Here is a 144,179-nt window from a genome sequence, read left to right on the forward strand (position 1 = left end):
AGACACTGCCCCCCAAAGAGATGCATCGAGGCAATGCATCTTTATGAGGAGCTACTGATTGGTACAGTGTGACAAAGGTGATGCATTTCCATTAGTTCCCTAGTGCTTCCCTTTAGGGAAGCGTTGGCTTATCTCTAATGATAATCTCAGCATGGTAGCAGTGATGGCCATGGTGAGAGAGGCACACTAGGGGGCTAAATGTAAGTAAATCTCTTTATTTTATAATTTCTGGGGGAGGGGACATACATCTAAGAATAGGATAAAATACTGTGACTTTAGGAATACGTTGGATTTCCTAATAGGAGTGTTCCTTTAATTACATGCCTAAAAATAGAAAATCAAAAAAGAAAGTATATACTTATATAAAGTAAAAAAACAAAACAACCCTCCCCCTCTGACATAGGTTCCATTTAACCCCTTAAGGACCAAACTTCTGGAATAAAAGGGAATCATGACATGTCACGTGTCCTTAAGGGGTTAAGATAATCATTGCCAATTAACCAAATTTAAAACTGAATATAAATAATGAACTACGAATGAATCTCTAAAACCACATGCATGATCCCATCAACACATTAGTTAATGGAAGGCAGGCTCATTGCCACTATATGTTAAATTCCCTCACTCAGTCAATCATATGACTATTAGTAAACCACTGATTTGTCACAGCAGCTAGCTAATATAGCTTTGAATGCTCGCCATAAAACCACAGTACATGTTCGCAAATTACATTTTAACCTATAATTTATCTTTAAAAAAAAATACATTCACTGAAATTGATCTTATTTGAGCAATGATACACATTGCAATAGAAATACTCCAAAAAATTCACATTGAATCCATGCAGCCTCCGCGCCATCTTTTTTTTTTTTTTTTTCCTTACACGGTTGTCATGGAGATAAGTCGCTGTCCGAATCCAAGCAGCCAGTTGCTCTGGTCACATGCTTCTAATAGAAAGTGGCAGCTGGGAAGGCGAAGCTGCTCAGTGCGCATGCGCAGGGCTCTGCTACAGACACAGCAATAGCCTATAGCTGCCGCACTGACACTGATCAAGGGTTTGGCTGCATTTTCTTATCAGCGGCTTCCACCGCATCATTTTTACACTCAGCTGCCTCCCCCTTCCCTCCTATCTAACATATCTCATGCCCCAGCATTTAGCCCTCCTTTTGCCCCCTATTCATCCCACCTAGAACGCTCATATTGCAAACATTCTATTATAGCAAGGTATATTTCCCTGCAACCCTAACCCACTCTAACATTGTATTCTGGTCCTGCATTGCACAGCTGCATATAAAGACATCCCATGTCCTTGAGCTGTGCAGCCATTATCTGATCAGGTGCTTTCCTTACAGCCAGAACCACTACAAGGGCATCTATAGTGTTAGGTGGATTTGCCCCTACAGTCAAAAGGGGTTCACAAAGCTAAAAGGATGGAGGGAGGTGCTTATGGAGCTGGTAAGGCTGGGGGAGCCTTTGACCCTCAGACATTCATTAGACAACCTCATACAATCCTTCGGATGATATCCTGGGTAAGTCAGTATTTTAATTAACTACTGCCATCTCCAACTGCTGGGAGAATTGCTGCAAGATATAATGGCATCTCCCTTTAATTTGTATTTGTTTTATTAGGTGTTGAGACCTTCCGATCCCTCTGCATGTGGTCACACTGTATTTTGTAGCATAATGTTGCATGGTGTGGTAGTTTAGTGTAATAAGAGACCTGTGCAAGTGTATGGATGCTGTCAGGGTTCCTATTAGTAGGAGCCATTGTGTTTCCCCACTCACTGTGTAAACTGCATCTGAATAATATAAGCTAACATGTCATTTATAGAAGGGAGAACAGCATGTAATGGGAAACCCCCACATCCCAGACACTTGAAGTGTTTGTATTTCCCAACATAACAGCTGTTAAAGCTTGCTTGCTTACTTACTAATGAATATACTGTTCTTTTTGGTGTAGTGTTTGTGTGCTCATTATTTTATTTATATATATATATATGTACGTTTAAAACATGGCTTTTTTTGAAAAATGCTAACAAAAACACAATAATGATGCCTGTTTGGGAGGTGTCCATTTAATTGAAGAATCTAGAATTTGTGGCTTTTTGAATTTTCACTGGCATCACATGTGATTTCGTCTTGTATACAATTACAACCACACATTATACTACATTTTCATACCCTTGATTTTGAATTCATCTCTAACTCCAAGTGATTCACACATTCGTGAACCACTCTAATAAAATACATTTTCAGGAATAGGTGGAGGCTATTACTAAAAAAAACAACCAAAAAAAAAACACTACAGATGGCTGTAGTAAATATGGGACTAGAAAGAGCCATCCCGTGTTCTGCATCAAATTTTTCAAGACGTTTGACATGGTCTCTCACATGTCCAATTACTAATGTTGAAGAAGTTCCAGTTCTTCTTAGCAGTGTCTGTCCTCCCAATGTAAGTGAGTTTTTTTCATTCTACAAACATGGCAGTCAATCTGGGTGTGTAGATGCATCAATTGGGGTTTAATAGACAGTAACAACTCCCATAAACCACAAGAATTGTGGAAAACGTTTTATGGGAGTTATAGGACAAAATCAGCTGAATGTCTTTTACTCCTGATATAGAGTAATTAGCTATCTATTAACAGCATATCACCCCTATCGTATCAGTTATCTTTAAGAAATATATCTCTTACAGAAATGTATCTGTTTCTTATATTTAGCCAACGTGGTGCTGTACAGGAGGATATACTATCTATATATGTCTCATACAGCAACCACCAAACCATAACTCAATTTTTAGCTGGTCTACAGGGCCCATATATTACCTATATTTTAAATGAACACTCTAAATACCCAAAGCTTGCTGGAGTGCTTTATGTGTAAAGAGTGTGTTGTGGTTTTTTTTTTTTTTTTGTGGTCTGGGTGCCTGGTCCCTCTAGGATTAACCTTTTTTTTTTTATAAACATAGCAGTTTCAGAGAAACTGCTATGTTTTTATAATGGGGTTAATCCAGCCTCCAAATCCTCTAGTCGCTGTCTCACTGACAGCCGCTAGAGGCGCTTGCGTGATTCTCACTGTGAAAATCACAGTGAGAGTGCGTAAATGCTTTCCTATGAGACCGGCTGAATGCGCGCGCAGCTCTTGCCACGCATTCAGCCAAAAGGGAGGATCGGAGGAGGAGAGCTCCCCGCCCGGCGCTGGAATAAAAGGAAGTTTTAACCCTTTACTCTCCCCAGAGCCCGGCGGGAGGGGGTCCCTGAGGATGGGGGCACCCTCAGGGCACTATAGTGCCAGGAAAACGAGTATGTTTTCCTGGCACTATAGTGGTCCTTTAAGCTTTATAATTGGCTTACCGGTCTTGCAGTAGCTCTGTTTTGGCACATTGGGAAGCTTGGAACAACCCATTGAATTATGTATTCTGATTGGCTGTCCTCTTTAAATCTAAAGAGTCATTTACTAAAGTGTGAATTGTTGCGAATACATGTGTTTAAAATTTCAGGCCACAATAGCAGAAATAGGGGGAAACAGTTATGTTCTGATTTTGACTTTTTTGTCCTAAAATCTGAAATTTACTTTGAATTCATGTCGAATTACCAACAATTCAGTTAGTTGAATAACCCTGAATTTTAAACAGGGACTTTTATCTGTCACTGTTGGTGACAATTTGTTTTCCAATTCCAAGATGACCAACAATAACATATAAACTTTTTTTACTTTTTTATTTAAAATGTAAGGTCAAAATAGGAGGTTGGTTTTCAAGACTTGGAATTAAATGTATTTGATTAGACCAACGTTTTCTTCCGTGAAAAGACAGTGTTTACAACAACAAGCCTGCAGGTTACTGACATTAAGCTGTAGCTGTTTTGGTGACTATAGTGTCCCTTTAATTACATTGTTTACATTGCAGCTCTAAGCCTGCCCAATGTGGCTGTCTACAAGACAGCCACTAGAGGGCTTCCGGAATCCAAACTGACTTTTGGTCCGTTATCTGACGCTGGACGTCTTCGTGGACCTCCAGCGTCAGATTTTCCCCACAGGAAAGCATTGAATAATGCTTTCCTATGGGAAGGTCAAATGCGCGTGCGGCCAATGACGTCGGCGGGGGAGGAGCGTGGGCAGAAGGTTTTAACCGCTTCAGCCCTGCAGGAGTGGGGGCGCGAGGGGGAAGGGGACCTATTAACCCTATAGTGCCAGAAAAACTTCTTTGTTTTCCTGGCACTATAGGATTTCTTTAACCCCAGAAGATCATGTTTCCCAACTCATACAGATTCTGGGAGAAGGCATGCACAGCAATTTATAAAAAAAAAAAAAAAGTCTTCCTTGAATAAAGTACAAAGTTACAGAGGTTTAAAAAAAAACAAAAAAAAAAAACAACTAGCTGTTGGTATAGAAGCTGGAAACACGGTATTCCAAAAAACAATATTATTCAATATAATTCAATGCCAAGAATGTACAGAGTGAAATTATGTCTTGCGGTCAGATGTACAGTTCTGGCATTTCAGTCCTGTGACCAGTGTAATGGAAATATAAATATATAAACAAATATTCAATAAAATTGGTTTGGTGTGACAGGTAGACTTGAAGTTTAATAGCAGAAAACCATCCAATCTTTCATTATATTTGCTGCTTCACTTGTATCTTCATATGTTGTTCCAAGCACGCACATGTGTGTCTTCAGAAAGTGCTATGCATGCATGTTCATTAATTGTGTGCATGGAATTATTTTAAACCCAATCCAAGCACTCTTAGGATGTCACTGCTTCACAAATGGGACAGTTAAAGGAACACTCCAGGCACCATAATAAGGAATCAAGTTGTTATGGTGCCCGGAGGTCAGTAGCTCCCCATTTTCAAAATAGTTTGAACAATGTATTTACAATGCTCTCAGCCAATCATCAGTTCCCCTGTCTGAGCGTTCCTGTTTCAATAATCTGAGCAGTGGAAGGACAAGGGGCAGAGCGATTGGATACTGTATTTTGCCATTATACTGATTGTACCCTAATTGTAAGCAGCACCAGGAGCCTCCTGGCACCTTAATAACTTCATTTTAATTACGTTGTTATGATGCATGGGTGTTCCCTAAATGTTTGAAAATGATTTATGACAAATTCAGGTTGACTGTGATTACCATTACAATAAGCTGTAGTGGTATTCGCCTTTTTCTCCTCCCCTCCCCCCATAATTTATTTATTTGCATTATGACATTAACAACATTAAAGTCACATAAACAACTACAGCTTAATGTAGTTGTTCTGGTGAGTATAGTCTGCAGGCATGTTGATGTAAACAGTCTTTTCACGCTCTGCATGGAAACACTGAACTTTCCTCATAGCGATGCATTGATTTAATGCATCTCTATGAGGAGATGCTAAATGGCCAAGCCGGTGTTTGGCCCCGCACTGCCTCTTTTGCGATTTCAGCCAATCAAAAGCTCTAACTATGGAAAGAATTGGATTGGCTAAGATAATCAATTCTGACTTGTCAGCCAAGGAGGTGGATATGGGGCAGGGCCAGCGCCAGCACATGAAAATAAGGTAAGTTTAATTGCCTTTTAAGAGGGGGAGGGCAAGCCACCTAAATGGTGGTTTTGACACTATACAGTCTGGGATACACATTTGTCTTCCTAACCCTATAGTATTTCTTTAACTTTTTAAGTCTTACACTACTGACCAGGACTTAAGCTACTTGCCATAGTAAGCCTGGAGGTTTATTGATCCATTTCCCAGGACTGAGCTTTTTCATTCCCCAATAGCTACTGCCAAGTAGAAATTTAGAGTCCTGATATAAAGAAAATTTTAAACAAAGCATCAATTATCTAATTAATACTGTGTAAAGAAACTATGTAAAAGAGAGGTAAGGAATAATAAGGCATGGGGATCACAAGGAATATAGTTAAAGTAGATTTTTAATCTTTTTATATTCATTATTCTGATTGGTTACTATGTGCACGTTCACATTTTTGTATGGAAAGCGTAGCTGTTCCTCTGCGTTATCCTGTACACTAAGCTAATGTTGGAAAATGTTTGTTGGAGTAGCCTTTTGTAATATAATTCTTTCCATGCATTACCTGTATTGTCATATAAACAAATTATGTAATCCATGCAAGGTTGTTAAAAGATCTATAAAATGCTATTTTAAGTTTACCATTTTGTCCTATGTACATTTTAGCGACTAGTTGGATAATGCTCAGTACCTACACAAAAACAAAAATATGGTAAAATGGGATAATCTTAAAAATGTAATAATAATAAAAAAAAAATCTATGCTAGTTTTTTTTTTCTGGTCTGATGAGACTTGCAGGAGAAGAGCTGTAGTTGATGGGTGTATAAAACGTTATAATATTTTTAGAGCTGCAATAACTAATCAATATAATTATGGAAATGATTGTCAGTGAATCTTATCAATTAGTTGGTCTGCTCATTGCATGGCGCATGTTTAATGTTTGTGTTCTGTTGAGAAACAATATTTTATAATTGCACTTTGAAAAAGCTATACACAAGGGGAGAAACGCGTTGTGCTGATGTGTATAAGATAAGCAGTTGTTTTACATGGATAAAGCTGCTAGGATGTTTAATACAGTTTCTACTGTGACAAGGTGTGTGCTTAAGACATACTTTTGAGTTCTGATGATTAAAGAAGACGAGTGCTGACCCGTTTCACTTTTTAAGCATATGTTCCTTTTTCTAATAACTACTACTACTACTCCCGGCTTATGTGGATTACTTCACCTGTGCAACTCAGATATAGGAGTTATCATTTGGATTGTTTATATAAAATCAGGTGATATGAGTTTGCATGATACAATCCTGAGTTTATTTATAATTAGATTTAGTTGTTTAAATTGATTTGCACAATTATTGTCTGCTTGCCATTGCATTTGCTGATTTTATTTGTACCATATAGATAACTTTGTGTAATGCTTTGTCCTCTTATTGATGTAGAGTAGTCAGCACTTTGGACCCTTTTTCTTTTTTAAATAAATTGTGGTATGTGCCAGCAGATTCAACATCTAAAAGTATGTACCTATTATTTTACGAGAGGGCTTCATATTATTCCCTAATCGTACAGGCTAGTTATTTGTGTGTGTGTGTATAAATATAACAAATTAGCTGCTCAAGATTCTTGTGAAGGGTACCTTACTTTCTCACTAAACGACAGTTACTGTGTGTGTGTGTGTGTGTGTGTGTGTGTGCGCGTGCATGAAAACTTACGACAAAAAGTGGAGCGCTATGCAGACAGGAATTACTTACCCTCTTATACACTACAAATGGGAGATCAAAGTAGCAACACACAAGAAAATAAAAACAAAAAACGTATAGTGCAGATGGTAGCAATCCTAAAAAGTAGAAATATTAGATATACTCAGATGGAGCAGAGCAAAAAAGTATAGGCTCACTTATTTTGGAGTTGCGCCTTTTCAGGTAGCACCCTGGAGAGCCTATACTTTTTGGCTCATCTCCATGTGAGTATATTTAATACTTCTAAATTATTGTTTGTTTGGGATAGCTACCATCTACACTAAATGTTGTTGTCTTTGTTTTTATTTTTTCACTTGTTGCTGCTTTGACCTCCCATTTGTAGTGTATATTGCATTAGGGTAAGAAATTCCTTCCTGCATAGCGTCCCATTTTTTTTTGTTATGTAATATATAGTGATATTTATATAAAATTCAGGTATTTGCAGATTAGCTATATTGTAATATTATTATTTTTTATTCTGATTGTCAAAATAATCTGATGTTTAGTCAATTCTGATCACTGGTATTACTAGTGAGACCTCTGGGTCAATATTTTGGGTCAGTGCCCCACTCTTTTATTTATTTTGTTTCCCTCCTTTTGCAGAAGTCCTTATTGTAATTGCTTTTGGTATGTCAAGGTCACATACAACATGGAAGGCATTAGAGTGACTGGGTTTCCACAGAGACACATCATCTATACTTGCATCATTAGTGGTATAGACCCTTAACTGTATGTTAATTCTCTCTAATCTTTCTTCAGCTCATTCTTAATCACTTCAAATTACCAACATTTTTCACCTTTGCCTCTATGCGACGTTCTTATTTCCCACATGCATCACACAGCCACATGACTTTCAGTCTTTTTCATTAAATCATACTAACCACAATTTACTAAAAGATTGCTAATTAAAAACAGAAAATTGTATAATACGTCTAAGTACAGATGTATGTCCGCATCAAATGGGTTTTATAAGCAATGCATAAGGGGGATGGGCTTCTTTTAAGTTTTTTTTTATTTTATTTTATCTCTAGAATTGCAATTTCTGCCATGTGCTGTCAAACTAGGAAGTACCGGAAACCTCTAAATCAGCGTTTCCCAAATGGTGTTCTGCGGAACCCTAGGATTCCATAAGAACAAAATTGGGGTTCTGCTGCGATTTGCCCATCTGGTGGACCATTAACTTAGGGCCAACCAATGGGTATCGCTGAACAGATACCTGGTAAGGCGCAGTGGCCGTGTCATATGGGATGCCTGTCACTTCCTCCCAGACATAGAGTGGGACGGAGAGAAGGCAAGAGGGGGGGGGGGAGAGATCTGCTGCTGACCTCACACACCAGCAGCCAGCAACTCTCCAAGCAAGCCACGCTCCTTCAGAAAAAAAGGTAAGCTAACAGGAAAGTGGCTGCAACTATATAAACATTATGACCTGTGTCAGTGTGTATCCGCCAGTTTGTAATGTGTATGTATATCTGTGTAAGTTTGTATGTGCAGACATCAAAGCAATCAAACACCAACACAACATGCAAACACAAACATGACATACAAAAACATACCTGAACTCCAATTTCAAATTGATATACAAACACACCCTTCACTTAAACACCAAAACTACATGCAAATGTACATCCACATTTAAAATCCAACACTACACCCAAACATGGCACTGCACGCAAATGCAAACGTTACATACAAACACACCCCTATATTAAAATGCTAAAATTGTGTACAAACAAGAAGCTACAGAAGCACACCTGCTATTAAGTACTATAATCTGTTTACTATCTGTAGAAATGAGTGTGTGTATACATACCAAAAAACAAAATTAGCTTTGCTAATTAAAAAGTTTGTAATATGGCGCCAAAAATTTTCAGGGGGGGTTCCACGATGTTGGTATACTATGTCAAAGAGTTGCACTGGAAACATTAATTGGGAACCCCTGCTCTAAACCAATCCTTGCTGCTAGGTGCCAGAAAGTCCATGGGGTGCAGCCCAAGTGTAAATTCTTTGGCTCCACCCACAAATATTGACTTACAGCCCTCCTAAAACCATCCCTATACTATGCCCCAAGTCCAGACCTAAACCTTTGTTACCTCTAAGATGTACGTGTGTGTGTGCATGCACACCTGTTTTGCCTGCAGTGCTCATAACAAACTGTATATGCACACATGCTATGCCTGGGCCATGGGTGGTAATGTCCTGACCTCAGTAGCAGGGCCTGTGATCACTTATGTGCGCCATGCAGCTCCCTGTATCTTGACCACTTTACCGTAAGAGACCAATATATCTCACAGGAGCACGACCAAACATCACAGAACCATGGGGAGTGCAATAAGGGAGCAGACAATTCACAACTCCTCCTAATGCAGGCAAAGTAAATGGATGGCATGGATGTGGCTGTGGGCATAATACAATGGGGCAATATAGCACAGATATGGGCATATTAACATTGAGGCAGATTGAAATATATGTAGGTGTAATAAAATGGAGGCAAGCTGAAGTATGTGTGAGCAATGTGGCATGTGGGCATCAAATAGCTTTAAATCCTATTTGAATTATCTTACAACCTAGTAATACAGTTTTATTAACCGAGAGAGAGGCCAAGGCCAAAGGTATTTTGATACTATTTCAGGTTTACGCTTGCCCTAGCATTCAGTGCACACAAACTTTATTAACAGAAACCAAGTTTGCAAAACAAAATATTTCTGCACACACAAACTACTAAAAATTAGAAGGAATAATGGACTCAGGGTAACAATGAACTGGCACCAAAATTAGAGGTGAGGCATTTTACGGACCCACTCAGGTCTCTAATCCCTGTCACCTCATCCCCCCCATCTTTTTCAGTGACAAAAAATGGTTTATAAGGGGGGCAATCCCCTTTTTGCTCATAGTTGTGATTGTGCAATAAAACTGACAATACAAATACTTTTTTTTATTATATAACTAGGCAGGAAATGGAGCTTGGCGGGGTCTACTGTATTTAGTTAATTTGCCACAAATCATTTGGTAACTGGAAAAACTATGAATTGGTTTTTGGAGAGTAGCTTTATGTACGCAATTTGTGTTGGTACTCAAGTCTGCGGATGTTGTTCAGCTACTGTATATGCTTCTCTTATAGAACGCTATTAGAGCGCTTGTACACGTTCTTTGGAATGAATGAATAAATGAATGGAGACTAGATGAGGTAGCTGTTTGCAAAATAACCTACGCAAGGGCCTTAAATGGTTACGGTGGTGAAGGTCCTGCTTAAAGCTACTAAACACGTCATCTAATTCTCTGTGTACCCTGATAGTAAAAAAAAAAAAAAAAACTTGGCGTTTGTCATGAATCATAGCCCAGATGTATTCATTATGTATTGCAATACTCCCACATTCCCATTGATGTGCTGCGATTCACATATCAACAAGCACACTAGAACACGTAGATTGACACTTTCCACATTAGTTGTCGTATCTCACTATGCACATACACAGTCTGAATTGAGAATAATGTACCGTGTATGCATGTACATTTACATGATCTTGCGTGATCTCGTTTTTGGGAAAAGGTCAGGAGAGTGACCAGAAAGGGTATGCAAGAAATGTGAAATGAAGAACAGAATGGGGATTAAAACAAAAGGGTAATGAGAAGGAGGGATTAACACAGCAGTAAAGAGCAGTGACCATCTGGCTTTACAGCAGACATCAACTGAAGCTGCGATGAGGCTCTACAGTGTTTCCCATCACTCATACACTCCATTCGGTGACGATCTGATCCCATCTGATTGGACCATAACTAACTCTTCAAATTCTGTTTAAATTATTTATTTGTTTCACCCACAACTGGCTTGATGAAATGTTACAGTAAACTGAATAATGACATGTGATTTGTAAGTATGTAAATTTAGATGCTGCAAGTTTCAAGCATTCTACTTACTTTGGATGCTGCTCATTAAAGGACCACTATAGGCACCCAGACCACTTCAGCTTAATGAAGTGGTCTGGGTGCCAGGTCCAGCTAGGTTTAACCCTTTTTGCTGTAAACATAGCAGTTTCAGAGAAACTGCTATCTTTACATTATGGTTAATCCAGCCTCTAGTCGCTGTCTCACTGACAGCCGCTAGAGGCGCTTCCGCGCTTCTCACTGTGATTTTCACAGTGAGAAGACGCCAGCATGCGCATTCAGCCGATGACGGAAAAAGAGGGAGGAGATTCCCCAGCGCTGAGAGAGCCCGGCGGGGGAAAAAAGGTAAGGGATTAACCCCTTCCTCCCCCTTCAGCGCCACGGGAGTGGGACCCTGAGGGTGGGGGCCACCCTCAGGGCACTATAGTGCCAGGAAAACAAGTGTTTTCCTGGCACTATAGTGGTACTTTAATTAGTGCTCAACAGGCACTGTTATTATGTTAAGGGGTACTATAGTGCCAGGAATACAAAACTATAGTCCTGCCACTATAGGTCCCTCGGCGATGGATTGCGGCTCCCCCTCCTCCGACGTTTCTCGACAAGCAGGCGCAAATGTGCATGCGCGGCAAGTGCAACTCGCGCATTAGGCCTCCCCATAGGATAGCATTGAATCAATGCTTTTTTTATGGGGAAATAGCGGACGCTGGATGTCTTTCTGCAAAGCGCAAGGACGTCCAGTGTCCGTTAGACAACCACTGGAGGCAGACTTAGTGCTGCAATGTAAAAAATAGGTAAACTGTACCCAGACCGTTTTTAAAATTAATTATGAATTTACTTTGAATTCTTGACTTATGGTGTGTTGTTGCGCTATTTAAAAAAACAAACCAACAAAAAAAAAAATCTTTGTTTGGCTAATAAGCCAAGGGGGTATTTTGGTTTGTATAGAGGCATATCAGCATGGTGCACATGATTGCTGCACTGGCACGCACTTTGGTAAACTAGCATGTAAATGTGTTGATTTCTGTTCCCTTTAAGGAGATTTGGAAGCTTACCTCTGTGGTCTTTGAGAAGCACAACCGCAAAGAAATATCCCAGTATGACACACTATTCACACATAAAGCACTTCAGCAAGCTAAAGTGCTTTACGGGTCTGGAGTGTCCCTTTAACTCCCCAAGGTAAACAATACAATGTCTGCAAAACTGCAATGTTTTACCTTTAATGTTTAAAATGACCGAAGAACTGCACCCAGGCTACTTCATTGAGGTGAAGTAGCCTTGGTGACTATAGTGGCCCTTTAAGTCCACCTCTAGTGGCAGCCTTCCTAAATAAAGAACCCAGTCTGCAAATTAAATGCTGCTGAAAGGAGCAGGGCATTTCGCCACGCATGCGCACATCCAAACCATTGCTTCTCTATGAAGATTGGTGCAAGATTGTAAACGCGCCAGTCGGCATGCTGACGTCTTAAAAGGTGAAGTCAAAGGCCTGGAACTTTATTTTTGTTTTTTTGTTTTTTGTTTTTTTTCCTAATGCAAAGTGGACGGACAGAAAGGGACCTATAGTCCAAAAAGAACAATTATATATAGACAATAGGTTCCCTTTTTAATTGTCAATATTGTTTGTTTATATTCCTCATGTACTATTTCTCTATCCTACCATAATATTGTATCTGTTTACTGAATTGAAAAAGAAGAAACAATGTTTAAACATTTATTGAAAATAAAAAGGAGTCACTGGCTAAACATGTTTTGCATAAACATCAAATGTAGCCTTCAGTATCATAATTTCCTGTCGGTCACATGCCATCTTAATGCAGTTTTCTGCAATTTGATTAGAGTAGATAATGTGACAGATGCCTTGTGATTCTCAGGAGATCCTTAGCTCTGCTGAGGCTTTGTTCCCATTTAACCCATTCCAACTAAAGTTCAGAAACGAGGAAAAAAAATTCTTGGTTATTTTATGTAGTCTGCCCTTTCTTTTGAAAAAAAGTAATTTTTTTTTTTACTTGTGTAAGAGAGACCCTGCTGGATGTCCCCTTCTGTAGCTACAACACACAGGGATTTTTATTTAATCTTTTTACATTTGTGTTTAATTTATTTTCTTTGTGTGTGAATGTTTATAACTTTTTTTTTTATATATCTTTTTTTTCAAGTAAATGTCTGCTGCCTGCAGGGGAGGGCTGGCAGCCTTAGGCCTGGGGGGCAAAACCAGTCAAGTGGCCCATTGCGCCACCAAATCAGTTCACCATCCATGCCCACCTTTTCCTGGTTTTACAACGGATATTGATGTTATTCTAATCAGTAGCTCTTTGCCATACCCGCTCCTTCACGGCTCTGACTTTCAATGTTGTCAGAGCACAGGCTGAGAATCTCTGAGCCTGTGCTCTGACTCACTAACTGAGCGCCGGAACCACGAGGGAGAGGATATGATCTGACTGCACCTACTGCTGGTGCGCACCAGTGGACCACCAGCGAATTGTTTAAATTAAATATGCTGGTGTACCAAACTTGTGAGCTGTGTTGGCCGCCCGGTGCCTCTGTTGTCATGGCACCCTGCGTGACCGCACAGCTTGCCCACCCCAATGGCTGGCCCTGCTGACACACACTGACATTACTACTTAGACATCCCTCAATATTAATACAGACATCAGAGTAAACACCAATAAACTGTGGAAACAGAGCTGATCCCCCCAAATTTATAAAGGTTTGCTTAGAGGATTTATTGTAAGATTAAATCATGCCTCCTCCTCTCTCTCCCCCATGCGCTGCTCTGTAGGCTGGGAGAAAGTGAAGAGTACTCACAGTCTCCCAGCACAACGCCACCTGTGGCTGCATGGGGAACAGCTGTTTAATGTAATGCTTGCAGGACGGCCAGCTGCCGCAGAACCTCTTTGTTTCCGTCTCTGCAAAGGGCTCCAGGCACTGCTTGTTGTGAGTGTGAGCCACTGTAAATTAGGGGCAGGGGGCAGAGGGCATTTGCACTGCGGTCAAGACGGGTCTGGGCAGGAGGAGAGTGCAGTGCAATCAGTGCACTCCCCTCCTGTGGGTCACCAGTAGACTGGTGCACCTTCCCAGGATCAGAGCCGGTGCAAGGATTTTTGCCGCCCTAGACAAAATATAAATTTGCCGCCCCCCCATGTGACATCACAATGCCCCACCCATATGATCTGCCATATGAACTAACGCCAGTGCTGCACACAGTGTGTGTTTACATTAAAAAGCCTGCAGGGACCAGCTATAGACACCAGAACCACTTCATTAAGCTATAGTGTCCCTTTAATGTGAGGTAAATTATAGATTAGTGTCACTAATAATATACTAGATTGCCTACTTACAATTAGATGAGGGTGATGATGGGCTGCAGTTTGGCTCCACTGGTCTGGTGTAGAACAGGATCTCTGGAGGCTGTTTGCAACTGTGATCACAAAATTCAATGTTCTGGGAGAATTGGAAGCAGCTCCATTTTTTGGGGGCCTCTTACACAGCTCAAGGTCTGGGTCCCAGGGCCTGACGGTGGGTATGCCCATAAGGCCCACTCATAAGTCCACTTATATGTTCCACCCACCCATGAGTTCGCTCACCGGGAGTGGAGTGTGTAGGGGATGTGTTATGTGTTATTGTAGAGGATCTAATATGTGTGCTTCTGGTATGTAGTGTATAGGGATACCAGTTTGTGCAGGTGATGCAGTGTGTTTGTGTGTAGTGGAAGCAGTGTGTATTTGTGTATAAGGGATGTATTATGTGTTTCTGGTTGTGTGTAAGGTTGTGTGTAAGACTCTAGCGGTCTCTTCTCACACTCACTCACCCACCCTCCCTGTGCTCTTCTCATCCCCCCTTCACCCTCCCTGTGTTCTTCTCACTCCTTCCTCTGTGTGTTCTCCTCACCCCCCCCTGTGTTCTTATTACCCCCCTCCTCCCTGTGTTCTTCTTACTCCCCCCCCTTGTTCTTCTTACCCCCCCCCCCTTGTTCTTCTTACCCCCTTCTTCTTATTACTCCCCCCTTCTTCTTACCCCCCTTCTTCTTCTTCTTACTTCTTCTAACCTCCAAAGTGCCGTTTGCAAGTTGCATGTGACTGTACAGTAATCGAGAAAGCGCAGAGTATACATGGGCACGTACACAATTTCTCTGTAGGTGCCACAGTGTGCCCAAGCATCATAGGATAACTTTAGGAGTGTGGCATGAGTTGGCAATGTGCGCTATTGGAACCAAGCACACATTTAGTGCACATCTCCAGTGAATACCTCCGTGCTTCCAATCCCACATGGTGCAGGCATGACTCCCTTTTTATTTTTTTATTTTTTTACCAGTGTGTAGTTTGTGTGTGTTATTTAATTAACATATATATATATATATATATATATATATATATATATATATATATATATATATATATATATATATATATATAACCAAGGCCTTTTGATTTCAGATCACCCAGAGTCTTTCTAATGTTTTGTAGCATCTGCAGCACTCCATGAAAGCAGAGGACCAGTCACTTTGTGATCTGACAGCAGAAAAGTGCAGTGTCACCAAGTCAATGTTCCTGCTGGTAGCACTGGTTTCCATGGTGACTGCTACACTTAGGCCACTTTTTATATCTCCTTATGTACCTGCTGTGTTTAGATATTTTTTGTCTGTCATAATGTATGTTATTTCTCCTTGTTAATAATTTTATCAAATTTTTTTTTTAATGTACGCAACAGCTTGAAAATGCATAGACTGGCAGATGTTCTCTATAAAATAAATTACTTATCCCTGTTTGCGTTCAGTGTCTGACAAAGGAAAGCAACTAGCTCAAATTATTTCTTTATTTGCGATTATGTGGACGCAAAGAGACTCTGGTCCAGCTCCATTTGGTGGTCACAAAAATGTCCAGTAGAGGTCTCAGAGCAAGCAGTAGTTTGACCTATACCCAGGTCTTTGTGATGCCAAAGCAGGGTGGTCGAAGGGTTAACTGCTGTGAAACCTCCAAAACAATTTAAATGACTGTTCATCTACTATGGTGTGCTAGACCTTTCCTCTGAATTTGTGTTGGTTCCAGAGATCCAAAATAGGAGCAAAGAAATTCGAATCCACCATTCACATCTTCTGTAATGTGAGTGCTTTGTTGTTGTGGCAAGGTAAAACCCAAGCACGTATAGAATTCCTGCATGTCCAATTTGTGACCAGACAGCAGAACTTGTTATGGATTAATACATAAATCTAAAACCAGCTACTCTATTTTTTTTTTTTTAATTCTGACAATGTGCTAGCAATGAAAAATTAGACTACTTTTTATACACGAGAACGGTTCTTTAAATATCTATGCATTCAATGAATATGTCAGCATAAGTAAAGGAATATGACTTGAGTGGTTATGGGGCACATTAAGAGCAGTGAGCTAAGAAAAGAGCTGTGCCTTGTTTATACATTGTGAAGAATTGGGGGTGGTAAAGATGTAACGAGAAAGAGGTGGATGGGAGTGGAGTAACCCAAATCAGAAGACTCGCTAGAGGGGGGGAAACGATAATTAAAATGTATGTATAAGTAAAGAGTCATGCGTTATGGCAAGGGTGATATAACTCTGCTGGTAACCATTTGCTTGACAACAAAAGTGTTGGGGAGAGAGACGACATGCACTACCATTATCACAAGGACAAATAGCACACTTCCAGGGCAGGCATATATACTTGTAGCAAAAAAAAGTTGGAATGTGTGGAACTGTGGCATAAGGATAAATTATAGATCACATATATTCCTTATGAACAGTGATGTATGGAATTTAGACAAATAAACCCATACACCAGAATAAGATGAAGGGTCATCCTGGTATGGGAAGAGTCTGGTTTATGTATTTATGGTAGCATCCATTGTTTTGTATGACCTCCAAGACTTCTTATGGCAGCCTCCACAGTTCTGACCTATTACTGCAGGATAAAACAAAGTGAGACAGAATAGTGTATCTGGAATTGGTTTGTGTGTTGTGTTTTTTTTTTTTTATTTTGTTTTAATTCATATTCATAAAAATGTTAAAGGTTTTGTGAATACTCAACCATCATAATGGTGAGGTCTATTAGTCAAGCTAGCTAAGACTAAGACATCCTTTACATGGATACAATTATAAAATCTGTCTTAAACAGGTTATGAGCTGTTTTAAATTGTAAATTAGCCATTTGGCCCTTTATTAAAGGGACACTATAATCACTAGAACAACTTAAGGTTAATGAGGCAGTTTTGGAGTATAGATCATGCCCCTGCTGTCTCACTGCTCAATTATCTGTCATTTAGGAGTTCAATTATTGTTTATACAGCTCTAGGCACACCTCCCTGCATGTGACTAGACAGGATGTGTTTAGGAAGGCTGTGTAAGAGTCATCTAATGTTTGCATGTCCTTTAATACAAATACTGTTTGTTTTAGAATTACCAGATTTTACTAATTACATGACGTAAAGTCATGATTTTATAAAGGACACGGAGGCGAATATTATGCTTATCTCTTTCTTTATTATACCTCAGCAGCAAAGAGAAGGTATAAGATATTCATAGAAAAAAACTTCAATAAGAACAGGATCTCAAAGGGTTAACATAACATTCCACCCTTAACCAATAGGAACAGTCCTCTTGTCCATAACCACCCATGTGACCTTTCCTCTCCCTCTTTCTTTGGTCATGCCGAAGCTGGATCATCATAACTTGAGAAGAACAATTTGGAAACTTTATCCCTTGTAACGAACACTTCTATGCAACTGGACTGTAGAAGTTATCCGTTTGAACTGTGCTGACAACTGGTCATCTGAAGGTTTCGATATTAGATCTTCAAGCTGAAATGGGATAGAGAAAAGAGGTGGTAAAATATGGTCTCGCAACTGTTTGCCACATTGGTATTGTTTAACTCTATGTATTCGTTATCTGTACAGATTAACTTGCCCGTAGTATGTGCTATGGTATGTAATAAACTTATGGTACATAATCGACTCGTATTTAGACAAACTCAACCTTACCTGCAATGTCAGGATATATCGGGTGGGCATACAATTCTGTCTTACAATTGTTGAAATTACATACTTACCGGGTGGGCGAATATTCGCCTCCGTGTCCTTTATAAAATCATGACTTTACGTCATGTAATTAGTAAAATCTGGTAATTTTATTAAAGGACACGGAGGCTCATATTATGCTAGTTCAAAGCTGTGCAATGACTGTCGATGATATGTGGTCTGTAGGGTGAAAATAGTAATCCTTAAAGGTGGACTCACGGGACCAATCCGCTGTCCGCAATAGGTCTTCCAACCTGCCTCCCAAAGTGAACGCTTTGGACGCCATAGCTCCCCTGGTGGAGTGTGCGCCATATATGGACGTGTCTATATTAGCGGTGGTCATTATCCACTTCACCCATCGGGCTATTGTTACTGAGGATACTGGTTGGTGTGGCGTGTTGATGGCCAAAAACAGTTCGTGGTGTCTCGGATTTCTAAATGCCTGTGTCCGTTTTTCGTATTCCTTCAGGCAGGCTATTGGACATAGGTTTACGTTATGAGGGAATGCAGGGTATGATATTGATGAAATCGTTGTTTTGGTACGTCTGGATATGTTGAATGTTACTCCCGTTGGGGTGAACGAGCGTGCATCAACGTCTAGTGCCCGAACATCCGAAACTCGTTTGCATGAGATCAGGCAGAAGAGCATGGCCAGTTTTGCTGATAGTTGTTTCAGTGTGAGAGAAGAGTTCTGTGGCCATCTTTCTAATAAGTTTAAGACTAGGTTCACGTCCCACACTGATGTGTATCGGGGTTGTGGGGGTCTGGAAAATCGAACCCCACGTAGGAGTCTGCACACCAGTAGGTGTTTGCCCGCTGGGGATCCTTCCCAGCCTTTGTGTCCAGCGGAGATCGCTGATCTGTAAACGTTGATCGTCCGATACGCCAGGCCTTGGTCGTATAGGAGTGTGAGGAAACGTAACATATAATTCACAGAGGCACATACGGGATCCACTTGTTGTTCCATGCACCAACCACTCCAGGCGTTCCAGGCCGTACTGTAGGATCTCCGTGTTCCTGGAGCCCAGGCTCCCGCCAGTAGTTCGAGAGTCGTCTGTGGAACATCTGGTATGACCCAGGGTCCCCTGAGAGGAGCCACGCTAGCAATTTGAGTTGACCCTGCATCACCAGTGGATGTGGATTCCCTTCGGGATCTGAAAGGAGGTGTAGATGCTCTGGTAGCAATCTGGGAACATCTATGGACATCTCCATGAGTGAAGGGAACCAAGGCTGTGTTGTCCAGAATGGTGTTATGAGGACCATGGACGACCGCGAGCGGTCGAGGTGTACCAATGTTCGTGCCAGTAGAGCGAATGGGGGGAAAGCGTATAGTCTTCTGACCGGCCATGGATGTAGGAATGCATCCGTAGCTACTGCTTCTGGGTCCGGTCTCCAACTGAAGAATTTCGGAAGTTGAGTATTCAATCTCGACGCGAACAGGTCCATGTACATCGGGCCCCATAATGTCTGAAGTTTTAAGAACGTTGCGCGGTTCAGGTGCCAATCGCTGGCATCCCGTAGGTATCTGGAGTTCCAGTCTGCTACGGTGTTCGAAAGTCCCGGAATGTATTCGGCTTGAACCGATATGTTGCGTTCCAAACAAAATTGCCAGAAGTCTGTGGCTAAGTCTGCCAGGATTTTGGATCTGGTGCCGCCGAGGCGGTTGATGTATTGGACTGCTGATATGTTGTCCATCCGCAGAATGATGGAGCAGTGCGTTTTGGGGCCCAGGAGGCTCTTCAGCGCGAAAGAGCCTGCCATAAGTTCCAGGCTGTTGATGTGTAGTGCCTTTTCCGGTTGGGACCATCTTCCTCCTGTGGAGATAGGACCACAACGCGCTCCCCAGCCCCGCGTGCTGGCATCGGATTCTATTATGCAATCTGGGGTGGTGCCGAAGATTGCTCTGCCATTCCATGCTTCCATGTGCTGGAGCCACCACCTGAGCTCCTCTTTGGCTGTGCGATCGAGTGGCACGGAGTCTGAATAGGAGTGACCCGATTGTAGTTGTGCTGTTTTCAGTCTCTGCAGGGCTCTGTAATGTAGGGGGCCCGGGAAGATTGCCTGTATGGAGGCTGAAAGGAGTCCGATTATTCTGGCTAGTTGTCTCACGGTGAGCGTTGGACGAGCCAGTGTTCTGCGAATCTCCTTCTTGATAGTCTTGATCTTTGAAGGTGGTAGGCTTAGGGTCCCTTGGACTGCCTCTATAGTGAATCCTAGGAATTCCATGGACTGGGAGGGGATTAAAACTGATTTCTCCCAGTTGATTAGGAATCCCAGGTTGTGAAGGAGGGATAGTGCCCAGGATAGATGTTGTTGAAGTATAAGGGCATCCTGCGCCATGATCAGCATATCGTCCAGATATATGATCATGCGCACCCCTCTGCTGCGCAGCAGTGCCACTACCGGTTTTAGCAGTTTTGTAAAGCACCATGGTGCTGACGAGAGGCCAAATGGTAGGCAGCGGAACCTCCATGTCTGGTGGTTCCATATAAACTGGAGGAGGTGGTGACACTCCTCTGCGATGGGGATGGTGAGGTAGGCATCTTGGAGGTCCAGTTTGACCATCCAATCCCCCAGCCGGAGAAGGTCTCGTAGGCAATGGATCCCTTCCATTTTGAAGTGGTGGTATCGTACGAATGTATTGAGAGGGCGTAGGTTGATCACCGGCCTCACGCCGCCGCCCTTTTTGGGAACCAAGAACAGGTTGCTCAGGAAGCCTGGGGAGTGAGGCGCGACCTGGTAGATCGCGCCCTTCTCCGTCAGTGTTTCGATTTCCTTCGACACTAGTTCCCTGTCTTGGGGGGCAAACACCATCCGCCTTGGTATAGTGTATTGTATCGGGTTTTGCACAAACTCTATGTGGTACCCTAGCACTGTGTTGAGGATCCAGGGATCGGACGTGAGTCTTTGCCATGCCCCGAAAAATTGGGATAATCTGCCTCCCACATGTGTTATACCAGAATAAGGTAGGGGAAGGGTACTTACCATAAGGCCGTCGGCCGTATGTGGCACCTCTGTGTCCTCTGGACTGCCATGATCTGCCCCTGACAGGAAAGAAGGGTGTAGGATTCCTGACTTCTGTCTGTGGGAACCTGGATGCAGTGGAGCCTCGGTAGCCCCGGTAGGAGCCCCGTGAAGAGCGGCTGGACAGACGGCCCCGATGTCTGCCAGCCCCCCCAAAAACCTTTGGGGAGAACACTCGTTTGAGATTTGTTTGCGCCTTGTCCAGGGCTGTAAATGTGCTCACATAGGTACCCAACTCTTTCACAAAATTGTCTCCAAAAAGGAGGCCTTTTGCCTGTGTGCCAGGCTCAGTTATGGCCATGTTGACCAGTTTCGGGTCGATCTTCATGAGGATCGCCTTTCGTCTCTCTGTGCTTAGTGCAGCGTTGGAATTGCCGATGAGGCAAATAGAGCGCTGTGCCCATTCTCGAATAGCCAGGAGGTCTACAGGTGTGTCACCTGAAAGTGCCACTTCGACCATGTCGAAGATTTTTGCGCTGGGGCCCAAGGAGTCAAGCACCTTGTCCTGGCAGTGGCGCAGCGAATAATCCAAACCCTTTTTGGCCTTCCAGCCAGTTTTGCCCAGGAATTGGGCGATTTTTGGGTCCACTTCTGGTGTGGCACAGGCCATATCAGGGACCGTCGGGCGTGGGCATTCTGCCCTTAGTTTGTTCCTGGTATGTTTATCCAGGGGTTTCCTAATCCTGGCCGCAATATACTGGGCCACATGGTCAGCCGGAAACCATTCGGTAGACCTAGGGTGTTGTAGGTCGTCCGGGTTAAAGAGGGGCTCGCCCTGAGGGTCCAGGATGATGGAGTCATCCTTAGCCGCCTTGCCCGTGTTAGTAGGGTTTGCTGCCAGGCTGCGCTCCGGAGAGGAGTTCTCCGATTCAAAAGAGTCTATTTCTTCAGACTCGTTCAGTACCTCCTCCAGTTCCGAATCAGAGTCGGATGTCTCAGTTTGGGCCTTAGCCCGTTTCCATTTCCTCACCGTTTTTGCCCGGTGGGAGGCTCGTTTACGTGGGGGCCCCACGTCCTCATTAGTGACAGGGCGCAACCTGTCCGTCATATGTGTTTTGGAGGTTTGTCTGCCCACGTGGTGGGTCTTTTCAGTGGCCTTGCGACCGGTGAGGGAAGCAGGCTTGTCATCTTGGGCCTTGGGGTGGAGGCCGCTAGGGTTGGTATTAGACGCCATGATGGCGTTACTAATGGATTGTGTCAGGTTGTCTGACATTGCCCCTATAGCCGTGTATATGGCCTGTGTGACCGACTTGGTCATGGTCGCGTCCAGGAGCGTATGGAACTCCTCCGAGTTCAGCTGCTCCATGGAGGCCGCGTCCTCTCTCTGTGGAGAGAGTGGGCGCGTGGCAGGGGACACCTGGAGCTTGGTGTTCTTGCTGGCAGTAGTAGGAGTGCCAGTCTCCTGGACTCTGGGGTTCAGCATGCTAGATAAATAGGCTGAAGGGAGTGAGAGAAAATTGTGTAATATTCAGTTTGCACAAGCAACTGAATAACTACAGAGTGTATGTGTAACTATTGTGAATGTACACTGATAAAGTGGTTGGCTGGGAGTGATAGGACAAGGCACAAGCAAAAGACTGTTAGCTTACCGAGTGTTCCCTCCGGAATGGCCGCAAGGGAGCACTGGTAAGCTGCAAGTCCCAGCCAGCAGCCAATCCGCGTATTCCCGCCCGCCCCTAGATCACAGGGGGGTGTCGGGGAAAAAGGCGGGAAAATCCTGTCAGCCGTTAGTGGAAATGGCTGTCACTCTGTGCGGCTGCCAGTGCGCGTGCGCAAGCGTTTACCGGCCGCGAAACGCTCGCGCCGGAGAAAACGGTCGCGGGGAGCGCTCAGGGGGGGAAGGATGGGATATGGAACGGGTAATAAACTACCCGGAGCAGGGAGGGAGGGGGTGGGTTTACCGCCGGAGGCGGTAAACCGCTGAGTGAAGGAAAACCCCAAAGCGTGTGGACACGCTGGTTTAAAGGGGGTATACCTAATGAGGGAAACTGTGGAAAAAATACATAAACAGTACATAAATTCAAGCAAATAATCAATAAAATTCCTCTGACTAGAGAGAAGAAAATTAGGTGTTACTTAGCTGAGGCAGCAAAGAAAGAGGGAGAGGAAAGGTCACATGGGTGGTTATGGACAAGAGGACTGTTCCTATTGGTTAAGGGTGGAATGTTATGTTAACCCTTTGAGATCCTGTTCTTATTGAAGTTTTTTTCTATGAATATCTTATACCTTCTCTTTGCTGCTGAGGTATAATAAAGAAAGAGATAAGCATAATATGAGCCTCCGTGTCCTTTAATAAAATTCTTATTTCCTGCTCTGTTAATAGCTTGCTAGACCCTGCAGTAGTCTCCTGTGTGTAATTAAAGTTCAATTTACAGAGCAGGAGATAAAAACTTTTAAAATAAATTACTTCTAATTGACAATGAAACCATATTGTTTTAATGCAGGTGGTGTCAGTCACAGCCAGGGGAGGTGTTGCTAGGGCTGCATAAACAGAAACAAAACCAACTCAGCTCCTAAATGGCAGAGAACTGAGCAGTGAAACTTCAGGTGCATGATCTATACAGAAAAAAAATGCTTTATTAATATAGTTTGTTTTGGTGACTTTAGTGTCCCTAGTGTAAGCTGTGTGGGCACACCCTTATGCACTCCTATGCCTGTGTAGTTTTGTGAACTGCACTGTCTGTGCTATCTGTCATCTCTCACCTTTTAAGCAACAAATAAATGATTGATTTAAATGTAGCTTAAATATTGTTTTATTGTGGTGTGTATTTGTTTTAGTTAAAGGAAACTATAGTCACCTGAACAACTTTAGCTTAATGAAGCAGTTTTGGTGTATAGAACGTGCCCCTGCAGCCTCACTGCTCACTCCTCTGCCATTTAGGAGTTGAATCCCTTTGTTTATGAACCCTAGTCACACCTCCCTGCATGTGACTTGCACAGCCTTCCATAAACACTTCCTGTAAAGAAAGCTCTATTTAGGCTTTCTTTATTGCAAGTTCTGTTTAATTAAGATTTTCTTATGCTCTGCTATGTTATTAGCTTGCTAGACCCTGCAAGAGCCTCCTGTATGTGATTAAAGTTCAATTTAGAGATTGAGATACAATTATTCAAGGTAAATTACATCTGTTTGAAAGTGAAACCTGTTTTTTTTCCTATGCAGGCTCTGTCAATCATAGCCAGGGGAGGTGTGGCTAGGGCTGCATAAACAGAAGCAAAGTGATTTAACTCCTAAATGACAGTGAATTGAGTAGTGAAATTGCAGGGGAATGATCTATTCACTAAAACTGCTTTATTTAGCTGACTATAGTCTTACTTTAACTATTCACTTAAGTCAAAACTGAAATTCATATTCCAAATGAGAGAAACATTGTTTCAGTTTTAAGGTGGGGACAGAAAATGTTCTGGCACAAACAATAGGCTTCAGGGTAAAATCTTTAGTTGATTGTGTGTATATTACTATTGATGTGCAGTAATCCTGGGTAAGCAGAGCAGGTCTCCCCCTCCCCCACCCCACCAATGTTCAGTGAAGTTAGAAGCATTTGATGCCCCTCCAGTTGTTAATGAGAGCACAGATCAGACGCAGATCATTGCCAAAGCTATCTTTGGCAGTTTAGGTTTAATGGAGAATGTTTCCCATTATCATCAGCCTGGTCATGGAAGATGTTTCAAGCTTCAAATTCTTCAAGGAACACTTCAATCACCATAACCTCTACAGCGCATTGTAGTGGTTATGGTGACAGGCTCCCGCTTTCCTCCAGTGTAAGAAGTGGACCTGTTTCATAAAGGTTTGACTTCTTACCTGGGACCTAATGGCCTGCTCCACACCCTCTCTCTTCCGGAAATGTGAAACTGCACCTGGAGAACCCAGTTAAGTCATGTGAGATAGATATATGTGTATATGTATGTATATATATCTATGTAGGTGCTTTGTAGAAGCATGATCAACAAGTAAGACATCAGCAAGTTGATTCATACAAGACTGTGTTTTATGTCATGCAGTCGGCACCATTTTTTGAAAATGTAAAGCAATTAAAAGAACAATATAACGGAGTACTCAAGTCAAGATTACACAGCAGGTCGTTATTGAAAAGAGGTAGAGTAAGACTTGGTCTAATTATCCTGTAGGGAGTATGTGAAGTGCAGGTTTAAACCAGGAGAGTGCCGTTGAATCGAGGAGGGGATTTGGATCATGACTTATAGTGTCCTTAAGGGCAGGAGAGAGGCAATAGCCAATCATGGTGTGAAGAGTGTAGTCCTTATCGCTAATGGTGGAGGAAATCTCCTCCAAGAGGGTGGCGGGGATGGAAAGTTAGTTGCCAGGAGGCCCAGTGGTTGTTTAACCGCAGGTATGTACGGTCTAGTGGACACCCAGGGTGTCCATGATGATCTGTACCTACAGTTTAACAATAGTGTAACATGAGAAGGTATTGGGTTTAGCCAAGTCGTCAAGGGTGTTATAAAAATGGAAATGTAACCAGTATGGGACAAAAACATAATGTAAGGAGCAACTTTAAGATAAGTTGCTGTAGCATCTTGCATAGTCAAGTTGGCGGAGGTGCGTCTTCTCCAGCTCTCGGTACAAATGGCACAATGTTAGCTGGGTCCCATACTCTAGGGGTAGGCATCTGGGATGAAGTGGCGGTAGTCACAGGGAGTCCCAGTGCCGTCAGGAATATTGGGCCTTCAGTGGCAGTTCAGTGGCAGTGACACCAGTAGGGATCTTGGTTTTCCCCCATCTGTACGCAATCCCAGCTGAGCGCAGCTGGAGTGTGATGTGTTGTAGGGATCTACGCCATTTGTAGGGTGGCTCTTGTGAGGTTCTCAAAAGCTTATGGGGTTTTGCCCCTGTAAAGCTGTCAGCAAGTGTCCCTTCTCCTGAGAAGACACACAGCGAAGTATAATATCCCGGGAGGCAGTAATTGGTGTCTTGGTGGTATCAGGTAGTATGTATGCTCCATGATCTACCGTGAATTTTCTAGCCACTGGAGGTGGTAGCACTGAGGCCACCAGGCGCAACAGATAATGGGGCAGTTCCTCAGGTTCTCCGCGGATCTTTACATTATTACGCCTGTGGCGATCTTCTAGCGCTAAGAGCTGCAAGGTAAATACCTGGTGGGCTGATTGGAGTTTGTGGAGGGGTCCTTCATATTGGACATCTGTGCGGACGTCTTGCATATCCTCCTCCATGGCCCTGATGTGGTTTTTGATATGCCGAACATCTGTTTTGACCACAGCTATATCTGCTGTCAGTAACTTTTGGATCTCGAGCAAGAGGGTTTGCAGATCCTGCTTGGTTGCTAAGTTACTGGTCAGGGAGTCAAGGTGTGTGGTGACTGCAAGACCCAGCTCTCGAGTAGGCTTTGTCCCATTACTTTCCAGCGGGTCCGAGGGGGCCGACATGGCCGCGTTCTCTCCAGCCGCCATTTTGGATGATGCCTGTTTCTGCAGCATGGTGCTTATGTCCCGAGTGTCTGGGACGTCTCAGTGTGAGAGCTTCTGTTGTTTACGCCTCATGTCCAATGGTGAGGCTGTGGGTCTCTGCGGGGGCTGTGTTGTTGTTTCAGCGGCACTGGTAAGTAGCGATCCGCTGAGAAATGGGTCCCAGCCAGGAAAGGACGGTGCTTTACAGGCCCCAGATCTGCGATTCAGTTAAGCCGTCTTCGGTGACTGGAAAAAAAGCATTGATGGATTCAGGATCTCTCCCCGAGCAGAAGCTGGTACTAGCAGGGTTGTATGGCCCCTGATTCGCCGTATTTGCCGTGGATTAATGTGCGACTGGCCGGAGCCTAGAGAGATGGTATTTGCTCGGCCTTGCTGGCATACTCCGCCCCCTGTTATATGTATATATTTACAATGATATGAATTGGCCATATATAACTAAATTTATAGCCAAATGGTCTACTCCAATTATTCATTTTTATTTTTTTCTTAAAATCTATGTAAACATAAACCTATTTAATATGGTTAGCATCAGTAATTACCAGCAGACCTGATCTTAACTGAATCTCATTTAGTTCTCTCTCCTTTACTGGTTTCACTGCACTTTCATTGCAGGACAGACCATAGAATTTTTTTATAAGGATAAACTATTATTAAAAAGGTATGATTATAGATCTGAAAAAAGTTTTTTCAGCATATTTTACAACAATATTTTAATACTTAACTTAAACCAATTTAAAACTTTGTGTGCCCCTAAAAGAAGTAAAGTACCTGTATAGAAAATAATCTGATCTCTACCTCCATGCTTCTCTACCCTTTTTACTGCCAGACCAGGGCCTGTCTATGAAACAGAATGTGATCTCCTCCAAATAAGATGATCTCTGAAATATGCCAACAATGAATCTGGGCAATTTAGCCTTGAAAGTATCAGAGAACATTTTTGATCTCCGGCCCCTCACCCTAATACGTGGATCTCCTGACTTTTTTTCTGCTTGATGAATTTATTAATTTGCAGTGCTTTGAAATCAGTGTTTGGAAATAGGAAAGGTTTTGAATAGTTAACAGAAGCAGGGTAGCAGATTACATTTTATGGTTGCAGCCTATCTCCGTCACTAGATTCTTGGGTCATTCCGCAGTATGAGAGGAATAATTTTGGACAGAGTAGCTGTAAAAAGAGAACATCTGACTATTTATTTTTCCCAGGTTAAGTGTGTAGCCTCATAGAAGGGCTGATAGAGCTGGTATGGACTTGTTAATGTCCCTAGAGAGGAGAACATTGTTCAGTTAGCTACCACTGTGAAGATTCCTACTTTAGCTTCAAGCCTGTGAGATCATAGCTAAGCTAAATCAGTACCAGCATCACAGAGATCACGTCATAATTTGACCGACCGCACGCACGGTCCCCTCGCCGAAAATAGTTCCATAGAATCGAGGTTAAGTGCCGCTGGGGACCGACCAGGAACCACAAAGTCTTCATGCCAAAAATTGTTCCAGGGCTTTTGTAACTAAGTCCCCCTGAAGTCTATTCGCGGTTTTGGTCCATGCGAACGAATGTACGAATGGAACGTGTCGAACCAGGGGGAATAATATATTTACCAGGGTCTTTACAGTCGCTGACCTGGCCCATAGTCGGTGAGCAGGAGGCTGGTAAGTAGGCTCCTCCAGGAGCTTGTGGCAAACTCACGAGGACAGGAGGGTTTGTCACAATAGCTTTTGCGGGGATGGATGTCTCCATGATCTGCTGCCTTGTGTCAACTCCATTCAGCTATTTCTGTGATGGTCTGCTTGAGATGACTGCGATCGTGGCAATTTTAGTTCTTTTTCGCCATAATGTGTCTAATACACCAGTATTCACCAATGCGTATTTTACTGATGGTGTGAGACACATCATCCGTCACCAAGGGGTTAAATATTTTATATCAAAATAGAATGTTACTTATTTAAATGAACAGTTAAATAAAAAAAAAAAAAATTATAATTAACAATTTAGTAGATGTACGCACAATGGAAAAAAATGCATAATTAAATGTCTGCATGTTTTCATTGGTGGTATATCTAAAACCGCTCGCAAAAGCTGCAGATCTGCTCTCTGCAGCCTTTGCAAGCCTACGCCTTTTAACCCACAGCCCAGACTTTCTGTGGCTGTCCAAGCATAGACTTCCCAATGTAGGTCAATGAGAAGTCTCTGTAAGACAGGTGCCCTGAGCCATTGTCTGCATTTTGAGTTTGTGGTCTTCTTGACAGCCAGGAAGTTGTAAGAACATTCATTTATTAAAAAAAAAAAAAAGTGTATGTATTTATGTAAAACAAGCTTAAACTGTTTTAGGTGTTTGGAGTGTTCCTTTAACAATTGCAGGGCTGTATAGTTTTCTTGAAATGTGTGACTGTGTTTTTCTTATTTTTAATTATATATTTCTTAATTTTTTTTCTAGATTTTCTCTATAGTAGTCTTCGGGTGCATAATTAATGAAGGATACATTAATCGACCAAATGAGAGTGAAGAGTTTTGCATTTTCAACCGAAACAAAAGTGCCTGCACCTATGGAGTGACTGTAGGTGTGCTGGCATTCCTTACCAGCGTGCTGTATCTCGCATTGGATGTCCACTTCCCACAGATCAGCAGTGTGAAGGACCGCAAGAAAACCGTGTTGTCCGACATCGCTGTTTCTGGTGAGTGCAGACCATCCTCCGTTTGCTTTAATCTGCTCTCCTCATTGGCTGGCCCATGTTTTTTTTTTTTTTTTTTTTTTGATCTTACATTTTAATGTTGCTGTCCTGTACTCCTGTTTTGTCCAGCCTAAACTGCCAACACTTCATTCATGTCAAGGAGGGTTTTAACTCTGATTGTCTTCCTTTTTTCCCCCCACTCAACATACAGATTAAGAAACCATGCACACACAAAAATAGTTTTCAATTTTACAAGGCTACATAAAAGGGGGGGGGGAGGGGAGAGAATATGTCAGACTGCTCTGAAAAGGTTGAGGGGGTGACCCTTATAAATTTACAGAAACTTAAAAAAGAAATACATTTAAAAAGAGAGAGAGAGAACACAAGGGAAACGAAAAGACCCTTCAGATATAGGCAGCCCCTAGTATGAAAACTTCCAATTTGTTAGAACAGGAGAACATCACATTATCAAAAATGCATTTGTACAAAGAAATAAAGAGAAGAAATAGAGGGGAAAAAACATCCTCAAAATAAGTATAAAAGGTCTCTCTAAATAGTGATAACTATCTATATAGGTGCAAGACAGATCACATAGAATTATACCAGTTTACAGCTAAATATTGGCTACTTAATCTAGCTTCTATAGCTTCTGTGTATTTTGTTTTTGTTTTTTTTTAATCATACCTTTTATTTTTCTGTTCTAGCGTTGTGGGCCTTCTTTTGGTTTGTTGGCTTTTGTTTCTTGGCCAACCAGTGGCAGGCCTCTAAACCAGAAGACAACCTACTAGGAGAAGGTGCAGATGCTGCTCGCGCAGCCATCGCTTTCTCCTTCTTCTCCATCTTCACATGGGTAAGTCTATTTCTTTCAAAGGGTCTTGGAGATTATATCTGCAGAAGTGGGATTCTGCAGGTCTATATCAAAGGAAAACTTTTAAATTTATTTTAAAGTATTGGATCACTATATCTAGTGACGGTGATTTTGTACCGGTTGTGGTATCCTTCACATTTTTAATGTCGGTGTTTAAGTAAACCTGTCTTCCTGATAGCTTATTACTCCTTCTTCTACCACTTGGGCACTTGTGTGTTTTGGGATCCTTCAGGCTTACAAGTTAAGTCTTGGTGTTTGATATGAGAGATATATCTCATTATCTTATAACTTTATCCATCCAACAGGGCTTGCTAGCTGTGCTGAGGCATCAACACCTGAAGGAACTTTCTTTCCAGGAGGAGTACAGCAGACTTTTCCCCCCTAACCCCCAGTCCTTCCCTTAATTTATTATTAACATGAGTCTTAAGATCCTTAAAATGCTTCACCCGCTCTGTGCCCGTATTATTTCATGTGCCAATCTCTTAATGCATTCAGATCAAAATGTCTGAATCTGAAATACCTTACACAAGCCAGCACCAGCCTGTTTATTGATGCCAAAGCCAAAAAGATTATAATACACACTCCCTGTGTACCAGTATCTGGCAATGTATCTGTTCCAAGTACTTGGTATTGTATTTTAAATACCATATTAAGCTCACACATTTCTACTGCACATATTCATGTTTCACTGAGATTTTTTTATTTAATTTTTTTTGCTTAAGCTGCAGAACCTATGTTCTAGATCCACGCGATTCTTGTAATAAAAGTCACATGGCTTCAGATTTTTTTACCAATCTTTCTTTGTTCTAAAGGGTTAGAAATTAATTCTTAAAAACAATCTGTAATGAAAAATGAGTCACATTTACATCACCAATTTGTCAGTAGTACAATCATTCTAGTTTTGTATTTCAATTGAATTGACCCCTTCAAGCCCCACTACTGCTGCAGTATCATTTATAATGAACGAGGCAACCATGTCGTCATTACAGTCTGTTCTTTGTGCAATACATTCAGGGAATGATTGCTTAAATTACAAAGTGGGCGCTTGTGCTGTAACGGTTAGTAGAACGAACAGCTATAGACAAAAACTAATTTAGATGTCACATACTTTTGCATGATACTATAAATGAATGTGATTATACAACAAACATTAAGTAAAATTTAAATATAAAAGCATCATCCTTCCCAATAGGCACCCAAAGGCACTTATAGTCCTTAAAGGAACACTATAGTCACCTAAATTACTTTAGCTAAATAAAGCAGTTTTAGTGTATAGATCATTCCCCTGCAATTTCACTGCTCAATTCACTGTCATTTAGGAGTTAAATCACTTTTCTATTTATGCAGCCCTAGCCACACCTCCTCTGGCTTTGATTTACAGAGCCTGCATGAAAAAAAAACTGGTTTCACTTTCAAACAGATGTAATTTACCTTAAATAATTGTATCTCAATCTCTAAATTGAACTTTAATCACACACAGAAGGCTCTTGCAGGGTCTAGCAAGCTATTAACATAGCAGGGGATAAGAAAATCTTAATTAAACAGAACTTGCAATAAAGAAAGCCTTAATAGGGCTCTCTTTACAGGAAGTGTTTATGGAAGGCTGTGCAAGTCACATGCAGGGAGGTGTGACTAGGGTTCATAAACAAAGTGAGGCTGCACAGGCATGTTCTATACACCAAAACTGCTTCATTAAGCTAAAGTTGTCCAGGTGACTATAGTGTCCCTTTAATACCCTTACCCCATGTCATTAATACCCCTTTCCCTACAGTATTAATACCCCTACAGTGTTAATACCCGTACCCCAGCCTACCCCAGCACACTATGTGTATTAACAGTGTGTGTGTAGGGTAGGGGTATTAACGACTATGTGTGATGGGGTAGGGGTATTAAGGACTAGGGGTTGGGGTATTAAGGGGTAGGGGTATTAAGGACTATAAGTGCCCCAAGTCCTTCACTTGCCTTTTGTGAGATGGACTTTCCAAGGGTTCTTCAATAGCTTCAGTAGAGCGGCGACCGGTCCAAGATGGCGCCCGCATTCCTCGCCGCTAAGCACGCAATGCGGCGTCTATGTATTCTATGTCTATGGGGAGGACAATATGCAAAAGGGTTGGCCCTGACCAGGACAGAAGCAGCACAACAAAACTTCCTGTGCCTAGAGAAATGGCCTTTGACTCCGAAACCAGTTGGAGTCTTTACCAGAGAGTTTATAGAAGTAGCAATCCTGTTATCAGGGTGCATCTAGAAATCACAATCCCCCAGAATGCAGCTGTGAATTCAAATATCACAGCAGTCAAGTCTGCTATTTCATTACCTGCTAATTACACATTTCAAATAACTGACCTTTTTATATTAGAGTAAAATAGTCACCTACAGTCTGGATGTCTGTGAATGTATATAAAAAGACCGAAAAAGTCAGATTCCTTTAGAAAAAATATGAATAAATCTGTAGACTTCTTAATTTAAAAAATAAATAAAAATTCTTGATCTGTGCTGCTTTTTTGTATTATATTTTGTGTGTGCATTTTTATGTTTGTTTTTGTTTTGTTTTTCATGCATTTGGGCATTCTTTGGAATTGGTTCTTTTGCATGCATGGGAATCTACTATCTTACATAAGATATAATTTGTTACCGAGATATACGTAAAATAATCTCCCTTGCCCAAAATGTCTGAAACATTCTAATTCCACAATTCATATAATGGCTGTGGGAATTTTAGTTGAGGGGTCACCCTAAAATGCAGCAAATCAATTCCAGGGAATACCAATGTGTTGAGTTTTATGGGGAATTTGAGAATTGCTACTTTTAACAGCTACTAACAATGGTGATGGATGTCTGTCTCTTTGTCTCCTCCATTCTTCCCCTTCTCTCCATACTGTGTCGGCCTCCCTTATCCCATGCCCACTTTAAACCTTGACCCTTGCTCTCCTTCCACCGATCATACTACCAAGGCGGGACAAGCTGTTCTGGCCTATCAACGCTATCGTCTGGGGTCTGACTCTGCGCTGTTCTCTCAGGACTACATGGACCCTAGCCAAGACCAAGGGCCTCCATATCCCCCATATGCCAGCAATGAAGATTTGGATCCTTCAGCCGGTTATCAACAGCCTTCTACGGATGCCTATGAGGCTGGCCAACAGGGCTACCAGAGTCAGGATTACTGAAGGAATCTTTTAATGTCTGAGAGACTAGCAACTACTTTGTTACAGGTTGCCACTCCCTCTGACTGAAAGAGTTAAGAAGCCAGTCTTTATTTTTGGTAATGTAGGGTCCAGGGAATATTATTATATATATATTTTTTTTCCGTTTTTGTCTTCTCTCATGTCATTTCTGTTTATGTTGAAGTTATTTGAAGAATTGTTAAGGTGACTCAATGCAAGTTCTATAGCCTTTTAAATTCTGTGTTTAAAACCATTTACATTACAGTTTACTGTTTGTAATGTTTAAATTCAAATTGTCCTTTGCATTTTAGGTGGCAAACTGGCCTCTCTTTTGGTAAGAGGTTGAAAGCTTTTAGCCATTGCAACACAATCCATTGACTTAAACTGTACAGTTTATAAAACTAAAGTTGGTCCCCAATATCAGTGGACTGTACATTTTATTTTTTATTGTTTTAGTAGCAGATACAAATCCTCATGAGGTTTATTCAATAAACATATTTTGCCTGAGATGTAGTTGCCGTCACCTTGGTTACATATAATACTAATTCCCAACTTGCCATCGGAAGTCTAAGACTCTTAGCACCTTCAACACTGCCAAGGTCAACACAAAATGCATTTACAAATCCTCTGCATTACAAAGTATAGGGAATCTTCGGCCAATTCGTGTGGAAAATTACACCTCAATTTAGGCATAGGAACATTTGTAGACCAAAAAAAAACAAAGAAATGCACCTTATACACACACTTATATTCAAGGATACTTATCAGTGGTAGGTAAATGCAGCCTCCCTCAGATCGCTCCCAGCTAGCAATCAACTTACTTGAACACAAGAATATACAAAACACAACGAGGGAACCAGCTGATTGTCTAAATGAAGATAAATAACAAGAGATATAGTGTAATACAGTTTTACAATAGTAACACTGCACAATATGAAATGCACTCACAGAATCTTGGACAGTTCAGGCATATATGGTGCCACCCCTGATGATATGGGGGGCTGGGGGAATCCCCTGGACACTTCCACTCAAAATGCAGGACTCCGGGTGTAGGTATGAAAAAAGCGGCTTTAATTGTATAAAAATATGTAAAATAATTAAAATAAATACAAATAGAGGTCCTACGCATTTCGTCCCTTCTATAGAGTATGGGACTTCCTCAGGGACCACAATATTAAAATAACAATCAATGCAATACAATCAAAAAAGCAGCCTAACACCCCTCCACCCCCAAGTCCTTTAAGTAGGGCTAATCCCTAAATGTAATTGATCACATGTGCCTCTCTGTCCTTCCTCATTGATCCTGTGTAGATGAATTTCATCTGTTGGAGATCACATTCCCAAGTGTTCACAGTTAAACTCCATTATTTCTGTGATTCTCCGGTTATTTTCGGCACTTCCGTGCGTTCCGGAAACCGGAAGTGCTATGCGTTCCAACTGTACTCGCAAACCCGGAAGTTGTGTATATCCGGAAATGGCATGCATTCCACCTTCGTTTTTCTGCGTTCCACCTGTAATCTGCAATATCTAGCCATAAGAATACATATAAATGGTCCTACAACTTAACCACAAATCCATTTGTAGTGTATTACCCCTATAATATATACATATATTTACTTTACACCATCTACACAATACTTCGCAACTCACTGAATTCCTTCCAAATTATATATACTCATAATCCAGTGATATGGATCATATATTAACTAATCTTTCATCTCCTAATTTTGTGATAATTGTTTAAATATCTAATGTTAACTCTAATTTATAATAAGCATGTTAATTTCATTGTATGTGTTATCCTTCTTATAATCAAATCAAAAGTGTCTTTTTTTTTATTTATTTATATATATATATATATATTATTATTAATTAACCTAATTCATCCTGTGAAATTCATTGCTTAATTGTTAATAACATTCTAAGAAATTAGGTTAATTAATAATAATATAATAATATATAAAAAAAGACACTTTTGATTTGATTATAAGAAGGATAACACATACAATGAAATTAACATGCTTATTATAAATTAGAGTTAACATTAGATATTGAAACAATTATCACAAAATTAGGAGATGAAAGAATAGTTAATATATGATCCATATCACTGGATTATGAGTATATATAATTTGGAAGGAATTCAGTGAGTTGCTAAGTATTGTGTAGATGGTGTAAAGTAAATATATGTATATATTATAGGGGTAATACACTACAAATGGATTTGTGGTTAAGTTGTAGGACCATTTATATGTATTCTTATGGCTAGATATTGCAGAATACAGGTGGAACGCAGAAAAACGAAGGTGGAACGCATGCCATTTCCGGATATACACAACTTCCGGGTTTGCGAGTACAGTTGGAACGCATAGCACTTCCGGTTTCCGGAACGCACAGAAGTGCCAAAAATAACCGGAGAATCACAGAAATAATGGAGATCAACTGTGAACACTTGGGAATGTGATCTCCAACAGATGAAATTCATCTACACAGGACCAATGAGGAAGGACAGAGAGGCACATGTGATCAATTACATTTAGGGATTAGCCCTATTTAAAGGACTTGGGGGTGGAGGGGTGTTAGGCTGCTTTTTTGATTGTATTGCATTGATTGTTATTTTAATATTGTGGTCCATGAGGAACTCCCATACTCTATAGAAGGGACGAAACGCGTAGGACCTCTATTTGTATTTATTTTAATTAATTTATATATTTTTATACAATTAAAGCCGCTTTTTTCATACCTTCACCCGGAGTCCTGCATTTTGAGTGGAAGTGTCCAGGGGATTCCCCCAGCCCCCCATATCATCAGGGGTGGCACCATATATGCCTGAACTGTCCAAGATTCTGTGAGTGCATTTCATATTGTGCAGTGTTACTATTGTAAAACTGTATTACACTATATCTCTTTTTATTTATCTTCATTTAGACAATCAGCCGGTTCCCTCGTTGTGTTTTGTATATAGGAACATTTGTGAAAGATTTGTGCATATGGCAAGAACATATACCACAGTTGTCTTCAATCCCGCTGGACAGCTGCTGGCTTCTAGCTGGATAAACCCCTCATGTACATCATTAACATTTGCAAATACCAATGACTTTGCTTGCTGTTCTGTCTACATATAATTTTTCTATTAAAGAAAGATTTCTGTTGACCTACTTTAAATATGGATTCTCTGAGTGGTGACTCTCGACATTTTGCTGTTGGAAAATTATTTAAACCCTATAAAAAAGTATAATATCCATGTGTAGGTGTGATGACCTGTTCTTATATCCTGCGTTCAGAAACAAAGCATCACTATATAGTTGAAAAATTGATAGTGCACCAATCAGTTCTGCATCTAGAGAAGCAAAACTTTTGATTTAAGTGCTTTGTTTATATAAATATATACTTCTGTATAAGAGTGTGTGTAGTTGAGGCACAATACAGACTGTTGTCCGTCTCTTACTGAAATGACGACCCAGTAAAACCTGTAAGTGCCTTTCCTACATACCTCTTATTTCATAGCAGAGGAGTGATGTGTGGTAATTTTTTTTTTTTTTTTTTTAATTTATTATAAATGGAGAGTGTGGAATCATTTTTGTGTGTGTGTGTGTGTGTGTATATGTGTGTGTATATATATATATATATATATATATATATATATATATATATATATATATATATATATATATATACACACACACACACACTCACTCACAGACCAGAGAACTAGTGTAAAATGTCAGTTTCTGGACACGTCCTTCCCGTTCGCTAATTGCAGTACACCTCATTGAAAAATTCATTAATTTTACAAAATGAAATAGTGGAGGCATTGACTGAACAGTAAAGAATTTAGAGTTATAAAGCAGAACAAGTTACAGACTGTAGAACAATATATAAGCGCTGTGAGAATTATGATTAAAATTGAGCAGTTTTCTGCCCAGTTTCCCACAATTTGATGTTCAGTGATTTGCCTTCAGAGTTCAAACACCCTGTGTATGTATGTTAAACCTCAGCTTGTCTACGCTCATATTACAACAATCGATTAAATAAACAGATTTTAGGATTTGTGGGCCTGATTTTATCATTGCAATAGTTTGTACCGTCTTGGCCTAACTTCATTTGTGTGCCCTAAACAAAGCCCAGTTTGGTATCCTTCGCAACCTATTCCTCTCATTACTTAACCATTTTGTAAGGGTGTCCTAATGCTTCGTAACAAACAAACAAAAAGTTGTAAGACGCTAAATCTGCACTTTTTGATAATAAAAATTAAGTTTCCCCTCATTAAGTTCAATTTTTTTTTCTTCTTTTAAGCCTGCTTGAGTAATAGTAGCATGCATCATAACTCCATTATCAAGAAATTCTATAAACAAAACGCATCTACTACACAATATGTTACAGAGCATGGTCAGGTGCACACTAGACCTGGCACAGGAGACATAGCTCTAATGGGCTGTATTTTTATGTTAGAACCACAAGAGGCAAGAATAAAAGGTGATTCTTATTATAATTTAAGAGTGCCTATTTTACATTGTTGTAGGTTAGCCGTCCCAGCAGAGAATGATTCCAGTGATTAGTCATATGGCCTTTTGTTTCTGTACTTTCACAGTCCTTTCACATGTATACACCTTTAAATTCTGTAGCTTTCTTGAGAGAGAGAGAGAGTGTGTGTGTGTGTGGTTTTTTTTGTGTTTTTTTTTTTAAATGCGTGCAGCAGAGGGAAGAAGGTCTCCAAAATATGTTTTTCTGGAAGATACACCAAAGGGCAATCCCATCTGATGCTCACTATATGAACTAGAGTGAATTTGCAACTATGTAATTTGCCAAAACTGAACCAAGTCAGCATCTTTTACATCTCGCGGACCAAAGCCATATCATAACGGTCACAAACACAAAGCATTTTCCTAGCCTGTTTGTGAAGTGGTTAAGTAAAACCTTCTCAGGTATAGGAATGCTAAATAGGAAAGTTTCATTAACTGATATTAAAAAACAACTGGATTTTGGTATATAACTTTTTTTTTTTTTAGGGCACTACACACTTTTGTTTTATTTTGTTTGATAATCTAAAAGATTGTCTATGTACAAGTCATATCTGATATCCATGCACTTGGTTATATTGTGGTAGTTATATATAATATGAGAGGCACACCATGTGACTGTTCACCAGCAGCATGTGTCTGCAATAACTGCTTAAAGGAGAACTGTCAGGTTATGGTGCAAGGGTATGCTTGTCAAAAGCACAGTTACATATAACCAAATGAATTTGCAAAAAAATAAATCACTGCAGCTGCAAGACTGTCCCTTCATTGACTACCATGAGAGAAGGGATATGGTGTGTTCACTCTTCAAAACATATCTCCCCTGTCACGCTCGTCCAAGGCTTACTGTGAAAAGTAAAAAAAAAAACAGTCTTGCATGGTTTGGTGAGAGCTCACAGCAGAAGCTGCATTGACTCAGCCAGTTGTGATTCTTACTTAAAAGTAAAGTAAACAATGCGTTGTGGGTAATTGGCAAGGTTGGATAAATATGCTTTACATGTTCCTACCGCCTGGGACCCATTTGTAGGTGCCAACCCAGGGGGTAAGAACCACTGCTTATATTTGGTGCCAGGTGGGAAATCCACTTGAAGCTTTTTGGGACAGGCTATTTTTTTATACTAATAGAATTGAGAACGCTACTTGGTACTTGATCCAATCAGTATTTTAGGCAGTTTGTGCATATTTAAAGGGTTACTCCAAGAATTACAACTGCATTGGCTATGGTACTAGGAGTACCCTGGCACCAATCTCAAGTAACGGGAACAACCGTTTTGCATCAGTTTGCCATCTTAGCTGGATCCCTTCAGGCGCCAAGCTTTTTAACATGTCAGGTGACATACACCTGGCTTCTGCAGAAGCCTGATGCCAGTCCAGCCTGTCATTTATTGGCTGTGAGTGTCAGCTGAGCGTTTTCAGCCAATGAATGACTCTGTACAAGGACTATGTACAGAATTGCTATTAGCCAAGTAACTCTCCTTCCAGGCAGGCTAATGATATTGCCGGAGGTGGAATTCCATCTTGCGCAGCTAGCTTAAGTATCATGGTACGTGCAACGTTTTTGGTACTGAAAAGCTGCACATAGACTCCAACCACCTTGACCACCTCAAATCACAGAAGTGGTCATGGTGCTTGAAACAATTCTTTAACCTGCACCCTCTAAGGTGCAGATTTTGAAGTATATTTACTGAAATTTGCACATATATTGAAAACAGAGCAAGACATTAACGTGTAAGCAACAGACAACGTCACACTATTACATGCAACATACATTGGGTCCAGTTTGGAGATACAGAGCCATATCTCTTCACTGATGTGTCCAATGTGGTAATGAGACTTATTCTATACCTTTCATGCGTGTTTGGGAACATCTTCCAATTCTAATTTGTAGTTTAACTATTGTGCTTGTCAAATTAATAAGTTGTGGTCCTTATTGGAAATAACGTTCCATGTACACAGGAAAACTGATCATTGCAATTATAAAGTAAATTGCAATAGCCCTATGGCCGTAGATATATGCCCTTTAATTATGTGCTATATTGGCTAATCAAGTAAACTTTGTCTGTGATTGACAGTGCTTAACATAATCACAGACATCCTTCTCCTAACTCATTGTGTGACTGTAAAATAACTGTATCAATATATCTTTATTTGGACAGATCAGGATGATGCATGTATGGGGCCATCTAAAAGCCATGAGCCTTTCAAAGCCTAGGTTTTGACTTTAGTGGATTTTATTTTGAAAATGTTTATGGTATTTTAGATTGATTTATTTCTATCTATGCGCTGACTCTTATAAAGACAATGTACCAAGCAAATGTATAGTTTAACACAAAGGAAACCTTTTACTAAAACAAGACTTGCTAATCGGAGTTAGATCCATACCAAGTATATGGTCAACAAGCCAGCCCATCAGCTCTTTCTAAACAATAGCAATGGGTTGATATGTTTAGTATTGTCAACAACAAACCAGTAAAAGGACAATTCTATACCATAGTGTTGATGTCAACACTACACAGACCTGACAGGACAAAATACAAAACAGATACTGTTCCAGCAGGACTTAGAATAATGTACATCATTCCTGAGTAAATTAATCTTAATTTACACTGAACCATACTTACATTTGATAGCTGGTATATGACTTGTCCTTTCATAACAGACTCCATATAACATTTCGTGTTTGTCTTTCCATCTCAACCTTTTTAACCTGTATATATGCATTTTGTCTACAAGCCATCTCCATAATGTACTGAAATGTAACTCTATAGGGACTATTTAGAATATTGTGTTTGGTACCCCTGGATCATCATTATATCTAGCAGGAATGGAAGTCCCCACAATACAATCAGTGGAAAAACAGACAGACTGCTTTATAGTAAAATCACCTTGATAGACAGCCTGGTATGGTCATTTGTGGTCTTACAAGAGGAAACATTGAGTTTCCTACAATTCAATAGAGCTTAATCTGCAAATAATGTTAAAATTAAATGTTGTTTGTAAAATCTTAACACAAATTTCAATCCATCCCCAAGTAATAATGTAAATATACAATTTCGGGTGGCTGTGGGAGAGAATGGAAGCAATGTTTGTTTGTTTTTGTGTTGTGTTTAGTTTTTTTTTACAGCATAGATATTGGTTTGTACAGCAAATGCGATTGATTGTTGAAATGTATTTAAAGGGACACTATAGTCACCAGAACAACTACAGCTTATTGAAAATTTTCTGGTGTCTGTAGCCTGTTCCTGCTGACTTTTTGTCTAGGGACATCTCCAGTGGTCAATTCTCAGATGGCCACTAGAGGTGCTTTCTGACGTTCAGCGTCTCCTCACTCTGCATGGAGACGCTGAACTTTGCCCATAGAGATGCATTGATTCAATGCATCTCTATAAGGAGATGTTGATTGACCAAGGTGGCGTTTAGCCCCTTTGCTAAGATCATTAGACTATGGGAAAGCATTGTGATTGGCTGAGATCATCAATTCTGTTGATGTCAACCAAGGAGGCGGATTGGGAGCAGAGCTAGACGCGAGGATCTTCACATCGTACTGGAAATAAGGTGAGCTTTTACTACTGGGGGGAGGGGTGGGAGGGGGGCTAAATAGTGGTTTTAACACTATAGGGTCAGAAATACACGTTCCTGATCCTATAGTGTTCCTTTAATGCAACTTAGGTTTCCTGATGACAGCTTTCAATATATGTTCCTTCAAATTGGGCTTATGTACTCCCCTTTCCCCCTGTAATATGCTATTTATACAGCATGTGCAGCTAGGGTGTCATCCTGCCATAAAACATTCAAGATTTCTGGAGAGAACTATAACTTCAGATTTCCCCATAAATATTAATCCATTCTCAGGGCTTGCAGGAGCTGCAAGTTTGTAGATAACAAATGAAACCGGGGGAATATCATTGTTTAATCTCTAAAGAAATAGTCCAACCACCATGGCTTCTTCTGCTTTTAGAAGTGGTCATACTGATAGGAGTCTGTATGTGCAGTATTTCTGCTTGAAATACTGAACATATCGAGGTATTTGCACTTTTGTGCTGGGAGCTAGTTTCACCCCCAGCACATGTGAATTAAGCATCTTGGAACTCTATACCTGGCTGCCTAATGTCAATTCTGTGCACAAAATGCATCCATCCATCAGCGCACTGCATGTTGGTGACGGTGCCTGTAAGGGGAAACTTCAATGTGCCCACCCTCCCTTCTTTATTTTGGTCCTCCCTGCAATGGTTAATATATATATATATATATATATATATATATATATATAAATATTCTCTTCCTCCACGGTCCATCCCTTCAATCAAATGCTTTTCTATGAGAAGCATTTAATTGGCCCTTGCAAGGGAGACTGATGACAACATGGGTGTGGAAACCAGCCCGGGAGCTTAGCCCGGCACTCGATTCCAGGTACTCGTGTATATATAGCTTCTTATACTCTATAAACGAGATTAATTGGTTGTCTGCATTGACCCTCTATGTACCTAGTTGCTTGTAATTTGTTCAACTTTAAATTGACCGTTTATAGAGAGGAGCACACTGAAACTGAATAATACATCTTCAAAGTGTTTTGTTTTGTTTCTGTCAGCTTATAAAAGGACACTATAGGCACCAAAACAACTTTAGCTTAATGAAACAGTTTTGGTGTATAGTCCATGCCCCTCCAGTCTTACTGCTCAATTCTCTGCAATTTCAGCGTAAAATCACTCTATTTGTACAATCCTAGCTTCACCTCTCCTGATTGTGACTGACACCGCCTACATGAAAACAAAATGGTTTTTATTTGCATCCAGATGTTAACCTTTTTAAAAAAAAATATTTAACATCTAAATGAAAATGTAACTTTTTTGTTTTCATGCAGGCTGTGTCAGTCACAGCCAGGGTAGGTGTAGCTGGGGTTGCATAGCCAGGGTAGGTGTAACTGGGGTTGCATAGACAGAAGCAAAAATGAGTTAACTCCTATATGGCAGTCAATTAATCAGTGAAACATCCGAGACACGATCTATACACCAAAACTGCTTCAGTAAGCTAAAGTTGTTTGGTGAATATGATGTCCCTTTAAATGCAGGGAAATACAACTTATGTAACAGAAAGGCATACTCATGTGCACTTGTTTTGAAACAAACACATAGTGTGTGGTAGTACCCTCAAATGTATACAATTTTTCACTGGACACGGAAGAACCTTTGCATAGCAATTGCTTGTTCCTAGCAGTTACTGGGTTGCAGGGCACTCTGCTGATTGGCTGACTGAAATATCTAGATATTCACACCACGAGGTGACCATTTTAGGCAGGGCTGTGAAATGGTTATTAGATTTAATGTAGTCTGGGTTGTTCATAGCTTGCTCTTTCCATCTATTCTACAAGAGTGTTATAAATCGATATTGAAAGATCATGTTCCTTAGACTTTAGAGCTATCATTGCCTGAATTGAGTATTAGTTAGATTTTTTTTATTTTTACATATATATTTTGAAAGCCTCTTGCTGTTCCTTGATAGGCCAGCAGAAGTTTATATATCAATATATAAGCCTCTGTGGTGGTAGACAAAAACGGAAGTAACTAATGACAAATCTACTTTATGCAGTAATACAGGTTGGATTTTTTTTTTTTTTTTTAATTCTTTATTTTTGTAGTGCATTTCAAAGAAGGAAAAGTATAACATAAACCTGAGGTACCTCGACGGCAATCCTCAGGCCATTTTGCAACAAGTATAACATTGGGGTATATCCGACATGCATGCACAATTTTAGATTTTTAAATTGTTAAACTCTTATAACAAATTATGGTAATGCCAGATGATTCATCGATGTGAGTAACTTTCATAAGTTTTACCATTGAGGGGAGACAGGTATAAAGCATGAAACGTAACGACTAAAACGGTCATTGGTATATGTGAGCGGTTCAGGTTGGATTTTTATCTGAACATTATTGATGTTCCCATTTAACTTGTTCTTCAAAAACTGCTATGTCCGTGTCTACCATGTGTCTTAGTCCTTTTTTTTTTTCCTATACGCTCTGCTCTAGACTGAGTGTGCTTCATGCCAATCTTATTTCCAGTTGAAGACCCAATACATTGATTTCACTTTCTTTAGTTCCCCATTGATTATTTTATTGCGTTTATTTACTTTCCTTACGAGTGTGACCCCAGAAGGGAATTTTCTATGTTGGTCATCAGAATGGTTATCGGGCTGTGAATGACCTTTTTAAGATTTGGACATTTCCAGTCGCTGTGTTTATATACTGAGACCATCAAAATTTAATTTATTTCATTTAAAATGATAGGAACTAATTCTATTCTTCCACGATGACTTGCAATTAGAAATTAACACTGATCATAAATAATGTATATAACTGAAAAGCCAGACTTTCCCGATGTCACTGCCTATAAATTAGATTTCTATACATATATAAATATATACAATGTATAATATTGTTTATGAACACATATAAATATATACTGCGTTTACATACATGTACCATGTGAGATTGGTTACTTTCGTGTGTAATCTCAATAAAGAATTACAATTGAAACTTATCTTGTCTACTGAATTCTTTGTTTTTTTTATCTTATTGAACATACAATATTACGGTATTGAAAATAAATACACCATCTGATTCAGAAAATACTGCAATAGTTGGAAAATAATTTTGTAACTTGGGCTTTCATATTTGCAACAAAGTATTTTTGTTCTGGATTTTTACTTGGTATTTACATCATCCTATTGCCTATATCCATATCAATGGGCATATGTCTGAACTATTAACATTAAATATGGCACTAGGTAAGGATGTCCACTATGCCACCTGGTCCTTCTATCTACACTTGAATAATTGATCAGTCCCTTCTAATACAATCCAGATACTGCAGGGCTCTAGACCAAGGGGCAACCTTCTGCACGCCAGATGTTTGCAAAGCATCTGGAGTGCTGAAGGTTAGCTACCCCTGCTCTGGTCTATTAGAGTACATGCAGATTATGTTTTATAGCACCATATCACACTATGCTTCAATTCAAAAGCATCACTTATTCTGTCTTAAAATGAAAATGACTATCATAACAAACAAGACTAGTTTCCACTTTGAAGTACTCCTAAATGTGCTTTCCAAACAGCAAGCAATATAAAAATATAGTTATTCAGATCCTCCATATGGAATACCCTCTAGTTCATAGTTTTTTTTTTTGTTTTTTTTATATACTTCAAGGAAATAAACACCTTCATGCAGACAATATTATATGTATTTTTTTATTTTAGTTTTTACCTTCTTTGCCAGTTTATACATTTCACATTTACTTGAACATTTTGCACTTTTAGGCAACTTGACTTACAGGTTTTAATTATTTGCTAGATGGAAATTCTAGTTTTGATGTTTACACTTACTACTTACTTTAAAAAAAATCAAGGACTTCCTTATATAGCCCTGAAGTCGTGTTTTTGCTCCCTTTAAGGGACACTGTTAGAAATACATTGATTACATTATGCCTGGGCATGGTCATCTACACTTACATGGGCAAATCACTGTACCGTATTAATCATGCACACGCTGTTCCAAGGACATGACGTGGAAGATGAAAGATCCAGTGACAGAAAAAAGGAAAGTAGGACTGGATTAATAATGTTTTAATTTTCTTTACCCATGTCCAATAAGCTACACATGTTGGGGAAGTCCTTTAACGTGTAATCTGTGGTTATTTTGTTTAGAAGGCAGCTCCCACTAGAAAAATAAAAAGCCAAGCAAGCAAAACTGCAATGTTTGCTAGATCAGTACACAGCTGTGGATATGTGAAATAAAGATACATTGGTAGGTACATTAAAGGATCACTAAAGGGTCAGGAACACAAACATGTACAGGTGATGCTCGAAAAATTAGAATATTGTGCAAAAGTTCATTTATTTCAGTAATGCCATGTAAAAGGGGAAACTAATATATGCGATAGACGCATTACATGCAAAGCAAGATAGTTCAAGCCGTGATTTGTCATAAGTGCGATGATTATGGCTTATAGCTCATGAAAACCCCAAATCCACAATCTCAGTAAATTAGAATATTACATGCAATCAATAAAACAAGGAGTGTACATAAAACAATATCAGACCTCTTAAAGGTATAAGCATGCATATGGACTCGGTACTTGGTTTGGGCCCCTTTTGCAGCAATTACTGCCTCAATGCGGCGTGGCATGGAAGCTATCAGCCTGTGGCATTGCTGAGGTGTTATGGAAGACCAGGATGCTTCAATAGTGGCCTTCAGCTCTTCTGCATTGTCCGGTCTCATGTCTCTCATCTTTCTCTTGGCAATGCCAAATTGGCTGTATGTATGCTAAATATATAGGGTATATATACTAAATAGTGATATTTGCTTATTTTGTATTTCTTGCCACTGGAGTGTTCCTTTAAAGAACAGTTGCTTTTTAATATTTTATATGGATAAGCAAAAGGATATTCACAACTATTTACCAAAACATAAAAATTATTGCAAATAAAATAGTGACTTTTGGTTTGTGACAGTGAACTTACTTGAATTATATTCTTTAGTAGTGTCTGGTTACATTCAGTGAGATGTCACTTTCAGTAGATTAGAAGAATTATGTGAGCTGTGCATTCTTTCTTCTGCTCTGCCTTATCAGATCCTCTGGAGCAGGGCCAGCCAGTCCATTGGTCCTGGTGGGGCCATGGCTCCATGCTGCACTTTGACAGCCCTGTTCACTTTTTCCAAGAGAAGGGGACATGCTGCTGGAAGGGATGATTAGACTTCTGGGCCCCCTTTTTACAGGTCAAGCTTGCTGTGCCACCGGACCACAGGAAATCTAATGTCCTCCCTCCCTGACAACAAGTAAGAGGCAGGGAAGGGGGAATAAAGCTAACTATATATATTTTTATTTTTTTAAACTTGCAACCCCATTCCAACCCCACAACACACACTGCACGCACTACACAGAGACACTGCATCTACTACACAGACACACACTCTGCATACACTATGCACACACGCACACTCGGGTCTGTCATCAGAAATTTCTAGGCCCTTTGCACAGCTTAAGGTTTGGGACCCCCCGGGGCCTGCTTCCAAGTCCACACACAAGGATGCAGTGTGTGTTGAGTGGCTCTCACTTCTTCCCAGCACTGGCTATGACTGCCTTTTTTTTTTTTATTCTTTATTTTTGTTGTGCAAGGTTTAACAGCAAGCCCGTGGTGCCATAACAGCAGTCCCAGGCATAACATCATCGTACATTATCATACATGGCAAATGAGAGAACTGCACATTTTTTATATTTTGAAGCGGAAAGGTCGGGTCATCTAACGATTTTGTTAAAATAAAGGACATGAAAGCGTGGTCCAGATATGCTTGTATACGGTACTAACATAATAACATTAAACATTAAGAAACATGTGTTGGTCGCGAAACCGGACATAAGTTACGCTCAATAGAAGCGATAAAAAGTTATGGTGTAATATCACCCAGCTATCTAGCGTAGTTTTTAAGTGTACATTTACGCTGTAATCAGGCTTAGTCAGTGCGAAGGTTAAATCGTTGGCATCGCGAGTAATACAATTATACATTGCCAGCTAAATAGTCAGGCTGGTACGGTTAAGTTTGTTAACTGTAGCCTATAGTTGAGGCACTGTAGCCTAATAGTGGTAAACTCTGCAGGTATGTGACCCCAACAGAAAAATGTCAAACCGAAATAAAAAAGGCTAGCTGGTTAGACAATAAGTCATGCATGTATTAATAACAGTGTTGAGTTCCATTGTTGCCCCCTGGCTGATGGCGAGTCGCTTAGCTGCGTTATATAAAGCAGTGTGGGGGATGTATCGGTTGCTCGTAGAGGGTGAATATCATGGCCTTGTGTGAAATGCCCTGTTATGTGACAAGGATAATATATGTATGTCTGTGTTCGCTACTGTCGGCTCCGCTACGTCATCTCTATAGTAAGGCTAGCTGTAAATACGTATGCGTGGTGTAAAGCCATCAATAAGCAGGATTAGTGAAACACGTTTGAGTGGTAGTGAGCAGCATAAAATAAGGGATTAAACCAAAATAGCATATCGTTAATAGTAACATGCTAGAATCATGTACATATGACGGAAAATATCTATTAGCTATGCCCGTATATATATATATATATATATAAACTCATACACAATAGCATTGCTAGAATAGTGCAATAACCCTGCCATGGGCAACCCGATTAGTGTAATTGTGTATCATTAGTCGTTTTACAGGGCTATGTTAGCTATGCTCATATACTTATAAAATCTATATACATAACATTTCCAAGGTATTCTGTCACTTCAGGACCACAGCAGTATGTTGGCCTGCACTACCAGTAACTCAGGGAGTAGGCCGATTCTGATGGGAAAGGTAAATGCTAAGAAATAAACAGTAATCATTGTAGCTTGTTATCTGAGATGAAATTAGGAGTAGCTAGGGTACATGCCTAACACTAAGCATGATAGCAATGCCTTGCCTCCGTCTGCTGTAAATATCAGTCTTTGCTTCATAGGCAGGGTTGTCGGCCGTAGGCCGTGTGGTGCTTGAGAGTCTACTGTGTCACCCGATGCCCGTTTTAGCAGCCTTGCTTGTGCCGTTGGGTAAGAGTCCCTTCTGGATTTCCACCCCGGTATGTCGTGAGCAGGTTTGCTGCCTGTTGCGTCTCCTGGGGTCCAGCTTCGTTGCTGTCCGGTCGTCGGCACGCCATGCTTTATGGGCTGCTGTGTGCAGGCTTATGCTCTGCTGCCCGTTGTTGTTGTCTGTGGTTGCTGAGCGAGAGGTATGTCGGATCTGCTTCTGCTGTGTGGGGTCGTGAGAATTGGCGTCCAGAAGGCCTTGCGTCGTTTCCCGCCAGTTTGAGCCTGGGCTCCAGCCCCGCGTGGAGGCCGCTCTGGAGCCGCAGGGGGCCCCCATTGTAAGGTACGCCGGATGGTCGGGCGAATCCACGCAGCCACCGCTCTCATCACCCTCTGGTAGGGTTGGATCCGCGCTTTCAGCCTTGCCCAGTGGTGAGATCTTACCAAGTCCACAAAGTCCTTTGTGTGCTCGGGCGGTGTGATGCACGGTTGCTTGACCCGGGGCCGCGCCGCCATCTTGGCTGGGCCCTGCGGGTTTCTTTTGCTGGGCGAGTACACTGCTTGTTCAGGTATGCTTGTGGGGGTAATCGTCCCCAGCGAGGACCGGGATGTCCCCCACCGGTCCAAAGGGGGGGGCAGCAGGGCTGTTGCTTAGGAGCTCGTACTGTGCAGGGAGGTCGGCTGTCCTCCCCGGGCCTCATGCTCTGCATTAGGTTAGGCCGCATGGCCTGTTGCAGCTTTTCCGCGGCAGATCGGTGCCGGGTTTGTATCCTCGTGTGCTGGGTGCTGTTCTGCTTCTGCTCCCAGTCACCGTTTGTCGCTTATGCTGTCCTGCCTGTCGGTATTGTCGCTTGTGGGTCCGTTATTGCAGGAGCTCCCGAAAAGTGCGTCCGGCCATGTCTGCTGTCAGGCCCCGCCCCTATGACTGCCTTTTTAAAGGGTCCCTGTTGCGCTATTAAAGGGCCGCAATGCTGACTGGGCCCCTGAAGACAAATCGCCATGTGGGCCCCGTTGCAGCGGCACCAGCAGCAGTTCCGCCACAACAGATTAGGAGGCATATATCCCCCAGCACCACCAGGTCGGTGACAACCATCATGGTTGTTACCCCCTGATGGCAGCCCTGCACACACTGCAACCACTACACATGGCATCATCTATACACACACATACACTCTGCATCCACTTCACATTATACACTACATCCACTACACGCACACACTCTGTAGTGGACCCAGGCAGCACAATGTATTGGGCTGGTCCTGCTCTGGAGTGTGGTGCACTTAGAGTGGAAAACGGATTTGACGTCCTTATTTCCAACCACCTCCTCCAAAGTCAGATCTCCTCTGCAGTCACTCAGCACAGAGCAGTGTTCAGGTCACTGGAAACCTGGAGCAGACAGCTTAATGTAGTTGTTCTGTTGTCTATAGCCAGTCCCTGCAGGCTTTTTAATGTAAACACTGCCTTTTCAGATAAAATTAAGTGTTTACATAACAGCTTAGGAACACTTCTAGTGGCAGTCACTCAGAGACTTTGCATGGAGACGCTCAAGGCATCTATATGAGGATGTGCTGATTGGCACAGCACAGTGTTTTGCCACGCATGTACAATAGTCTCTCAATGCTTTTGGTATTGGCTGAGATCATCAAGGGTGGTAAGCTCAGCCAAGAAGGCAGAGCCAGCTGCGATTGGACCTGTGCAGTGCTGGAAAAAAGGTACATTTTAATTGGGGCAAGGGGGGCCAGCAACCTAAATGGCGGTTTCCAAACTATAGTGTCCATCTAAGTAGCTGCAATCCGTGTATCTATGATCATGCAGATGTCAGTTAAAGGTCAGGCAGGGGACCATCACTGCACACACACCTCAGCTTGGTCGGCTGTTTTTATAAACTGCATCCTCCGTTCTGTTGCTGGGGGGGGGGGGGGGGGGGGGGGGGGGGGAAATACAGACAATTGTATTGGCAGTATTTTTAATAAACCGGTACCAGCTGGGCAGCCTCAAATACCGTCTGTGCTGGTAAAATCCGGGCTCTTCTCAACAATTACTTTTAAATCCTCCAGGTTAAAAAACCTGCTTTTATGTTACACCAAACTATAAACAGGCATCTACACACACAGGCAGGCAAACAAACAAACAGAAAATGTGCATGTAATGCAAGCCTGCCTTTGTCAAATAACGCTGGTAGGTTTACTTTCTGACCACAAGATGTCGCTGCAGCTGTTCAATCCCAGCACTGAGTCATGTGATCCCACGAAGCCCGACGGTCACTTCTGGTCCAAGATGGCGGCGCAGAGGAGGAATCTGCTTCAAAGTGTAAGAGCCACAAAACATTGGGGCCATAGGAAATGAAGGGCTGAGAGGAGCAGAGTGAAAGAAAGAGAGAGAGAGGGGAGGGGAAGTGATAGTCTTGAGTAACGCCACAGTGAGAAATTGGGTGAATGATAGACAATGTGTGTGTGTAAGTGGCAGGGATGGTAAATAGTGAGTGTGAGATATAAAGATACAGTATATATAATCATTGACAGGAGAGGATACACAATGCAAACAGCCTCCTATAACCCACTGCCAGGTCTATACACACACTGTAGGTGATTAGAGGCTTTATGCATGTTGTATACAGCATTTTGAGCAGCCGCCTGCATAGCACATTATTGCCCTGTAATACAAAATTAAACTGTTATATACGATTTATTTTTTGCCAGCCCATTGTCCTTCTTTCAGGTAGACATTTGTTAGCTCTTTGCAAATTGCCTATTTTTTTGTTGTCTTGTTATTTATTTATTTTTTTTTTTATACGTGCACATGCCCAAAATCATACATTTACTCCAGTATGCTTTCTTTACACCAAATTCTCTGTACGTGTCCTTTTTTATTTCAGAGATTTGTTACAAGGATCTTCGGTAAAAAAAAATCCCTAGATAATGTATAAGTATACAGAATCTAGAGTAAAGAACCATAAATGTGTACATTTTGGGCATATGTGTGTGTAAAAAAAAGAAAATATCTGATACAATTTGAATGTCAAGCAGCCTAAGTGGTTGTTTGTCCTTTGTTTTTATTTATACAATTCGCTGTATTTATCTATACGAATTTACTTTACGTAAGCTTTTTTACAGTTAGTATGAGCAGAAATTGAGCCTTTCAACAGTAGTTTTGACAGTACGCATGAACCCAAATATATAGTTTAGTTAGCTAGTCAAGGTGCACACCAGGCTGTATTCTATGTCTGTGCATGTGATTGCTCTAGATGTAAATACGGTGAATACAATCCCCCAGAATTGACATGAAACTAATAGAACAATCACTGTGAATACTGAATTGATCATAACTTGATACTGTAACTTCACAAAATCCTGCTAATGCGGCTGAACAGAGTTTATTTGCCTACAGCAGCATAAGCCAAGCCTCAGAAGTTTTGATCTAAAGTCAATATGAAATATGCAAAAATAATAACGAAAAGTCCTGTCAAGATTGGCTCAAAATACCCTAGGTTGTTTACATTAGAAACTTGTATGTGATGTGGAATTAATTTGAATAAGTTCTTTTTTTAAAAAGCAAATAAATTGAAAGGAGTATATTCCTAATTTGGATTTTAGATATGGAAAAGATTAATCTATAGGAACATTCTAAGTTTAAAGGAACACTATAGTCACCTAAATTACTTTAGCTAAATAAAGCAGTTTTAGTGTATAGATCATTCCCCTGCAGTCTCGCTGCTCAATTCACTGTCATTTAGGAGTTAAATCACTTTGTTTCTGTTTATACAGCCCTAGCCACACCTCCCCTGGCTATGATTGACAGAGCCTGCATGAAAAAAAAAACTGTTTTCACTTTCAAATAGATGTAATTTACCTTAAATAATTGTATCTCAATCTCTGAATTGAACTTTAATCACATACAGGAGCCTATTGCAGGGTCTAACAAGCTATTAACATAGCAGGGGATAAGAGAATCTTAATTAAACAGAACTTGCAATAAAGAAAGCCTAAATAGGGCTCTCTTTACAGGAAGTGTTTATGGAAGGCTGTGCAAGTCACATGCAGGGAGGTGTGACTAGGGTTCATAAACAAAGGGATTTAATTCCTAAATGGCAGAGGATTGAGCAGTGAGGCTGCAGGGGCATGTTCTATACACCAAAACTGCTTCCTTAAGCTAAAGTTGTTCAGGTGACTATAGTGTCCCTTTAACAACAAATATTATATTCAAAGTCTTAGGTATTTAGATTAATTATATATATATATATATATATATATATATATATATATATACACACACTCTCTCTCTCTCTCTCTCTCTCTCTCTCTCTCTCTCTCTCTCTCTCTCGTTATCTGGTTGACAGACACTATTTTTGTCAAAATGTAGACACTGCTGTTTTTGCAGATGCAGAAATGTTTTATATTGTCCGACAGAAAAGGCATTATTTGTGTGCCACTATATTAAGATGGTGCTTCACTTGTCCTTTTATCGCTAGCAGAAATTGTTTATACCGTGGCAACATTAGTAGGTTGAAATCCTTCAAAATGAGGCAGACCTAGCAAATCTGTTGAAATTCCCATTTTGAAAAATCAAATTGATGCATTGCTAATGTGGGCCAAAAATGTTAAACTTTCTGGCACAGACTACCAAATTTTAAAACTTTTTATATACTTTTATAAACTTTTGATACTTCTCTGTACATGTGACTGCTAACTGGTAAAATACCGTAAACGGAAAAACTAATCATATTAGGTACCACCAAATTAAGATCAAATAATTTATTTTGGGGTGTATTTCTTCAGCTGCTGTAGAATCTGTGGATAAAACATTTGGCTGTATTTTGTCATTCCCCCAATTTATTAACTTCTATATTTACACTTAATTATTCATTGTGCTTATTTATCTATATATATATATATATATTTGTGTACGGCACATTACGAGGACGTTAGGCTATGATAATAAAAGAAGCAGTATTAGTAATAGCAAGTCAGTTGAGGTGTGCCGAAACTGACGTGAGGTTAGGCCTGTAAAAGAGGGCCCACCTAGGAGAAATGATAAATTGAGGGTGCGGTGGGAGGGGCACTTCCGGGTTCGTCGCTGAGAGGTAGCTGGATTGAAGTACGTTATATAGGGCAAGTTGTGCCTCCCACAATTACAGGCCAAGCCTTCTATTTGTGTACGGCACATTACGAGGACGTTAGGCTATGATAATAAAAGAAGCAGTATTAGTAATAGCAAGTCAGTTGAGGTGTGCCGAAACTGACGTGAGGTTAGGCCTGTAAAAGAGGGCAAAAATGATTAGAAGCGATTTCTGATAACACACATAAGCCTATTTACATACAAACGTTATTTAGACATATATGGAAAGTCATACTTACATCAATTCCAGGTTTAGGAATTTACCTATAGTATGCAGGTGATGTCCAATCTTCCCGTGTTTTTAATGATGTGTGTCGGTATGTGGGTACCTGAGGCAGCTGAAGCTGCACCAATGTGAAAGGAGTGACCAGTGAATGTGTGTGGGTTAAGTCCGAACCTGAGAAATAGAATACGAATGAAACACACAAATTGTTTGGTTGTTAGGGCTCCCTTGAATGGCCAACAGTGAACTGGCAGGTTGGAAGTGAATTTGGACATCATCAGACTATCTAAAGTGGTACGGGACCCCATTTGGTAAAGGTAGGAATATTATTTAAATCCTACCGGAGGACCCGTTTGGCTTGTTTGGGTATAGGGAAATGGATAAGACATAGTGGCGTTGTAGGAGTTACTATTGGAGGCAAAGCTTAGAATGGTTGCTATTCCAGAAAAACTTTAGGACTCATTTGTGGTGTATTCAAAAGGGGGTTGTGTCGAGAATATCGTAGATACTTTTAAACAGTTACTGTCTATTGGAAGTCTTTTGATGGGATTGAGTGCTGATAATCTGTGAACCCTCTTAATATGCTTTTAACTTTGTAAGACGTTGAAAATGGAATTTAGTTGGGATGCTGGTTAACATGTAGTGTTGTATGCCTGTTGAGTAGAGTTTGATAGTGTTGTATGCTAATTTAAGAGAAATAAGGCCAAAGAAGTGAATGTAACAACAGTTTCAACGGAAAACATTTATTATGTGCTAATCGCGAACAAAATCTTTAACCATTTGTAAGCTCTAGAGTAGACTTACCTCGTGTTAGTCGACAGGCCTGCCTGAGCGAGAAAACTACTATGCTGTAAGAGAGAGGTTATAACATAATTAGTTCTGGGACGCTTGGAGACGCCCTGGGTTGCGGGTTTGCTGTTGGGTGATACTTGAAAATTCCTGCAAATATAAGCGTGAAAGAGTATCAGGAGCGTTATTTTGGGTTTTATGGACCCCAGAAAAGCGCTAGAAACAGTTCTGTGTGTAACTGAGCCTAAACGGTGTTTGTATTGTATTTTTTTTTTTTTTTTTTTTTTACCCAGCTTACTAACGTAGTGCCTACAGGCGAAATTGTATTAGCTAGCTTATGTTGGTGACAGGTGACGCCCTAACTACTTGCCAAGTGGCTTTGAGAGGCTCTACCTATGATTTGGCTCGTGGGGCCTTTGTGCCACTGAGGTGGGTGGCGGGGTGTTGGCCTCTCGGTGACCGTAACAGAATGAAAATCGATTGGCCGTGACGGGTGAGGCCCTAACTATGACTTGATGCAAGGCTATAACTATGCGTTGGGCCGATTGGGCACGAACCTCCGAACGGAAGGGCTGACTGTATGCCTTGCGGGACCACTTTGACTAATAGGCGGAGAGGCCTACGGGACCATACCTAATATTTGGCGAGAGTTTAAACTTACTTCTGATCCCACCTGGATTTTTTAGTTACCGCACCTGCTGATTGTCCTGAGCAACGTATACTGTAGTTGTAAACGAACCTACACGACCCGTATATGTAGACTAAAGTTTAGAAGAATTGACTTGTCCTGACCACTAGAACTCTTACCTGCTGCATCTGCATTTAACCAAGAAGGAAGGAATATCTTATAACAGGAGAAAATAAAACATAATTAATTGTTATCTTAAATATATATGGCGTAGCTTAGTTAGCGACAAATAATGCCCCAGACAGAAGCTGAGCATGACATAACCACAGTTTAACACGTTTATATACACAAACACACAAATTACCCTGTCCTAGTACAGGTTAAATATGTGTATGTCCAAGGACAAAAAGAACAGGAAAAGAACATGATGAAGGAATATATCAGCGCTGTTTAGGCGGAACTAACTACTACTGCTATGACAGAGCGGAAACCAGCGTGGTACTACTTGATATGATACCACAAGAACATAACGATGAATGTTCACTTTAAAAATAAACGACAGTTTGTATAAAATAAACGAGAAAACTGTATGAGAGTGTCTCCATTACCGACTGCTGTAAGCATACAAATGGTTAACTATATGACTTTAAGTGGACGGACACTAGACGTTGAAAGAATGTAACTGCCGGTACTCCCTGTAACTAGTAATGTGCGCTGGGGTAACCCCATTAGGGTTTAGTCAGAAATGTTCATGAAAATGTATAACACGCTATAAAGGCCAACGATAGACTGGCTGCCCGGCAAATGTTAAAATGGGAATACGGCAAGCTTAATTGGCACCCTAATCATTACGGCGTTTAAAAAGAAGCGGACTATAACTGAGCGCTTAATGTAGTACAATAAAGAAACTGAGACCTCTAATAAAGTTCAACCAGAGGGAAGAAAAATTAACTTAAATTGACATCTAATTTGAATACAGCCTAGTGTAATCAGGAACAAGAGATGCAGGAGACAGAAGTGGGCGTAAAATAAACTTATTTAACAACCTTACACAAACCAAAACACCTTAGCAATGATTTAAGAAAATACACCGTGAATGTATGACCCCAATCGCCCTAAAACATCCTGATTAGGATATTGCTGGTCGTTATAATTTAGACATAAATACAATGGAAGGCTGATTTTAAAGAAAGACACATATGTATCGGAATAGTAAGCATAGAAATTTAGGCAAACTGACAACTAAACATTCACAAATGGTACTGCTGCTTGAGGTCAGTTAACCGAAAGCCAGACCACATGAATCTGCAGTGGTACATGACGACCGATTAACATGAGTGTGATAGTATTGAAGGAAAGTTTTAGACGAAGATGTAAATGACGATAAGTACAGGGAAACGTGCGAAAAGACAGAGTATAAGTAATGGTGTAGCCGAACGATTGCTGGCTGTTTAGTCAAACTCCCCAGGCAGATTAGTATATATTAAAGGGCGTATACAAAATAACTGTACTAAGAAAAACACAGAAGATGACAATAGTACAAAACCTTGACGGCTAAATGAAGAATCTTCGACAATTATATACTATAAGATAATATCAAAAGCATACAGCTGCTGCTGTATAAATGTACACAAGAGTACGGAGAGCGTGTGTGCATGCTTTTATTAGCATAACTAAATAAAACAGGGGGATACATTTGCAAATAATTGCCATACCAAAAAAAAAAAAAAAACTAAATATACCCAGAACCATATGAATAGCATGAAACTTAACTTTTAATGTATACCGAGCGTGAATGGCCACGGAATGGCCCGTACGTAAGTAGAGGGGTTAAACTAAAGAAACGTATGATCGGCTAAACGAGGCCGGTAGGTGGCAATTATGAAAGGTAAGCTAGTTTGCATTTGACCTATGAGCCAATGAATGTCTACACCCCATGAAAATGATGGTTGGTAATGAAGTTTTTAAAACGGTTAAAGGAAATTAAAATATATATTATTATTATTATTAGTATAATTAGTATTAAACCTAAGAATTAATAACCGAGTAACATGTTAGATATGACTTAACTGATTACCGGCAGAGCGGGGAAAGAAAGTTAGGGTAAACCAGATTTGAACATAACATATTACCTATAACCATTAAAAGGTTTAACTTACAGGATTTAAAAATACGTTATTACTGGCGTGCGAGTGACCCGAGTAGCAGGTTAAAATAATATAGTTTATAACCCTACTGGCAATCAAAACAGTTCTTGACCATGAATAACAAGGAACTGCATATCCAGTAACACAAGTCTACAGAAAAAAGAAAATTAATCCATATCCCACACGGCCACAAGGTGGCGATATTCAGCCAAATATCCAGCCAAAGTTACTGACTGAAATACACGCTGACAGAAACCAGCCTGCAAGCGGGGAAAAGCAGAGCTATAGAACACTTTGCCGACACAGCCCTGTACCTCTGACCAGGATTGTTCGAAAGAGTGATGGTAGGTCTAATGCCCCTGAATTAAAGCATGCCGAGCTTATCATTTAAAAGCTGAACCGGGAAGTAACTAAACAACCTAAGGACTTAACCGGCCGTTAGTATTTAACTTAGAATGGGGAAATACCGTTGTAACAATGCGTGCTGACAGTTGAGTCAGAATAAATGGAGCTGCCCGACTCCCCGCAATGCCTAAGTTCGTCCGTATCGTATATGTTTGCAAAGTAAGCTGTAAGCCTGGTACAGACCGGCGGGAAACCGTAGCAGCTGATAAAAGTAAATAATTTTAAGCCGATAGCGTGTAAGAGTAAGCCACCCATGTAGGTAACGTGCACGGCCGGACAGACCGATATTGAGCTGAGAACAGCTCAAAACTCACTGTTTAGACGTTCTATTGAATGCACAGATGTTTAGCTGTTTGACGAAAACTCCGAGCAGAGAAACTTTCAGGAGGACTGCCGGGCGGGAAACAGTATCGTGCTGTGAACCGGAAGAACCTAAGCACTTCCGGGTTCGTCGCTGAGAGGTAGCTGGATTGAAGTACGTTATATAGGGCAAGTTGTGCCTCCCACAATTACAGGCCAAGCCTTCTATATATATATATATATATATATATATATATATATTTTAGATTGAGGAAGCCTTTAATGTACCCAAAATGCTTGACAAAAAAAGAAAAAACACAGAATATGTGATTAGAAATGGTGCTTTTTTCCAATTGTTTTGAAGTTATATTGTTGAAATTTCTGCATATTCGAGTTTTCCATGGTGTAATGCATATGTACTGCTTTCAGTTACAAACTGCCAATACTTGATAGTTTCTCTCCTCTTTTCATATCTCATTTCTATTTATCTTCTACTACAGGAGCAGCAGAGCTGGACAGATGACCTCCCTCTCTGTCAGCTTTCAGGGGTTGGATCAGCTACTAATCGAACCTATAGTAATGAAGGGAAGGAGGAACATCCCTGTGAAGACAACTGGCTAAAATTTAGGTGAATTTTTTTGTTTAATCTTGTTCCTACTGCCACTAAATCACATACTGACAACACTAATGTACAGGACTCAACATAGCCAACTGTGCTGAATTCAACAGTATATTGGGATTTCGCAAAATTAAACTGTAAAGTAACAGTTCCTCTATACAGCACCCTAAAAAACGATTACATAAATGTCCATTTCAGTAAGCAGTATAGCAATACATCTACCTCGAAATGCTTCTATAACGTAACGGCCATGTTCTTTTCTCACACAGTTTTATGAATAGGAATCTAGTGATAGACTGAGAATGTTGCCTTCCTCATTGAAGCCTCAGACATCGCTGGAAGCCAGGGGCGGGGCAGAACCTCCTGGCAGCATAGAAAGTTAATGAAGCTGTTATGGTGCCCAGAGTGTTCAATTAAAATAGTCTAAATTTAATAGTTTAAATTAAATACACCTGAAACAATCACATTAATGGTAAAAATAAAATAAAACACTACACGATTTACAATGGTTACATTAAAGGTACACTCCAGGCACCAGAACACTTCAGCTAATTGAAATGGTCTGGGTGCTGTGCCCTTTTTGCACATAGTGCTGCAATGTAAAACATTGCAGTTCCAGAGAACTGCAATGTTTACATTGCAGCTCTAAGTCTGCCCTCTGTGACTGTCTATCAGACTGCCACTGGGGGCACTTCCGGATTCTTAACAGACTTTTGGTCGGTTATCTGACGCTGGACGTCTTCACGGACATCCAGCGTCAGATTTTCCCCATGGGGAGGTCTAAAGCGTGCGCTCGCGGCCACTGCCGCGCATGCGCATTAGGTCTCCCCCGCCGGCTGACATTGGCAGGGGGAGGAGCGTGGGCAGAACCTGACCCAGCGCCGATGTCCCTCTTTTAACCCCTTCAGCGACATTGGATGGGGGCGGGAGGGAGGGGGGCACTGCAGGATCCTGCAGAGCCAGGAAAACGGGTTTGTTTTCCTGGCACTGGAGAGTCCCTTTAATATATTTAAAGGAACACTAAAATATGTATTCCTACAGCTAAATTGTTCCGACACCTAATTTGTCCTCCTACAGAACAGCAATGTATTCAGTTGTAGGGTTTAACAGACAGACATGGCACACAGAAAACCTTATTAAGATGACGTGGTCTGGATGCCTATAGTGTCACTTTAATTTCATCATATCATTTAATTTTTAAAAATAAGTAGTGTAGTTAATAGTTCAATATCTTGGTTGGTACAAATAGCCAAACATTGCTAAGTTTTTACTTTCACTATTGGGGGTCTTTCATATTTTTCAAAACCCACCCCAATGTGGTATCACTGCTTGGGGTCAGGTGGCTGAAGGGGTGCAGTGAAAGGTAGGTTTGCTTACCTGCTGCCATCTATTTCCTGCTGGTTTAATTCAGCCCCTGGTGCCTAGTTTGCCAGGAGCCGTGTCAGTGCTGTACTCGCGCGAGAATAACACTGACGTCTATGTAGGATTCCGTGAGACCATGAAAGCTGCCATAGATGATGTGTTGTAATGAGCGAGACTAAAGCTGTCACTCACTTGTGGCAGTTGCTGGGATTGGACAAAAGTTGAAAACGGAGCTCCATCTATTGTCACTGCATGTCTAGCCCAGCTTTACCATAACCACAGTGATTCCTACTTTGGTACCTTTGGATTGTGTTGATAGTTCAATGTGATTCCTATGCAGTCAGCACCAGAATTTCACTCAGATGATATCTTTCTAAACTACTGATAAGTGACAGAGATGCTTTAACTGTGCTTCGACATAACACATAGTATCCATATGATGTCACTTTGCGATGTGTTTTTGTGATCTGTTGCGGGTTTGTTTGTGTTGGGCATTTGTGTTCAGAGTTGCTTTTCAGGGGAGTTTACGTTAAATGGACTCTGGAATTCAGAGTGTAGGGTAAATATTAATAAATGGTTACGTCACCATGCCCCTCAGCCTGAAAGAATATAAAAAATATGTACACAGTATAAGCCAAGTAAATGCTAAATTGCTTATGTGCCCAAACCCACTACTAAGCATACTCTATTGCTCCCGCTAAAATGAATTCCATTCAGGGCCTTTGATGATGCACTTCACACACTAAATCTCACCATGGACTGCTGTGCATGCTGTGTGCTTGCTATAATTGTTAGGTGGGTTATCATGTTTCAGTCTTCGATTACCAGTTCAGGGCTGTGCCCTACCTTGTGTGACAAGGTCAGGTCATACAACCGGTAGTTAACGTGCTTAGTACACTACATATTTACTCATAAGCCAGAGAAAAACCCGTGTGGATGAATTGTTAGTCACCTCATCTTTAAAATTGGCTACATCTCAAGGAAGTATTTGGTGTCCTCTCTCTTGTGTTAGCTGTTAATTAATATGAAGGTAAAACACCCTTATAACCTTAGTCACTTTAGATAGAAATGTAATACCACATTTTTTTATTTTGCTAACAAGGAGTGCGAACTAAATCTCTTGGGCATAACAGTAACTGGCAACTTAGCTACCTTTATCTACCACACCTATTTGCTTAGGTGCATTGTTCTCTTGCTTTTCCGGTTCTCATGAATAAAGCATTGTTTTTCCACTTTTTACTCTGGGTTGACTTGGTAACAGATAAAGTTTCTTCATGTCACAGGAATGCCCAACTACATCTGTGTTTGTAATCAAAGTTGTTTATTGTCAGTGTACATTTTATTGTTGTCTGTACTGTGATCAAAAGACGCAGGGAACAAATTTACTTCCTAACTGTGACCCACTTTTGACTGATACAATGCAGCATCCAAAAGAGGTTCTTAGAACAGCAGTACAAAAGGACTAACTGCAACTATGATTATAATCACAAATGTGTGATATAGACATCCACAGCAAACACCTAACTCAACAGTTCTGTATCCTTTATAAAAAAACATTATAAAATCTTAATAAAGATGGGGGGCGGGGCTTACCTGCCGAGCGAGCCAGACGTGCATGGCGAGAGCTCCCGCATCCGAAGCCCTGATTCTGGGCATAACGCCCGACCACCGGATCGTGCCGGCCGCAGACAACTATATACTTGTCCAGGAGGGGATGCTGCATCAGGGGATACCCGATATGGGGCCCCCCGCCACTGTACCTTCCGCATCGCGGCCTGCACGGGTGGGAGCCGCGGAGAGACGGCCGCTCTCCCGGTTCTCAGGCTGAAGAGGGGGCACTCACACATCCCCTCCCCTCTCCCCCCCCCCCCCCCCCACCGTGGACCGGTCGGGGATATCCCGGTCCCCGCCAGAATGGGAAGCCACAACCTTAACCATATCGGCAGCAGCCGGTGAAATCTCAAGCGGAGCAGAAGCGCCGATACCCAAGATGGCGGACATGCTTAACTCCACTACACGTGGCATGGAAACATCGCAACTCAAGGTGGATAGTCCTACAAGTAAAGCGACTGACACACTCAAGGTGATCTTCGACAGGTTCTGGGCAAAACTAGCAGACAGAGCATGGCACACAGGAAGGGCACAAGAACCACCTGTAGGCGACAGCAAACACAGCAAGACGAAATGTGGGGGTATTCCAATAAGGGGACAGATATCCCAAGCTTACACACACAGGCGGAGAGCGCATAGGGCCCTGACCCACAAGTTCCAACCAAACGCACGGAAGGCTGCGAACCGCACGAGACCGCCCAAACGACGCTTGGCGAGGAGACAGCACCCAGCACTGCAGATACCAGTGGCGCCGCCTGCACGCAAAGCTCCGGCTGGGAAACAACCCCTGAGAAGGAACCCTAGAAGAATCAAAAGGGCGCCAAGGGTGAAGCGTACCCGCGAAAAGCACAGTCCCCTGCAATCTCGAGGACTTTACCGCATTGAACGGGGACAGATATGGAGCCACAGGAGTTGGAGAGATGGGGCAATCAGCAGAACCCAGAGGGGTTTCTATCATCTCTTATTCTTGCCTGGACTTTGTGAGTGTGCCAGGGGTATTGGATGAATGAGCAACTAACAAGCAGCCCCTGCCCGTTCAGATATTCTAGTTCAGGGAGCATGCTGCACTGCCTTTGAAATCTCAAGCGGAGCAGAAGCGGCGATACCCAAGATGGCGGACATGCCTAACTCCACTACACGTGGCATGGAAACATCGCAACTCAAGGTGGATAGTCCTACAAGTAAAGCGACTGACACACTCAAGGCGATCTTCGACAGGTTCTAGGCAAAACTAGCAGACAGAGCGTGGCACACAGGAAGGGCACAAGAACCACCTGTAGGCGACAGCAAACACAGCAAGACGAAATGTGGGGGTATTCCAATAAGGGGACAGATATCCCAAGCTTACACACACACAGGCGGAGAGCGCAGAGGGCCCTGACCCACAAGTTCCAACCAAACGCACGGAAGGTTGCGACCGCACGAGACCGCCCAAACGACGCTTGGCGAGGAGACAGCACCCAGCACTGCAGATACCAGTGGCGCCGCCTGCACGCAAAGCTCCGGCTGGGAAACAACCCCTGAGAAGGAACCCTAGAAGAATCAAAAGGGCGCCAAGGGTGAAGCGTACCCGCGAAAAGCACAGTCCCCTGCAATCTCGAGGACTTTACCGCATTGAACGGGGACAGATATGGAGCCACAGGAGTTGGAGAGATGGGGCAATCAGCAGAACCCAGAGAGGTTTCTATCAGCTCTTATACTTGCCTGGACTTTGTGAGTGTGCTAGGGGTATTGGATGAATGAGCAACTAACAAGCAGACCCTGCCCGTTTTTTGCTCTTGTTATTGTTTTTTTTTGTTTTTTTCCTGCTCCCACGTTGTTCTCTACCTGTCTACCTTCTCCACACTCGGTTATTGGCATAAATCTGGCCCTGGAGCTGTAACCTAATCCTGCTACCACCAATAGTATAATCAACAAACAAGCTTTTAGAGGTTTTAACGTAAGGGGTAGCCCCTACCTAATCATCATGTACCCATGCATACTTACTATGTTTTTTCCCTTCTTTTCAACACTGTCCTTTACCATGTATGAAGACATGCCTGTCGCCTCACATCTAGTGCATATTATCCTCCAATGTTTTTAACTGTTTGTGTACCGCACATGCACTGTTCTTTTATACTTGACTCAAAAAAAAAAAAAAGAGGCTTTTTGCCATGGCTCATGTGAGCCCTACTGCTATATTCTGATATGTATTACTCAAATGCCTCAATAAAAATAAAGAATTTAAAAAAAAAATCTTAATAAAGATGAAATAAAAAAAAAAAAAACAATTCTGGGAAGGTCTCGTAATCCATTATATATGGCAGCATCCAGAAGACATATCTAGAGCAACGTTATTTAAATGACCTGTTTTTTTATCTTTTTTTTTTTTTTTTTTTTTAGTTGAATGATATTCAAGATTACAACATTTGTTTTGCAGTACGAAAATAATGTTTTAGCAATTGTTTGAGTACAATACAGCATTTGTTTTGTTAGTACGCAAAGAGCATTTCAACATTTCTGGGGGTGGGGTATTGTTAACAAAAAAGAAAAGAATAAAAAAGAGGAGTATTAATACTTCATGGTAACATTGGTGGGTACAGCAGTAGTGCAGAACATCGTCAGTGTTGTACGTTGCTACCTCATATATTCATTTCTTGGGGTCCGTTTAGTTTATCAAGGTATGCACTCACCCCCTGAAAAAAGGCATGAGTCCGGTCTCCTTGTTACCCCTCATGGAGATTTTGGTGTTTGTGTGTGTGTAGTGTTTGCCCCTGTGTAACTGTATATAGGTGTTTGAGATTTGGGGGGTCCTATTGTAAATCCGTAATTTTATCCCTTGTGGAGAAGGACCAAGAAGGACTACTGAGAGTTTAGGTTTGTTGTTTTATGTGGTCGGTCTTGACCCCTTGGGGTGGAAGGGTCACGTTGTAGTCTTGGTCTTATTTTTGTATGAATGTCAACCATGGTGTCCATGTGGCCACATACTTGTCATACTTGAGCGAGAAGGAGTGTGATAGTTCCTCCATTTCTCTGACAGCGTCTACTCTTTCTATCCAGACTCTGATCGATGGGGTTGTGGTTTGTTTCCATTTTGTTGGAATGGCGGCGTTCGCTGCCGTTAGAAGGTGATTGGTCAGTATGCGTGTGTGTTTGGGTAGGGGATGGGGGTACAGCAAAAATAACAGGACCTTAGGGTCTTGGGGTGGTCTGTGTCCCGTGATAGTGTGTATAATATCAGTTATCTGGGTCCAATATTTACGTATTATCGGGCATAGCCACCATATGTGGCTTGTGGTTCCTCTGCACTTTTGCACCTCCAAGTCATCGATGTGTTGGGGAAGAATCTGTTAATGCGGGTTGGTGTGTAGTGCCATCTAGCTATTCGTTTGTAATTGCTCTCATGTGTGCTGTTGCTTTTAGATGTGTGGAAGATGTTGGTGAATATTTTGTGCCACTCTTTGGCTTGGATTTGTATCTCTAGTTCTTTTTCCCAGTGGGTCGTGTAAGTTGGTAAGTTTTCTTCGGTGCGTCGGCATAATTGTTTGTAGAAGGAGGAAATGTGGCCCCTCCGAATGGTGTGTTGGGCGCATTGGGTCTCGTACAGAGTATGAATTCTATGTCCTTGTAAGAGTGGCTGGTCCGAACTCACAAAGTGTCTTAGTTGTGAATGTCTGAGTTGTCTTAGTCCCGTTTGTGATTCTGTGGGTAGCAGCTGTTCAAAAGGGATGACCCCTTGGTCGTTTAGAACATCCCCCAGAGTCAGTATATGTGCCTGTTTGGGAAAATTCTGAAAAGCTCTGGGGTCAGTACCTGGGGGGAAGGAGGGGTTTTCTGTTAGTGGGTAGAGTGGTGAAGGGTGTGGTGCAATATATTTGTCTTTCCTGGTAGTTGACCATAATTTCAATGTGTGGGTTATTGTGGGGTGTGGTGCCACCGGATGTGTCTCTAGTTCTGTCCCTCTGCCTAGCCAGGGTATGGTGTATATTGGCAGTGTGAAGAAGCTTGCCTCAATCCATACCCATTGGGCTGTATTTTGTAGGTGTGGCCATTCATAAATCCTCGTGAGGATGATGGCCTTGTGGTATGTTTCTAAATCAGGTAGGCCATATTGTAGTCTCGGGGGTTTTCCTGTCCATATAAAGTTAGTGAATAGTCGCCTAGAGAGGGAGAAGAAGGGTTTTGGTATTTTGATAGGTAAAGTTTGCATTATGTACAGAAACTTAGGAAGAATCATCATCTTTAAGATATGGATTCTGCATAGCCAGCCGAATTGTGGTTTGTTCCATGATTTAAGTTCTGTACTTACTTTATCTAGGAGGGTCGTGTAGTTGAGGGCGTACAGATGTGACCGTGTGGTTGTGAGTTGGACTCCCAGATATCTGATTGACCCTGTGGGCCAGTGGAATGGGTAAGTTGTGCGTAGCGCCATTTGTGCGTCGTTGGACACGTTTAGTGGCAGTATTTCGCTCTTACTCATGTTTACATTGTAGTTGGAGATTAGATTATATGCATCTATTTCTTGTATTAGGTGTTGTAGTGAAGACTCTGGGTTGGATATTGTGAACAGTAGGTAGTTTGCGAAAGCAGAGACCTTATATTTCTGCTCCGCTACTTTAATGACAGATATGTTTGGGTTATCTCTTATCCCTTGTAAGAATTGTTCCATGGTGAGGATGAATAGGAGCGGGGAGAGGGAACAGCCTTGTCTTGTACCGTTGGTTATTTGTATAGTGTCTGATAACTCACCGTTCACCCGTATTCTCGCCCCCGGATTTGAATATATGGCTGCGAGCCAGTCCATCCAATTTGGACCAAAGCCCAGAGTTCTCATTGGTGCCTTGAGGGAGGGACCAGTCCATTCTATCAAAAGCCTTCTCGGCATCTATGGTTAAAATGAGGCTCTGGGGTCTTTCTCCCTTAGCTACGTGTATTAAGCTTAGGAGTTTCGTTGTATTAGTCTTGGCCTCCCCACAGGCACAAACCCCGACTGATCTGGATGTATCAGTCCTCTTAGGAGTGGTTTGAGGCGGTTGGCCAGAATCTTAGTGAAGATTTTTAGATCACAGTTTATTAGAGAAATTGGGCGATAACTCCCACATTCCTCGGGGTCCTTTCCGGGTTTGGGAATTAGCATGATGTGAGCTTCTAGGGACTCAACTGGGAGTTTATGGCCTGAGATGAGTGAGTTAAAAGCAGTGACAAAGGGTTTTTGCGAAGCAGGTCTGTAAAGGTTTTGTAATATTTAGTAGTGTAGCCGTCGAGCCCCAGGCTCTTGCCTATTGGGAGGTTTTTAACCACCTCTCCAAATTCTTCGTTTGTCAGGGGTCCTTCTATTGACTGTCTTACGTTTGTGGGGATCGTTCAGCAGGGTGTAATTAAGTTTCCGTTGAAAACTGTTCGGTGTCAGGGTTGGAATTTGAATAACTAGAGACATGGGGGCGTGATCTGACCAGGTGACTGGACCATATTCACATGTTTGAATCAGATGTAGATGTCTGTGTGGGATGAATAGCATGTCCAGTCGAGAGTATGAATGTTTGACCGCTGAGTAGAAAGAGTAATCTCGTCTTTGTGGGTGTATAGTTCTCCAGCAGTCGAACAGATAAGTTTTGTCTAACAGTTTGGACATCGTAATTCGGGTGTTGGAGTTGTAAGTCGTGGAGCTGGATGTGGTATCCAATTCCGAGTCAAGGGACATGTTTAAATCACCTCCCAGTATGAGAATGCCTTCTACATGCTTATCGATTATGCTGAGATATTTGCGTAGGTGTGTGCTTTGTTTGGTATTTGGTAAGTAAACATTTGCGAATGTCACTATTGTGTTGCCAATTTTGCCTTTGATTATGTAGCCTACCGCTTGGGTCTGTGTAGTGGTTCGTGTGCATGTATGGGGTGTGTGCCCCTATGAGGATGGCTACTCTTCTGGGTTTGGCATCTGTATAGGAGCTGAAATATCCTGTGGGGTAGTGTCTATTGCGGATAGTGATAGTGGAGTCTGCCTTCAGGTGGGTCTCCTGAATAAACGCCACGTCTGCTTTCAGTTTGTGGAGTTCGTGGAGTGTTAGTGATCGTTTTGTCGGGGAGTTGAGTCCCCTGACATTGAGGGTGACTATAGTGAGGTTTGCCATTGTGGGTGTTAGAGTGTATGAACTGCGTGTTCTGTCACTTTAGCGCTGTGTACCGGAGAATAATAACCAATAATAAATAAACTATGTACAATATTGTATTTATGCAGGTGGAGCAAGAAACTGAGATGTTTGGAATTGAGGGAGAGAAAGACGGCTTTGTCAGTCGGTGGCTTTCCCCTAGAAGGCTCTTAGGCCTCTGGGGAGTTGTATGGGCACCGCTTGGGCCGTGTACGTCCGTCCACCTGCTATTGAATCTTCACTTTTGTAAAGTGGGGTGTTTTTACAGTGTGTCTCTCAAGAGACGGGCAATCCTGTGAGCGATTACCAATAGTAAATGGTGGATCAGGCTTGGTGATCATATTTGTGGGACTAATAAAATCGTGTGCTCGTGGTGTGAACCAGCACTATGTGTTAAATTCTGGGAGAGAGGGGGGCGTGGCCGACCAAGAAACCTACAAGACGCGTATCAAGGGAGCTCCGTAAAGGCCTCACCGAAATAGGCACGAAAGAGTGGAAAAAACACACTTACCAGCGGCTGCTCACGAACCCCCACCCAGAGACAACCATGGGAAGAAAAAACAAAAAAACCCAGAAGCCGGAGACATCTAGGCAGCCTGATATCAGGCTATCTTTCGAGAGGCCCGCGCCGCAGCCGCAACCCAAAATGGCGCCCGCGCCTCGATACAGCCCACAGACCTCGCACGACTGAGGCAGAGAGGGAATCCCCTGCCTTGCTAGACCCGGGCGGAGCCGCGTCAGCCACAGACTCGGAAGACGATTCCTCTCCCTCCACGAAAGGAGATATAAAACGACTACTTGCGTCCATGCAGCGGGTCTGGAAAGCTGACATACAGCAGACCCAGGCCGAAATTGGCAAAATCCATAGAAGAGTACAGGAGGTGGAGGAGAAGGAGGCTGCCAGAGACCTACAGCACAGCTACACCTCGACCCAGCTAGAAAGACTCACCACTGAGGTCCAGACGCTGAAGAAAACGGTGCTCAGCTTGGAATCCAGGCACCGCCGGCGCAACATCCGCCTTAGAGGGGTGCCAGAGGAGATAGGAGACGAAGTCCTACTCCCAACTGTGAGGACGCTGATAACCTCCATGGGCATTGTAGACAACCCAGCAACTCCCCACATAAAAGTAACCTTCCGGATACGAAAATCGGCGACAGCCCCAGGGATGTCATAGCAGTGACCAGCGACATCCAAATCCGCAGCGCGATCATGAAACGATCCAGAGAGATGGGCACAGTGTGGCTCGAGGGGCGATCAGTTGAGATTTACAGTGACCTACCCTTTCAAGTCCTTGCGGAAAAGAAAAAACTGGCGCAAGTAGCCAAGCGCCTCAGAAACAACGCTATCAAACGCTGGGACGCAGGGGGCTCCTTGGTGGTGCCCCGGGGGAAGGACACCCTCACCCTGTCCTCCACGGAGGACCCACAAGCACTGCTTCAAGCCCTCGGAATGTTGGCTGGGCACCAGGAAGCAAGTGAATCCATGGAAGTGCAGCCGAAAGCACAAGAGAGTATAACAGAGCACTCACGTTCTGCCAAGAAATGGACCGCGACAAAGATCAGTAGATTAACTACCAGACCGTCCGTCCACAAGATACCGTGACTCTGCGATCACCGCCCTCCTGAAACCCATGTGAACTCTGGCTAAGGGACCTAAAGCCCACTAGGGCATACTATGCTCCAAGTTCTAATTTTTTCCTTCCCAAAGTTCCTATGATATATATATACAATATACAGTGTTAAATGTGATATGGCATGATAAACTGTTTCAATTGCCTTACCAATACTATGACAAAGATGATTAATGTGAAAATATTTCAAAAAAATTCTGGGAGAGAGGGGAGGACGCCAGCCTCTACGTGATTGTTAGGATTTTAGGATAAGGCTCTGATTGTCCTCTTGAGCGGAAGCAGTACCTCGTGGGGGAGTTTGCATCTCAATTACTTGCTCGGTTTTACATCATGACTGTTGTATTAGACATCTTTCCCCTCTCATATACAATTTCCCGTATAATCAGTGTAAATTACATAATATACATTGTGTTTCTCTTTAATACATTTTGTGCATAATTTATGCTTTCAGTTGACCAGTGTTGTGTCACCTGAGTTTGTTGCAAGGGTGTAGAAAGGCTATTGGTGGGGGAGGGGGTGTAAGGGAATCGGGAGCGGTGGTTTACTTTGGGAGATATACATCACAACCTCAGCGTAATTATGAGATTAGATGGGGGTTAGGTTGTTGGGTGGGGGGAGGAGATGAGATGAGGGGGGCCGTATGACTGTCAACATTGCCCTTTCGTACACATTTGTCTATGATATAACATACATATTGCATACCCCTCTGAAGTATCGTTGCCCCGTGTTTCATCTTCCCTGATGGTGAAATCAGGTCTTTCGGTTCGGAGCAGGTATCATCGAGGGAGTTCGTTAGTGTAGTCCGTCACTACTCCAGAGAGTCGATGGTCGAGGGCATAATCAGAGTGTCGTGAAGAAAGTCTATATTTGTAGGTTTCCATGTGGTGTTTTGGCTTTGTGTCTCTAGGGTGGAAACTCGCGGTCCAGTCTCTGTGGTCTAGTCTCTGGATCTTTGGTTGGTGTGTTAGTTCTATAAAGCTTGGCTTTGCAGTTATCATTTGGGATAGTGTGTTCTCGGCTGGCGGTCAGTTTTTTATGCTTTAGGTCTCATCATTGGGAAGAGGGGCCTGCTCTCGGTCTGGATCCTCCTTGGTGAGTTATTTGGTAATTTCTTCTACGTTTAGATGGGGTCTGTCCTCTTTGCCTGTGGGTTGTTTGCATGCTTTCTGAGGGTTGTAGCGGCCCATACCAGTCTGGAAGGTATACGTCTGGTAAGTTTAAAGCCGAGGTGAATACTTGCACGTCCTCCGCGGAGGATAGAGTTGCAGTGGTTCCATTATGTGTGGCTGTGAGGGCCAGGGGGAACCCCCATCGGTATCTTATGTTTCTGGAACGTAGTAAGTCTGTGAGGGGTTTCATCGTTCGCCTTGCTTGTAGTGTCATCCAAGAAAGATCTGGGAAGATCTGCACTGGCGTCCCATGGAATAGAAGGGGTTGCGTGATTTGGTGGAGACTTCTGAGTATGTCCTCTTTAAGAGAGTAGTAGTAGTGTAGCCTGCACACTGCGTCTCTGGGTACGTCTGCCTTAGCGCCCTGTGGGCCCTGTCCAATATGATCGGCATCGTCACCTCTCTTTGAAGGATAAGATTAATTATTGGAGGGTTGCTGTTAGATCTTCCCCTTCCTTTACTGGGAGGCCTTTAATTCTTAAATTATTTCTGTGCCCACTATTATCTAAATCATCTAGTGTTCTGTACATTGTTGCCATCTGGGCGTTATGTGCTGACACTGTGCTTTGCAGATTTAGCATTTGTGAGGCTATGTATTCCTGGTCATTTTCTAGTGAGTTAACCCGTTCACTGACCTGTGTTACTTCTGAGGAGATGTAGTCCATCTCTTTTTGGAACGTCACCTCCAGTTTTTGAAGCATGGTAGCGAGGTCCTGTTTGGAGGGGAGATTTCTGAGGATCTCCCTCAGGTCCCTGTCTTTGTCCCTTTCCAGGTCTTGTGACAGGTTCTCAGATGCTGCTGGGCTGGCGGGAGGCGATTGGGAGATTCCGCCTGTTCGTCCGGCGCCATATTGGGGCCTGCTGCTTCTGTTTGTTGATCGGTGTGATCTTTAAAATATTTGGTCAGTGCTCCCGTTTTCAATCCATATTGTTTGCCTGCTTGTTGGGAGGTATTGGACATTCTTTTGGGGTGTCCCATGTTGCTTTGTGTGCCTGATGGTTATGGATTGACCGTCTTCGCGATCAGAGCTCCGTTAGCAAGCGGCCATTCGCGATCGTGGCTAGCTCCGCCCCCCCTTTATCTATTTTCTTATGTGTGGATAAAGTCGAAAATTCTGAGAGCACCTAAGTCCAAGGTTTAAAATGACACTGAGCACCATAATACCCTGTGCCCAATGTCTAGGTTGTGGTGCTAGGAGGTCCCTGTCACTTTGTCTTTGCAGACAGTTGCTTACAACTGCAGGATTTTGTAAACATAACTGCAACTGTGAGACTCCCTTTTTTTATTTTTTATTCTGATGTCAAAGGAAAACATTTTATTTCCTCCTTTGTGATCCAAACCTGTGTGAGTAAGTGGCACATCTTGCTTGCCTCTACCCCCTTAAGCTGCAGCTGTTCTCTTGGCTGCGTAGGAGAATGCTGTGCTCATGGCCATTCACAAAACCACACATGGGGCTGTCTGTAAACTGATAGCAGCAGTGTTATGGATGTTATCAGCTTATGGAGTTTATTTCTTCCCAGGAGTGAACCTTGAATAAAATATTTGTCACTAACTGTTTTCGTTTGGTAAATCAGTTTATTATTTTGAGCATATTAAAGGGCTAATCTAAGCAAGCTAACCATTAAAGCCCATTGTAGTGTTTAGGTTGTCTAGAGTGCACTGGCCCTGCCCTCAGTTTTATAACAAGCTAATTTGGAATAGTTTGATAGAAACAGGGGCTCACCAGTACAGAGGAACCACCCCATCTTGGCTGAAATAAGGTGGCTCCTTGGCACTGGTAAGAATTTCAGTTTCTATCAATTTAATCCTGAGCAAATCAATATAAAACAGGGAGACAGGGCAAGTGCAACCTTGCCACTACAATAAGCTGAGTATTCCTTTAATAATATTGTCGCTTTTCAAGAACATCAAATGTATCTATAATTGCCATTCAAATCATTAATCACAATTTTCAGACCCCTTAGAAAAGTGTTAAAAAAAGCTGTAGAAAACATGTTCCATCAGCAGCCAACAAGAATATATGAAGCTCCCTACTCCCCATGTACATTCTTTGAATTTTTCTTGTGTTCTGGAGTCTGCAGTTAGCTAGAAATCATAAATTCAGTTTTTATAAATGTAAATAAAAAATAATGCAGAAAATAATCAACAGACATAGTTAGCATTAAAGTTCATTTTAATGGTACATAGACCATTCTTGCACAACCTGATAACTAACAAAAAATTTGCAGTGGGATAGATAAGATTTTATTTTATTTTTTTGATAGTTAACATTGTATACCTGGGTGTCAAAACTTGTTGCCTGGAATTTAATCTTGATGACTATCAATATTTTTTCCTGGAAATGAATCTTGTATGTTCTTGTCCTGCTAATATGTTAATGTGGTTTCTTGCTTTCATTAGGGGAGAAAATAATATTTACTTGTATGGGGTATTCAATGGCTATGATGGCGCACGAGCTACCAACTTTGTGGGTCAGCGACTGGCAGCTGAGCTTCTGTTAGGGCAGTTGCACTCCGATGTCACTGATGCAGAGGTTCAGAGAGTGCTGTTACAGGTGCGTTTTGACACAAGACAGTATTTGTGTGTTTCTTGTCACCTCTATTTATTTAATTTGTTAAGAACTATAAGTAATGTAACATTTGAACACTTTACATTTTGCTGCATGATCTTTCATTTTACAACTAAAACAGTCCCACTACACTCTAGTGATCATGGTGCCAGAAATGCACTGTGCCCCCACCTATGTAAGGAGCCAACCATTTAGTAGCGGTTTGACTTTTTACCTGCCTCCCCCCGATTAATAGAGTCAAACTGTTTGACTTCTTACCTGGGATCCACTAGGCACTAATCTTGCCTTAAGTACGTTGACTCCTTACAGCCAGCAGTAGTGGTTATGGTATCAGGAAAAATGGTGCTTTTAATGTTACTTTAACAGTTTGAGCTCGTTTTTGTGACCCTGCTGTTTCATTTTGAACTAAATTTCTCTGTTACAGGCATTATGGGATCTGTACACAGATGTATTTTTTTAAAGCAGTTCTTTATGTTATGTGCTATATGAATCCCATCCCCTTACTGTGCTGCTTGCTATATATAAGACCTTTTCCCTTTGATCTTTATTATCCTGATAATCTGCTTGAGGGATTAGGACTAGGTCATTCTATAGTTTACATCAATGCAACACGAAAAGGCTTTCTAGGTTTACTCAGCTTTTAGACGTTGACCTAGAAGCTTTACCCTCATATATGAGATTTACCTAATAACTTGCTATGAAGGGGTTAAACTAAATAACTGTAACAATCAGTTTGGTACAAGAAAAATACTAATGTAAAAAAATAAATACCATTTTTTTGTAATTTATTTTAGACAACTCACCCAGTGCTGTATCCTGTGAAAATCATGCTCAGAGATGAGAATACAGCTACAATTTGAATATAAACTTGAGTTTGGTTTAAATAATAAATTAAAATTATTTAAACTAAAAAATAAATTAAAAGCAGCTTGATTTTAGAATAAAAAATACCCACAAAATGTCAAGCTCTTGCACAGTGTGTGGGTATGGAAGGATAAGCTTAAGGATAAGTCTCTCTTCCTGGTCAATGATGAGTTAAGATGGACGTTGCTTTTAGCATTGTTTGGTTTCTTTAAGGCCATGAAAGTCCATCTAGAACATTACAGAATATTGGCTTTTGGTATTGATACTAATTTATGTTAGATTTTTTTATTATTATTATTGGCATTTACATAGCGCCAGCTTATTCCGCAGCGCTTTACAGTATTATAAAAGGGGGAAATTTAACAAATAAGACAATTACAAAATGTTACAGGAACAATAGGTTGAAGACCCACTCTGCTCAAAAGCGCTTGCAATCTAGAGGTTTCTGCATGTAGTGATTTCTCTCCTGTTCATTTTTCTTCCTTAATCTGTTTAGGCTTTTGATGTTGTGGAGAGAAGTTTCTTGGAGTCTATTGATGATTCTTTGGCAGAAAAAACAAGTTTACTATCTCAACTCCCAGAGGTATGTATTTTTAACATTCTTTCCCACGTGTTTGTCATTCGGCATACAGAAATGAATATTTTACCAAAAAACTGTATCTGTTACAGGGGTGTTGAAATTGTAAAAAAAAATCACTGGTCCAGGGGTTAAATAGTTTGTCCAATCTACTTGTCCTGATACAATTTTTTATTTTATTTTTAAATTCAAGAACGTATTTAAATAAGGTCTTTGTTGATAGTAATTTAGGAGACAGGCCGAACAATACTTCAATGCAATTACAAATGCAAGTAGGTAGTGAACTTAAACAGAATCAATTCCAAATGAGAATTGTAGCTTATTTTATCTAAAAATAGAACTATAATTAACTGAGGCAACCTCATCGGGCCATTTATATCCACTGACATGCTTGGTTACAGAAAAGGCAGTGCTTACACTGCTGAGCCTACAGGGTCAATCTCTTTGCTACAGAACCACTACATTAAACTGTAGTGGCTCTGGTGCCTTGAGCGCCCCTTTTAAAAGAACTTTAATAAATAGCTATGTAGTGTGTAGGTTATGCAGTGTGTGTAAGGAACATAGAATGAGGTGGGATAAGGATGTAGTGTGTATTTGTGTAGGTTATGTAGTGTGTTTATGGAATTTAGTGAGGTGTGGGAAAGGGATGTAGTGTGTAGATTATGTAGTGTGTGTAGGGAACATGGTCTGGTGTGGGATAGGTATGTAGTGTGTAGGTTATGTAGTGTGGGATAGGGATGCAGTGTGTGCAGGAAACATGATGTCGTGCGGCATATGGATGTAGTGTGTGTAGGGAACACGGTGTGGTGTGGGATAGGGATGCAGTGTGTGTAGGGAACATGGTGCCATGCGGGATATGGATGTAGTGTGTAGGTTATGTAGTGTGTGTGTAGGGAACACGGTGTGGTGCAGGATAGGGATGTAGTGGGTAGGGAACATGGGGTGGTGTGGGATATGTATGTAGTGTATAAGGAACACGGTGTGGTGTGAAGGAGTTGTAGTGTGTAGGTTATGCAGTCTGTGTATGAAACACGGTATGGTGTGGGATAGGGATGTAGTGTGTAGGTTTTGTAGTATGTGTATGGAATGTGGTGTGGGAAATGTATGTAGTGTGTGGGATATGGATGTAGGAAACACACTGTAGTGTGGGATAGGGATGTAGTTTGTAGGTTATGTAGAGTGTGTAAGGCACATAGTGTGGGGTGGGATAGGGATGTAGTGTGTGTAGGGCACATAGTGTGGGGTAGGATAAGGGTGTAGTGTGGGGTGATAGGGATGTAGTATGGGTAGGACACAGTGTGGGGTGGGAAGGCAATGACAGTGAGGGTGTGACAGGTGGCAGAGCGCGGGAGGGAGTGGGTGAAAGAGCGTGGGAGGGAGGGAATGATGGGTGGCAGAGTGAGGGTGACTGGTGGCAGAGTGAGGGGGTGACATAGTAAGCTGGCTGTCTTCCTGGGCAAACCAGAGGGGCCTCGCACCCGGCGGCACACAGGGCAAGCCGCCGGGCCCCCTCCCAATCATTAACCGAGGACCTGACCAGTCACTCTGCTGCTAGCCTGAAGCAGGGCTAAAAATAAAAATAACTACCTGCCCAGCGCCCGAAATGGAATTGCGCATCCCTGTGTTATATTATATTATTCTGCTAAATGACACCATCATGCATTTTGTTGCAAACTAACATTGGAGAGCTTTAATCATAACTTCCCAGGATGTTTTTATGCTTGTTATGCTTTTTTTTTTTTCTTTTTCTAATATATATATATAAACGGGAGCTGCCATTTTACAGCATTTTTAAAGTTCGTGAACAGAAGATTTTATGAAAACATGGTTAAAAAGTAATTTCAAGCATCAAAACCACCTCAGCTCACCAGTGGTTAGATGTTTGGAGTAGTGGTTATGATGCCAGGAGTACACAGGCCATCTTCCCCGGTAATGCCTTCTTGCTTCTTGTTGTGCTCCTGGTCTATTCTGAAGCAGAATATACAACATCCAGAGCTACAGAATCCAGAAGCCTATCATGTCGGCCATTCATTGGCTGAGAACATCAGCTGACTGGTTTCAGCCAATGAAAGGGGACCTATCCTGTCCAAAACTACTTATGTTCTTTGTAAAGAGCATGAAATGCTATATATACATTTTGCTATCAAATGTATGGATTAGGTGAAAAACCAGTGTAAAAATTGCTCTTCCTCACACTTTTTAATTAAATCTAATATACTATATAAAAGCCACGGTGTAACCAAACCTGGAGCCAGCAGCAAGGCTCAAAAGATAGTTAGTAGTCACAAAAGAAAGAAAAAGGTCCAGGCACTCCAAGGCTTAGGTAGGCAAATTTATTAGAACTACAGTGCCCAGCACCAACGTTTCAACCAAAGGGTCTTTTTCTTTGGTCGAAACGTTTCTGCTGGACACTAGTTCCCAAAAATTTGCCTATCTAAGCATTGGAGTGCCTAGACCCTTTTCTTTCTTTTGTGATTACTAACTGAATCATAAAGTCTATGTCAATGATTTGACAAGGGAGAGCAGATATGACCTCCCACAAGAGGTTCTTCTGCACTCTCAAGCATAGCAACCACAGTAAATGGAAATGCACTAGCCAATGCTGCTATCACTGGCTAGGGAGTATAGGAATTATGTGACTGATGTCACTCCGGTCAGACGCCGGCATGCTGGCAATGATGTCAGTGTGTCAATTTCAATGAGGATGCTTGCCCTGGTTGGAGAAACATTCTCCAGAAGATGAACTGGAGGTGGGTGTTACACAGAAGTCTTATACCCACATAGCTCTGTAGATGGTGCTGGAGCGGAGGTGAGGTCAGTATAGCTCAATATATTACATTGCATACATTGTGTGTCTTGTACTGAATGTATTCTGGGGCAATTTAAGATTAGGTTTTTTATTTTATTTTATTTTGACAGGTTCACTTTAATATAAGTTTAAAAGAAAACCGAGAATCACATGAAGAAAATAAACTATTTACACAAGTTATTGATGATTTTCAGTAGCATAATTTCTGGGAAAGTGATAGTTCATTCACCTCAGTTTACTCGTCACTTTCCGGTAAATGGCAGCAGTTATTGCAGCTATCTATCTCGGTTTACTTACCATGGTAACTCCTGTTGTGGACTTTAACCATGCCTTTTTTTCTGCTGTTCACAATTATAGGGAAATTGTATTGGCTTATTGGTTACAATAGTCAGATACGTTTGATATAAGACTGAAGGTGATCCCAAGCCTAAGTAAGCCTGGGAGCACCAGAAAAAAGGTTCTATGAGTCTTGCCCATTAAGTAATAGTAAAAACACCTTTATTATAGGGTATAAATTCCCCACGAAACAAAGGAAACATATAAAAGATACTAACACTTCCAATAAAAACACTCAGGGGAGATTGTGATCTTATATCTGGAAAAGGAGTAAGCAGATATGCTTAGAGATTGTGCACTGTTGTACTTAATGCACATATAAGTCCATGTAGCATAGAATTTCTGTAAGAGTCTTAGTAATAATATGCAAATATAGGTGGGTATACCTCCTAACAATAAGAAAAACCAAGAACTCTATGAGAAAAAAAGAATGTAAATCTATGTATGGAAACGGTACATAGATGATATCCTAGTGATATGGACAGGGACTAAAGAACATTTTGAGGAGTTTGTAGGAATACTTAATGAGAATAACATCAACCTGAAATTCACAATGGAATTCGGTGATCAAACTCTCAACTTCCTTGACTGTACGTTCACAATAACTGAAAGTCTGGAGGTCAAAACCACCCTCTTTTGTAAACCCACATCAACAAATAATATGCTTAGATGGGAGAGCTACCACCCCATCCCCCTAAAAAGGGTATTCAGGTGGGTCAATATCTAAGGCTAAGAAGAAATTGCTCATCGATTGAGGACTTTAAGATCAAAGCCACTGAACTAAAACAAAGATTCAGAGAAAGAGGGTACCCTATTAGATGCCTGAAGCAAGCTTACCAAAGGGCACTAAATTGTGACCGTGAAACTCTGCTGCAAAATGATATTAAATCTGGAACTGACAAACAAATTAGATGTATAGCCAATTACGATGCAGGCTGGGAAGAAGCAAAACGAATTTTAAGCCGATTCTGGCCACTATTGACACAGGACCCACACCTGAAAGACACCATTTCTCCTAAGGCGTCTGTCACGGCCAGAAGAGGTAAAAACATAAAAGAAAAGTTAGTACCCAGCCATTTGTCTACATCTAAGAACACACTAAATAACTGGATCACAGTGAAAGGCACATATCAGTGTGGGAGATGTGTAGCATGCGGTTTCATCACTAAAGGGTCCAAAACAATTACAGACTCCACTGATACCACTACAATTCCCATAAAGCAATTCTTTAATTGCAATACCTCTGGGGTGGTTTATTTATTGACATGTAAATGCGGCATCAAATATGCCGGTAAAACTATACGCCCATTTAAGAGACAAATAATGGAACATATCCATTCAGTGACCTCAAACAGAGAGACCCCAGTCGCCAGACACATTAGGTCTCACCATATGGATACACCCCGATGTATAAAATTTGCGGGAATCGAAAAGATCCAAATGGGTAGAAGAGGAGGTGATTTGGACCAGGCCCTCAAAAGAAGGGAATGTTACTGGATCCAGAAATTAGACACCTTATCACCCAAAGGATTAAATGAAGGGTTTACGTTTACCCCTTTTATTGGTTGACCATAACAAGAACGTTCACACTTGTAAATATGTATATATATATATGAGTTTGTCTATTTGTACCCATTTCTCATCACTATTTAACACCGGAGATAAATATAGGTATAATATGTAATATAACTCATGCTATGATACTGACCCATGACATTGATACCGATATGTAGATATTCCATCTCTATATATACCCTCACTGTTTACCACTCTATATCTCACACATATGCAAGCTAAATTATGTATGAGCTTCTTAAGCTTGGCAGAGTGTATGTTAACAGAGATGTATTATACAACTCAAATGAATAATCACCTGCCACTAGTAACATAAATTGCTTTCTTTATTATGCTTAGTTTCCAGTACACCATATTGAACTATATTAAGATGATAACTGGTTGTGTTTTCCAACTTCTCTTCTAGCACATATCATATTGAATCATATCAATGATTATATTATAACAACTTATGAGAAGAATAGATAAACATAAAGTGACTGTCAAGAATCTAATATTTCAAGTCTGCTATGTAATATATTCTTCTCACATTAAGCTGCTACATATCCTCTCAGTACAAGTGAGTATATATAGGAATCAACCATATAATGTTATCATTTTCCAAAAATATGCAATGCCACCTAATTGGTTACAGTGTACATGTATATAGCTATTTTTATGCATATAAAGACTTTCAATGAGTAAGCCCCTTTAAACAGTGCACTTTCTTATATGTGATACCTAATAGTGATGAACATAGTGCTCGCAAAATCTGCACTTAAACACGCCCCCAATATGACGCCTAGGGGCGGAGCTAATTTGAATAATCAGCTCCATAGATCACCCACTAATTTTGGCGCGCGGGAGGCTAATACGGCGCATTCTCTGATTGGATGCCTGCAGTCCATACACGGTATAAAAAGTGAGTCAGTGTCAGTATCACATTTACCTTTGAAAAAGGCGCTTGCATAGCGCCGAAACGTGCGTTAGGTTATGTTCTTTTAATTTAAATCACCAGCACTGGTTGTGTGCTCTCTGGGTGAGGGGAGATAGATTGGATTTATGGAGGTTAACGATATGGAATTTAAGCAGTTTGTTTGCAATAGATAGTCCTTTATAGCTTAGACCTCTTTGCAAAGTTAGCTCACCGCTCATTTTTTTCAGGAAGCTACAATTAACTATCTAGAATTGCTTGTCCCTGGATACTTTAGTGGACACTTTGATGAAGGCTATACTGTCTAAATGTATCCACTTATTTCATGTATCATATTAGGCTGTAGCTTTACTATGAAGGGCTGTTGAGAACTTTCTTTTTTTCTCATAGAGTTCTTGGTTTTTCTTATTGTTAGGAGGTATACCCACCTATATTTGCATATTATTACTAAGACTCTTACAGAAATTCTATGCTACATGGACTTATATGTGCATTAAGTACAACAGTGCACAATCTCTAAGCATATCTGCTTACTCCTTTTCCAGATATAAGATCACAATCTCCCCTGAGTGTTTTTATTAGAAGTGTTAGTATCTTTTATATGTTTCCTTTGTTTCGTGGGGAATTTATACCCTATAATAAAGGTGTTTTTACTATTACTTAATGGGCAAGACTCATAGAACCTTTTTCTGGTGCTCCCAGGCTTACTTAGGCTTTGGGATCACCTTCAGTCTAAATATTTGTTATACATTCAAGGGTTATCCCCTATATAAGGTTCTATGGACACACTATAGATCCCGTTCATCGGGAATCTTGCAATTTTATGTTTACGTTTGATATAAGACCATGAAAAATGTTTATAACAGGACACAATAAATTGCCGGCAACAAAGAAAGAAAATTATGTGGAAAGAAATATGTATCTTGGAGATCTGGAGAAACAAATGGCTGAAGGCCACATTCCCTAACTCCTTCAGATACTTTTATTTGTAGAGAAGGGAAAAAAAACAAAAAACCTTTAATTTTACATTATTGGTAACTAACCAGTGAATCTGGACCCAGATATGTGACATCATGCTATGTCATTGGGTCCGTATTTTTTCCTGCCCCATGCAACTACCCAAAATACATTGTTTATTGTTTTGCATTGCCTTCCTGGGTCTATGTAAATGTTAGTTACCGTATTTATCGGCGTATAACACGCGCCAGCGTATAACACGCACCTCATTTTCAGAAGGAAATTCCAGGAAATTTCCACCCTATCCATAGTATTCCCCCCCTCATCCCATAGTGTTCCCCCCCCCTTTCCATAGTATTCTTCCCCCCTCCCATAGTATTCTCCCCCCTCCCATAGTATTCTCCCCCCCTCCCATAGTATTCTCCCCCCCTCCCATAGTATTCTCCCCCCCTCCCATAGTATTCTCCCCCCCTCCCATAGTATTCTCCCCCCCTCATCCCATAGTGTTCCCCCCTTCCATAGTATTCTTCCCCCCCTCCCATAGTATTCTTCCCCCCCTCCCATAGTATTCTCCCCCCCTCCCATAGTATTCTCCCCCCCTCCCATAGTGTTCCCCCCTCATCCCATAGTGTTCCCCCCTCATCCCATAGTGTTCCCCCCTCATCCCATAGTGTTCCCCCCCCTTCCATAGTATTCTTCCCCCCCTTCCATAGTATTCTTCCCCCCCTCCCATAGTATTCTCCACCCCCCATAGTGTGTGTCCCCCTCCCATAGTGTCTCCCCCTCCCATAGTGTCCCCCCTCCCCCTCCCATAGTGCCCCCCCCCCCCACCATAGTGTCCCCTAGTGCACTTTCCCTCTGTCCCATATTTACTTACCTGTCTTGAAGCGTGGGCCGGCTTCACAGCGCGCACCGCGGTACTGGAACATAAATTTCAGGTTCCGGTTTCCGGCGGGACTGAAAGGAAGTGTGCACACTATTGTGTGCACACTTCCTTTCAGTCCCGCCGGTACTGGAACTTAAATTTCAGGTTCCGGTTTCCGGCGGGACTGAAAGGAAGTGTGCACACAATAGTGTGCACACTTCCTTTCAGTCCCGCCGGAAACCGGAACCTGGAATTTAAGTTCCAGTACCGCGGTGCGCGCTGTGAAGCCGGCCCACGCTTCAAGACAGGTAAGTAAATGTGAGATATTGGCGTATAACATGCACCCATGATTTTCTCCCTATTTTCAGGGAGAAAAAGTGCGTGTTATACGCCGATAAATACGGTATATTGCACTTGAAGAAGTACTTTTGCAGATGAAAAATTAGTTAACAAGCACTTAAATGTAATTTGGTTCCCTGTTTCTCTTTTATGAAAGGCTAAGAACCACTGTTTTAAGATTTTGCCATGCAGTAAAGGTATCTGATGAACACATTTTTTTTGTTTGTTTTTGCGAGTCCTCTCTCTGTTCACTTACTTTCCATCAGTAGTCTGCTTGGCATGTGACAGTTACATTTTGTAGCTTTGTAAGTTTTGTGTGGCAACGACAAATGAATACTGACTTCCACTATGTCTATGCATTCATCTCATTCTCATTTAAATTGAAAAAACAAGGAGTATGGTTTTGAAAAGACTATTTATGGGCACATGCTATAGGCAACAATTTTCACTAATAAAAGGAATGCATTTAGAGTTATAATTTTCGGTCACAAGCCAAGAGGTTAATATACCTCAAAAATCATTGGATCAATGAGCGTGCAAGACTATAATCTGAGAAGGGAATTAACAAACCCTGCTTGAAAAGATCCAATAAACTGCTTTTACCAATGTTCTCCAAGTTACAGATGTTATATAACTTTTTATTAGGTTTAGAAGCTAATGATGTTGGCTTTAAGTAGTAGTTGTTGAGTATGTCTTAATGTTTAAAAGTTAGAAACATAATTTAAAATACTCATTTGTATAAAAGCCAAGACCAGCTGGATTGTAAGTGCAATAGCAAAACCTCATCTTTAGAATTGGTCTACTATGGCATTTGCAATTTGGGGTAAGGTTTCAGTACCTTATTGCAAGTGGCGTATTGCATTTTTACAAACCTATATATCACTTCAACTAGCTGCAATTGGCATGTGTCCTGTGAGTCTTTTGGGAAATGGGATCAAGTGCTCTAAAATATGCTTTGTCCTTAATGGTTTTTAGGCTATGATCACCAATGTTAATCTCAAATGTGCCATTTTTAGTCTATGGTAATGCCTCTGAAACCGTAAATATTTTCATAGTAAATTAATGCACACACGTGTTTGTCTCACACTTCTTAGGTGATGCAATAAATGTACAAAATGGTGCCATAAAGTACAATAAATGTGTAGTTAGATCTAAAGACCTGGGTGTTTTTTTAAATTGGGATTCATATGTGTAATAATAATTGGCATTTATCTCTATCATACCAAAAAATTAAACTGTGTTAAAAACAGTTAGTATAAAGCTATTACTTTGATAACGACTACCTTACACAGTGGATGTTAAAAAACGATTCAATTCTATTTCTGCATTTTCCCTTTGGGGGTTTATCTAAAAACAGCTTGATCTCTTGTCTGTAGCGCTTGCAAACCCTGCAATTTCTGCCTAGCACAGACTTCAGACACAGGATCTTCTCATCAATTAAATATTGGTTACAGATTTTGCTCTTTCTTTAGACAGACGATGCATTATATTCGCGGTAATATGGTTCGAGTGATGTTTTCATTTCTTTAGGGTGCCGTGAAACAGCAGCTTCCCAGCCAGTACCAGAAGATTGTGGAGCGCCTAAACATCCTAGAGAAAGAAATTTACGGAGGAGTAATGGTCATTGTGGTGCTCATTCTGAACTGCAAACTTTACGTTGCTAATGTGGGTGTGTATTTCTCTACAGTAAGGGAGTGGGAGGAAGTCTATGTCATCTCATTCTTTAGAGTAGATTCTTTCTGTAGAAAAAATAATTTATCAACATTTTTGAGTATGAAATAATTGTTGCGTAGTCTTCATACAGGACAAATGGGAGTATTTTGTATTATAATTCTGTAAACTGTGGGCGGGTGGGGGGGGAGATTGAGTAATCCTCACTGTAGCTGCCCCGTCTTCCCCTGTGTAGAACCATTATGTAAAGAATCTGTTATACAGAATATATTTTGTTACATAACATATAATTGAAGAGTAGGTTGCCAATGTAATAAATGCATTTTTTTTTTTCAAAAAGGGGCCAACAATCCGTGTTAGCTGAGCACGTGATGTTTTTCAAATAAGACAATTTAGGCACCAAAACAACTTAAGCTTAATTAAGCAGTTTTGGTATATAGGTCATGTCCCTGCAGTTTCACTGCTCGATTCTTTGCCATGTAAGAGTTAATTTGTTTGTGCAGCCCTAATGTGACTTGCACAGCCTTTCTAAACACTTCCTGTAAAGAGAGATCTAATGTTTAAACTTCCTTCATTGTGCAGTATGTTTAATTTAGAATTTCTAATCTCCTGCTCTAAAAGCCTTATAGACCCTGCAAGAGCCTCGTATGTGTGATTAAAGTTCAATTAAAGCAGGGGATAAAACATCTAAAGTAAGTAAACAACTGATTGAAAACATAGGCTGTGATAGTCACAGCCAGGGGAGGTGGGTAGAAACAAAATAGATTTAATTAAATGGTAGAGAATTGAGCAGTGAGACTGCAGGTACATACATGATCTATACATTAAAGGGACACTCAAGGCACCCAGACCACTTCTTCCCATTGGAGTGGTCTGGGTGCCAACTCCCACTACTCCTAACCCTGCAAGTGTAATTATTGCAGTTTTTTATAAACTGCAATAATTACCTTGCAGGGTTAACTCCACCACTAGTGGCTGTCTACTAGACAGCCACTAGAGGTCCCTTCCTGACACATAGCACAAGAAACCTGTGCTAGAGCGTCGCTGGACGTCCTCACGCTGTGTGAGGACCTCCAGCGTCGCTCATTTCCCCATAGGAAAGCATTGAAATTATTTTTCAATGCTTTCCTATGGGGAGACGTAATGCGCATGCGCGGCATTGCTGCGCATTAGGTCTCCTCGGCCGGTGGGCGGGATCAGTCTCGCCCACTGGCCAACGCAATACAGAGGAGGAGCGTCGCGGAGGAGGAGACAGCGGCGAGGGACATCGCCGCTGCCTCAGGTAAGTGACAGAAGGGGTTTTCACCCCTTCAGCAACTGGGGATTGGGGGGTGGGAGGGAGAGGAAACCTGCAGTGCCAGGAAAACGGATCGTTTTCCTGGCACTGGAGTTTCCCTTTAAGCTAAAGTTGTTTTGATGCCTATAAGTTTTTACGTATGAGCTACAACATGCCTTAAAGTCTGACCTAAAACATTTAAATTGGAAAGTGGTACATATTTGTAGGGGCTGTTTGTGTGCTCAGAACTTTCCAATTGAGTTTGTATGTCTAATGAAAGTAGTCTTTGAAAAGCGTCTTACTTTACGAGGTGACTACAAAATTTTTAATCTGTTCTTGTTGTGAACTATTAGGATACTTTGCTAAACCAATAAATGGACAAGTAAATTGTAAATTTAAGATTAAAATAGCAGAGTTGCAGAATTCAGCTCTCCTCTTATCTGTAAAAAATAATCTGTAGTTCCCATGTTAGGCCTGCATCTGCCTCTCTGCAGTTTGAGTTTAACACCTCAGGTGCTGGCATAATGTATGTGGTAGAAACTGGCTTATGGGCTCTTCAGTTGCACGTGATCTCTAGGAAATGGTATTAAACATGTGTGACATGTCATGATTCCCTTTTATTCCAGAAGTTTGGTCCTTAAGGGGTTAAGGACACAGCTTCTGGAATAAAAGGGAATTTAGCTTTATTAACCTAGCTTATTTCAACCTGTTATAAAAAATGAACTTACCGGAATTTTTTCCCTTTTCTAGTGAATACACCATATATCACAGATTTTTCTCCATAGGAAAACATTGATTCAATGTTTTCCTTTGGGGAGGTCTAATGCGCACACGACATTTGCCGTGCATGCACATTAGAGCCGCTCATCACAGGACGAAGGAGGAGGCGGAGTTACGACCCAGCGCAGAGGGCGGGGGGAGGCAGCGGGAGCGATAGTGCCTGGAATACAGCTGTAGTATCCTTTTTACACCCACCTAGGCCGTCCCCACTCCTCCCGAAGTCTTCTTTGATTTTCCCTGTGAGACGCATCTCCAAGCATGGCAACTTTTATCAGTGACATCGGCACACTGGCTTCATTGCCAGTGTCAGAACAGAGTCACTTTACTCCATTCCTATACTCCCTAGCCAGTGCTAGAAGTGCCGGCCAGGTTGTTTTCATTGCAATCAAAGCATATGTTCTGTGGTTGCTATGGGTGGAGAATAGAGGGAGCTCCTGTATTGATTGACAGCTGGGAGAAAAGACTATTTTTAAATTGTTTTTTTTTTTTTTCTCCTAATCTATACCTCTGCTAGCAAAGCTCCTAGCACAATGTATAGGTAAAATAATGATCATATGTTGTTTGGGGCATGACGGATGCCCTTTACCAGTCTTTAGATACCTTGTTTTTTTTTTGTTCTTCCCTACAACAAACCTTCTGACGGGTATACTTGCTTTAACTAATACCAAAGAGAAGCACTTCAAGAATCACTGTAAGAGAATAAAAATAACATTCTTTAATGTTTGATTTCAGGGACCAACCGGGCTTTGCTATGTAAATCTACTGTGGATGGCCTCCAGGTCACACAGCTTAATGCTGATCACACAACAGAAAATGAGGATGAGATATTCAGGCTCTCTCAGCTGGGTATGTGCTACCTTTTGGTGGGCAGTTGTGGAAGCTGTGTTTAAAGTTAGTTATTCTGAAGGTCCTCACTACCAGACTTTGCTTTTTTTTTCTTTTTTTTTTTAAACAGTACAATTTACTTTTTATCTACCTTAACTCCCTTTCAATTTACAAGTAGTACAATGAATGGGGAAAAGGCTTTTTACTGCAACCAATCCATTAAGCTCAAGTTCCTGAATCTGTGGATACAGTATAAAAACGGCATGTTTCATTGTTATATATGTTGTTTGAGGATTTATATAACTACTAATGTGCAGTAATCCATTTCTAGTGGCATGTCCAGCTTGTCTTGTAGAAAGTTATGACAGAGGCTGTAGAATTAATTGAGACGGTGTACACCATTACATGGTCAGTTAGGTTTAATATTCACAGTTTGCTTCCCAAAATGTTGCATCTGCAAAAAACAGAATGAAGAAAGATAGGGTAAAGGCCCCAATGCATTGAATAAAATGACATGCAAATTTACATCTAACTTTATCACCAGACTAAAATGTTAGAAATATCTAACCCAAAATGTTGTATATTCAGGATTATAACACATCTACTAATATATGTATATATTCGATATACAATTATAAAATAATTACTAATAAACCTAAAACCAGTAGTATCAAGTCAATACATTATTTTATAAGAGTAGCAAAACCTGGTAAATAATGGACAGGATATATAAAGTTTCCTACACAGCCCATTGTCTCGAGACCATTTTATTATTATTCAACATCAGATCTTTGTTGAAAACCCAAATGCATTAAATTAAAGGGGAAACTGAAATCATCATACTATGAATGAGTTTTCAAGAGCTGTATCGCAATTATTATTATTTATATGTATTTTGTTTGAGAACTGTATAGAAAAACAACGTCAAGTGGCTTATTCACTGATAGTAAATTGCGTTATATTTAATATTTACTTTGTATTTTATATTTAAGCCCAAATGTATAGCTCGTGTCATACACAGAGATATTTGAGAGCATCCTGTTGCTTTTATTTAACCAATGTTTTGCAAAATAACTGCATCATATAGTTTAAAGTATATTAAGGTTTTTCCACCCTTTTTTATTTTTATGACAACGATCTTGTGCCTTAGGACTGGATACATCCAAGATTAAACAGGTGGGTGTAATTGGAGGTCAGCAAAGCACACGCCGCATTGGAGATTACAAAGTCAAATACAACTATAGTGACATGGAACTGCTCAGGTGAGAGTACTTTCTGATTTCATCAGCCATTTGAGGTAAATTTTAGCTCACAGTCAAAGCACAAAAAAGACAACATTTTACTTTTTAAAAGAGGCGCTATAAACAGGATTACTACTATAGCTTGCTCTAGTGCTTTGGTTGCCTAGAGTCCCTGGCAAAATCCTTTAGTTTCATTTCAAACTCTGCATGTTAGCTCATCTGTATTAGCCAATCATTGTCGTTTTGCTTAGCCAAAAATTATCTGGATGATCGTTGGGCTATATCATTAGTCTGGTTGTGTTGCATATTACAATGCAAAGCAAATGGTAATTATACAACATTGTATTGATTTCCCTCTGATCATAGGTGTGTAGGTTTTAAAATAGTTTCATTTAGTATTTGCCACAAGCTAAATTACTAAAATCCAGTACGATTATTCTTTTACTTTGACCAGCACTGCCAAATCAAAGCCAATCACAGCAGAACCGGAGATCCATGGCTGTCAGCCACTGGATGGAGTAACAGGCTTTCTGGTGCTAATGTCAGAAGGACTTTCCAAAGCTCTTGAAGCTGCTCATGGTCCTGGACAAGCCAATCAGGTAATAGTCTGTACTTTTTACGTCTGTTTTTTGTTTTTAAACATTTCATCGATCGTATCTTCCCCAGTTTCCTACTCGACCAGTGTGGGAATGGGAATCCCCCCTCATATTTCAATGGCTAGATCATGTTATTGACTCTGTTACTGGACACTTTTGCTTTACACAAAAACATATTGTACAGCCTGCCTGATGCTCCACAATGTGTTATTAGGGCATCATCAGAGCAAACATCTCCTAGCCTGCCTGAGATTTGTAGGAGTTATACTGCGGAGCAACAGCTACCGCATTATTATTTATAAATGCCAAAAAATTTGCAGCGCTGTAAAATAGGTGCACTAACAAGCAAGGACTTGCGACAAGACGAGTTTCACTTACAGGAACAGAAGGTGTTGAGGGTCCTGGTCAAACGTATTTACATTCTAAGGGTACATTCAGCTGCTCTCCTTACGTAGAGAAGAGGGGCTGTTGAGACCGCATGTCTCTCACTCCACAGACCGTCTGATGACATTTGCATAGGAAGAATTAATAGTGTGTGAATTAATGGCAGCGAATTGCCCCTGCTGCCCAGTTTCATAATCTCACTTATTTTACTAATACTCAGAGAGATGCTGTGAAGTGAAATACTCACCATCTCTTTCTCTACAGCTCCTCTCTTGTTATTGAACTAAGATAGATTGCTGTTCAGTAACTTTCACTAATCTGGCAGCCTACGAGACATATGTCCCTAACGTTAAATCTTGTAATATAAAAAAAAAAAAAAAATAGTTTTGAAGTGAGAATTATGGCATAAAAATGTCATTGATTCGAAGGGGGCGTGGCTGATGAGCAGACTAAACGTTTCTGTGCAGCTCCGTAACAACAATGATTAAAATAACGGTTTACCCTGGCTATACCATACAGGAGAACGCCAACTTCATTGCCCCCACCAGCTGACATAATGGGACGCAAAAATAAGAGTTTCCAAATATCTGAGAGACCCAAACTCCCCGACATCAGACTCTCCTTCGAGAGGCCTGCTCCGAGAATAATTCCCAAGATGTTTGTGACTAAATCACTTGCCTATTCCCCTTTTATAACCGCCATCTTTATGCACCTTAGGTCAGATTGTCGGTTATATAACTCAGTGCTCACTATTTTGCAACTGTCAGTTGCTCTTATAAATCACCTGACACAAAATGCTTCAGCGCACATGATTTTGAAAAGCAACTGATGGATGCAGTATCTGTGTTGGACAATAGAGCTAATATATATGAACAAAGTAAGTGCACACTCCACCAGAAAGGTAAAATTAGGCTCTACACTTAAGTGAAGGATTCCCTTAATCTTCACAAATAACAAATAAAGAAATACAAAAATAAGTGGAGCACTAAAATACCTGTACAACTGTAGATACGGTGTGTATAGATAATACTGTATTATAGCCTGTGAACAACAGACAACCACATCATAGTGCAGACCAATATGTAACACATATATGTAAAAATAGAGAACAATGTGCATATAAAATGTACACTCACAAATATAGAGCCACAGGGTCACCTGGCTCTAGTGTGTAACGCCTTGGGATCTTTATAAGGGGATCCACTGCCCTCTTCTTGTATCCTCCTGTTTTCTTCAACTTCCAAATAGGAGATAAAGATGCAAATGGGTCAATTTTCCATAAATCAGGAAGAAATTTATTAAACAAAATAAACTCAAATAAATCTTGACAGATAAAAAACAAAGATTCAACTGAATCAAAATAATATATATATAAAATAGTCTATAAAACCAAAACGCGTTTCGCCAGGAGCTGGCTTCCTCAGTTGGTGTAAGTTTTCAAATGGCACTTTTCCTGCTTTTATAGGGGGTAGATTGCTTGATTGTCGGCATCTGTGTGATCGGGCGTGGGACGTGTGTTTTGTTAAAGTGTATCCATACCGGCATCCGTAAACCCGGAAGTTCTGTTCGTGGGACGCACACGTGATCGGTTTGTGGAACGCCCACGTGACCGGATACCCAGTGTGATTTTCTACTTGTCCTCCTATTCGTTCTTCGTGGAACGCAAGTGTTGCGTTCCTACTAGTTCATTTGCATAAATATTCACAGAACGTCTTTGTATGTAATAAGTCCACAAACCTCGTGATTCGAAATTCATTAAAAAAAAACGAGTGAGAAAAGGGAAAAAAAAAAAAGGGGGAGTATCAAAACAGGATAATAGAGCTAATATGTCTTTGTTTTTTTGAAATCATGTCTTACAAACTGTGTTACGCAAACATAACATTCTGCATCCTGTTTTTAAGTTGGTAAAGTTGCGTATTTCTCAGATTCTTTTTATTTTAATTTGCTGTTGGCCATTTGTAAAAAGACAAGAAGCATATTTAAAAGCTGACTAGAATGTTTTCTCTCTAATCTCTTATTCTGTTGCTTCAGAGGTTCTGCCATTGCATTTCCCTTTTTTTCTGCTTCCATCACTCCACAAGTTGAGCCAAGGTTGGGACACCAAGCCAAGGCATATGGCCAACTGCTTGTCCGTTCCTTAAAGGGAAACTCCAGTGCCAGAAAAACGATCCGTTTTTTTGGCACTGGAGGGTCCCTCTCCCTCCCACCCACCAATCCCCGGTTACTGAAGGGGTGAAAACCCCTTCAGTGACTTACCTGGGACAGCGGCGATATCCCTCGCCGCTGTCTCCGCCTCCGCGACGCTCCTCCTAGTGATTACGTCGGCCGGTGGGCGAGACTGATCTCGCTCACCGGCCGAGGAGACCTAATGCGCATGCGCATTAAGTCTCCCCATAGGAAAGCATTGAAAAATCATTTCAATGCTTTCCTATGGGGTTTTGAGCGACGCTGGAGGTCCTCACACAGCGTGAGGACGTCCAGCGACGCTCTAGCACAGGAAACCTGTGCTAGAACCCAGGAAGTGACCTCTAGTGGCTGTCTAATAGACAGCCACTAGAGGTGGAGTTAACCCTGCAATGTAAATATTGCAGTTTATGAAAAACTGCAATAATTACACTTGCAGGGTTAAGGGTAGTGGGAGTTGGCACCCAGACCACTCCAATGAGAAGTGGTCTGGGTGCCTACAGTGTCCCTTTAAGTTCTAGCTAACTTCCTCTTTCCTGAGAAGGCGTGCATCAGCAATATTTGCTAGTCTCATGCTCCCCTCTTACTGGGAAGATTTTCTGTCATTTTTGTGTTGTGTCTTAGAAATTTTGGCTAGCTGACTTGACGTCTCATTGTACCATGCAGACCATGAACCAAACTCAGTAGCATAAGCCTGTGTATGATCACCGCCTTGGGTTCCCATTAATTAACATGTCTAAACTTTAGAGCTTAAAACCGTTTGTTCTTTGAGCAAAGGTTGATTTAAATGCTAAGAAACTTCACCCTTCTGCTGAAATTGTCATGACATGTTCACTTTAAAGGACCACTCTAGGCACCCAGACCACTTCAGCTTAATGAGGTGGTCTGGGTGCCAGGTCCTTCTAGGGTTAACCCATTTTTTCATAAACATAGCAGTTTCAGAGAAACTGCTATGTTTATGAATGGGTTAAGCCTTCCCCCTATGTCCTCTAGTGGCTGTCTCATTGAAAATCACAGTGAGAGCACGCAAGCGTCCATAGGAAAGCATTATGAATGCTTTCCTATGTGACCGGCTGAATGCGCGCGCAGCCAGCCGACGGGGAGGAGAAGAGGAGGATCGGAGGAGGAGAGCAGGAGGAGATCTCTCCGCCCAGCGCTGGAAAAAGGTAAGTTTTTACCCCTTTCCCCTTTCCAGAGCCGGGCGGGAGGGGGTCCCTGAGGGTGGGGGCACCCTCAGGGCACTCTAGTGCCAGGAAAACGAGTATGTTTTCCTGGCACTAGAGTGGTCCTTTAAGGCCTGCAGACACCTACTGGTCAACCATATTATAGCACATTCATATTTATTCAGAATCCCATCTTGGACTCTAAAGAATGATCCCAATGGCATCTGGCTATAAGAATTAAATATTTCCATTCTCAAGTTTTAAATTGCTAGAAATATATACATTCAATCCAGCCTAAATTCAGAGTGACTATTACTGTTTACTTTTAGTGTGGCATTTATTTGACATACATTATCTTTTTTATTTTCGTAATTTTTGCATGTATTAAAAGATGTATATTAAACTTAGAGAAATCTAAAGCTAACCCCTTAAGGTCATAGGCAATTGTTCAAGTCCTGAACTAAAAAAAAAGCCCTAGAATTTGCTTTGTGTGTTTGTTTCACCATAATTTAAGGGTTTCTTTTAATATCCTACATGTATACTTAATACAACATAAAATGTTGTTGAAATTTTTTTGGGGCCTGTCATTTTTACACATCCAGTGCAACTATAGAAAAATATATTCAGTCCTCGTAGTTAAGTACATCATAGGTCTTGAATATAAATACATTTTTGGTAGTTAGCGTTAAAACTATACCATAGAAAGTCTGGTCTGGGGGAAAAGGGGAGGACTTGCAAATGCTTCAGGCAGGAGAACTGTAGCATTTTCAAACTGTTTTTAGATATAACTCCAATTATAAAAATGGATAATTAAATACTTGCATCTTTTCTACTAGACTGCAATATCTTTCTTTCTTTTTTTTTGCCTTTACAAGTGAATGTTGCTTGTACTTTTAAATATGAAGTTTGTTAGTTTTTCTTCCTATTTGATACGTTTTTCTTCATGTTGCTCCCATTTGTCAATAACCATAGGAGATAGCAGCAATGATTGCTACAGAGTTTGCCAAGCAGGTATCGTTGGATGACGTGGCACAAGCAGTTGTGGAGAGGGTTAAGCGAATTCACCATGACACATTTGTCAGTGGTGGGGAACGTGCAAAGTACTGCTCAAAACATGAAGATATGACTCTGCTTGTACGAAATCTAGGCTACCCTTTGGAGGAGGTTACACAACCCACCCTCACACCTACTCAAGGTACCAAACTGTTTTTCTTTTTGTATCTTCACTTCACTTCAAACATGTTCTTGTATTTAGAATTTACCTTTGCCCATTTCCTCTATGTTACAAGGTGGCCGGATATATCCTGTTTCTGTGCCATACTCCAATGCACAGAACACTAGCAAAACAAGTGTCACACTCTCATTGGTGATGCCATCACAAGGAACATTGGTGAATGGAACACACGGTAGCAGTTCAACTTTGGATGGGACCACTTCAACCCTGTAAGTATTTCCCGTCAGTTGTGCAGTTTGATAGCAATCCGGAAATTATACTAAACTGTCTTCTGTTAATAAAAGATAAACAATTTATCTTAAAGTGTTCTACAGCCCCCTCCATTTTTCCTCAGAGGAACTGAATATTTACCCTTTGTTAGACGGAATGACATCTGAACTCTGTTTCCCTGAACTCTAGAAGACAAGCATAATAAATTATGAAAAGTTGTTCACACTTAATTAGCCGTACTGTCATACACACTATATTCACCAAAGTACTCTCTCATACACATACTCAATTAACCATATTTTGCAGTTACCTAATAAGTTACTCTCTTGCACATAGCAAATTAACCACATATTTTCAAATATAACTAGCTTCTCTCTCTCTCAAGCACACATGCATAACTAACCACTTGCCTACACATACATACGTATGTGTAGCCACTTAAATACACATTTACAATCATGCATGGATACGCTCACACACGACTAACAACTCTCCTACGCATGCATACATGTATATAAACATTTTAAGTCTGTTCAGAACATTATTATATGTATCAAGTAGCCATTTCGTAGGCAGCTAATAGACATACGAACAAATACCAAATCTGTCTCTTTTAAAATACCTGCTTTGAATTTAAACAAAACCCAGTAAGGTATTCATATATGGGGAGGACATTATTTGGGTAGTTCATAGTATATGTTGATGCCTGAACATCATGTACTCACTCCATCACTCCTATGTCCTTTGACTTCTTTGCACCCTCATACACCTTACTGGCAACAGTGACTTGGGCAAGCACACCCCAATAATATTTCCCTGATAATTACACCTTCCAGTTGCATGCACTTGTGATTTAAAGGGACACTATTGGCACCCAGAACATTTCAAGAAAAAACAGAGTAAACCATGCCCAGCATATGTGTAAAATGTTATACGTACATAGTCTTCAAATGATTATACACAATTGACCTCAAAATGAGAAGAAAAGGCAAAATATTAGTGCAGCACAGTATGTAAAGTGCATATGTGATAAGTAGATAATCTTAGGTCACTTCTACTCACATTTTATTGCGCTAACTTAGAGCTCAGCTGTTTTGCGCATGTACGGAACAATCCCTGTCTAAGGATATATAGTGATGCAGTCGCCACAGATGCTTCAAAAAGGTGCAATGTGCAGGATATATGTGGAGGTAAATACAGGAAAAAACTCCAATGGTGAAGTAAGTACTGATGGAAAATCAGATGACAAATAAGGTAATGTACTTACATTTACCAGAGCAGGAGCTGCTCTGGTGTAAACGGCGTGGGTTGTATAATCCCTACCTAACAATATGATGGTACCAGGAACCAGTAGGTAAATAAATTAAAAGGTGTGTATATATATCTCTTCAGACAGTGCTGACGAAGCCTTGGAGAGGCGAAACGCATCAAGTGGGACTCCTAAAAGTATTTTATCACTGTGTTATTGTCTTTTTATTTGGTTAAATAAATAGTACATTATTATATATATACCTTTTCATTTATTTACCTACTGCTTCCTGGTACCATCATTTCCTAATGTGAAATCCTAAATGTGAGCGCGGCCATTGCCGCGCATGCACATTGTGTCTCGCCCGCTAGCAAGCCGAGGAGGAGAGAAGATGGACCCGATCCAGCGCTGAGGGACTTCTGCACAGGACCCAGGTAAGCGACAGAAGGGGTTTTGCACCAAGGGATTGACAGAGGGTGCTAGACAGAGAGGGAAGCTATGGTGCCTGGCACTATGGTTTCCCTTTAAACACACAAACCAACCAAGAAAATGAAATCCCTCTCCATATCTCTTCTCTAGGAGGACTTAAAAAATGAATTTATTTTTATTTTGAGCACACATTCAGTTTTTGTAGTCTTTTCAGACTGAAGAATTAAATTATCAGTAATATTTCAATGTGAGTCTATCAGGGTGCATTTGATTTAAATCATGTTTTTTAAACCTAAAGATTAATTGCTGGTTGTTATATTTAATATTTCTCAACAGATGAACATTTCATATTTAGAAAAATAACTTTTCAGATTAGTTTACCAGTTATATGAATGGATTTTGTTATGTAGCACTAGCAATACACAGATAATGCTGAAATTATTGCAAGGTGAACTAACATTCATATATTTGCTGAAACATCAATGCTTGTTAACTGAAGTAGTTAAACAAAGTATGTTTAAAGAAAAAAAAAAAAAAGAACAGCAGCATAAAGTGTTACTTGAATCCTTAAAAATGTATTGTTTTAAAAAAATAAATAAATAAAAAAGAGTGTCATTTTGGGTTTGCCCTTTTACATGGGTCCCTGCCAGGCTCCAAGCCTTCTCTGATGCCGGGTGTTATGTATCTAGCTTCTGCAGAAGTTAGATGCCAGTCCCACCGGTCATTCATTGGCAGAGAATGTCAGCTACAATGAATGAACCTCTGTACAAAGAATATGCACAAAATTGACATTAACCAGCCTGGAACTCTTGTTCTTGGCTGGCTCATGACATATAAATACTGTTACCGGAGGTGGAGTTACACCTCTGACAGCAATATAAAACATATTAGTAAGTGCAGAGTTTCATATTGAAAATATGACTGCAAAGCACCATGACCACTTCAATAACGGAATTGGTCATTGTACTTGGAATAATTCTTTGTGGTAAGCTGTTTATTGTGTGTACATAGATTTGTAGAATAACAATGGGTTTAAGATCTTTTTCTGAACTTTGTTTGTTCATTTTATAACATTTCTTTCTGTGAGAAGGTGCATGTTATTTGTGCAGACACAAGTGCAAATAACTGCAATTAATGGAATACATTTAACAAAAATTTAAGATTTTCATCCAGAAGTATTTTATTTAAAGAAATTTGATTTAAGTAAAAAAACAACAAACAAAAAAACAACATAACATCTGTAAATCTCACAGGGATCTTTGGTTTGTTAGTTTGCAAAACCACCAGTTATTTCCTTTTCCTGCAATACAAGATAAGTTATTATCTGCCACTATAGACATGAAACTTACCTCTGACTGCAGTAAAAGTATGTATAGATAAACAAGTGGGCAAAGATATACTGCATATTTCCCACCAGCAGAGCTGGTGCATCCAACAGGGATCCATTCCTGTAGACCAGGCTTCCCCAAACTCTGGCCCTTCAGATGTTGCTGAACTACAACTCCCATGATTCTCAGTCTATCTATTTCATTTAGAGAATCATGAAAGTTGTAGTTCAGCAACATCTGGAGGGCTGGAGTTTGGGGAAGCCTGCTGTAGACCGTTATAGGTTGTGTCCAGTCCCACTGTCAGCAGCTTTTGGTGTGCAGACCTGAGAGTGTCAGTTTCTTTTGCCTACTGATATGATTCTATTCCGATTGTATTGTATATTCTCTCAAAGTACTATAGGTGACTTTAAAGGGACACTATAGTCACCAGGACAACTACAGCTTATTGTATTTGTTCTGGTGAGTATAATCATTCCCTCCAGGCTTTTTGCAGTAAACACTGTAAACACTGTAACAATACAGTGTTTACATTACAGCCTAGGAAAACCTCCTCTGGCCACTCCTCATATGACTGCTAGAGGTGCTTCTTCGGGCAGTGACTGCCATTCAGTGTCTCCTCCACCCTCTGCATGCAGACATTGGACTTTCTACATAGAGATGCATTAATTAATGCTCTATGAGGATATGCTGATTATCCAGGGGGCTGTGTTTGGCCTGTGCTTGCTCTTCCACTGATCTGCCTCTTTGACAGTCTTAGCCAGTCCTATGGGAAAGCATTGTGATTGACTCAGAGAATCACTTCTGATGATGTCAGCCAAGCAGGCAGATCAGGGGCAGTCATCAGCTGCAGACTTGAATGCAGGTAAGATTTCACTATATTTAGGGAGATCAGGGGGGGCTAGATTGTCGTTTTAACACTGTAGTGTCAGGAATACATTTTTTTTTCTAGCCATAGATGTTCTTTTGGTGGTAAGAGACCTTATGACGCTAGTATAATTTTTTTATTTATCAGGGCTCAACAGAAGTAAACAGGCTCTCAAAGCAAGCCCCAAAGTATGGGAAGTAAATCTAACTAGTCACAGGGTACTTAATCTCCACCCAGCATATACACACTAAAGACAAATAAAGCATAGCTCCAATGGCACTTATTTGGCAGCTATATTTTTGTGAGACTATCATATAGTATACAGTCCCACATGATTCCCAAATGTAATATAAAGCATCTATCACTTTACTTCACTGCTCCCACATAACCTGCAGCACACATTTCATCATGATGATTTCCAGGAAACATTCAAGAATGTATAGAGCTTGTAAAACATGTACCTTGTTAATATCAGTTTACATAGTAAATATGTGATATATTTTCCTGTGATGGCTGCTGCTTACAGCAAACTCTTGTGTGTATTCACATACAACAGTGTACACAGACAAGGGTGATACTGCAGCTTTGGAGTGTGTTTCCCTCCAGAAATCATCCTTTTTCTATTGGTGTGCATGGAGGAAGTAACAAAGATCGAGAAGACCTTCAGAGATAACACACCTGGGAGCTATACACATGGGATAAATGTATTGCCTGCTCACCCCCTCCCTATAATGACTGTCATTGTTACAGTGGCCCCAGTGCTTTATTCCTTCCAACTGCAATTCCCCATGTCAATGACTTTACAGAAAATAAGAAATTGGAGCCGGACAGTGCGTGTGGAGGGAGGGGTGTGTCTTTATTCTGTGTAACAGGGCATCTAAATTTGTAATGGTAGGTGTAATGCAGGGAGAGTTCTATGATAGTTGATATATATAACGTGGAGCGGTGTATGGATGATGAATAGTACGTTTAAAGATGCGCAACTGAGAAAGACAAGAACTGCAATGTATTGTTGATATGTTAAAACTTAAATAATAGATCATGAGCAGAAAACTGACTGACATATTGCCTTGCCAGTAACAGTAAAAGAAGGGGAGGGGTTAGTCTTTCCTTTGTCCTTAGTTTAATGTAATTGTAGATTTAACCGTATCAATAGCACATGCAACATATGCATGACTACCATCATCAGTCTAAGTATCTGCAGACATCATGGCTCAAAATTTCCATTCGCTATTAGTGTTTGGCAAGTGGAAATTTAGCCCTGGCAAGTAGAAACTCACTCCTAGTGAGTACGTATGTTATGCCTGGCAGTGGTGAGTAATTTTTATGCTGGTGGCATAGGCCCTGCAGATATAAAGGTCTTTTTTTTTTTTTTTTTTTTTTTTAAGATAACTGTGATTGAAAGATAGAAGGATAGACAATATATATGTATATTGGGAAATGTTCAACATAAGTTGTATGGGCAAAACAGGAAGTAAATAAACTTACTATTAGTATTGCATTGAAATTCAGTTGAGAGCTGTTTGTTTCTTCTGTAAAATAAAGCACATTTTAACACACCGTTTAGGAATTTGGCTCCTCAACAGCAGCTTATTTGGCACCAGAACTAGCATGTTCAGTGTTACAAAAAAGCATAAAAATAAACAACAATAAATATTAGTTACCCAGAATACCCTGATACTCAGAAGGTAGATGGACAGGCTCTCCCATACCTCCCTGTTGTAGTAGATGAGATATTAACCCTTTAGCTTTTAGGCCAGGCATCTCAAACTCTGGTTCCCAGGTTTTACAACTCTCATTCTTCTCTATCCATCTATTGCATTCAAATAATTCTGGGATTTGTAGGTCATAAATATCAGTAGGGTCAGAGTTCGAGATCCTTGTTGTAGGCCATACTCACTGCATTTCAACATCAATATCACTGGTTGTTGTTGTTGTTTTCTGAACATTACCCTCACAGATTATATGTTGTTGTTTTTTTTCTCAGTAGATCATAAACGTTTCGGAAATACGTTTAGTTTGCAACTTAATAAATTAAAAATATTTTTTAAAAGCCACCATATAAAATGCGAAAAGGGGAATTTTTAGTGCAATTTTCCATAATGTGTACATTAGTGAACAACCACATGGGAGGCATTTTATAAATTGCTTCAAAAATACAGATTTTAATTAAATAATTACTTATTATTGCTGGTTATCTTAAATATGTGCAACCAGGTGAAGATTTCATATTTAGCATAATAACTTTCACATTAGTTTAACAATTATATCAGAACTGATTTTGTTATATACTTTGAGAAATACATAGATAATGATAACAGCATTGCAAGGTGAACTATTTCCAGTTTAATAGGTTAATATCTCATGTTTGGGGGCGGGGCCGGACCGCCGACAGGATCAGACACGCTCTGTCTGAGCTCCCGCTTTGGGGCCGAGAAAACGGCGCAAACTGGAGGCAAAATTTTCCCCAGCCACCCGCAACAACACTCACACTGATCCCCAGATCCTGGGGTACGAGGGGATACCCTTCAAGATGCCTACAGTGACCCGATGAAGGCCCGAGGCATGAGGAGCTTGAGCCGGGACGAGACAGCCGCTCTCCCGGGTCTCCGGCCGGTGTCTGGCGTCCCCCCCCCCCCCCTTGTCATGACAAGCGGGGCCGAAAACTACCACCCTGCTATGGGAAACTCCCCGGCGGTATTCCCTAAAATGGCCGCCGCACGCCAGCCACATGGGTGACTTGCCGCAGGAGAAACCATCCAATACCACCGGATCAACACAGCAACCTGCCCTGGGGATTACATTGAGCAGATTAAGGGGCTGCTAACTACACATATATCGGGTGGGAGAAGGAAATAAAATACAAACCTTCGCGTCTGTGGAGGACGCCATCACTCTCCTGGGGCCCATTTTATCTGCCTGAAGGACGACTTCAATGGCTGCATCTGCAACCATGTCTTTTCTATGCGGCGCAATGCAACAATACTTTCCCTGACTGATATGCATCCTTCAGAGCAAACAGCCTGCCAGCACTGTGTATGGCCTAAATGAACCCAAGCAGGTCCTCTAACGCGCAATCCCACAGAGGTACCACCAGTGCATCTCAGGTACCATCATGCCCTTAATCCATCGGCTGATTTGCACCAACCCTGGCATGGACTGTTCGAGCCACATTACTTACTCGGATGACTATCCTTACAACCCTGCAAGTACCTAGTGACCATGGCACCCTGCCCGAGTTGAACCGCATTATTTTTTTTAAAGTTTTTAAGCATTATTCTCTGGGCTGGACTTGGACTATAACCCCCATAATTACCATCCGGGGACCAATACACATGGAACCTGCTTTTTCTCAAGTTCCCCACAGGGGCATCTCCTGCAGAAATAACCCGTGGTTATATATGTCATGTCACTATATATGTCTCTACATGTTCCTAGCCTAGTAATTAATGGCACTCTAACGGCCTCCCTACCTAGACTGTTTACCTAACACTAACTGTCCCTGGGCCCTAGTGCAGATCTTGTGTTGTTTCATGCATTTTTGGCATAGCTAAACGTATACCTCACCTGCCTCTCCAGCTAAACAGGAGAAAATACTTGAAAAGCGACATTAAAGGGACACTATAGTCACCTGAACAACTTTAGGTTAATGAAGCAGTTTTGGTGTATAGAACATGCCCCTGCAGCCTCACTGCTCAATTATCTGCCATTTAGGAGTTAAATCCCTTTGTTTATGAACCCTAGTCACACCTCCCTGCATGTGACTTGCACAGTCTTCCATAAACACTTCCTGTAAAGAGAGCCCTATTTAGGCTTTCCTTATTGCAAGTTCTGTTTAATTAAGATTTTCTTATCCCCTGCTATGTTAATAGCTTGCTAGACCCTGCAAGAGCCTCCTGTATGTGATTAAAGTTCAATTTAGAGATTGAGATACAATTATTTAAGGTAAATTACATCTGTTTGAAAGTGAAACCAGTTTTGTTTTTCATACAGGCTCTGTCAATCATAGCCAGGGGAGGTGTGGCTAGGGCTGCATAAACAGAAACAAAGTGATTTAACTCCTAAATGACAGTGAATTGAGCAGTGAAATTGCAGGGGAATGATCTATACACTAAAACTGCTTTATTTAGCTAAAGTAATTTAGGTGACTATAGTGTTCCTTTAATATATATATATTAAAATTAGCCGAGCTTAACATAACCTGGAATGCCAGAAAGCAGCTAGATATAATGAGAATATTACCTAAGTCCTAAGGCATATATGTTCAACCTGTTTTCAGTTAACTTAGTTTAATTTTGTTACTATCTAGAAACTCTTGGTCACTTAGCAAAAATGTGTGCAATTATGCTAATATGTCTAATGTGTAAATCTTCACTAGTCAGGCAATGTTTATTTGTCCCTAATCACCACTGCGCACGGTGGAATCATAGTATGTTTAATATTTTCAGCCTGTCGACCCACTCGTGACCCAACACAATAGACGTGCAAAGCAAGCATGTATTTACTACGTTTATAAGCTTAACAAAGTTCCTAGCGTTTCTTATTTATCTACAAAAAAAAAAGTGCAGTTTCTCTTTGCCATGACCATGTATGCCGTTGAAATGCCTGTAACCGCTGTCGTGGCGCTACAGACTACTCTGTACTGTAATCTAATGCACAAGAAAAATAAAGAATTAAAAAATATATATCTCATGTTTGGATAACAATATGAAGGATTATTCCAAGCATCATGAATTAAAGTGGTTATGGTGCTTGAAACCTGTATTTGCTGCACTTTTTATTTTGAAATGCTGCATGTCAGTGCTAAGGAAATCCAGGTAAAACATATCTACAGTCCTATTCATTACTAATTCAACTTAAACGTGAATCATGAGAGCCTCTTAAAGCTTGTTTCAAGTGTATAATTACAGCGCCTGCGTTTACATAGATATTGGAGTACTCCTAATATTAGAGGTGAAGGAAGGTAGGGGGATGGGTAGACTTTAGGGGGGCAGGAAGGAATCAGATTTGGTGGGTACAGCTTCCTATTGTATGAGGGTATGAAAATCTCTTGAGTCTGTGAAAAGAAGGCCAGTGGCTCCAAATGTTGAGATATATTTAATGCTAATGGGTGTACTCAAATATAAGTTCCTCCATGGAACAGCGGTCTTCCATGTGCTGGAACCATAACTAGAGGGAGGGACTGTTTGTTTCAAACTGTCAAAACAGCAGATCAGCAGGGCCCTTTAAATGTTGCAGCCGCCTGAGCGCTCTATAGAGAGCGCTCAGGCGGCTGCCGCACTGCCTCACCTCCCCTTCCTGTAGCGTGGCCAAGCTCCTCTCCGGTCCGCGACCCGGCCGGACTGACAGGAAGTGCACACTGAGTGTGCACTTCCTGTCAGTCCGGCCGGGTACAGGAAACAGAAACTCCTGTACCGCTGACCGGAGAGGAGCTCGGCCACGCTACAGGGGAGGTGAGGTTAGGAGGAGAACTGGGGGAGAGTGGGGGGGTTAGAAGAACTGGGGGAGGGGAGGGAGATAAGAAGAACTGGGGGGGTAAGAAGAACTGGGGGGGTAAGAAGAACTGGGGGGTAAGAAGAACGAGGGGAGGGGAGGGGGGGTAAGAAGAAGAGGGAAGGTGGGGGAGTAAGAAGGAAACAAGGGAGGGGGGAGTAAGAAGGAAACAAGGGAGGGGGGAGTAAGAAGAAAAGTGGAGGGGGCTAAGAAGGGGGGAGGGGGAGTATGAAGAGGGGTGGGGGGAGTAAGAAGAAGACAAGTGGAGGGGGAGTAAGAAGAAGAGGGGAGGGGGGAGTAAGCAGAAGAGGGGAGGGGGGAGTAAGAAGAACACAGGGAGGGGTGGTGAGGTGAAAAGAACACAGGGAGGGGGGGTGAGGTGAGAAGAACACAGGGAGGGGGGGGTGAGGTGAGAAGAACACAGGAAGAGGGGGTGAGGAGAGACCACTAAGGGACAGCATGGAGAGCTCTTTCACACTACACACACACACAATGCATCCCTATACATACACAGAAACACACAATGCATCCCTTACACACACATGCAAACACACACACACACACACACACTGCTTCACTTACATACACACAGAAACAATGCATTTCTTACACACACTCAATGCACACACTTACAGACACACACCTTGCATCCCTTATGCATACAAACACAGATTCACACACTGGATCCCTTACACACAACCACAAACACACACTGCTTCCACTACACACAAACACACTGCATCACCTACACAAACTGGTATGCCTATACACTACATTCCATAAGCACACACATTAGATCCTCTACAATAACACATAACACATCCCCTACACACTACACTCCCGGTGAGCGAATTTAATGGGTGGGACATACAGGTGGACTTATGGGTGGGCCTTATGGGAATACTCACCGTCAGGCCCTGGGGCCCAGACCTTGAGGTGCTTCCTGTTCTCCCAGAACATTGAATTTTGTGACCGCAGTTACAAAGAGCCTCTAGAGATCCGGTTCTACACCAGACCAGTGGAGCAAAACTGCAGCCAGTGCCCATCACCATCTTCATCTGGTTGTAAGTAGGCAATCTAGTATATTATTAGTGACACTAATCTCTAATTAACCTCACATTAAAGGGACACTATAGTCCCCAGAACCACTGCAGCTTAATGAAGTGGTTCCGGTGTCTATAGCGTGTCCCTGCAGGCTTTTTAATGTAAACACAGTGTGCAGCACTGACGCTAGTTCATATGGCAGATCATATGGGTGGGGCATTGTGATGTCACATGGGGGGGGGGCGGCAAATTTTTCTTTTGCCTAGGGCGGCAAAAATCCTTGCACCGGCCCTGCAGATCAGGGCTTTGACCACATCAAGGATCTTAATTGTCATGAATTATTTTTGTACAGTCAGGTGCGGGTTGTCGTGTGGTGGAGTAGGAATGGGGCAGGCTGAAGGGGAGGGGGATTATGAGAACTTATGTATCGTCGGTAAATAGAATTTTCACCAGTATGGAAGAATAAGTGAGCACTAAAGGTGAAGGAGAGTACTTTTGGCTTTTCTGTACACTTCATAAAAGGCACATACTGCAAATCTTGATCTTGCATAATTACGTGCAATCATTTTTTCATCTTGTGAATAATATTTGACTCACTTTATGTGCACTATTTTTACAGGTATAAGTAAACAGCCCTTAGTAGCAACCGTTTGTACACGTTTGTACAAAGATATTTTCTTTTGTGTTGAGAAGAATACAGTGCATTCAGTTTATTGCCTTACCCCAAAGGAGAGAGTTGATCAGAACATTGTGTTTTAGGGTTCAGAGCCAGGGCTTATATTTAACAATAGATAATTAAAAGTTAACCTTCTTTTCAAAAAGTGTTTAAGATTCTGGTGCTTGCTTACAAGTCCCTGCATAATGCTGCTCCAACCTACCTATCCTCCCTAATACACAAGTATGTCCCGTTGAGGCCCCTGCGCTCTGCCAAAGACCTACGTATATCCTCAGTCCGTACTCCCACCTCTAATGCTCGTCTCCAAGATTTCTCTATGGCTGCACGTCTTCTGTTGAACCCCCTTCCCTTCTCCCTAAGACTTTCACCCAGTCTCCACTCATTTAAAAAATCATTGGAAACTCACTTCTTCAAGAAAGCACGTCAATTAAACTGTTAGCAGGCTTTTATCCCTTAACCCCCATGACTCCTCTCCTGTAACTGTCAAAATGACCTACTAAGCCCTCAGTGAATACTTTTCCAACAACTTACTTCGTACCCCTACTTTTACCCTTTGTGTCACTATACCCCACTCCCTCTAGAATTTAAGCTCATTGAGCAGGGCCCTCCACCTCTCTGTTCCTGTACATCCAGTTGTATGTTTACAATTACATGTCTGTTAGTCCACCCATTGTACAGCGCTATGGAATCTGATGGCGCTATATAAATAATAAAATAGTAATGTTCTGTCTAGTATTCGTTATAGTACACAATTTGACTTATGGTTTTCAGAATGTCTGCATGTGTACAGGCTGCACACTCCATTCCTGCCCTGACTAGATTAGCAACCACTTCCAACCTGCTCACTCTGTGGGTGAACAGGTTGAATACCCCTTGACTGCTTTGTCTGTGGATTGAAATGCTGACCACACTTTGGCTGGTCTGTCAGCAAATGGACAGCTTGTCCATCTCCTGCCTGCTCCATATAAAAATTATTTGACCACCTTCCTTGTACTCTGGATGCAAATGGTCAGTTGGCAATCTCTTTCCCTCCCTTGCGTAGTGTTAGTTTTTTTTTTTTTTTTTTTTGTTTTTTTTAAATAAAGCACCTAACAATTTAGTAATACACATTAACACCTAATTTCATTGCAAATATTAATTATGCCCTCCCCAGTACCATTCATTATAACAATACTATAATGCAAGGGTGCCCATTGAGGCTTTGTCATTCTAAAGGTGTGTAAAGCATCATGGGAGTTGTAGTTCTACAACATATGGGGGATCTACCTTTTGGCCACTCATGCTATAACGGCTTAGTGTATTGTTTGAAAATCTTTTAAGATTGAGATCATTCAGAAGCATAGGATAGGACCCAGGACACTCTGAAATTAGTAATGTGTTAATACTGAAGCTGTATATTTTAATTTATTTACATTTTTATCATTTTTACTGTCACATCTTTTAGACAATCACCAAGTGCTACTCTCCAGTCGACCAACACTCATACTCAAAGCAGCAGCTCTAGCTCGGATAGTGGTCTCTTCCGCTCTCGCCCATCTCCCTCCCTGCAACCAGATGAGGACGGTAGAGTGGAACCTTATGTTGATTTCACCGAGTTCTATCGGCTTTGGAACGCTGAGCATGGTGACCCAGGAGCTCCAGTTACTGCTCAGTGAAGTGAACAATGAATGATTTGGCTTCTATTGCTGGAGACAAACCATCACACAATGACAATGAACAGTTTAGCCTAACAATCCTCCAAATGCTCTTTCTCTGGTTAATCACTGCAAGAGGTCTACCTCCTGGTCGGGGGGGGAAAGGGGGGGACTCTTCACACATTTTATTTTACAAGGAACACCACACAACTATCCTAAAAAGAAATTCCATCCAAATTTTTGTTGTCAAACAGCATTTTCTTTCAGACAACTCATTCCCTTATTAGAGAATGGCACAACAGTAAGAAAAGTATTGTAAAACCCCTAAGTTGCATGAATACCTTTCTCCTGCTGCCCACAAGTTGATGATATATGGGCTATTTACTGCAGGCCATGCCTTGCTTCCTGCAGAGATTCTCATACCACTCTGGGTCTATAAATTGTCCAATGGCATTCTTTCACAAGGCTGATAAAAGACTGGAAACCGTACAGATCTGAATAGTCAAGATAACTTTGTTATATCCCTTGTGAAAATACACAGGATGACAACACGGGACTATAAATGAACATGTCATATAGCTACATATAGCACTGATTTAAAAAAATATATATATATATTTAAAGTACTAGTAACAGTTAATAATGTATGAAAGCCGGATTTGTTTTCAAAGTTGGGCAATTTTTTATGCCAGAGGCTTTCAGTGCACAGTAAGCCCCTAATAGATAAACTAATGCCCACATCTCTTAAATAGCCTATTGCTTAAAACCAACTTTTCCTTTTTTTTTTTTTTTTTTTAAGGGTCTTCAGAAATATACTTTCAAGGAAAACGTATTCTGAAAGATGTATACATGTTCATTTGTCAGTTACTTGATTACTATGCCTTTTTCATCTGTTACTACCTTAAAATGTGGAAACATACAAGTTCGTGTTTCTTACAGGAATAACCAATCTCCTTGATCTCTAACATTATAGTGTACCTGATACATGGTGACAGGTGACCTTAAAATGTTGAGAATTGTGTAAATATGTAAGGGATTTTACAACGTATCTTGAGACTATCCCATGTTTTCTAGTCTACAATAGCCTCAAACTGCACTTTAGAGCGTGAGCCAAGGTGACGGTTCCACAAGCAGTGTGTTTCATTCTAGCTTTCACATGGACTGAAATAAAAGTTACTTTATTCGAAGGATGAAAAGTAAGTTATTACAAACAAGAATTCTGATGTGTCAATAGAGCGAACATTCTAGATTTGTCACTGACTAACAATGAAACGCCTGGATTGTGGAACATGTATGCTGTAAATAAATATTACCTCATAGCACTTTCATACGTTACATTTAACTGATTTCACAGGATAAGATAAAGCTTTAATTCCTGACAGATGGGACATACTCCCTCAATAAGCAATCAATGTGATATCAAGGCAAGCGCAGTACATGCTACAAACACAGCCTGATTGTTAGTTACAGTAACATTCAGATCATTCTGTAAGTTGTAGCTTGGCTTTTCAACTATATAAAACAAACAGTATAAATATATAGTAAGATTCGTTTTCTGTCATCACGTTTGGTTTCCCCCCTCCGCCCCTTTTTATGTGCAAAAACAGATCTAGGCGATTACACAAATGTGTAAATATGTGTATACAATAAAGTATATGGTATTGTTTACAAATTCTGATCATGTTTGTCTCTCCATAAAACCAAGTGTTAAACTTGTAACACCCTTATTCTAAATTGATTGCATTTTAACACCCTTATTCTAAATTGATTGCATTTTAACACCCTTATTCTAAATTGATTGCATTTTAACACCATTTTTCTAAATTGATTGCATATTCTTTTGAGCATTTTTAAAAGATCTTTATGTAAATATTGCCGTAGAAAAAAAATCCTTTCTAGAGTAGCTCAGGAAAGATAAACATAGGTATTCCTTCACTGTTCAGATGTATTTTATTGACATTAATACCCCCTTAAGGTTTTTTTTATTTTTTATTTCTTCATGTGCACATTTTCCTAATTGTAAAACTATTAGGAAAATTGCACTGGCAGGTTATTTGCCATCCTGGGTGGGACTGGTTTGTGACCAGGTGTCATTATGTACTGTATTTTAACCCCTACATAACTACTGGAGCCTTTAACATTCTTTTTATTTGTAAACTGAACACAATATAGTTTCTAGAAATAGGACATATTCAAAATAGAAAATGTTCAGTTAAGCAAAAAATTGTAGGATTTTTAAAAATCAATTCTTTGTTTTAACATTCTCTTATTTCTATTTCAATGTTTTCATGCTATTCATATTAAAACTTATTTGCCACTTTCATATTGCTTTAAATCACTGAAGCAAATTATTGACTTATAACCAGTGTTAACCAATTTTCTACATTGTTTGTGAGATAATCTGTGCAGTTATTATTATAATTGATTCAGAATCCAAAGAAAGCAAATCATTAGAAATGTTCTTCTGCCTTGATGACATTACATATTTGTATTAATACACCAGGTTACAACATATACTGTGTTGTGTGGTTTAGAGCTAAATTTTCAAATTGGATGAATACTTTTGATTTTATGCTTTTGGATTTAAAGGACCACTATAGGCACCCAGATCACTTCAGCTCAATGAAGTGGTCTGGGTGCCAGGTCCCCCCTAGTTGAAAGAGAAACTGCATCCAAACATTCGGTGTCTTACATTACAACAGTGCATGCAGACACTGAACTTTCCTCATAGAAATTCATTGATTCAATTCATCTCTATGAGGAGATGCTGATTGGTCAGGGCTGTGTTTGAATTGTGCTGGCTCTGCCCCTAAATTGGCTCTTTGTCAGTCTCAGCCAATCCTATGGGAAAGCATTGTGATTGGATCAGGCCACCACTTCTGATGATGTCAGCAGACAGCAGTTTTTTTCTGAGGCAAACAGCATGCAGAGTTTCAGCTTCAGGCTTGAATACAAGTAAGATTTTACAATTTTTAGGGAGGCATGAGGGGGACAGGGTGGCTTGATTGTGGTTTTAACCCTATAGGGTCAGGAATACATGTTTGTGTTCCTGACCCTATAGTGCTCCTTTAATATTGACAGCAAATTTCAATGTAGTTTTAGTCAGTCTTTTGACTAAAAAGCAATGTTAGTATTATTCGTATTTTAGTCATCTGAATTGTACTAGTTTTAGTCTACTAAATCTCCAATAGAATTTAGTCAACACGATTACAATCTAATGGCTTTAGTTAAAGCCTCTATATATCTGCTTTGCCCCTTCCCCAGACCCTCTGGGTGTATCCCCGCCCATGCACCTATCTGTGGCTCTTTTTCTCCACAGTCCCATCTGTGTGTCTCCTCCTCCCTAGCACCTTGTCTTTTTCTCCCTCCTCTGTCGCTTTGTATTCCCCCAGTCCCTGCATGCATCTTATCTCCCAAATGTGTCTAATTTCCCTAGCCCCCCCCCCCCCCCCCCCAATGTGTCTGTCCCCCAGGCCCCCATGTGTCTCATTACCTCTCCTCCCTCCCCATGTGTTTGACCCGCCAGTGTTCATTTTGGCGGCAAATTTCAATGTAGTTTTAGTCATAGTCTTTTGATTAAAAATCCATTTTAGTTTGTCATATTTTAGTCATTTGAATTGTTTTTGTCTAGTATTAGTAGGCTAAATCAACATGACTAAAATCTTATGGGTCTAGTTAAAGCCTCTATGGGTCTCTCTTGCCCCTTCCCCAGACCCTTTGTGACTCTGTGTCCTCCAAACCCTGGTCTTTCTCTTTTGCCCCCTTTTCTCAGCTTTTCTGTGTATCTTTGTGTCCTATGAGCCCCTCTGGGTGTCTCCCCACTCAAGCCCCTGTCTGTCTCCATTGCCCCTACCTTTGTCTGTATCTTTTGCCCTTTCCCCAGCCCCTCTGTGGCTGTTTGACCACCTCCCAGGCACTCTGTGTGTTTCTTTCTCTCCACAGCCTCATTTGTGTCTCTTCCCCGACCACCTTGTTTCTTTCTCCCCTAGCCACTCTGTCACTTCATGCCTTCCCAAAGCCCCTCCATGCATCTCATCTCCCCATGTGTCTCAATTCCTCCCATCAGCCTCTCCATGTGTCTCATACCCCCGTCCCTCCATGTGTCTCATACCCCCGTCCCTCCATGTGTCTCATACCCCCGTCCCTCCATGTGTCTTTATCCCCCAGCCCCTCCATGTGTCTTCATTCCCTCAGCCCCCCATATGTCTCATTTCCTCTCCTTCTTCCCCCATGTGTTTTACCCACCAGTGTTAATTTTGGCGGCAAATTTCAGTATAGTTTCAGTTGTATTTTAATCATCTGAATTATTTTAGTTTTAGTCAACTAAATCTGACGAAAGTTAAAGGAACACTATAGGGTCAGGAACACAAATGTATTCCTAATCTTATAGTGTTAAAACCACCATCGGGCCCCCACTTGCCCACATAAATAAAGCACAATCTTACCTTTACTCCAGTCTGCTGCACGTCCCCAGGAAGCACCTCTAGCAGCCATCTGAGGAGTGGCCAGTGGAGGTATCCCTAGGCTGTAATGTTAACACTGCACTTTCTCTGAAAAAAGCCTGAAGGGATTGATTATACTCACCAAAACAAATACCTAATACAATATGCTGAGGTTGTTCTGGTGACTAGTGTGTCCCTTGTAACACTGATATGCAGTAGGTAGATATACAACACATGGATTGGGAATGTGTAGTTTGAAAGGAACATTGTATTGTATTTGTTACATCGATCAGTCTGTTCCTAGGCACAGCATACTTTGCCTCGGACATCTGTGTTAACTATTTCTTTGTTTAATGGAGTCTGTTCTAATTCAAGGCAGCAGAAGGATCATAATCCCATTATTAATATCATTTGAAAATCAGCAACACTTATGTGGAAGATAATGCTTGCTTCTCTAAAGGTCGAATTTAGGGCTTTCGATTATTTGATAAAGGAATAGTGGTGTGACTATTATTTTTTTTTGTGTGTGTGTGTGTATGATTGTATAATCAATCTGATATCTATTCATTATTTTTAAGCTACTGTATGGTATTTGTAGAATGAAATGTTACAAGGATCGTGGTTTCATCTTTCTTTACTCAAAGCCAGATCGATTGCATGACTGTCAGCAAGTAGACAGCCACTAGAGGTGGGGATAACCCTTAAAGGTAATTATTGCAGTCTATTAAAAACTAAAAAAAATACCTTTGCAGGATTAAGAGGCCTGCCTGGGACTATGCACCCAGACCACTTCAATGAGCTGAAGTGGTCTGGGTGCCTATAGTGTCCCTTTAAGCAACATAATAAACAAATCCCCACCCACCCTTCTTCAAAACATAATAACTTTATAGATAAACAGATTGCTTGCAGTGTGCAGGTTATAAGGTCGCCCCATAGGAGATGCTGTGTTTTTTCAGTGAGCATCCTTGGTATACTACTGCCAAAAAGATGAGCAAGAATCAAGTTCTGCATATCCGAGAGCTTTTGAATGAAAATACCAGACGATAAAGTGACCTTCCAATTTACATCTAACGTCTTAGATTACCATGTGAACCACATGCTGTTCTGCTTGCTTTTTTGTTTTCTTTGTTTAGTTCTAGTCTTGCTAGCCCGAAATAAATAATTCCTTGTTCATTCCTTAAATGTCAAACATTGTATTCTGTCAAAACTTACAGCCTTGGAGATGCTCCTAGAATACACTTTTTTTTCAGGGCAAATGAAGGGAAATAAAATATCACACAGGTGAAAGTATTATGTAAATGGGCAGGTATGTCTCCCAACTGGAGATACAAGGTGGGATCTGGAAGACTCCTTCACTCATATGCTACACCTTTGCATTTGGACATAATGTTTGGCCCAATTCTTCGGCAAACAAGCCCTTGTTCTGTTGCTTTAAGGTTTTATTTCCCCTCCTTTCTTTGCTTTAGCATGCCAGTCTGTCAGTGCTATCTGGGTAATAGAAAAAACACTAACATCTCCCCATCTTGGGACCAGAGTTTGCTGTGAATTGACCCATTGCTTATCTCCAGTGTGAAGACCTTAAGACTTCACTTTATTTGTGCTAAGATTAGAATAAAACATCATTCACTGTCAGGGCGGTACTTCCCAGTCCACTTGTATCTAGCCAGAATATTTCTTTATTACAAAACACATATTGTCTCTATAATTGCTGTACAAGTTACATCAAGGTATGGATTAGGTTGTCTAATCGTCTGCAAATCTACTACTAATATTCTGGTCTGCTGACAAAAAAAAAATGTTCCATAATTTTAGATGCTTTATGTTTTATTGGAACACCCACACATCGCATAATACCAATTACCTAAGCTTGCTGGAGTCTGTTGCATGTTAATTGCTTATACTTTGTCTCAGTTTTTTAAGAATATTATTGGTCTGAATAGCAATACAGTCATATTTGTTACTATGATTGTACATCCAGTTCGTGGCTGTGCCTTATTAGCATTGAATTTTTTTTTACTATTTGCTTCCTGGCTGTAGACCTATTAATAATGCTTTAGCAAAGTAACCTACCCTTCATTATCCCATAATGTATATGGGTTAGTTGACACCTTCAGCCATGTGGGCTGACGGCATATATCTATTGATTCAGAACTTTTGATATCTTCTAGGGGTTTCCCAGGAAAATGTTTAGTTGTTTCCTGTTAGGCTTTTTTGTGTGTTTTTCTTGTTTATTTTTGCTTTCTTCCTGCAAGCTTGTGAATTATCTTATGTCAAGTTAAATAATAAAAATGTATGCATATGTACTGTAATTTTCTTTTCCTCGCTATTACTCATGGTATTATACACTGATCAGTCACAATAATTAAACCACCTGCCTAATATTGTGTAGGTTACCCTTGTGCTGCAAAAAACAGCTCTAATGCATGGTGCAAGGCATGGACTCCACAAGACCTGTGGTGTCTGGCAGGTCCCTTAAGTCCTACAAGTTGCGAGTTTGGACCTCCATGGATTAGATTTGTTGTCCCAGAAAATCCCACAGATTCTCAATCAGATTGACATCTGGGGAACTTGGAGGCCAAGTTATCATCTTGAACTCTTTGTCATGTTTCTCAAACCATTCCTGAACTAGTTTTACACTATGGATGGTTGCATTAACCTGATGAAAGAGGCCACTGCCATCAAATTGCCATGAAGGGTATACGTGGTCTGCAACAATCACTAGATAGTTGGTTAGGTGTCAAAGTTACCTCCACATGAATGACAAGACCCATAGTTTCCCAGCAGAACATGCCTAGAGCATAACACTGACTCCGCCAGCCTGCCTTCTTCCCAAAGTATTGTATTCCTGCTACAATCTCTCCCGCACGTTAACGACGCACACACACCCAACAATCCACTTGATCTATAAGGAAATGTGGTTCATCATACTTGGCAAACTTTTTACATTGCTCTATGGTCCAGTACTGATGCTCACGTCCGCCTATGTTGGCTATGCAGTCCCATACACAGCAAACTGTAATGCGCTGTGTATTCTGGCATCAATGAGCCTTAGCAACCCATGATCCTGATGCTGGTTCAACAGTTGTCCTTCCTTGCACCACTTTTGGTAGGAACTAACCGGATGCATACCGGGAAAACCCACAAGACTTGCCGTTTTAGAGATGCTCTGACCTAGTTATCAAGCGATCACTATTTGACCCTTGTGAAAGTTAATCAGAAGCAGGAAAAATTGGCAAGAACATGAAATTCAATAACTTACTGTTCACTTGCTGCCTAATAAATCCCACCATTTGACAGGTGCCATTGTAACAATACAATCAATGTTATTCACTTCACCTGTCAGTGGTTTTAATGTGGCTGATCAGTGTACACTAATTGCTCAAACTATATGCTGCCATGATTAACCAAAAATAGGGGAAATGTATTCATACTGTAATTTTCTTTTCTTTTTTGCTATTATTTATGCAGCATATGGTTTTGGTCTTTAGTATATGCAATGAAAGTATATATTCACCTATAATAACCAACTGAAGACAATATTTACGTAATATATAAAGTAATCTTGAAGAAATAAGTTGATCAATCTGACTTCTACGTAATCATGGTTTTGTTAACTACCAGGTAATTGTCTTTTATACATTAGATATTCTCAACCTAAATGTAGTTTTTCTGTCTGTGTTCATGTGAATTTGTGTCTGTCTGTATTAGTGAGGCTTTTGTGAAAGAGAGACCTATAAAGTATTTTTAAAAATATTGTAGGAAATTCCCCATGAAACTTTCTACAAATTTGTTTTGTTGTGTGGTCTAGATTTTCTAATTTACACTACTATACCTTTCTAAATGACTGGTGTTTCTACTAAATGAGTATATGAAAGGCTTGTACAATATAAAACTATAACTGTCTTTTGGTAGATTATATAGTAACAAGGTAATCTAGTTGAATAAGAGACTCAATTCCATAATTTTTGTAGGGGCGTGGAAGACATTATAACTCTCACTTAAGGGGTTCTAGGTTCTCTAGAGTCTTCTGACACCATCCAGCGATTCAGCATTAAACCATTTATAAAGTGAACTTGAATTTTTTCAATAGCCGAAATCGCCCCCAAGTACATTGACTACATCATGTATCACAAAGTTGCTTTTCTGTGGGAATAGCAAGTCTTATGACGTGATTGTTGTGCAGATTTTTGTTTAACATTGTATTAACTATCCATAGACTTCAGGTGGAAAGGGTTTTCAATCACAATTTTTCCCCACCATAACATTTTTGGCAGCGCCTGCACTAAGAGTAGAAGGACTGGCTGTGGGAGGTCTTTTCTACTCTCCCTTGTCAAGCAGTTCTTCAGCATCAAGTTTATGCCAAATATTTGACTGGCAGGTAGAAGAAAGACTTATTTTAAAATGTATTTTTTTCAAACCTAGACATTTGCTATGAAATCTGCCAGCACAATGTAAAGGTAAAATGTTATGCTCTTCCAGTAGAGCATAAATTAAAATATCCGGGAGGTGAGGATGTCATGACGTGACGTGGTCACACACCAGGAGGCGGGGTTTAGGGGGCTGACGGACCAGCAGACGAAAAGCAGCCACGAGGTAGTGGTATCCAAGCAGAGGGGATCGAAGAGACAAAAGATATAGGTTCATAACAAGAACTCTTGTTGCAGGATAACAAGAGATCAAAGCTTGTAGGTCCAAAAGCAAGTATAATTAAAAAATCCATATGAGTAAAAAAAACTGGTGATGGGATTCTACAAAGATATATTAGTCATGTAATTTGAAAATATAAAATACTCTCAAACTTCATTTGTATATAAACAGAGTATATAATTCTGTATATAAACAGAAAGTGAAAGGTTCACAATTTGCTTAATTATATATGTGGAAAACCTAAAGGAAAAGGCAGTTGCAAACTGTGGCGAAACCAACCTCGCCACTGGGCCCTGGAGAAGCCTGTTTGCTAGCCTCCTACCTGCTGACTATGGCCCCTGGGTTATTTGGGGCATATTGTACTGTATATTGCTGCTACTGGCCCTTTTAACAGCATCTATGGACATATTAGGACTTTTGGGACTACTGTCCCTTTAAGACTGTGATACATATTCTAGTGTACTGCCTGTAATATTATATGTGTATTAAGTTTAACCTGGGATATGTATGCAGCATTCATCTGATTGTTCGGTAGAATCACTCCATTTATTATATTGAGTGAAACTACCGAACAACCAGACCACCCAGGAATAAGTGTGCCTCCAATTACAGTTTGCAACAATGTTGCAAACGGGTAATTGGCAATCAGTGTAATGTATTCTTTGTCCTCTGGGTGGCCGCCATTCGGGAAACAAACACGTGGCGGCGGCCATCTTAAACTACCGAACAGCGGTGTTTTGCCGTCGAGTGTCTGGAACTAAAATCGGACACTTGACTAGGCAAACACCGCTGAGACCTCCATACTTCCAGAAATTCGTATGGAAACTACCGAATGACCCGCCGTTCGGTAGAAAGAACCCCATAAACAAGGGAATTCATTCAAACCCTCTCCAGGCTCTATAACACAGGCAATTCGCCTGTTTTCATTCCCTTGTTTGTGACCGACCGCAGGGCCAAAATGCATGGAACTGTTTTCGGATACTTTACCCATGCGGTCGGTCAAATCTTTGGAACCCCATATCTCCCGAACTGTTCATCCGAATGACTTGAATTTTGGATATGTTGTCCCCCTGAATAAGGGCTATCCAGCGATGCTGGATTTAAAGGTGTACCCCCGGGTTTTGGGGTACATCCAGAACTTGGCTGAAAAAGTGTACCGGATAATTGAGTTTAATGTTATCTGAGGGGAGGGGATGTGTGGGCTGAACCATGTATGTGATTGGTTATTTTATGCCTCCCCCTGGGTGTGGCCTGTATGTGGATTAGTGTAATAAAAGCCAGGCTGGATGAGCCAGTCGAGAGTTCCTGTTTTACCCTCAAAGTGATGTGTCGTCTCATTATTGGGGGGAAGGATTTATTGCATGCTGTTCCAGTTGACTGCTAGGAGTACAAGCCTATTCGTATGGTTCCTATTCAATGGTCTACAGCATTCATACGCTTGGGAGAATTTAAAGGTTTCTCGGATTCGGTGATTGTGGTGTCTGCCAGAGTGCTTGGAGTCCTCAGGAAGCACTAGGAGCATCCATTAAAGGAGGTACTAAGTCGGGGTGCCAGGTGATCCGTTACACAAACTTTATTATAACAATTGTGAAATTAAAAGTCTATACCGAAGTTAAAACAAAAACCTAAGGATGATGACAACTGAAGAAGCCTAAGATTGGAACTACATTAGTTTTTATGAACTAGAAAGGAGAACATTAAATAAAAAGGGAATACAAAAGGAAAGGAGGGTATGGGGTTGGGGGGGGGACTCTTTGTCTAATTTACAAGAATTTATTCAAATAAATCTGGAAAATCATATAAACATTTGTCATAGATCCAATTTTGATCTTTGTTATATTCAGGGGAACCCTAATTGTATCAAGTGCACTTGGAGAAGCGATAATTAGACACCAGACGCGTGTTGGTTATCAAGATAAGCCTCTGACGTTTATTTTAACAGTTTGTGCTTTTATACATTAAAAAGTAAGTGCTTACATGCAAATACTCAAAGAACAGTAGTAGGAAGAGAGTGAAATAACAGGGAAGGAGTACAGATACGACATAGGGATGAAGGGCATGTACATATAACAGATAAGTTCCGGGAAAGAGAAGAAACAGACTGATTTAGGAGAGACAGCTCAGGTGGCGGCTATCTGCTCCCGGAACTAGACATATATGGTCTTAATTTTGAGCATTAAGCATTTCCTGAGTCCAAGTTAGCCAATTTTAATATAGGATATCTAATATGACACTTATAAGCGTTAACCTTGGAATCAAGGTAAATTCTTTCACACATTCAAAAAGGAAATAAGTAATAGTACATGTCAATTAAAACAACAAATAGAAGAGATTGGTATGAAAGTAATTAAAATGGAAGAAAAATATGAAAAAAATAGAATTCCAGTATAAAGCAGCAATTGAGGAGCAAGAAAGAATGATTATGGATATCAATAACTTAGAACACAAATTGAATCAAATAGAGGACAGACAAAGAATACAAAATATAAGACTAAAAAATATACATGATGACATTACCCATGAGAAGATAAAATCATTTTTGGGGAATTTTTTTGCAGCACTAAATATCAACCTACAAAATTAAGAAATGGTGATTGAAAATACATATCGGGTATACCGCTGTAACACTGTACCTTTACATATTGTCTTTACTGCGGGCCTGCGAGCCCAAATTTGTCTTGCTTACGCCTCAATAAAAACTGATTAACTAAAAAAAAAAATAATAAAAAAAAATACATATCGGGTGAGAAAACCGCAAAATATCCTGGATTCATTCCCGAGGGATATGGTGGTCTCCTTACACTCTCTACAAACAAAACAGCAAATAATCCACGCAAGTAGAACTAAGAAGATAATAGAAGAAATATTTAAAAATATCATAATATATCAAGATCATTTACAATAATCTGGAGAAAAACAACATAATATAAGATAACAGTGGGGGCCTAACAAAACAATAACAGTATTCTGGAAAGATACAAAGAAAATGTTTGCTGAGTCAAGGGATTTGGAGGAATGGACAAAAGAACAAATAAAATGAAAAGATTAAAAAGCTAATAGGATGCCATTTAGAGGAACACAAAGAGATGGGAAAGGAAAGAGAAAGAAACTTTTTTTTTTTTTTTTGTAAACCTCTATCTGCCAAATATATCACCAACAAAGTATCTAAAAAAGATAATGGATAGAGTAGGAAAAGTTAAAATGGGAATATTAGTTATTACAGGGGACTTTAATTGTGTCCCGGATATGGTATTAGATAAAAAGAAAAACTAAAAATAACAGATAAATAAGTAACCAATTAAAGAAACAATCTAACATTCTAAGAAATATTATGAAAGAAAATAACTTGTTGGATATATGGCGAGTCTATCATGTAAAAGAAAACAAATTTACACATCGTTCTAGAGTACACCGTTCGTTATCTAGAATTTATCTGGTTTTAGGAGAGAATAGTTTTGTAGAACAAATCCAGAAAATTATAGTAAAGGAGAATGCATGGGCAAATCATGGATATAATTTGTTTGATATAAAAGATTTAAAAAAATATAAACCTTTTAATACTTGGCGTCTGGATGATAATATCCTCTCTAGAATGGAAGATCAAAAATATATTAGAAACTTAATAGAACTGTATTTCAAAGAAAATAAAACAGAAGGAATGTCTTATGCAGTGATCTGGTGTACTTTTAAAGCTGTAGTAAGAGGATATTTGATAAAACTTAAAAGTAAAATTCAAAGAGAAAAAGGAACCTCAAGGGAAGAGCTATATATACAATATTATAAGTTATCTAAAAATAATAAAAAAACATTTAACTAGTGAAGACCGATAAAACAATTAAATGATCTTAAAGATAAAATTAACTAAATAGGAATGGAACGAATTAATAAAAGTTTAGAGAAAATGAAAATTAATTTTTACCATGATAACAATAAAATAACGACATGGTTAATGAATAAGCTTAAAGGGAAAGCAGGGAAAAACAGGATAACATGTATCAAAAAAGATCAGACACTATACAGAAACTATAGCCAAAAATTTTCAAACCTATTATGAAGAGCTAAATAATATACCAAAACAACCTGAGGGACATCAAATATCCAAATATTTAACCCCTTAAGGACACATGACGTGTGTGACATGTCATGATTCCCTTTTATTCCAGAAGTTTGGTCCTTAAGGGGTTAAAGGACATAGAAATTCCTAAAATAACACAGGAACAAAAACAACCTCTTACTAAACCAGAATTTAAACAGGTCATTAAAAATGTTGACAATTTTAAAACCCCTGGCCCAGATGGTCTGACTAATAGATTTTATAAGGTTTATAGTGATATATTATCGGAACATCTAGTAAATGCTTTTAATGAGAGTGTGGAAAAGGGTTCCGGGCCAAAAGAAATGTTATATGCTAATATATTACCGATCTTAAAAAAGGATAAGGACCCTCAAGAACTTAAGAATTACCATCCGATCTCCCTAATAAATGTAGATTCTAAGCTGTTCAGCAATTTTGGCAGACAGGATAAGAATACTTCTTCCTAGCCTGGTTCATGAAGACCAGTTTGGTTTTGTTCTCACTAGACAGGCAAGTGCTAATTCAAGACGTCTGATTAATATATTGGATTGGGGGGAGAGATCGGGGAATCCCATTCTGACCCTGTCATTGGATGCAGAAAAGGTCTTCGACAGGGGCGGATGGGGATATATGTTTGGGGTGCTGGAGTCTATTGGTTTTGGTGGTTGGATGAGGGCAGCAATTAAAACTATATATCAAGAAACAATGGCTAGGGTGGTGTTCCAATTGTTTTTTGTTAGGTAATGGCACCCGCCAAGGTTGCCCTCTTTCACCAATACTATATATACTATCTATGGAGTCTCTAGCAATGAGAATAAGGGCAAATCCTGGTATTAAGGAGATTCCAACAGCCTCTAAAGAACTGAAGTTGTGTTTGTATGCTGACAACACTATAATGATCCTGACCGATCCAATTGTTTCTGTTGCTCATTTGATAGATGAGAGAGCGCAATATAGTGAAATATCTAATTATAAGATAAATATAGCTAAGTCTGTGGTTATGTTTAAAAACTGTGATGCTGATATAAAATAATTGATACTAGATATATATGGCTTTAAAGAAGCTAAAATTAGTTTTGAATATTTAGGAATAATGCTATTGGATAAAACAAATAGAATAGTAGAAGATAATTTCTTGAAACTGATTAGATTAACAAATCTAACTCTTAAAAAGTGGTATACTTTGCTATTGAGTTGGCTAGGAAAAATTCATATCATCAATGCTTACATATTTCCCAAGTGGACCTACTTTTTTTAAAATGTTTCCTAAAGATACCCGACAGATGGCTAGAGATTATACAGAGAAGTTTTAGAAACTTTGTATGGAGAGGGAAAAGACCCAGCATTAATTCAGAACAGTTGACTAATAGCCTTGTGCATGGGGGTATGAATTTCCCCAATATCAAAAAAACATTACAAAGCCAGTATAATCCACCATATTCAAATACTAACTAAAAAGGAAGCGAAAGAAACAGGATGGTTTATCGTGGAAAATCAGTCATTGAATAAGATCGATCTAAACAAACTTGTTTGGCAGAGTAAAGGATATCTGGTATTGAAAAAAAAAGTAAAATTTAATTTTAACCCACATTTTTCCAGTGTGGTTTAAATTAAGAAAAAAAGATAAAAAATACTGGAAAGATACTTGGATTCATGGAGTTGGAGATATTGGAATCTCTTACAGATGATTTAAAACTAGATCTGTGGAGAGAAAAGAAAATCAAAGACATAAATAATATAATGAAGGAGGGAAGAATGAAAACGTTTGAATTATTAGTCCTAGAATATAATTTACCAGAATCTGAAATATTTCATTATTTAAAAGTTAAATCACTGGTCTCTGGTCTGAAGAAATTTTGATGAGGAATAAAGTAAAAAAAAAATTGAAATAAGAAAAACTGTAAAACGTTTATTAAAATGTTATATGTTGATCAGATAAATGTCTCAAATTATTCTGCCAAAACAGTTTTAAACATGGGAAACTGAGTGTAATTTTAATATTGATATTTGTGTATGGGGTGAAATACTAGTCAAAACAAAAAGAAAAACGTTAATAGTATAATCCTGATTGAAACGTTTTATAAAGTAGTATTTAGTGCCAACAAGATTAAATCAAATAGATCCTAGTGTTTCAAATTTGTGTTGGAGATGTATGAAGGTACTGTAGTTGGAAGTTATCTACACATATGGTGGGGTTGTTCAAAAAGAAAAAAAAATATGGGATAAGGTTTATAAAACTTTATATGATTGTGATAAGATTAAAATTAATAAAACTCAGATGACAGTATTACTACACTTGGGTTGGCCGGAATTAACAACATTCCAATATTAGTTGACCACACATAGCTTTTTGGCCGTAAAGATTCTCTTAGCAAGAAACTGGAAACAACCTTTAAAACCTTAAAAAAATTAGCTATTCTCAGTGGGTAAAACAACTGACGTTACAATTAAAGATGGAATTGGGCATATCCTGGAGAAATAATACCTTGGTCAGGAATAAACTGTCAAGAGAAAAATGTTTGGACCTAGTATTAACATTTACGTAAAATCTGAGTAAAATATGCACCTTAGAGTTTTTAAATACAAGGTATATAAAGATTAGATAAGTACATCCTTGTCCTAGCTCAGTCTTTTTTTCCCTCACAGGTAGAATGAAATGTGTATTATTATTGGCAATCATTTTATTTGTCTAATGTTTTGTATTGTCTTTTATATGATGGAAAAAAAAATTGAATAAAGAATATAAAAAAAATTCATTTAAAATAATTAAAATATCCATGCTGGTACAATATTAACGCTTAAAGATAATCCCCAGCAGCACATACCCTCTGTGCTGCTTGAGCTAATAAGAAAGCATTAGCCTGAAGAGCAATCAATGGGTGACTGTGATTGGCTGAGATGTTAGCTAACCGCTTTCAGTCTATCACAGTTCCCATTGTGAATTGGTATGGCTAATAGGAGTATGTCAACTTTGCCTTATCCATCCCTCCAGTAGGAACTTGGTTGTGGTCAGAGAACCTTATTTATTGGTAAACTGCTCAAAAATGGTTTAACAGTAAATAGAGAGACCGAGCCAGAGGACTCCAGGCACTCTCACCAATTCAATGAGATAACATGGTTATAATACCCATACAGTTATACAGTGTCCCTTGAACCTTCAATTTGTCTTTGAATGATATTGACACAATTGAGGGTGACCAATTTAAAGCTGTTGCCAACTATGTCATAAAAAGGGGAAAAAAAATTCCTTCTTGACTCCTTAAAGGGACACTCTAAGCACCAAAACAACTTCAGCTCACGAAAGCAGATGTGGTGTATAGATCATGCCGTTGCTCAATTCTTTGCCATTTAGGAGTTAAATCACTTTTATTTTTGCTTATGCGCCCATGCCACACCTCCCTTGGCTGTGACTCACACAGCCTGCATGAAAAAATGGTGTAGTTTTCAATCAGATCTAACAGCACAGTGTGTACAATAAGGGAAGCTACAAACTATAACAAGATATATAAGTATATAAGGAGGATGTGTGAGTCTTAGCTAGGGGAGGCTGCATAAACTCCTAAGTGGCAGAGACTAGCAGTAAGACTGTAAGGGCCATGATCTGCACACCAAAACCACTGCATTCAGGTAAAGTTGTTTTGGTGCTTAGAGTGCCAGTTTTAAGTGCTTCTGCCACTATAAAAAAAATATTTCAGCATTACCCAAAGATATCTCAAAAGCGCAAAACAGAAAAAGCTTCTGTGGTGCAGTCTCATTTATTAAATAAAGAGGTGTATGAACACAAACCAACAAATAAAATGCTCGAGTCCTGCAGGAACGCATAGGAACGGCATTCCTGCACTTTTATCTTAAAAAAAAAAGCCCTTATTTGGCCACACTATGTGTAAATGAGAAGTAGAAAAGGGAAAAAAGTGGAATGCACCATGTAATGCATATTGAATATCATTTTTTATTAAGGGCATAGGTGTAACAGGTAATGACAATGACATGACAAGTTGTGACGGTTGGTGGGAAACATAGGCATGCACAAATATCATAATAAAATGCTAGTGGGACATGACGGTAATGCATGCTTTGTATTTTTCTTATATTGTGCCAAAGTCTCTTATGAGATAACGAAAAGTAGTTCTAACACACTCATACTTAGCATTAATAAGGCAGGAGCCTTGTAACTAAGAACATATTAAGTAAACATAGAAGGCATCCACTGATTATGATATTCCATTAAGGTAAGGAATGTTTACTTTCGAGAACTTTGGGCAATCAGAGGGACTGCTACGTTTCCGTGCTTATCTAATCAAGTCTTTGGCATGGAGATTTTTCTCCAGGATTGAGAAGGTCCATAACCCGGGAACTCAAGGAGGGAGGGGGGAGTCAGTGTGTGACTGTGGGACACAACCAAAGAATACAATGGGTCATGTATATATGAGGGGAACAGCAGTTGGTATTGCAAAGCTCATTATAGGTATATGATTCACTTAAAAATTAAAACTTCAAAAAATCATCAGAGTATTGACTAAAGAAAACAAGTGAAAACACAAGGAACATGAGTGGAGACAACTCTTTGTGCTCCTGGTTGGGGTAATGCGGACCGCAATATAGGTTAAGCCTGGAGCCATGGAGCCAGATGGGGTAAAGACTGCGATGTTGGTCACATCCCACTGATGAACAGGCCTGGTAGAAGCACTTGAGATGACAAGAGCAAGACCTTGTGATTGTAGGAACATGTCATCCTTTGACAATGATGTCAGCCCGTATTGAAGCCCATCTTTTTTGGCTATAAGAGATAATAGTTACCCCCATTTATTGAGGTTCACATTGTAGCATTGAGCTACAGTTCAATAGTTTGGGTGTTCCTCAGAGATGTATGGAGTTAGTCCCCTAACCGCCTGATGGAAAACATCCTTATCATTTCATGTCTTGAAACAGATGATAACATCCCTAGGTACAGGGGGTTGTTGTATGGGTCCCCAGGTATACGGTAAAGTCCATTCGGATATTGTCCCTTTACTTATTTGGGTGTTATGGTGGTGGAGAACAATCTCCTAATAAACTGTGGCCTATTGTCTGTGTATGTGTGCCAGTTTGTTTATATGTGAGTATATGTGCATACATCTCAGCATTTCACCTAAACTACACACAAATGCAACCCTGCATCCAAATGTCAACACTACATAAAACACACCACCATATTCAAAAACCACACTACAGAAAAAAAACAGAGCGCAAGAGAATACTGAGAACAGGCAGCAGCTGAAATAGCGTGCCCTTCGGTGGGTCCCCGCTCAGATCTCAAGCTGGTTTTAGCTCATCTTGTGCCATTACAGAGAGAACATCTCTGAAACATATCAGACTGGTCCCACCCATACGGGCAGTCCAGATCCGAAATGCCAGCAAGTTCCCTCTGCACGAGAGACACAGCAACCCCAGACGATCGTTTCAGCCTTGTTAGGCATCATCAGTGAGGCATAGCTGATATCTCTCTAGGCACCATGAGCAAGGGGTCCACGTCTGGATTACCCTTTAAACTTGTGATTTTTGATTATATGAACATATATACAATATAAAAAGAGGATTTGAAGGCCACAGTGTTTTGACACATTTCAAATTGAAACATGACATGGACCCAAGCCAATTATATTTTTGTGGAATCGAACAAGTGAAGAAGGATATAAGAGGAGGAGATTACAGAAAGAGATTGGCTATTGGGGAAATGGAATGGATATTTAACCTGGGTGTTTTAACACCATATGGTTTGAATATAGATTTTGAACGTATTAATTTTTTATAACAATCCCGGATCGTACATATTCCAAGATATAAAATTTTTGTATAACCATCATAATTTCTAAATTTTTAAAGCATACATATTTAGATAGTTCGACTACATATTTTTATATGTTTTATACAACATTTTTATTCTTATTATTTTTCACTATATATTTTATACTATTCATTTATGAGCAGTATACCTTAAAGCTGCAGTATAAAGTCCTATAAATAGTAGAATATAACTGAGGTCATCTTCTCTATAATAATGAGAGGATATAGAGAAAAATAAAAAAGAAGAAAAGAAGATCTCCAAAGATGATGTATGGCAACTCCTCTTGTGAAAAACCTTTAGAGAAAAAAAAATCAAAAATGCAAGATTTTATTTTATTTTCTACATTTCAAGGAATCCGTGTGTGTGTGTGTGTATACTCACATATATGAATATACATACTTTAAGGAAATATTATAATTTTCCTTGGGAATAGTATCTTTTAAAATCCTGTTCTCTAAGAATTACAGGAATAATCCCTTAGGCAAGCTTAATTATTTTTTTTTGTTTCTTAATGAATATCCACAAAATAATTCTATCAAGATATATACATGCCTATAAGCTCTATATGTCCTTTAAGTGAAATGGACATTTATAAAGTAATATTGCTAAGATGCAACTATACATGTCTATAAGCTTTATATGTCCTTTAAGTGAAGTGGATATTAATAAAACAATGTTGCTAAGGTGTAATTATACATGTTTATAAGCTTTATATGTCTTTTAACCCCTTAACCCCTTAAGGACCAAACTTCTGGAATAAAGGGGAATCATGACATGTCACACATGTCATGTGCCCTTAAGGGGTTAAGCAAAATGAACATTTACAAAATAGCGTTGTCAAGATAGTACCATCATGTTTCAATAATGGGTTAAATTGAATAAGGAGAACCTAAAGGATATCTGTAATTAAGGATAGTTGTAACACTGCATTTAAATGAAATCGGCACTAGGCATCCACAGACTTTGAGAAAGCCCACCCAGGGCGAAACGCGCAAGTCACGTGGTGCCGATACTACGTATCCAGTGTTCAGGAGAGAAGAGAATCAAGCGGCAACATCGGTGGACGGTGGACGGTGGACCTGCTAAATTGATCAAAACTACCTCGCGAACAGTGGGCTGGTTTGATACGGCTAGACAAGCTGTATACTTCTTTTCTATGGACTATTTATCTTTATTTTTAAGATTAATTTTAAACTAAATAAAGTTTGAAGAACGGAATAATTGCAGAAGATTTGTTTTCTCTATTGTGGGATACATTGCCTAATTGATACAAGTATATCAATCAATACGATTCAAGTTTAACCCCTGCAGTGCCGAAAAGGAAAAAGGGTGATTAAGATTTGGATTAATATTTTCAGAAGATTTGCTATCTATATTGTGGGATACATTGCACAATTGATACAAGTATGTAAACTAATAAGGTGAGAGCTCCACATAGGGTGTACTTCGTGGAGGCTCCTCACCTAATGTCATCACACCATTTAAGTTTTTCTTTTCCCCAGATTCAAGTTTAACCCCTGCAGTGCTGAAAAAGAAAAAGGGTGTTTGAGATCTGGACTGTCTAATTTTGGACTCTGTGTGCTAAAAGCAGTGTAAAAGCAGACTTTTTCTGCATGGTTATATGCTCTTTGAAGGTTGTATTATCGTGGTGAAGGAGTGATATATATTATCTTCCACTTTTATTCTCTAATTGAAGAGTCTTTTTTAAAATTGTGCACTAACTCGTTCATTAATATACTGAGTATTATTGTGTGTTACACATAGGGGAAACTGGAGGACAGCAGCACACAACACATATAACACTAAATGTATAACATCTCAAGATATATTTTAAAGGGAAAGCGCCTCAGATCAGTATCTATAGATAGTATTAGATCACCAGGAAACTTTATAAATCCAGGCAGGTGGGGGTAGTCCTAGAGTATATATTAATTGCTAACACTAGGGTCAAAATAAGTTGTAACTAAAGGGGCTTCTTCAGGGAAACAGGGCTGTATTCTGAAACTTCCCTAAGGATGAGAGGCTGACCTCTCTACGGGCCGGGGGTTATTTCCCAAGGTCAGCCAAAAAAATAATAATTGGAAATACCTGAATTGGTCCCAAAACACCTTGCGCTATGGGGATAAGAAAGGAACAAAGAGACTGAGGACTGAGAGGTAGGAGGGGGAACTTATACACTTATTTTAATTAGATTCCTGTCTACCTGAGAATGAGTGGAGCTAACCCATTGTTGTGTTACCATGGATATGGCCAGGAAATATATATATATATATATATTCACACAGCTGTAATGTAATGTAAAATATTCAACCCTCATTGAAATTCAGCTTTATTATAAATATTTACAGACTTTCCGCTGTTTGCAATCAACAAATCAAGAAAAAGCAATTGAAATAGGTCAGCACAATGAATGCTTCAAGTGCTTTTCCCAAATTCAGCTGAAAATGTAACTTCTAGTGACTTCTCCAGTCTCAGAATTATTCAACTCCTTCATGGCAAACATCTTTAGTACTTAGTAGAGCATCATTTTCCTGTTATGTCCTGCTGCAAACAAGATGCATAGCCAGACACCAGCTTCTGGCAGCATTCCTGAGGAATCCTAGCCCATTTCTCGTGAGCAATGGCCGCCATTTCAGTAATATTCTTTAAATCCCACTTTCTTCAAATCCCACGATTGATTTTCTATGGGGTTCAAATCAGGTGACTGTGATGGCCACTGTAGAATTTTCCAGGATTTCTTCTGCAACCAAGCCTTGGTGAAATTTGAGGTATGCTTGGAATCATTATCTTGTTGGAAGGTCCTATGATACCCAAGCTTCAATTTCCTTACAGACGGCATGATGTTTTCTCCTAGGATTTCCTGTTACTTCAATGAATCCATCTTGCCTTCCACACACTGATGGTTTCCAATGCCAGGGGACGCAAAGCAGCCCCAGGGCATCACCGAGCCACCCCCATGCTTAACTGTAGGTGCAGTGTTCTTTTCAGCATATGTTTCATTATAGTTCCTCCACACATAACGCTGATCTATTGGGCTGAAAAGTTCCAGTTTTGTTATGTAGCTACACAGGACATAATCCCAAAACTTCTGTGGCTTATTTATATGATTTTGAGCATATTGGAGTTGACTTTATTATGCTTTTGGGTCAGTAGTGGTGTATCTTGAAGTTCTGGCATGGAAACCTTCTGTGTTTAGTACGCACCTTATTGTGCTCATTGAAATCTCAGTGCCTGTTGCCACCAAGTCTTGCTGCAGGTCTTCTACAGTAACTTGAGGGGTTTTCACAACATGCTTTTCAGAAAGTTGGTTGCAGTCATTGATAGCTTCCTTTTTCTGCCTCGTCCAGGTAACCACTGTTCTTTCAACTTTGAACTTGAGAACTATGCTTCCAAAGGTGTCTCTAGGAACACTCAGTGCCTTCACTATCTTTTTGTATGCTGTTTCTTGTTTTTAAAGGGCGATGATTTATTTTCTTAACTTTGTGGACCATTCTTTTATATTGGCGATATATCTAACATGCAGTCAAGCGTGACACTCAACAAACCCCTAGCCAGTTCAGGTTTTTCAAGTGTTCCAGCTCAAGCACACCTGGGGCAACTAATGAAACCCTTTAATAGTTGTTTTAGGTGTGCTTAAGGCAACACCTGTTTGCATATTTGTGCTCTTGTGAAGGAGTCTACTCAGTCTATTTTGAGTCTAGATAAGTCATTACAATATGCATTTCCAGTTGAATTTGGGGAAACCAATTGAAGCATTCGTGTTGAGCTATTTTAATTACATTTGTTTGAATTGTTCATTGCAAACAGCTGAGAATCTGACATTGTTTTTACTAGGGGTTTGAATAATTTTGATTACAACTGTGGAAGTATATATATTATATTTATTTGCCAATCTTCTTTTTATTAGTTACAATATTTATTTTAACCCTTTTTTTTTAACAATTTGGATGTTGAGTATGTGTGCTGAGAAAGTCCACATTATGTATATGAATCTACAGGAAAGATAATGCACAGTTTTCTACGCAACCAAGGTTTTTACACCAAATGCTTTCTGCTTAGAAAAAAATATTTTAGCTACATTTATATACTCTTTTTCTAAGTATTTGTTACAATTTATGTAGCTACAGGAGAGATAGATACCTTGTAGACTTTTAGACAGTTAGAATGTTAGCTTGATATGCATTACACTGCGAAAATATATTGTGTATCAAATAGAAATGTACTAATCCTTCCTTGCACTTTTCCCTCTTTTCTAATTTTCATTTACACATAGTTTGGACGAATAAGGTTTTTTTTTTTTGTTTTTTTGTTTTTTAGATAAAGATAAAAGTACCACTAAGCTAGTATTTGTTTTTATGCTAATGTTTTATGGTACTTTGGTATGTTATACTATTGCTGCTTAATGTGTTAATATGATGGCTTGCTGCAGAATGCATTCTTGCTTCAGCTTTTTGTTCCACTTAGGAATTTAATATATTTGAATGTTATCTTTGCATAATTTTATATTACATAAGCACTTTATGTTCAGTGTGAATTAAAAGCAGGCCACTCTATAATGCATCTGTGAAAATTATTAAAATCCCGGCAGGGTCAACTCAGCCCTTCATTCTTCCGAGGTCGATACACTGAGTACCATCAATTGGGTAATAATAACATCTATTATTCAGCTTCTGATTCGGTTAATTCTGAGAGCGTATGCTAATAAACGCTTTGAGTCCCACTGTGAGAAAGGCGCTGTCACGGCAAAGGTGTATAATTTATTATTACACCCTTGCAATATTATCCTTTAATGTAATTTGTGTAGTAAATGGCACAAATTACAGAGATTTTATTGCTGAGGTCAACAGGGGTTACATCTTTTGAAGCTGGGACCCCTACAGAGGTTAGTTGACAGTTGGCTCCCAGACTTGGTGTCGTCTAGCCCTTGGGGAAGAGGGATTATTATTACACTGCCTTTGTTTTACCTGCTTTATCGTGACTACCAGCGGAGATACCGTGATTATACTGCTACTCCGCTACAGTGAGTAATTAGGACTTCTGTATTTTATCCTTTTTGTTTTTATCTGTTGTTAGTGTAAATAACTTGTTTATCATATATTGTTATATGCACTGTGACTATTCCTTGTTCATAATAAACATTCATTTATTAAGTTCTGCCTTTGTCTGGTTAAGAATCACGTTACCTGAAGAGACTAGTTAGTATTTTTGTAATTCCTTAAATATTGTACTAAGTAATATTTGGTGGGATTTATTGTTGATTTACCTGGGGGACCAAGGCACCCCATTTATAAATTGTCTTGGTGTGGCAGCGTTAAAATAGTAATAGTTATATTATTATGTTTAGGTGTGGGGGGTGTTAAAAAGGGGGACTTTGTCATTATTGTCGGTCTAGTGAAGACAAATAGTGTACTTTAACCCTTTCACCACCACAACTACGTCACGCACACTCTTGGAGTAGGGTGCGTTCGTCACAGGCGCTATAACAATACTAGTTATTATTAGTACCCTAGCATACTGAGGGATATATATACATGTTGCTACTTCAGTGATCACTCATGCTCCCTGAGGAAGCACGTGTAGACTCACGAAACGCGTAGGAGCTGAATTTTCTCCTGTCTGTCCCTTGTGAGGCTTCATTCCAAGGCTCCCATTATGGCAAAACGTGTAGCCAGAGGGTTCCCTGCATAGAGCATAGTAAATCCACATGGATCAGACACAGACTGGACGGATTTCATTAAACAGCATTCTTTTATTACTTTACTTTTGAATAATGTATCCTGTGAGTACACTGCGGAAAGAAGTGCATTAGTTGTATGAGCAACAGACTAGTTGGCGATTTAAGGACTTTTGCATTGATTTTATACTGCCTGCTATGACTACTTTTAAAAGGGTTTTTTCAAGAACTCATTTAATGGTTTTTAATCCTTTTTTTGCCATTTTAATTTGTCTTGTTTAGTAGAGATGTGCTAGTGTTATAATATTTTATTTTATTTATTTGTTATTACATTTGGGAGTGCAACTCAGGTTGTTGAAACTGGTGTTACATTCCTTTGAGATTGATATATCAGATGTTTTTTTTTGTAAATCTTTCTTTTATTATGGCACATGCGTTATGGGGTACAGAATAGAAAGAGGAGGCATTATGGGGTAACACAGGTTAATAATAACAAGATGGTATGTAGTGCACTCCGAAGAAAGACTGCCATATTTTTTGTGTTCTAAAACGTCATGTGAACAACATAATGATACAAGCTTCAGAGGCGGCTCTCTAATTAGGCGATTTAGGCGACCGCCTAAGGCCTCGCGCAGTCAGGGGCCTCGCGGCCGCCTAAATCGCCTGAGGGCAGACTGACATGTCGGGTTCTCGGTCTATGACCGAGGACCCGACACAGGAGGGGGCCCGGCGGCTTGCCCTTTGTGCCGCCGGGTGCGAGACCCTCCTGTCAGTCCGCCCGGGGAGAGAGCCAGCCTCAGTCTGCAGCTCCGCTGGGTGTGAGCTGCAGACTGAGGTCTCGCGATCTCCAGCCAATCAGAGCGTTGCCGCGGGTTACCACGGCAACGCTCTGAATGGAGATCGCGAGACATTCCCCATGTGGTCTGCAGCTCTGCATCCGGCGGAGCTGCAGACCGGAAAGCCCACTGGACCACCAGGGAGCCATCCAGGACACTGGACCACCAGGGACAGATTGACCCCACTGGACCACCAGGGAAAAAGGTACATTTTGACCCCCCTCACCCTGCCACCCCACCTGTCACCCCCTGCCACTTCACCCTGTCACCCTGTCACCCCCTCACCCTATCTTACCCTGTCACCCCCTCACCCTATCTCACCCTGTCACCCCCTCACCCTGTCACCCCCTCACCCTATCTCACCCTGTCACCCCATCCTCTCCCTGCCACTTCACCCTGTCACCCCCTGCCACTTCACCCTGTCACCCCCTCACCCCCTGCCACTTCACCCTGTCACCCCCTCACCCCCTGCCACTTCACCCTGTCACCCCCTCACCCTCTGCCACTTCACCCTGTCACCCCCTCACCCTCTGCCACTTCACCCTGTCACGCCCTCACCCTATCTCACCCTGTCACCCCCTCCTCTCCCTGCCACTTCACCCTGTCACCCCCTCACCCTATCTCACCCTGTCACCCCTCCTCTCCCTGCCACTTCACCCTGTCACCCCCTGCCACTTAACCCTGTCACCCCCTGCCACTTCACCCTGTCACCCCCTCACCCTATCTCACCCTGTCACCCCCTCACCCTGTCACCCCCTCACCCTGTCACCCTGTCACCCTCTCACCCTGTCACCCCCTCACCCTATCTCACCCTGTCACCCCCTTCTCTCCCTGCCACTTCACCCTGTCACCCCCTGCCACTTCACCCTGTCACCCCCTCACCCTGTCTCACCCTGCCACCCCACCTGTCACCCCCTGCCACTTCACACTGTCACCCCCCCTCACCCTGCCACTTCACCCTGTCACCCCGCTCACACTGCCACTTCACCCTGTCACCCCCCATCACCATGCAACTTAACCCTGTCACCCCCTCCTCACCCTGCCACTTCACCCTGTCACCCCCTCCTCACCCTGCCACTTCACCCTGTCACCCCCTCCTCACCCTGCCACTTCACCCTGTCACCCCCTCCTCACCCTGCCACTTCACCCTGTCACCCCCTCCTCACCCTATCTCACCCTGTCACCCCGTCTCTCCCCTCACACTCGGTTTCCCCCTCACACTAGGTTTCCCCCCCACACTAGGTCTCCACCCCTCACACTAGGTTTCCCCCTCACACATTAGGTCTCCCCCTTCTCACCCTGTCGCCCCCTCTTACTCTGTCATCCCCCCTATCTCTGTCACCCTCCCTCTCATGCTGTCACTCTCCCTCTCACGCTGTCACCCCCTCTCACTCTGTCACCCCCCTCTGTCTCTTCCCTCTTACTCTGTCACACCCCTTACACGAATGTAACCCTCTCACACTAATGTCACCCCTTCTTACTCTGTCACCCCCTCACACTATGCCACCCCCTCACACTATGCCACCTCCCTACATTATGTCATTTTCCCCACACACTCTGTCACCTCTCTCCGCACACACTATCTCTCCCTGTAAACAAACAGGCACCACTCTCCGCACTCTGGCACTCTCCTGCTCTTTTACACTCACCCTGCCACAGTTACTCCTTTACTCACCCTGTCACCCCCTAAAGGCAATCATTCTGCACACTGTCATAAAACATAGCGTCGCCATGAACTTAATGCCAAAAGCCACAGGCAGTACACAAACATACACATGCTCAGAGAAACATACATACATGTATAAAGATACTCACTGCCAGACACACACTCTCAGGCACAAACAGGTAGACAATGCAACGATGTATACAAAGACTAGTTCTCTATATCCAGTGCTGCAAGCTTCCCCTTCAATATATCTACAGCTTTTTATACACACACAAGTCAACTGCAATTCTTTTCCAATAATGGTGTTAGTGGGGGCCTCATGTATGAGTTTCGCCTAAGGCCTCGCCAAGTCTAGAGCCGCCACTGACAAGCTTGGTAACTGAAGTGAATTAGAATAACATAAATAGAATAGTTGATGCTTAACAGTGCTAGAATAAAGTAGGCAGAGTTGTCCAAACAATAACAGTCTGTCTGAAAACGACCATATTTGCAACATCCTGACAGTACTGGCTCTCAGAGTTGAATATATGAAGTAGTATCGTGACTTGGCATAAGCATTTAAACCATGCTGCAGTGCTGTGTCATGAGGTTTGTGTCTGGTAGCAATTGATTATCCCTTAGTGTACTTTAAGGTTCCAAAAGGTTGTCTAGTGTTCATAGTATAAGCTAGCATGCAACTGAAATCTCTCCAACATAAGGAGTTGAAGTCATGGGTTGTATATAGACATTTATTTATAAGTGTGCCACGCTAGGTGAGTAAAATAAACTAAAAACTATTAGCGAGTGGGAACAAGCTAATTACACATGTCTAGGCTGGAAGATAAGTTTATACAGGTGATTAACCAAGACGAATTTAAATATATTTACAATCCCAACTGTAAAGTGGCAGTGTTTTACTTTCTGCCAAAGATTCACAAGAATATTAAGCAACCTCCAGGCCGTCCCATTATTAGCGGAATTAACTCCTTATCTTGCAATTTATCAGAATATGTGGACTTTTTTTTACAGCCATATGTGCCTTTACAAAACACCTTTATAAAAGACACAAAACACATCCTCCAGGGGTTACAATCAATGCAATGGAAGTCTTCATATATTCTAGCCACTGCAGATATTACTGCTCTATACTCAAACATTCCGCATTTAAAAGGCATTGCCTGCATTAAAAATTTACTCGAACTTCAACAGGATTTACAGGATGTTCAGATTGACTTTTTGGTTGATTGTATTCAATTTGTCCTCACAAAAAACTTTTTTTGGTTCAATGAACAATTTTTTCTCCAAAGATGCGGCGTCGCCATGGGTACCAAATTTGCCCCCAGTTTTGCCAATTTGTATGTTCAGTGTGAATTAAAAGCAGGCCACTCTATAATGCATCTGTGAAAATTATTAAAATCCCGGCAGGGTCAACTCAGCCCTTCATTCTTCCGAGGTCGATACACTGAGTACCATCAATTGGGTAATAATAACATCTATTATTCAGCTTCTGATTCGGTTAATTCTGAGAGCGTATGCTAATAAACGCTTTGAGTCCCACTGTGAGAAAGGCGCTGTCACGGCAAAGGTGTATAATTTATTATTACACCCTTGCAATATTATCCTTTAATGTAATTTGTGTAGTAAATGGCACAAATTACAGAGATTTTATTGCTGAGGTCAACAGGGGTTACATCTTTTGAAGCTGGGACCCCTACAGAGGTTAGTTGACAGTTGGCTCCCAGACTTGGTGTCGTCTAGCCCTTGGGGAAGAGGGATTATTATTACACTGCCTTTGTTTTACCTGCTTTATCGTGACTACCAGCGGAGATACCGTGATTATACTGCTACTCCGCTACAGTGAGTAATTAGGACTTCTGTATTTTATCCTTTTTGTTTTTATCTGTTGTTAGTGTAAATAACTTGTTTATCATATATTGTTATATGCACTGTGACTATTCCTTGTTCATAATAAACATTCATTTATTAAGTTCTGCCTTTGTCTGGTTAAGAATCACGTTACCTGAAGAGACTAGTTAGTATTTTTGTAATTCCTTAAATATTGTACTAAGTAATATTTGGTGGGATTTATTGTTGATTTACCTGGGGGACCAAGGCACCCCATTTATAAATTGTCTTGGTGTGGCAGCGTTAAAATAGTAATAGTTATATTATTATGTTTAGGTGTGGGGGGTGTTAAAAAGGGGGACTTTGTCATTATTGTCGGTCTAGTGAAGACAAATAGTGTACTTTAACCCTTTCACCACCACAACTACGTCACGCACACTCTTGGAGTAGGGTGCGTTCGTCACAGGCGCTATAACAATACTAGTTATTATTAGTACCCTAGCATACTGAGGGATATATATACATGTTGCTACTTCAGTGATCACTCATGCTCCCTGAGGAAGCACGTGTAGACTCACGAAACGCGTAGGAGCTGAATTTTCTCCTGTCTGTCCCTTGTGAGGCTTCATTCCAAGGCTCCCATTATGGCAAAACGTGTAGCCAGAGGGTTCCCTGCATAGAGCATAGTAAATCCACATGGATCAGACACAGACTGGACGGATTTCATTAAACAGCATTCTTTTATTACTTTACTTTTGAATAATGTATCCTGTGAGTACACTGCGGAAAGAAGTGCATTAGTTGTATGAGCAACAGACTAGTTGGCGATTTAAGGACTTTTGCATTGATTTTATACTGCCTGCTATGACTACTTTTAAAAGGGTTTTTTCAAGAACTCATTTAATGGTTTTTAATCCTTTTTTTGCCATTTTAATTTGTCTTGTTTAGTAGAGATGTGCTAGTGTTATAATATTTTATTTTATTTATTTGTTATTACATTTGGGAGTGCAACTCAGGTTGTTGAAACTGGTGTTACATTCCTTTGAGATTGATATATCAGATGTTTTTTTTTGTAAATCTTTCTTTTATTATGGCACATGCGTTATGGGGTACAGAATAGAAAGAGGAGGCATTATGGGGTAACACAGGTTAATAATAACAAGATGGTATGTAGTGCACTCCGAAGAAAGACTGCCATATTTTTTGTGTTCTAAAACGTCATGTGAACAACATAATGATACAAGCTTCAGAGGCGGCTCTCTAATTAGGCGATTTAGGCGACCGCCTAAGGCCTCGCGCAGTCAGGGGCCTCGCGGCCGCCTAAATCGCCTGAGGGCAGACTGACATGTCGGGTTCTCGGTCTATGACCGAGGACCCGACACAGGAGGGGGCCCGGCGGCTTGCCCTTTGTGCCGCCGGGTGCGAGACCCTCCTGTCAGTCCGCCCGGGGAGAGAGCCAGCCTCAGTCTGCAGCTCCGCTGGGTGTGAGCTGCAGACTGAGGTCTCGCGATCTCCAGCCAATCAGAGCGTTGCCGCGGGTTACCACGGCAACGCTCTGAATGGAGATCGCGAGACATTCCCCATGTGGTCTGCAGCTCTGCATCCGGCGGAGCTGCAGACCGGAAAGCCCACTGGACCACCAGGGAGCCATCCAGGACACTGGACCACCAGGGACAGATTGACCCCACTGGACCACCAGGGAAAAAGGTACATTTTGACCCCCCTCACCCTGCCACCCCACCTGTCACCCCCTGCCACTTCACCCTGTCACCCTGTCACCCCCTCACCCTATCTTACCCTGTCACCCCCTCACCCTATCTCACCCTGTCACCCCCTCACCCTGTCACCCCCTCACCCTATCTCACCCTGTCACCCCATCCTCTCCCTGCCACTTCACCCTGTCACCCCCTGCCACTTCACCCTGTCACCCCCTCACCCCCTGCCACTTCACCCTGTCACCCCCTCACCCCCTGCCACTTCACCCTGTCACCCCCTCACCCTCTGCCACTTCACCCTGTCACCCCCTCACCCTCTGCCACTTCACCCTGTCACGCCCTCACCCTATCTCACCCTGTCACCCCCTCCTCTCCCTGCCACTTCACCCTGTCACCCCCTCACCCTATCTCACCCTGTCACCCCTCCTCTCCCTGCCACTTCACCCTGTCACCCCCTGCCACTTAACCCTGTCACCCCCTGCCACTTCACCCTGTCACCCCCTCACCCTATCTCACCCTGTCACCCCCTCACCCTGTCACCCCCTCACCCTGTCACCCTGTCACCCTCTCACCCTGTCACCCCCTCACCCTATCTCACCCTGTCACCCCCTTCTCTCCCTGCCACTTCACCCTGTCACCCCCTGCCACTTCACCCTGTCACCCCCTCACCCTGTCTCACCCTGCCACCCCACCTGTCACCCCCTGCCACTTCACACTGTCACCCCCCCTCACCCTGCCACTTCACCCTGTCACCCCGCTCACACTGCCACTTCACCCTGTCACCCCCCATCACCATGCAACTTAACCCTGTCACCCCCTCCTCACCCTGCCACTTCACCCTGTCACCCCCTCCTCACCCTGCCACTTCACCCTGTCACCCCCTCCTCACCCTGCCACTTCACCCTGTCACCCCCTCCTCACCCTGCCACTTCACCCTGTCACCCCCTCCTCACCCTATCTCACCCTGTCACCCCGTCTCTCCCCTCACACTCGGTTTCCCCCTCACACTAGGTTTCCCCCCCACACTAGGTCTCCACCCCTCACACTAGGTTTCCCCCTCACACATTAGGTCTCCCCCTTCTCACCCTGTCGCCCCCTCTTACTCTGTCATCCCCCCTATCTCTGTCACCCTCCCTCTCATGCTGTCACTCTCCCTCTCACGCTGTCACCCCCTCTCACTCTGTCACCCCCCTCTGTCTCTTCCCTCTTACTCTGTCACACCCCTTACACGAATGTAACCCTCTCACACTAATGTCACCCCTTCTTACTCTGTCACCCCCTCACACTATGCCACCCCCTCACACTATGCCACCTCCCTACATTATGTCATTTTCCCCACACACTCTGTCACCTCTCTCCGCACACACTATCTCTCCCTGTAAACAAACAGGCACCACTCTCCGCACTCTGGCACTCTCCTGCTCTTTTACACTCACCCTGCCACAGTTACTCCTTTACTCACCCTGTCACCCCCTAAAGGCAATCATTCTGCACACTGTCATAAAACATAGCGTCGCCATGAACTTAATGCCAAAAGCCACAGGCAGTACACAAACATACACATGCTCAGAGAAACATACATACATGTATAAAGATACTCACTGCCAGACACACACTCTCAGGCACAAACAGGTAGACAATGCAACGATGTATACAAAGACTAGTTCTCTATATCCAGTGCTGCAAGCTTCCCCTTCAATATATCTACAGCTTTTTATACACACACAAGTCAACTGCAATTCTTTTCCAATAATGGTGTTAGTGGGGGCCTCATGTATGAGTTTCGCCTAAGGCCTCGCCAAGTCTAGAGCCGCCACTGACAAGCTTGGTAACTGAAGTGAATTAGAATAACATAAATAGAATAGTTGATGCTTAACAGTGCTAGAATAAAGTAGGCAGAGTTGTCCAAACAATAACAGTCTGTCTGAAAACGACCATATTTGCAACATCCTGACAGTACTGGCTCTCAGAGTTGAATATATGAAGTAGTATCGTGACTTGGCATAAGCATTTAAACCATGCTGCAGTGCTGTGTCATGAGGTTTGTGTCTGGTAGCAATTGATTATCCCTTAGTGTACTTTAAGGTTCCAAAAGGTTGTCTAGTGTTCATAGTATAAGCTAGCATGCAACTGAAATCTCTCCAACATAAGGAGTTGAAGTCATGGGTTGTATATAGACATTTATTTATAAGTGTGCCACGCTAGGTGAGTAAAATAAACTAAAAACTATTAGCGAGTGGGAACAAGCTAATTACACATGTCTAGGCTGGAAGATAAGTTTATACAGGTGATTAACCAAGACGAATTTAAATATATTTACAATCCCAACTGTAAAGTGGCAGTGTTTTACTTTCTGCCAAAGATTCACAAGAATATTAAGCAACCTCCAGGCCGTCCCATTATTAGCGGAATTAACTCCTTATCTTGCAATTTATCAGAATATGTGGACTTTTTTTTACAGCCATATGTGCCTTTACAAAACACCTTTATAAAAGACACAAAACACATCCTCCAGGGGTTACAATCAATGCAATGGAAGTCTTCATATATTCTAGCCACTGCAGATATTACTGCTCTATACTCAAACATTCCGCATTTAAAAGGCATTGCCTGCATTAAAAATTTACTCGAACTTCAACAGGATTTACAGGATGTTCAGATTGACTTTTTGGTTGATTGTATTCAATTTGTCCTCACAAAAAACTTTTTTTGGTTCAATGAACAATTTTTTCTCCAAAGATGCGGCGTCGCCATGGGTACCAAATTTGCCCCCAGTTTTGCCAATTTGTATGTGTCCCACTGGGAACAGCAACACATCAAATTGGGCTATCAGAACGGGGGCAGTTTGGTCCTATGGCGACGCTTCATCGATGATGTGCTAATCATTTGGGATGGCACAAAAGAGGATCTGGATCTATTTCTGAGTCAGGTTAACACTAATGACTATAACTTAAAATTCACCCATGAGTCCAACACTTCTACTATTAATTTTTTAGACCTAACTATATATGTAGAAAAAAATCAGTTAAAAACGAAAACCTATTTTAAGCCTACGGACTGTAATACAGCCATAGAATATTCAAGCAGCCACCACCGTCCGTGGCTCTCCAATATTCCCAAAAGCCAGTTAACCAGGCTTAGGAGAAATTGTACAGACAATCAGGTTTTTCTTGAACAATCTACAATTATAAAGCAAAGATACGCAGACAAAGGTTATGACATTGAAAATATGGAAAAGACAGAGATTGAGATACTAAACACCGAGAGAACAGTATTTCTGGAGGAAAAAAATATAAGTATAAATGAAAATATCAAGGAAGATGACCTCATAACAGTTCAACAAAAAAATAGAAATAGGTTTATACACAAAAATAGGAATAAAAATAAAAATAAGGATGCGAATAATAAATTTGAATTTGCTTTTATAACTCAGTTCAATTCTAAAGCAAAACAGATAGAAAAAGTACTTAAAAAACACTGGTACATCCTGAAAAGAGATGATATCCTAAAACACGTAATACCTGATTTCCCAATGGTTATCTACAAAAAATCTACTAACCTTAAAAATAAATTGGCACCCAGTTTGCTTCCTAGTACACCGTCCTGTAATAATTTTTTAAAAACTCCGATACAGGGTTTCTTCAGCTGTAGTCATTGCTCGACTTGCAAACACCAAAAAAGAAAAATTAAAGATTTTGTGGGTACTTATACTAAAAAAACATATACTATAAAAAAACATATCCATTGCTCCTCTTCATTTGTCATTTATTTGCTGCAGTGTGGCTGTGGGGCTCAATACGTTGGCCGTACATCTAGAAAATTACATATAAGAATTTTGGAACATTTTAACAATATAAAGAAAAATAAACTCGATCATAGTGTTCCAAAACACTGCAATTCATGCCCTTTGTTTTGTTGGAATTCTTTCCAGGCTTTTGGAATTGATTCTGTACAGTTAGGATGGAGGGGAGGAGACAAAATGCAGCAGTTAGTTAAAAAAGAAGCCTCCTGGATTTTTAACCTCAAAACTTTGGAGTTGGGATTAAATCAGGAAATTGACCTACAAGGGCTTATTTAATGTTTCTTTGTACTTTTCATAATTTTTCTATTGTGTATATGTATTTATATGTATATTATTCAACAGATCCTTGTATGGGAATAAGGTGAAATTTTCTCTCATATTTTTCATATTTTTTTAACAGTAAATACATCAAAAACTTGGTATATATTATTCTTTCTAATGTATGGTTGTATTTGGATATAGGTATGCATACTGTGTTGGCGTGATACCCCAGAATAGTACATGTTTATTGTACTGGTTGTGTAACTGTACAATTTTTTACACCATTATAAGCTTGGTTTTGGAATTATTATATAAGATCGTCCCAATTTCTTCTCCTTTTTTGGTTGCTATTTTTATAGATATGCCCCTTAATATATATTGAGGGTTTTGGGTAATATCACATCAGCGTTATTATGTATTTTTCATTCATTAGTATTAGACTCTCAGGCGTTTTTTCGCCTTATGTTTTATGTCCCTCGCAGGTTGCGGTACTCTCTGTATACGCATGCGCGTATCACGCGCATGCGTCTTCATACCCGGAAACACCAGTTCAGGAATCCCGGACATTTGGCGCCCTTTTGAGTTCCACCTTTGGAACGCACGCAAAACCAACAGCTGCCCGAGATGAACCGGAGATTCCACAAGATATATATACTCGCAAGGAATAATCTCGTAAGAATCCCTGAAGAAGTCCAGCATTCAAAACGGACGAAACGCGTTGGATTTATTCCCTGTGGACTTTTTATTTTTCTCTGTTTATTTTATGTATTGTTGTAATTTTACTACTGCTCCAAGACTCCTACTGTGGAACTTTGGATTTTCAACACCAGGAGGTCCATAATTATTTGGAGACATGCCATTTTTTTACTACTAAAGTGTAAGTGCGACCAATAAAATGTGTTATACTATTTTATAACGTGCTTCACTATATTTTGATTCTTTTATTTTACATATCTGGTTGGAAGACACTGCTTCTCATTTTCATCAAAGTACCCCTGAGTGGGTGAAAGGCCTGATTCTCTCATTTGTTTGTGAGTGCATCTACATCACATATATTTAGACCCTATATTATTACTTTTTTACGCTATGTTAGCTATTTGATTTGTTTATACAGAACACATGCCTGGAGAATCTACCTAATACAGGTTATTCAATTTGTATATTAATATATATTCCACGTATTCTGGGTGTGTTCCACTTCTTTATATATGGAAGATAAGTTTAACTTACGTCAAAAAAGGCTAGCGAGGTATGTGGGTTAGGGCACAGTAAAATGTCAACAAGTATGTTGTGTCGTGTGCTTAAGCAGCGAGGCTACTAGGGTGGTCGATTAAACAATAGTAGTGTAAGTGCATCTCTGACCTTAGGGCCTGCATGCATAAGTGGCGTTATGGACAGGCTAACATATTGTGACCGTGAACAATATTATGTGAGCACCGTTTAGCAATGCTAGTTCTGCTATGCTAAGGTAGCCATATTAGAATACTATGGTATGCCGTGGGATAATAACTGGCTCATGTGTAAAATAAAAATTATGTGAGTAGTTGTTCGCTGGCATTAGCTGTCATGTGTGGTACAAAAATTAAGCAGGTAAGACAGAGTTAGTATAGCATAACTTATAACATGTTAATAACTTGTTTCTGATCTTGGGTCTGGTGAGTCTGCTGTGTCCATTTAGCTGGTGTCGGGATTAGCCCGAGGTCAGCCCTCCGCTCATGTGGGCCCCAGTAGGTAAATAGTCTGGTACGTGTGAGCGTGGGGCAACCCATGGGCCGGTTATACATGCATGCAGTGCCCAGAAAATTTAGATAACACATCAAAAACATGTGAAGAGTGGAAAAAAAAAAGGGAAAAAAAGTTAGGCTAAATTAGCTATGATAGATCAGTTAGGTCCGTACATTAAGTTACATGCTCGGTTGCACGGTGAGTTTATCTCGGCTGGTCTGACCGGATAGTGTCTTTGGGGCTGAGAGTCCATGTTCAGCCGATGCCCTCGCTAGGTAGGGTGACACCTGTAGCGGAGAGCCGATCTTGCACAGCTATTCTCCACTAGAGATCCCAGTGAGGCTCAGGAACAAGGTGATGTTAAGTCCACAGGCAAGGTTTCCAGCAGGTAAAATAATACAGCAGTATCCCCATCGCAATCCCAATAACTGGACGACACACAGTTTCAGGAGTAGAACTGACAAGCTTTATTCCACAGTTCCTTATAAAGCCCTCTCCCATGCAAGGGAGGAGGTTCTATCACTTAAGACATTATCCAATCTTTAAGTAGTAACCTCCCACAGATCTCCTCCCCTCCTCTAGCATCATAATCCCCTTATCGTGTACACAGTTTTCCCCGAGTTTTGGATGTACCCTAAATACTTGGGGTACATCCACAAATCCAACATCCCCAGATAGCTCTATTCTGGGGGACCAACATACTTAAAAATTAGCCCATTCGGATGAAGCGTTCGGGAGTTATGGGACTTTGAAGTTTGGACCGACCGCAGAGGTAAAGTATCCGAAAACAGTTCCATGTATTCTGGCCCTGCGGTCGGTCACAAACAGGCGAATGCAAAGGGGTGAAATATTACTGCTAAGTGGCCTGACTGGGATTCGGATGAATCCCCTAGTTTGTGGGGTTCTTTCTACCGAACGGCGGGCCGTTCGGTAGTTTCCCCACGAAGTATTAGGAGTCTGGAGGTCTCAGCGGTGTTTGCCTAGTCAAGTGTCCGATTTTGGTTCCAGACACTCGACGGCAAAACACCGCTGTTCGGCAGTTTAAGATGGCCGCCGCCACGTGTTCGCATCCCGAATGGCGGCCACCCAGAG

At 40.9% G+C, this 144,179-nt stretch overlaps 2 protein-coding genes and 1 long non-coding RNA gene across 4 annotated transcripts; all 3 read left to right on the top strand.

Moving 5' to 3' along the window:
• Positions 1–979: 979 nt before the first annotated feature.
• Positions 980–34,149, top strand: SYNGR1 (synaptogyrin 1). 2 transcript variants are annotated; one of them, XM_063426389.1, is made up of 4 exons: positions 980–1,529; positions 29,031–29,268; positions 29,970–30,115; positions 33,085–34,149. In XM_063426389.1, the coding sequence occupies exons 1-4, from the start codon at positions 1,431–1,433 to the stop codon at positions 33,295–33,297; spliced, it is 696 nt and encodes a 231-aa protein (XP_063282459.1). In that variant the 5' UTR covers positions 980–1,430; the 3' UTR covers positions 33,298–34,149. The 2 variants fall into 2 exon arrangements, with proteins under 2 accessions (XP_063282459.1, XP_063282460.1); XM_063426390.1 differs by lacking the exon at positions 33,085–34,149 and adding an exon at positions 30,439–30,913.
• A 7,942-nt stretch (positions 34,150–42,091) lies between these two features.
• On the top strand, positions 42,092–44,351 carry LOC134568765 (uncharacterized). Its single transcript, XR_010084057.1, has 2 exons — positions 42,092–43,408; positions 43,722–44,351. It is a non-coding gene; the product is annotated as an uncharacterized LOC134568765 (long non-coding RNA).
• Positions 44,352–50,627: 6,276 nt separating this feature from the next.
• On the top strand, positions 50,628–108,724 carry TAB1 (TGF-beta activated kinase 1 (MAP3K7) binding protein 1). The gene is made up of 11 exons (XM_063426391.1): positions 50,628–50,692; positions 58,490–58,617; positions 72,911–73,064; positions 74,440–74,526; positions 83,845–83,983; positions 86,774–86,887; positions 88,017–88,128; positions 88,562–88,706; positions 93,407–93,629; positions 93,724–93,877; positions 106,407–108,724. Exons 1-11 carry the CDS (start codon positions 50,660–50,662, stop codon positions 106,615–106,617), a joined length of 1,500 nt encoding a protein of 499 aa, XP_063282461.1. The 5' UTR covers positions 50,628–50,659; the 3' UTR covers positions 106,618–108,724.
• The last annotated feature ends 35,455 nt before the right edge of the window (positions 108,725–144,179 follow it).

The sequence above is a fragment of the Pelobates fuscus genome, chromosome 7, assembly GCF_036172605.1.
Source record: "Pelobates fuscus isolate aPelFus1 chromosome 7, aPelFus1.pri, whole genome shotgun sequence".
NCBI lineage: Eukaryota > Metazoa > Chordata > Amphibia > Anura > Pelobatidae > Pelobates > Pelobates fuscus.

Excerpts from the sequence above, each read along its gene's own strand:
- SYNGR1 (XM_063426389.1), top strand. The coding sequence starts at position 1,431 with ATGGAGGGAGGTGCTTATGGAGCTGGTAAGGCTGGGGGAGCCTTTGAC. Across the intron at positions 1,530-29,030 it reads TCCTTCGGATGATATCCTGG|ATTTTCTCTATAGTAGTCTT; the intron begins GTAAGTCAGTAT and ends TTTTTTTTCTAG. Across the intron at positions 29,269-29,969 it reads GTCCGACATCGCTGTTTCTG|CGTTGTGGGCCTTCTTTTGG; the intron begins GTGAGTGCAGAC and ends TTTCTGTTCTAG.
- TAB1 (XM_063426391.1), top strand. The coding sequence starts at position 50,660 with ATGGCGGCGCAGAGGAGGAATCTGCTTCAAAGT. Across the intron at positions 86,888-88,016 it reads ATTCAGGCTCTCTCAGCTGG|GACTGGATACATCCAAGATT; the intron begins GTATGTGCTACC and ends CTTGTGCCTTAG. Across the intron at positions 88,707-93,406 it reads GTCCTGGACAAGCCAATCAG|GAGATAGCAGCAATGATTGC; the intron begins GTAATAGTCTGT and ends CAATAACCATAG.